Source organism: Amborella trichopoda, chromosome 10 (assembly GCF_054954075.1).
Source record: "Amborella trichopoda isolate Santa Cruz 75 chromosome 10, AtrichopodaSantaCruz75HAP2 v2.0, whole genome shotgun sequence".
Classification (NCBI taxonomy): Eukaryota; Viridiplantae; Streptophyta; class Magnoliopsida; order Amborellales; family Amborellaceae; genus Amborella; species Amborella trichopoda.
The window spans coordinates 7,581,687-7,725,865 of NC_142345.1; the positions used below are offsets into that span (position 1 = coordinate 7,581,687).

General features: G+C 35.1%; 3 protein-coding genes across 8 annotated transcripts; 2 read left to right on the forward strand and 1 right to left on the reverse strand.

Moving 5' to 3' along the window:
- Window positions 1-10,156: 10,156 nt before the first annotated feature.
- On the reverse strand, window positions 10,157-61,182 carry LOC18446244 (uncharacterized). 6 transcript variants are annotated; one of them, XM_006856365.4, is made up of 6 exons: window positions 60,451-61,182; window positions 38,495-38,538; window positions 29,099-29,175; window positions 15,305-15,354; window positions 10,789-10,937; window positions 10,157-10,706 (listed from the first exon to the last, which is right to left on the reverse strand). In XM_006856365.4, the coding sequence occupies exons 2-6, from the start codon at window positions 38,512-38,514 to the stop codon at window positions 10,475-10,477; spliced, it is 528 nt and encodes a 175-aa protein (XP_006856427.3). In that variant the 5' UTR covers window positions 38,515-38,538; window positions 60,451-61,182; the 3' UTR covers window positions 10,157-10,474. The 6 variants fall into 6 exon arrangements, 3 of the variants coding, with proteins under 3 accessions (XP_006856427.3, XP_011627821.2, XP_088704717.1); XM_011629519.3 differs by having other exon boundaries at window positions 15,305-15,393; window positions 60,451-60,972; XR_016041862.1 differs by lacking the exon at window positions 38,495-38,538 and having other exon boundaries at window positions 60,451-60,924.
- Window positions 61,183-64,652: 3,470 nt separating this feature from the next.
- LOC18446242 (cyclase-like protein 3) lies at window positions 64,653-100,333 on the forward strand. Its single transcript, XM_006856363.4, has 6 exons — window positions 64,653-65,074; window positions 73,829-73,873; window positions 76,819-76,891; window positions 82,481-82,578; window positions 99,774-99,844; window positions 100,039-100,333. The coding sequence occupies exons 1-6, from the start codon at window positions 64,681-64,683 to the stop codon at window positions 100,162-100,164; spliced, it is 807 nt and encodes a 268-aa protein (XP_006856425.1). The 5' UTR covers window positions 64,653-64,680; the 3' UTR covers window positions 100,165-100,333.
- A 32,783-nt stretch (window positions 100,334-133,116) lies between these two features.
- LOC18446241 (cytochrome P450 78A5) lies at window positions 133,117-135,484 on the forward strand. The gene is made up of 2 exons (XM_006856362.4): window positions 133,117-134,108; window positions 134,531-135,484. Exons 1-2 carry the CDS (start codon window positions 133,140-133,142, stop codon window positions 135,167-135,169), a joined length of 1,608 nt encoding a protein of 535 aa, XP_006856424.2. The 5' UTR covers window positions 133,117-133,139; the 3' UTR covers window positions 135,170-135,484.
- Window positions 135,485-144,179: the final 8,695 nt, after the last annotated feature.

A 144,179-nucleotide genomic window follows, 5' to 3' on the forward strand; every position in this document is an offset into this window, starting at 1 on the left:
TGCACCTTGCTTTGCCAACCGTTTAAGTTGTTTGGATGCTGCTCCCAAAACGTGTGCTACACGCATTTTAGGCAGCTTGTCATATGATGCTCAAAATGTTGGTCGGTGACTCTCATTTTTAAAAACGCTAGTTGGATTATTTGAGGGGAAAAGTTTATATAAAGTTGCAACTTTAAAATGTAGAATTACATATGCACTTCAAAAATCTACCAGAAAGGTTGTTTTAATGTTGAAAAACCTGTATTTGATCATCTCGATATCGAAATGTATGAATATAAAAAATAAATAAAATTTGAGTATCAGAAATAGTACATCTTGCAACACATTATCTAGACCGTCCATTTTCAAGATTTTCATATGTTGATAGATCTCCTTGATTTTAACCAGTTTTGGAGTTTAAAATTTTCTAATTAGATATGAAAATATATTTTAAGATAATCCTAATAATATTTTACAGCAAAATTACATGTTATAATAAAATTTGGAGGTGCACCTTAATTGGATTGTTTAAGGTTGCAACCTTACAGAAACCGCACCGTTATTTGAGTTATATGTTCGAATGAAATAAGCAATCACAACTTTTTCAGATATATATATATATATATATATATTTGTCTAGAGTTAACAACCCCTCAAAATACAGAGGTTCAAGTTAAAAGGGGTTGTGATGGTTGTATTTATCAAAACAATCATTACTTTTCTATTAAAAAATTATTTAAATATGTAACTTTACCACTAAACAATGGTAAATTTGAAATTTTCACAAAAGTACAATGACATTTTGAAAGTTGATAGCTTAGAACTTTATTGGCAGAGTGTCATTGTCTTTTAATTAAAATTTCAATTTTACCCTTTTTGGAGATGACAAAAGTACTTATAGTAATATTTATAAAATTGCCCCACAAAAATAACTTTTTTAGAAAAATATACTACAAAATTAATAAATCCACTTTTCACAACTCTCTCTATCTTGAACCTTTGTAATTTGAAGGTTTGTGAAGTTTAGAAATAATAATATATATATATATATATATATATATATATATATATATATATATATATATATAGATATATATATATATATATATATGCATTTTGAATCACCTTATGATCCATCAATATGCTAGGCACATTCTATGGAAAGGTTGCCACTCTATTTCAACTAACTGCATTATTATTATTTTTATGTTTTTTTGGCTATTAACCTCATGTAACCCGATCAATTTATGAGTGATGAACTATTGACAATAGTATTGTACCATAACTATAAGGATGATATGTCTTAGGTATTAAATGAAAATAAGCAACACCAAACAAATAACTTTATAATTATTCAATTGTGAGGATAAATTCAATGATCTTTGAGGCTATGTTTTATTGAAAATATCTGTCAATGATAAATATGTTTCAGTGACTAGTATTAAATATCACGTGATTGGAAAGCATTGACTATCTAAAAAAAAAAAACATTTTGATAAAAAAACATAAAAAATAAATCTCTTTTATCGTTGTAAGCATTAAAAAAAAAAATTACATAGAAAACTCACTAAAGTTGTCAAGTAGAGTAAAAAATAAAGTTGTAATTGTTTTTAGTTTTTGTTTATTAATTTTAACTTCAAATATAACATCTACAAAATAAGATCATGGACAAATTAATTCAAAGCAGATGCTTATGAAATTTTTAGAAAATAATTATGTACCTTAGAAAAAGCAAGGTTTCTCTTACTTTTAAAGATTATTGTGTTTCTCAATCTTCATAAAATGAGAAGAACGCCTAAAAAAACTACAAACAGAAGTAATGCAAAAAAAATTTAAAGAAATTATTATAACTTACCTTCAATATGAACACCTAAAAAATATAAAAAGAGATAATGAAAAAAAGTAAATAGAATGAATCACTATGACTTACCTTTCATATGGACTTTGTTAAGCTTCATTCAATAGAAACTAACCTTAGATGTACTTGCAAAATTTAGGAACTAACCTGAAAAATATTGCAACTGCAAAATTTAGCTATAGAAAATTAGGTTTTAACCTTTCTTTTCTCCCAAAGAGACCTATAGAAGTGGGTACGATGCAAAGTATTCGAGACGATGGGATCAAACAATTTACCATATCACACAATTAAACAGACAAAATCAGCCTTTTTCATCAATAAAAAATTCAATAAAGGCCATATCAATGAGTATCCTATCATTAATATAATGCATAAGACATAGATTATTATTGTGGAGGAATAGAAGTAGATGGAGCTATTGCTTCCCTTCTTCGACGTGTTATTGCTTCACGGTGTGCTGTGGAGAGAAGATGGAGATACTATAAATAATGTCAAATTAAACTTTGAAACTTTTTGAAAAATTGGATAATATATGAGATATCCAAATCATGGTTGGGATCCATGTGAGTCTTGCATGTATATATTTTACAAAATAAGAGGCAATGAATTTGTAAGAAGAAAAAAGGGAATTGATTCTCTCTCTAAAGATTATCTCCTATAACATGCATAAAGATAGCCTATTTGGAGGAGAATAATACAATATTAGATAGATATCCAATTCTCTCGTAATTCATTGCCTTTTGTATCCATAAAATTCCTTTAACTATCCATAAAATTCTCTTTAAAAAATCCATCTCCTAAAATTTATGAGTTGTAACTACCTTCTCTATCTACATATCTCACTTCTGTTTGGATGCACTATTTTTAAAAACTAATGTATCAAAAGATGGTTGTGGTTTCTATAAGGTTGCAACTTTTTTTTTTTTTTTGACAAGTGCATGTAACTTTATTGATCAAAATAAGGAACTACAAGGTTACAAAATAAAAGGAGAAATGGAAATACAATCAGCTTGTACTCGTTCCTTTGCTAAAAAATCAACCCTTTCATTCGTCGCCCTATAGACATGGTTGAAGGCAACCACCTGGTTCTGGCATAAATCCTGCACTTGCAACCAAATTTTCCTTAAATTCTATGATAGCTTACTTAACCCAGAGCACCAGTATATGACATTAAGAGAGCCCCCTTCCACTAACCATCCAATGTTCAGATACCGTTCTTTCAACAACGTATGACCCTACAATACTACCATCATCTCAGCTTGATTAGTTGTAACTGTCCCACAAGGATCATAAAAGAAGAAAATCTCTCAGCCCAATGGGTCTTTCATAACCCCACCACATCCCGCAGGTCATGGGTTCTCATAAGAACTACCATCAAAGTTAAGCTTAACACAACCATCTCTAGGAGGAGACCAAACTCTATGCATAATAGGTCGATGTACGTGGTAATGCATCAAGTTGTGAAACTTTAAGAGTATATCAATCCTAGAGACACCAAAGCCTTCTTTAGTATTGGATAACTAAAGGCACACATTTTGAACCACCTTCTCTTAAGACTTGAGCTACCTCTAGACACCTTCCACACCTTCCATAAAAATACGTCTACTCCTCAAGCCAAACCTCCAATAGAATTGAAGCCCTAAAAATCCGCCAAATCAAGACACCTAATTTTGGGATAGAAGGAATAGAGAGTTGATCAATAATTGTTTGAAATATGTTTTTCAGGAAGAGGTAACAAGAAACCAATTAAGTGCAAAGCCCACATCCAAATTGAACCAGTAAGGCAACAGTGGATAAACAAATGATCACTTGTCTCATCATCCTCCTTACAAAAGATGCAGCAATTAACAATAAGTTTTCTCCTCCTTCTCAAATTATTCATCGTCAACATTTTTTTTGAGACAAAAGTCCATATGAAAAACTGAACTGTATGAGGAACATATCATTTCCATATAGATTTAAGGTTAGGCTGCTCTCATCTAACTCTATCATGGAATAGCAAAGAATACACAGATTTCACCGAAAAAAACCCCATCATTAGTCAATTCTCACACAACATCATCATCATGACTCCTAGAAATATATATTGATACCGAATCAGTCATAATATTACAAAACTGAGTGAGCATACTATCCGATAATCTATATATGAATCGACTATCCAAGTGTTCCTATCTGGAGACCAACAATAAACATCTTCCACCTTAAGAAATTGATTAGTGGTTTTTTCGAATAGCTCCCTATACTGTACTTTCAGACGGTTTGGTCCAAGCCATTTGTAATTCCAGAAAGCAATAGAAGATCCCCAATCAACCTCCCTTCTCACATTCCTCACCACCACATCCCTATTAACAAAGATCCCTTTCCAAATTTGTGACTGCCCACAACCTCCTCTTCTTTTTCCAATAAGCCATGTTGATCCATCCCATATTTAGCAACAAGAAGCTCTTTCCACAAATGCTCTCCTCCCATAATAGATCTCCACCACCATTTAGAAAGATGAGCTTGATTCACCAACTTAACCTTATGAATACCCAGACCCCCTTCAGCCTTAGGTGTACAAACCTTATCCCAACCGACCAGATGATTTTACGACTACCATCAAGAGATCCCCATAAAAAATTACATATAAGGCACTCAATTTCTTTAACAATGGGAGCATGCATATGCAACAAAGACATTAAATAAATAGGCATATTGGATAAATTCATGTTGATCAGAGTAACTCGGTCTCCCAGAGAAAGAAATTTAGATTTCCATAAATCCAACTTAGTATAAATACTAGATCCCACACCAATCTCAAAAGTCTGGAATCTTACCTCAGAACATCAAGATAAGTAATAGGGAAAATTCCAAAAAGTTGCTTCCCAACAAAGTTTGCAAATTTGCTTTGTGCTCAAATTTTGCTTCCTAAAGATAGACCGTAATATGAAAATTGCTCTAAACACATTTTAAATAACCAGAGGTTGACAAAAGTTATTGTTTGCATGATTTTATGTCATCAAGAACCTACTTTTCCGCAGTTCGATTTCCAGTTGTGTGATTGTTGCAGGGTAAGAGTTTTGATCTGAAACTGATGGCATCTTCAGTGGTTGCAAATTTGCTTCCCCAATCTGATATGTGAGCATGAAAATACGCTCATCAAGAAAACCACAATGATGGAGATGATTTCTCTAAAACACTCCTCTAATAATCTTTTTCGAAAACCTATTGTCGTCGAGACCTGCTGCCAAACTGTAAACCCCTTTGCCGAGTCATGTTTCGACTATTTACAAAACAGACACCAAGTCGTGTTTCGACTCTCTACAAAACAACCACCAATGAACCTTTGATTTTAGCCCTTTTGTAGAGTCTTGTTTCGTCTCTCATATCTGTTTGCCTTCTGTTGAGTCATGTTTCGACTCTGTGCCTTCCACTCAGTTCGTTGTTTGCTACTTCCGTTCTATATTTGTTTCAGTTCAAGTTTCACGTATTTTTTATATATCACCGTACCTGGACCCCATTGTTATTGCTTCCATTGTTGATGCTCCTGCCCCGCCCACATGTTGATCTATTTTGGATCTTACCATTCTGAACTCCAAATCTAAGGTCCAAATATGCCTGTTGATCAAGCAATCTGAAATTGTGCCCCTAAGGTTGATCAAGCAACCAAAAGTTTGAAGTTGATCAAGCAATTTGAAACTGTGCACCTGAAGATTCAACGGCTCGATTTCAAAATTGTTGTTCAAACTCTAGATACTCTCTCTAAAAGCATTTTGAGTTTGAGGGGGAGTATTATCGTATAGATAGATATGGATTCATATAACGTAGGGATATGTATCTCCAGATTAGATTAGGTCGTATCGATGTATATCTCTTTATTATGATAAGTTTAGGTATCTTGATATGTATGATAGGTATAGGTATGTATGATAGGTATAAGTTTCTATCTGTGACTGTTACTGGCTATATATTTATATGGGTATTATGTATTCGTTAATCAATCGATATACCGAGAGTTCTCTACATATTATAAGAATATATCACCATCCTTATCTTATTTATGGATAATACACTTTCGATAACATCCATCGTTAGGATGGACATTTGTAAGTCAACGGGATCTTGCGCCCCTCGACTCATGAAACAATTTTTCATCTCTAAATAGTATTGAAAGATGATTTCTCAGTAGCAAAATTTAAAGCTTCAATAATAGTGCAGATCGAACAGATCTATAAGCATTTGAATATATTGAAAATTGACGGCCCATATAATGCATTACAACGTGCACTATTTCCCATACTTGATATCCAATTTTTCCACATCTATGCATCTTTAAGTTGAGATGATCAATTTGGGGGTTTTCGACGTCGAAACAACATCTTCCAACAAATTTTTGAGGTGTGCTTTAATTTGCTTGTCTAAGGCCTCAACATTATATAACCTTTTTCCTTGAGTTTATTTGCACAATTACAACTTTTTTATTATCAAATTTTCGTCTGAAGTCCACGTATCCCATATATTTGAAAGTATACAACAATGCAATCGTTAGGATGGACATTTGTAAGTCAACGGGATCTTGCGCCCCTCGACTCATGAAACAATTTTTCATCTCTAAATAGTATTGAAAGATGATTTCTCAGTAGCAAAATTTAAAGCTTCAATAATAGTGCAGATCGAACAGATCTATAAGCATTTGAATATATTGAAAATTGACGGCCCATATAATGCATTACAACGTGCACTATTTCCCATACTTGATATCCAATTTTTCCACATCTATGCATCTTTAAGTTGAGATGATCAATTTGGGGGTTTTCGACGTCGAAACAACATCTTCCAACAAATTTTTGAGGTGTGCTTTAATTTGCTTGTCTAAGGCCTCAACATTATATAACCTTTTTCCTTGAGTTTATTTGCACAATTACAACTTTTTTATTATCAAATTTTCGTCTGAAGTCCACGTATCCCATATATTTGAAAGTATACAACAATGCAATCTAAGATATTTTCATGACAAAGCAATAACGGGCCATGGAGATATTTAATAGTTGTAATGACTTCAATAACTTTCGGAAAATGGTTTGATAGGCCTGCAGCACTATCAAAATAAGTAAAGCCGCACCTTATAATTCATTGAAAATTGCAATTCAAGCATTCAAGAACCTTTACATCTTGAACATTATGTTTGTCAAATACTCTAAAAATAAATCTTAAAAAAAAAAAAGATTTAAAGCTCTAAAAATAATGTATATCGCAACAAATAATCTAGGCTATCCATTTTGCCCTAAAAAATAAGTACGCATAAATCCACAACTTGTACCCATTTGTTAGATTCAAATTTTATTATTGGTGTTGAAAATTGATTTTACATCATGAAGATTTATATTACCGATATTGCTTTCCAATCAAGGATTTGAGGTGAGGCTTTATTTTGTTTTTATAGAGCCTAGGCCTTATAAAAACTCCATCCCTAAGGCAAAGCTTGGGTATATTTAATGGGATGAAGTGGATCAAGCCAAATAATAATTAAAAATTTTGAGGTCTTTGTTTATTGTAGAACACTAACACCCCAATGCGTTACATTCGACATCAGATGTCTGACATATAATATTTAGAGGTGATTGTGATTTTTTTTACAATTTTCTTATATTATTTAAAATATTTACTAAGGCGAATAATCTTTTGTATTTTCCACACAAGGTACCATGGTATACGTGAGTTTAGACCATATATTTTTATCATGGGGAATGATCCTTTGCTTCATTCTTTTTATAAGGAAAAGTATCCCGTCCATATCATGTGGACGGGTTCCATGAGGCCTAAAACAAGGGAAGGTTATTTCTTGAAGAGGCTATAAGAGATGGAGAAAGAAAAAGAGAAAGAGATGAGAGAGACGGTGGCGTGCCACCTTGGGGAGAGAGAGCTATGAGCCGCGGTGTGGAGAGATAACCTCAAACGAGATATTTTATACAAATAAGGCTAGGTTAGGGTTTATGGGGTTTAGCCATCCTTACCTCTCAGCTTTTCTAGTAGAAGGTACTAGAATATTACCTTTCAGCTTCTTTAATCTAATCTCATCAAATGTTTAGTGTATTTATAATGTATTTACCTTTTCAATCAATCTCTATACATGCTTCTTTTGAAAATCAATTAACCTCTTTTCAAAGGAAAAAGTTTATATAAGGATTCAACCTTATAATGTAGAACTACAGATGCACCTCAAAAATCCATCGAAAAATGTAGCTTTAATGTTGAAACACCCTTTGATTGATCATCTCGACATCTGAGATGTATGACCATGAAAAATAAAACGATTTAAGTCTCAGAAATAGTGTATTTTACAACATATTATCTACACCGTCCATTTTTAAGATTTTCATATGTTTATAGATCTACTTGATTTTAACTATTTTTTAAATTTAAAATTTTATAATTAGATATAAAAATAGATTTTGAGATAATCCTAATAACATTTTAAATCAAAATTATATACCATGATAAAATTTGAAAGTACACCTTACCTCTACACCTACGGATGCATCCCTATGCCAACAACACCCCTTTTCAAAAACTTTCCAATCTTATTTCAATCACTGTAATGACTTATGACACAAGCCAACACAGGCAAAAAGAGAGGGAGAAAAGTGGGTGTGCCACTCCATGGGCACTAGTGGGCCCACGACCTTAACAAAATGGGCTATAATGGTATGGCCTATAGAGCATAATGGGCCCTCATATAATTTAATAATTATAGAACTATAAAAGTACTTTTTAAAAAAATATCAATAATTTATTTTCTTTTCTGAATATTTAAACACTAAAAATTTCAGTTTTAAGCTTATTTTAAAATCAATTTTGATTAAATAAAACATCCAGAAACTTCTAAAAATTTATTCCACTATTCTAAAAATAATTTATAACCCAACTAATTATTTATAAATTAATTTGATTGGAATCGAATTCAACTTCGTTAAAAAAAATACGAAAATATTGAGGCCCCCATGTCTACAATGATGATGTCCCACATTTATTTTTTCACTCAATAGATCCCAAACCCTCATTACCTAACTGTAACCGCCCAAGCAATCCACCAGGTTTATTATGAGAGAGGATAAATCTCACCCGAAGTTTTTTTCTTGTGTGTGCATCTGAGAGAGAGAGAGAGGGGCCAAGGAAGAGGGTAGGGAAGACAGTTACATTGTTTAACTGTGCTCGTGCGGTGGGGCATAAGGAAGAGGTCGAGAGCAACTCTTGAAAGTGTAGTTAAAAACTATGAAAAGGACGTAATTTTCTAAAGAGAAACTCATGCTAATATTATTTATAATCGGACAAATTCTTTTTTGGAAAAAGTTTATATAAGGTACAAACTTACTATAGAAGTAAAGTGAACTAAAAAATCTAGTAGAAAAGAATATTTCAAATCTAGACTCTTATTTGGATCATCTTAATCTCAAGATGTAAAAACAAATAATTTTAAGTCCTAAAAATAGTGTATCTTGTAATAAACTATATAAATTTTTTATTTTCAAGAGTAAATCTGCTCGATTTGCACCATCTTTGAAATTTTAAATTTCATATTTAAGAGTTGAACATGAATTTTTCACATCATCGTAAAGTGTTCGACACTGGACTACATCTTTCGATAAAATTTAAGTGTACCTTGTATAGTATAAGGTGGGCACCTTATACCAACCTCCCCTTCTTTTTTTCGTGCTCGCCTTCTTCCATAGATGCCCCCATTTCGAGATTGGTGGTTCCCATTTCTTGTATACAAAAACGGTGATTCCAAAACCCTGATAAAAACACCCGCTTGAAACTGCTAGATCCAAACCAATTTCCTATGCATGAAATTATTTGTTTGGAACTAACAATTCCAATGCAAAGAAACCATTTACTTTTAATACAAAGAAGTTCCGAGTACTCTTGTCTGTCAAATTTCAAATCGGGTGGCTGCGAGTGTCTTTGACTAGACTTTTAAGTTTAAAAAAAAAAAATTTGAACTTCATAACACTTCCCAAGCTATTTAATTTGACATTTGATAGTTTGGAATAATTGTGGACTTGTAACAAAGATAAATGGTCTCATAATATACAATCTCATATATTAAATAGCTCATAAATTCAATAAACAGTTGTTTCATACGGGCTGGACTGCATTTGTACAATATGCAATCGAGAGGTATAAAGCATCCATCTTAAAGATGGATGCAAATAGGTGGTCCATCTAAAACCAATTGAAACTCGCAGCCGTAATGTTTTCTGAATAGATTTATTACTTTCAGTTTTCAAAATTTATTTATTTTTTCACATTCATGATCTCCATGTTAAAAATTATATATTCTCTAAAAATTAAAATCGAATTATATTTCAAAAATAACACCCGCAATTCTACATGTCCAGGCTTGGCCGATTGCTAACCGCGTCCTCTAATAAATTCGATTTGATGAATAATAGTTACCTCCCCGCACAATATACAATCCCATCCAAGAATAACAGTAGCCATGTGTCCATGCATGAACTAATTAGGATCTTGGTTAAGAGAGCAGCGGGCGTTACTTTGGAAACAGTTGTATACAGGATTCAAAACGTTCCCATCTTGCTTTTTCTTTGGGAAACGAAAAGGAGGAACTTCCATTCAAATTTCAAAGCCAGCATATCAATTCAGGAGCATGGATTGAGCATCAGGCAATATCTTGGATTTTGATCCTTTTTTTCTCTTAGAACCGTAAGCCTCACCTTTCTTACTTCTGGCCACCAGCCTTTTCGATCCATTATCATCAGCCAGCAGAGAACAGGTTTTCTCAAGATGCTGGTATACCGCAGCTATGGGCTCTGACTGGAAAGCAGGATGATCAAGGACTGCTCTGAACTGATCGTGCTCCTTTTCCCTGATCAGTGACACCTGTGATCTTAAAACCCACTAAAAGAAACTCTGCGCTATGAGAGCATCTAATCTCGAATATAACTTACAATAGCTTTCGTCGATTTTTGCAGTCCACCTTCAACTTCAAAGGATGGGGATCGGGCTGTTTGAGATCATCTAGATTAGGAAGGAACTCGGCTAGAGAAGAGAGATCATATGTTTTCGCCTTCCGCTGCCGACTTCTTGTTCTTCTTTTCTAAAAATATACAAATTTAAATCACATGGAAAGCTTTCAAATATAACAAAAAAACAAATCTCTAGTTGCTAGGAGCTGCTTAAAGACACGATCCAAATCTTCCAACAGAACATCCACTATTTCATGGATCAAACTAAAGCAGCTAAGCAGTCATGGTTATATTTTCTCATGAATGATGAGGTCCAAACAAACAAGGTTAGAAGATTGATCCCTGCTGCAGCTACAAAAAGCATCAGGCAGCCACAAATGACCCCAAACAGAACAGGTGTTTAGAGCAGCAATAGATAAGAAAATCATCATGAAAATCAAAGAAGCAAAGAACTATAAGAATATCCCCACATTTAGAGACGAAATGGGTAGTCCAATTCAGAGGCACCATGAAATGCATAAGCATCCAGAACTCTGCTGAATTATCATATACGATTAATTCACATGACACAGAAAGCCGCAAGAACCTCAGTACATGTTCATGATCACATATATGCAGAGTCATATATTGCCCACACCTACCCAAGTTTGATAGGTGAACAAGAAGACACTTCCTATAACCGCTGAATAAACAACCAGATATACACTTGAATTTCTCTTCATGTTACTCCGAATCTTCAAGTTCTATCGGATCTAACAAAGGACTCATTCATACGGATTAGTAGAAGAGGCAAAGACTCCCTTTCCATTTAGAGAAATCCCCCGATACAGTAAGCCAAAATCAGGTACCAAGAAGTAGTTAGAACTCCTCTACAGAAGATTTGAAAAATGTCCGGTTGAGGTTTATGATGAGCTCACCTGCCAATGACTCAAAATTCAGTCGATTTTTTATTTAGATCATCCACCATATTCTTCATCAATTTCCTCATGAAAGACTTGAGTTGCTGGTGAGGTCAAGAAACCTCTTTATCTCATATGCCACATGTCAATTAGAAAATCATCGTCGTTTTTGTAAGTAACAATGTTATTAAAAAAAGGAGAGGAAAAAAGATCTGGGCCTTGAAGATGTCGAAGTGGCACCTAGTGATGGTCCCAACTCCCAACCACATAAACAAGCATGGTATTGCAGTGCACGCAGCTAGTTGCTAAAGCATCCTCTTCTACATTAGCATCCGTAAATAGACATGAATAAAAGAGATAACAACTAAACAGGACAAATTTAAAACTCCCTCCAAGAAAATACAAAGTCCCCAAGTTTAGAAAAACATCATTATGATTGCCAATTATTATGAAACCCTAGACGGATATTTGGCCAAGTAGAAGACTTCCTAGACAGAGCAATTAATCATGAATTCACATGTGAATACAGGTAGAAAGAAAACGTATAACATAAAAAAGCACATGATTCCACAAAGGATTAAGAAAGCCAGTTCGTGTTTCTTAATGTCGACCTAAAAATCAATTGCCAGAGCAACTATACAGACTCACAATTATATAAAACTCTTTATTAAGATATGACACCAGAATTATTAACAGAAATAAAAGATACAATCATAGTCCTTGTCAAATCACAAACACATAGAAGTCAAATAATTGCATGAGCTTCAAGATGTCAAGGTGACACCTAGTGATAGTCCCGACCACATCAACAAGGACACCATTGCAAAGCGTGCTACTATTAGCTAAAGCATCCTCTTCAATATTCCACACTATGAAGCTCTGAGAGAGAGTGGTTACTAAAGCATGAAACGAGTGTATCAGAAAATCAATTCAGTTTTATGCCAGGGGGTCAACAACTGAGGCTATTTTCTTATTTAGGCAACTGATTGAGAAGTTTAGGACGAAGGGAAAAGACCTTTGCATGGTTTTTATTGATCTAGAGAAAGCCTATGATAGAGTACCTCGAGATTTAATTTGATGGGTGTTGAAAAAGACAAGAGTCGCCAGACAATATAGCGACTTGGTGAGAGACATGTACGATTAAGCGCTAACCAGTATACAAACAACTAGTGGAGAGACGATTGAGTTTTCAATGACAGTAGGTCTACATCAGAGGTCAACATTGAGCTCATACCTCTGTCTTAGTTATGGACGACTTGACTAGACACTTACAAGATGAGGTACCGTAGTGCATGTTGCTCGCGGATGATACGATTTTGATCGATGAGACTCGAAATGGCGTCAACACAAAATTAGAACTTTAGAGGGATGCTCTAGATTAAAATTAGTTGTACTAAGACATAGAATATGAAACGCAATTTTAATAAGAATAGGAGTAGAGACGAGGAAGTAGTTAAGATTGACAGCCATAAAAAACCAAAAAGAGCGCATTTTCGATATCTTAGGTCGATAATTCCAGAAAATGGATAGATTGTGGAAAATGTCGCAAATAAAATTAGAGCTGAGTTTACAAATTCGAGATGTGCAACCGGAATTTTATGTGATCGCTGAATACCAATGATGTTAAAGGGCAAGTTCTATAAAATAGCTATGAGACTAGCTTTGCTCTATGGGGCGGAATGTTGGGTGGCCAAAAAATAATATACCCATAAAATGAGTGTAGCGGAGATGAGGATGTTGAGATGGATAAGTGGCAAGACAAGAAGGGATAGAATTAGAAATGAATACATTCAGGAAATTTTAAATGTGGTACTAATAGCGATAAAATGAGAGAGAGTAGACTCAATGTTCAAAAATTCGGCCGCCCAACCGCCTAGGCTGCCCAATTCCTATAATGCCTAGGCGCTAGTTAGGCAGGACACCTAAGAGACCTGTGTCTGGGCACTACAATCTAGGCGGCCACCAGGCGCCACTGTGAAGCAAGTTGCCAAGGGAAGAAAAATCCCTTTGCCAGGGTCAAAATTAGTCATTTTCCCCACTAGAAAGGGGGGGAAACGGTTTTGGGGGACATTCTAAACCCCCAAAACCAAATCCGTGCCTTCTAGAGAGAGAACTCCCAAAAAAACCTATATTTCGTGATTTATTGATTGATAGATAAATTTTTTATTTTTTTGATTTCTTCCCAAAACAAAGACAATGCTTCGTGGTAATATTCGAAGCTTCTAGCGGTCAATAGTAAGGACTTTTGACGATCGAATAGACAAGGCTTGCACCGACATCAATTTGATTTTGATATTTTTAGAGTATTATGCCATTATGATATTTGAATAAGGGTTTCGAGCTTTTTTGCTATAACGCATTATGTTTTGGATCATTTGATTTTTCTTTTTTTAATTTTTTTCCTTTTATGCTATATTTACATTTTTGGAATTTAAAGAATTTTTTTTTTTTTTGTAATTAATTGATTATTAACTCGTTTGGACAATGAAATTGGCCATATATCGAATTCTTTTATGAATAATTGGTTCTTAGGTACAATGTGTGATGTTTTGATATCCTATTAGTTTTGTTTTACTTTTTTAATATTTTTACATATTTGTAGATGGAACATTTACCGATTTGGACTTGTAGTTTGTGAATAGTTTGTGAATAGTTTGTGAATAGTTTGATATTCAAAACCGAATCTTATGGATATTAATTAATAAATAATAATTATAATATAACTTTCATCTTAATTAATAGTCCACCTATCCCTGTTCATAGGCACCCGGCTGCCCAAGAGACCAGGCCCCCAAAATGCCTAAGCAAACGCATATGCCTTTATGAACATTGAGTAGACTTAGGTGGGTTGGCCATGTGTGGTGCAGAACTAATACAACACTTGTTAGGAGGTGCGAGTTAGTTCAAGTAGAAAGCTCAAAAAGGGCAAAGGGTAGGCCCAAAAGGTATGGTTGGAAGTAGTGAGAAAAGGTATGGGGACTTATGGCTTCACTGAGGATATGGCCCTTAACAAAGCATAATGGCAAACCAGGATTCGTGTAGCCAATCCCAATGAGTTGGGAAAAAGGCTTTGATGGTGATGATGATGATTATCTTCTACATTAGCATCCCTATAAACATATCAACAAGCAATAACGTAACAAGACAAATTTAAAAATGCCTCCAAAAATAATACAAAGTCACCTAGTTAGAAAAACATTGTTATGATTATCAATCATTACTAAACATAGAAAGCTCTTTGGCCAAGTAAAAAGACTTCCAAGACAGAGCAACTAACCATCAATTCACATGTAAATACAGTACAAAGAAACATATTTCTCTAAAATCACATGATTTCACAGAGGACTAAGAAAGCTAGTTTGTTCTTCTTGATGTTGATTTTAAATCAAGAGTCAGAGCCATTATACAGACGATCAGAATTGCACAAAACACTTGATTACAACACCAGAAGAATTAACAGAAGATACAGTCACAGTCCTTGTCAAATCACTAACATATAACAGTCAAATAATTCTATGAACTTCAGCAAGTGATGCCTAATCAAAATCCAAATACACACCACTAGCAAAAACATCGAAAATTAGAAAAGAGTCGCGGACCTTATTAATTGCCTTCTTTGCTGCTAAAGCCACAACAGTATCTTTGACACCTGCACCGAAGGGCATTGGACATCCGAAACAATAGTAAGCTGAATTTAAATAAGAAATGAGGTTATGACATCAACAATTAGACATAAACAAGATTAATGCAGCAGAAAAGACAATAAAGTTAAAGATGTAAACAATAGGAAGAAAGATACTATTCACACCCAAGGTTTTAGTAATTAAACCCATTTCATACAACTCCCTCTTTTATAGAATAGGGTCTAATGTAAATTGGCAGGATAGGCATGATTTCCAAACCAATGGGTGTAAAGCTAGCCCCCACCAAGAAATTATAACTGAAAATTTATTCATTAAAAAGAAGAAATTTTACTAGTATGACAATCCAAGACGTCTAAAGCACACATTTTATTTCTGTTCTTTTCCATTTTGCAGTTCCTTTATTAAGAAAGAAATCACATGCAATCCAAGCATTGACATTGAACTGAAAGCTGTTGCCTATTGTTCAGACAGAAATATATAAATCACAAAATGCATGCTCCAACATTTAAATTGCATAGGTGTGGAGGATTTGTTTCCTCCTATCATCATTGATAGAAATGTTCAACTTCAAAGCATTAGCTGAGGGCAAGTTGATGTAGTCCTCAGTCGATATTGAGCCCAGATGAACAGAAAAGTAATGCTGAGACTCAGAATCATACAACCTCAATCTTCATGATTTAATGATATCAAAAGATTACAGATTTGCCCCCCATTTTTATCATTTGGTGGGGGGTTCTCTCAGCAAGATCATGGCCAGGGAGGGGATTTGGTATTAAGTAGATTGTTGAGCATCTATTTTGCTACAATTTTGCTGTTGTCCACATGAAATAAAGGAGCAGGAGACTGAGGATCTTCGCTCAAGGCGAACATTGTCAATAAAAGAAGAATCCAACATACTAAATGATGGTCTAATCCCATGCAAATCATGCAGCATGTACTTACAGCATGAAGTGCATCCATGACTCACTTTTATATCTCATTGAACATATATTGGAAAGGTCTTTCCTAGAAAAGTAATAATAGACAATAATGTTTCTATATTTTGCATCCACACAATGGTAATTTGTAGGTACTACACTTATTTTTTGTTTCTGCAGGAAAAATCTTAGGAAATTAAAAAATAGAAAATAAATAAGAAAAGAATAACAATAGGTGAAGAGGTGGCCTCTGAGAAGCTCACCTATGAAAGTTATTTTAGGCATTTTCAGATCTATGAAAAGCACCGCCAACTAGAAAGGCTCGAATGGCAGCCGAATTACAATCAAGCAAGTCAAATTTGGCTTCCTCAAACTCATGGAAAAGCCCATCCATTTATTCTCTGATTAGAAATAAAATAGAATAAAATAAAAAAGGGCAACATTCACCGATGTTGCCAGAAAGCGGCAAGAAAGCAAGTGGCTAGTTTACCACAGGGTACGCAAACCAGCTAAACCAACCTATCACCGTATTTTGACTGGTTGTGCCAACTCTTAGACTTTTCGGCTTACCAGACTTGTTTAAGGTTAACTAAGCTTGGTTGGACTTCCTGTTATAGCCAGTTTCAGGAACTTTAAATTAAACCAGAAGGCGCACCAAATAAAAAGAAGGGCGGATGGGGGGTATTAGGGTATAGCTCCTTATTATTCTCTCTCTCTCTCTCTCTCTGAACAATTGAGAGGTCACTTCTTGTTTTATTAAAGATGACTTAAGTTACTAAGGGCATATTTGGTACACGTGAAAATACTTTGTAAAAGTATTTTCATGTGCAAAACCTCCCTCATTTGATTAGGTGTGAGAGTTTTTTCACATTGATCGGTTCCAACGCATTTTTTCACACTAAATGGCAGCCAATTGATGTGAAAAAACTCCCACACTAACCACATGAGGGAGTTTTTTTTTACATAAAAATACTCATGGAAGTTGGTCTAAGAATGGTGATGACCTTAAACTTTCCCTTAACCCATCCCATGCCCGAGTAAAGAGGCATGGTTGTGTTAGATAGGCAGCCAATATAAAATTTTGCCAAAACCTATCATGAATCCTAATAAACTTATAGTATCTGTTTATTCTAGGGCGTTCCCCGGAAACGACGCGCTGTACCGGAACCCAGATATAGTGAGAAATGAGCAAGGGGTAGCTAGGGCATTCCCTAGAAACGACGTGCCGCAACGCCGCCCGGTTGCGGTGAAAAATGTGCAAGGGTTCCCACGACACCCTAGATGAGCATGGGTAAAAAAGTTAGTCCAAGAGAATAGGATTCGTTTAGCCACATGGAATGTAGGAATGCTTACAGGTAAGAGTATGGAGTTAGTGGATACAATGAGATGAAGGAGAATAAACATAGCTTGTTTACAAGAAACTAAATGGCAAGGAGAAAAAGCTAAAGAAATAGATGAGTATAAACTATGATATACAGGAAAAGATAATAATAGAAATGGTGGAGGTATAATAGTAGACAAACATTTAAAAGATAAAGTAGTTAATGTCAGCAGAATAGGTGATAGGCTCTTATTAATTAAACTTGTATTAGGAGAAGAGATAATTAATATAATTAGCGCTTATGCACCACAAGTAGGATTAGATGACAGAATTAAAAGACAATTTTTGGAGGACATAGATGGAATAGTCCAAACACATACCAAATGGAGAGAGGAGCATTTTAGGTGGGGACCTAACAATAGTAAATACTTCATATCCTCTACTATCCTTCCCTAGATGGTAATAGTAAACACTTCATTTCTACATTTTGTTATGGCCTACGACCTAACAATAGTAAACACTTACTTTAAAAAGCAAGACAAACAGTTAATAACTTACAAAAGTGAAACACATAAAAGCCAAAGAGACCTCTTCCTAGTTAAGATGGTAGATCGACCGTCATGTAAAGACTACAATGTTATCCTAGGAGAGATTTTGACTACCCAACATAGGCTCGTGGCCATAGACGTCTGCATAAAGACATGGAGGATATGGGGTGAAAGTAATGGGTGTCCAAGAACTAGGTGCTGGAATTTAAAAAATGAAAAATTGATTTATTTAGGGATAAATTAGTCGAAGAAGGAAAATGGAACTTTGAACATGATGTCAATGTAATATGGAATGAGGTAGTTGAATGTATCAAGAAAGTGGCAAAAGAAGTTTTAGAATAATCTAGAGGGAAAAGAAACTTCGATAAAGAAACTTGGTGGTGGCATGATGAGGCTCAGAAGGCCATTAGCGAAAAATGATCATGTTATAAAACTTGACAGTGTAATAGAAACGATCAAAAGTTAGAAGAATATAAAAATGCTAAGAAAAATGCTAAACAAATAGTAAGTAAAGCTAAACTTAAGGCATATGATAATCTATACAATAAACTAAGAACATGAGAAGGTGAAAAAGATATCTTCAAATTAGCAAAAATAAGAGAGAAATAGTATAGGGATCTAAACCATATTAAATGCATTAAGAGTAAAGACCAAAGGGTTTTGGTAAAAGATGATGAGGTCAACAAAAGGTGGAGAGTATTTTCAAAAATTATTAAACGACAAACAAAATGGGAGCATAGTGGTAGAAGGAACTATTGGTACAAGTGACGGCATAGGTCATAGATACATGCATAGGATTAGGATGTCAGAAGTGAAAGAAGCTTTGAAAATGATGATGATAAGAAAGGCTTTAGGACCAGATAGTATCCCGATAGAGGTTTAAAAGCGCATGGGGGAAATTGGCATTGACTGGCTAACAAAGTTGTTCAACAAGGTGTTAAGAACAATGAAAATGCCAGAAAAAATATCGTGGTACCTATTTACAAGAACAAAGGAGACATACAGAATTGTGCAACCTATCGAGGGATCAAGCTTATGAGTCATACTATGAAGCTCTGAGAAAGAGTCATTGAGCAACGACTAAAGCATGAAACGAGTGTATATGAAAACCAATTTGGTTTTATGCCAAGAAGGTCAACAACTGAAGCTATTTTCCTACTTAGGCAACTGATTGAGAAGTTTAAGGCGAAGGAAAAAGACTTAAACAAGGTCTTTATTAATCTAGAGAAAGTTTATCATAGAGTACCTCAGAATTTGATTTGTCGGGTGTTGGAAAGGAAAGGCATCTCTGGACACTACATCGATTTAGTCAGAGATATGTACGATGGAGCGGTTACTAGTGTACGAACAACTAGTGGAGAGATGAGTGAGTTTTCAAGGACAATAGGTCTACATCAAGGGTCATCATTGAGCCCGTACCTTCAACACAAAGTTAGAACTTTGGAGGGATGCTCTAGAATCCAAAGGCTTTAAAATTAGTCGGACTAAGACAGAGTATATGGAGTGCAAATTTAGTAATAATAGGAATAGAGACAAGGAAGCCGTTAAATTGATGACCATGAGGTACAAAAAAGACCGTACTTTTGATATCTTAGATCGATAATCCAGAAAAATGGAGAGATCGAGGAAGATGTCATACACAGAATTAGAGCTGGGTGGGCGAAGTGGAGACGTGCAATTGGAATTTTATGTGATCGCCGCATATCAAAGGGGCTAAAAGGCAAGTTCTATAGGACAGCGGTGAGACCAACTTTGCTCTATAGGGTGGAATGTTGAGCGAACAAAAAACAATATACCCATGAGCTGGATAAGTGGCAAGACAAGAAGGGATAAAATTCGCAATGAATCTATTCGAGATAATTTACGTGTGACACCAATAGACGATAAAATGGAGAGAGTACACTTAGGTGGGCTGGCCATGTGTGGCGTCGACCAAATACAGCACCTGTTAGGAGGTGCGAATTAGTTCAAGTGGATGGATTGAAAAGGGTAAGGGGTAGGCCCAAAAAGACGTGGTTGGCAGTAGTCCGAAAAAATATGGGGACTTATGGCCTCACTGAGGATTTAACCTTTAATAGAGCAAAATGGAGAACCAGGATTCATGTAGATGACTCCAATTAATTGGGAAAAAGCTAAAATGATGATGATGATAACTTTCATAGAAGTATTTTTACGTGTACCAGACGTGCCCTAATATTGACTCATATGGTGCGGTATAAGTGTGACAAGTCCTGAAGTGCATTCATGAAATAAAAAAATAATAAAAGATAAGGATGACAACAAATTTCGAAGGTTGTGATAAGCGACCAAATAAGGTTCCAACGGTTGTTTCTCTCTCTTGATAAGTTACCAAATAAGGCTCTCTCTCTCTCTCTCTCTCTCTCTCTCTCTCTCTCTCTCTCTCTCTCTCTCTCTCTCTCTCTCTCTCTCTCTCTCTCTCAATGCAATCATATTACATAGGGCACCTATGTAGACACCTAATGGGCCTCTACCCAGGGCAAGACACCTAGGTAGGCCCTAACAGGCCTCTACCCAGGGCATGGCACTACTGGCAAGACGAGGCACCGAGAGCCTCTAACGGCCAGGCGCAGATTTTTCTAAAACATTGACACTGCCTCTATTTCTTAAATTATCTCCAACATCTTTAAAGACATGTCATAGGATACAAGATGTTTTGGTATAGTGTAAATGAGCGAAAATGTTGCCTTTGTTGCATTGGACATGGATACTTCTGTAAGTTATGGGTACATTATGGGTACATGGTGTCCAATTCCTAGTGCCATGAAAAACAAGATTCAGCAAAAAGGCCATATTACTAGTAGATTTATATGCGTAGCACATTGTTAGAAAGGATTATGGTTTTTTACTCCCTATTTTAGAATTTCAAGCATTTAATAAGTTAGAATAAAAATCTAAAAATTGCTTATAAACTAATTCAAAATAATAAAAAGTTTGAAATGGTGACATCAATTCTGGAAAGTGAACAAGATGAAGAAGAGCATGAAGTCTATGTCAATGTAGAGAATGGTAAGTGAACAAGATGAAGAATTTGTGTCAGCATGTGTATTGATAAGTATCCGAGACAGGTATATCACCCAAAGAAATATCCATGTAATGTTGTGTAGGGGTGTCATGGGATGCAACCAACTTAAAAAGCTCGCTTCTTTCTTGCCCATGAGTACAGGACTCAACCCACAATTTTAGTACAGGAATACATCTGAAATGATACCAAAGGCATACAATTGAAAAGACTTGGACTCCATAGGCATGTAACAAGTTGAATGAAGTTCAAGAAGAGGTCGGCGGAGCAGGGCCAGTATCTTCATAATAAATCCCAACAATAATCAATGGCAACATCTCATAGCAAAATGTTGCTAAGAATGTGGAGGTGAATGAGTTTATATTTCTATAGTGTAGGTCATACAAGCACATTATTACTATTAATGTTTCAAATGGGAGACAGTTTGGTAGGAAAGATTTTAAAATAGGATTAGAAACAATTGTGCATCTAGACATTGGTCCAGCATGTGTGGAAGTGATAGGGATCACTTCAAGATCCAAGCATTACATGTTAAGACTAGTGAGAGAGAGGTCCTCCCTTTGGGGTAGTTTGGGAAACGAGGCCCGTCTCGCAAAAAGTATGATTTTATCTGTTGATCACTTAAATTGTCATGGTGGGATAGCCAAACGGAGTTCAAGAAGAGGTATTGATTCAAAAAGCGGTCCGCCCAGCGCCTAGCAGGAGGGAGGGGGGGGGGGGGGTTGGGCGCACTGCCTAGGCCTGGGCAGACCAACTAGGCAGGCTGTCTGTGGGCGCCCATCTAGGGTACCTAGGCCGGCACCCAAGGGATTGTGCCTAACCAAGTGAAAAAATCTCATTGGGTGGGGTATTTTTGGTTTTTTTTTTTTTGGATTATAAGAAATGAATGAATACGTATATTTTGTTTAAAATATGTACCTAAAACAAGGTTACTGGACACCATATTCCCCCTTTGAACCTAGGCCACCTGGATGAATATGCATAGTTTGCTCAAAATATGTACCTAGAACAAGATTACTGGACACCATTTTCCCCCTTTTGAACCTAGACCACCTAGGCGGCCGCCTGGGCATTGGGCAGCCTAGATCCCCCCAGCCACCTAGGCGTCGCCCGGCGTTTTTTGGAACACTGAGAAGAGGTCAATTGGAGGATCAGGGCCTGCATTTAAATAGTAAATTTCCCAGCAATAATCAATTGCCTTATCTCATGGCATATGTTCTTGATAATGAAGAGGTGGGCAGGTTGAATCAACATTTCTAAGAAGGTTATACAAGCTCATCAATGACACTAATGTTCCAAAAGGGGACAATCTGGAAGGCAGGTTAAAATGGAAAGGCGATGAATGAGTTTGCAAGTAGACAGTGGGCGAGCATGTGTGGAAGTGATGGGGATCACTTCAAGATCCCAGCATTAGATGTTAAAGGTAAAGAGAGGTCTTCCCTATGGGTGAGCTGGGAGTAAATGAGCTCCAGCATAATTTTGTGACCTTCACCACAAATAACATTTTAACTGTTGATCACTTGCAGCATCATAGTTTCCAAACAATCCAATATATTTTTTGCTGGATTGCTCACAAATTTGTAATTAAAATAGATCAACCACATAACAGATAATCATCAATGGAATAGATAAAAGTAGTGCTCCAAGGATGGCAGACTCAGCTAGCAAGGGAAGGCTTATAGTTTATGGGATCTCTTTGACACCATAGATCTCACGTCTTTTTAACTATTTCAGTGTTTTGCGCTAAATGAGAATAATAAATTGGTAACTAAATAGAATAAAAAATAAGTAGTTTAACCATTCATATTCCATGATCCTTTAACATATCTAACAGGATGTTTACCTTTAGATAATCTGTGTAAAAGGGCATCATTATAAGCCCTAACCTTTTTTCTGTTGTCCTTTCTTCTCTACTTTTGTTAGAGTGTGCGAATAGGGCCAAAACTCTAAACTATCATTTTGTCCGCTTTTGTATTTGGGCATATATATAAGCCCCCCTCTGCTGTAAGTCCCCCTGCTGTAGTATAAGTCTTTGTAGTGTAAGTCTCTGCAGGTCCTCCTCTCAGGGACCACGATGCTGTTGAGGACATGCCTGGTGGCCTCACAGTATCGACAAAACTCATGTATATTGTTTTATTCAATGTTTAAGTTAACTTCTATCAAAAAAAAAAAAATCGTTCATATTCCATGATCCTTTGCCTGTTATATTTATGGTCAAAAGAAATAGGTCCAATATTACTATAGTATAATATTATATAATATAATTAACACTATTATTATTATTATTATAATATAATATTACTATAATATAATTATATTATATAATATTATACTACATATTACTTTATGGGACACAATATTAATATTATTAATATAATATATACTAATTAATATAATATAATATATAATATTACTGTAATATAGTATATTACAGTAATATTATATATTTTATTATAGGGTGTGGTTTCTATAAGGTTGCAACCTTAAACAATCCAATTAAGGCGCACCTCCAAATTTTATTATAACATCTAATTTTGGTGTAAAATATTCTTAGGATTATTTGAAAATCTATTTTCACATCCAATTATAAAATTTTAAAATCCAAAAATGGTTAAAATCAAGAAAATTTATAAATATATGAAAATCTTGAAAATGGACAGTCTAGATAATGTGTTGCACGATGCACTATTTTTGGGACTCAAAATATTTTTTTTATTCATATTCATACATTATGATAACGAGATGATCAATTAGAGGGTTTTTCAACATTGAAACAAATAGATTTTTGAGGTGCATCTATAATTCTACGTTTTAAGGTTGCCACCTTATATAAACTTTTCCCTACATTATATAATATTATAATATATATTACTAATGTATACTTCTATAATATATATTATATTATATTGTATTATATATTGTCGGCCGACTTATATGTAAGTATGCGGCCCCCCACTAAAATTCATTTTAGATTATTTATTTCTAATTTTTTCTGGTAGATTCATCATCTAGGCCAAGATGATCATAAATATGAAAAGAAAACTAAACTTTTAAAACTAAAAATATAATTTTTTAGTATTTTTTTATGCAACGTCCATATTTTATTTATAGACAATACACTTTAGGTAACATCCATCTTTAGTATGGACGTTTGTGAGTCAGCGGGCTCTAGCGCCCATTGAGTCATGAAACAATTTTCCTTATATATATATATATATATATATATATATATATATATATATATATATATATATATATATATATATATATGTTCATATTATTAATTTATATTGCCATTATATTACATTATATAAAATATTAAATATTTATATTTATATTTATTTTATTAATGTAATTTGTATTATATAATATATTTATTATATATTATACATATAATATATAACAAGGTTCAAAACGACGTTGATCCGATCCGGATTAGGTATCGGTGGAACCGTCCCAGATCCAAAAATAAAATGGGATCCGGCCGTTTTTATATAGGGAATCGCTATGCTGACGTCACAGATCAGACACGTAACTGGTCCTTACTGATTCTAACGTCATGAAACCAGTTCTGTCAGAAATCGATTTGGATGAAGAAAAGTTTATTTTTGGAATTTTGGTTTTAAGGATACTTCCGAAATTTCTTTTTAAAACAAGGGAAGCCCACACATAATCCCGTGGGTCCCACCAATACACCTCACGCTAATCATACTCTTGAAAGAGTTGTACCTTGGGCCTTATGTGACATGTGCTTTTTTGATGAAAAGTTCCTCTAGCCATCACATAATGCCTTCAAGTGTGAACCTAAAGCATATATACAAGCTTTTCCCTCATGAAATATGCGACGTGGGATTGGTTGCAGGCACTCTCTTGATTTCTCTTTTTCTTTCAAACCTTATAAAAAATTAAGGTATCTTAAAATATAGGCTATTTATTTATTCTATAAAATGAAATGGTCTACAACATATTTATTTTTTAGATTAATTCTATTGATTTTTCTTTTTTATAATTTACAAAAACTACAGTACATATAATTAAGTTTATAATTACAAAAAAGAAATTACATATAAAAAATTTACAAAAATTAATATTTTTTTTTAGAGTTGTTAACATTGTATTACTAAGATAGAAAACGTTTACAAGAGGTGTGGGACTGAAAGCACCCTCGCAGGGTGTCATTCAGTAAATAATACATTTAGTCATCCATGGTCAGATAGGCTTATAAGAACGCCCAAATTAGAAGATATACAGTTAGATTTACAAAAATAGGAATGGAGTTGTCACTTGCTCATAAGATGCAGGCTAAGTAGTGCGGCTGAGGTCCTGAACAAAAAAGGAGTTGGACCTGGCTTGATTGTCGATTTCAAAGCTAGCTCCCTCCTTCGCCAAAAGATCTGTGAGAACATTGGACGTCCTCCATATATGCCTCCATGAGACGCTCGTACCCCTGCAGATATGGGTAATTTCATAAAAAATAGGTGACAATTGCCAAGGTGAAGCGGACAAGCCTCTTGCCCAAGATATGGTGTTCCGGGAGTCTCCTTCCACAATAAAAAATGTGCCCCACGAAGGATTGAGGTGTCTCAAGCCCAAAAGTAAAGCCATAGCTTCTGCGTATTGGGAGTCATAGGTCCCAAGGAGTGTAAAGAAAGTGAAAAGAACATTACATTGGCAATCTATGAAAACACCCCCCGCGCTTGAAGGGCCGGGATTACCGAGATAGCAGCCATCAAAATTGAGCATGATGCTGCCCTCTGGTGGTGGTTGCCAATTGCTAGCTCTTAAGGGTTTTGAGGGTAGTTGAGGACATTTTCCCATTGAGAGAGGAGGGTATTTCTAGAAATACCGGAGAAAGTCTTGTTATTTGCCGCCTAGAAAGTGGTCATCGAGATAACGTTGTGGAAGAGAGCTGGTAGTTGTAGCTGAACCCCATTGAAAATTCTGTTGTTCCTCTCTAGCCATAAAGTCCAAATGGTAGCAGCCAATGTTGCCTTCCATAAGGATTTTCCAGCCAAGGGCCACTGTGCATCGAAGTTGAAAGAGATCAGAGCCTAGATCAGAGCCTTAACCGTGCGTGGAGTAACCCATTGGAAGCCAAAAAGTAGGAGCAGTTGGGACCAGAGTTTATGGGAAAATTCACAATGAATGAAAAGGTTTATAAGACATTTTAGATTATGTAATGTATTGTTTTTTCTTATAGTTGTAAATAAGATTTTTTAAATTAGATGATATTATAAGACATTTTAGATTTGTTCTTATTTGTATAGAAAAATAATTACAAAATGTAAACCAACAATTTCAATTTCAGCATATATTATTATAGTTAGTTAAGTTGTGATAATTTTGGATGAGTAAAGCAAATTAATAAATGTTTGATACTTTTATTTGATACTAATTTCACTTTATATGGGAAATTATTTTTTTTAATCTTATAATATGGAAGTGTTTTCTAATATTTGTAAATTATTTTAATGCAATATTATAATGCAATATTATAACTAATAATTATACAGACATCCAGACAACATAACGTCTCAGTATTCACCTATTTTTACAAAGTTATGAAAGTATATAATGTATCGCACCTAATTTCTTTTAGAAACTAAAAGAACACTATGTTTAGAGATTTACAGTGATTTCTTAAAAACTTTTTACGATGAAACTTGCCAATTCGGCCGATTCTCCGATCCAACATGGCTTTTGGAGTGGACAATTCGGGTCGCCGATCCATTTTGTTAAATCTTGATATATTATATAATTTATTATACATACTATATATTTATTATATTATATATAGTATAGACATATCATATATTATATTATAATAAATATTATATTATATATTATATTACGTTATATATTATATTTATATTATTATTATTATATATCTGTGTAATATTATATATATTTATTATGTTATATAATATAATATATAAATATCATGTATTATATCATATACTATATTATAATATTTATTATATTATATATAATACATGAATAGTATATTACATTATATATATATATTTATTATGTTATATAATATAATATATAAATCTCATACATTATATCATATATTATATTATAATATTTATTATATTATATATATAATATATGAAGAGTTTATTACATTTTATATATATATATAAAATGTAATATACTATTCATATATTATATATAATATATTATATTATAATATTTATTATATTATATTATATATAAAACAAATATACATTAATAAAAAATAGTATATTATTTATTATATTATATATAATATAATATCAATATACATTAATAAAATATATATAAAAATATATATTTATTATATTATATTATATATATAATATCATACAGGGTTAAGTTAGGGTGCTCACACTATGGAGTAATTTATCATTCTACTCAATAATTTTGGACACTTCTGTACTATTGTTTTGTACATGGAGCATTTTTTTAAACAATTCCGTTCTTCTATGCTTAAGAGATAGCCGCCATAATAAATTTTCAAATTCCCTTTCAAGAATAATTGAATCCAGTCTTTGTAATAGACCCATATACTTCAACTGTTTCCCTAATTTTTCTGTTTCCCTAGCAGACCCTAATCTTCTAAAAGTCCTTACTCTAAACATAAAAACCCAAGGGTTTGATATGAACCCTGGATCACAAAACATTGCATTAGTGTATAGAATTTGTTATAAGGTTATGAATACCTTATGCCCTAATGCTCTTCAGATGGATACTTCAGGGCAAACAATATTTTTTCAGACCAACATGGAAAAGTCCAATATAGTCATACCCAAATCTATAAGTTGGTCTCAAATAATCTTCCTAAAAACTGGTCTTTACATTGTGAAAACCAAGAACCGAATACTCCAATTAAATGCAACTAGCGTGCTCCATGTGGGTGATGTCACACCCCATGTTGATGACGTCAGACCCTCCTAATGACCAAAAGTTACCTTATTAAAAAAATGCTCCATGTACAAAACAAAGGCATAGAAGTGTCCAAAATTGTTGAGTCATAGTGTAAAACCCTAACATATATATATTATAATTAATATTATGTTATATATTATATAATATAAATATACATTAATAAAATGGGTGCGGTTTGTATAGAGCCTAGGCTCTAACAATCAAATTAGAGCCTACCTTCAAATAGTGTCGAGAAATATGGTTTCAATATTGGAAATCTTTGTAATAGCCTTAAAATATATTTTATATTTATTAATAAAGTTTAAAGCTTCAAAAATAGAGTAGATCGATAGATCTATGAAAACTTGAAAATCTTGAAAATTGACGGTCCAAATATACATTACAAAATAAACTACTTCCAAACTTAAAATCCATTTTTTTTTTCATGTCTATGCATCCTAATGTCGAGATGATCAATTTGAAGATATCTGAGAATCAAAACAACCTCTTCTAGTGAAATTTTTGAGGTAGGCTCAAATTTGATTGTTTAGAGCCTCAGATCTATATAAACTTTTCCCTAATAAAATATACATAACATTCCAGCACATTATCAAACACATGCACCTAGAACTTCCTTAACATTCCAGAAATTCCATTTCCCAGCAAAGAAGAAATTGTTTCCAGCGAACATCTATCTTCCTGCAAAAAACACGCCCTCTATGATAGCTTTGGAAATTTTATTTGCATGGTGCATAAGAAAAGAATCGTAAATATATGGCTGCATTATCATATTATGAGACTAGTCCAGCACATATAATTTGACTAATTCCTAAGCTTATGTCCATCATATATATAGTATGAAAATTCCTATTAGCCTATATAAATCAAACAGAACAAAGAAAACGGGAAATGTTAAATTCGTACGAGCCTATAGCAAAACAAATGGAACATGGAGAACTAGACAAATGCATATTCCATGAAAGATTTAGGTGATAGGCAAGAAATAGAACTCACTAGTATAAAATTTCAACTTCTTCGCAAGTTTGTCAGCTTTTCTTTGACAGGCTTGTGTTTTAGCAACAACACCAGAGCTGTCAGGAAATTCATCTCAGACAAGTAAAACAATAATAATTGGAATCAACAAGGGAGGATCAATTATGAACACAGCAAATGGCAGAATAAACTAACAACAATTTTTCATGTTATACACCAAATGGGTCAGAATCTCCAATATTTTGATTTAAACACAACTAGACAACCTATACAGCTAACCTCAGTGGAATGTCCTAAGACAAAGAAGTAATTTTTCCAAGTCAATAGGAAATGATTACAAATAAAACACACAAAATGTCGTGCCCCATACTCTGCAGAAGACAGAATGAAATAAAAGAAGAGCATCTCCTGGTGTACATGCTAGGAACATTCAAGACCATAACTCTTTGCTTTTCTATTACTTTAAGTAAATGCAATGTAAAGTACCTAGCACAGTTCTTAAAAAAGTAAAGTATCATTTTCTTTTATTTCATACAATACCTTTCTTTAACTTTTAGAAGAGAGAGAGAGAGAGGGTACGGTTCTTAAAAAGGCACAAGTGGGCACAATAACACATGCACATAGCCATGATATTATATTACTTTTCTTTTACAATTGCACATTGCTTGGCATTAATATTAATTTATAAAATCAAAACCATAAAAAGGAGAGAATGCTGCTCCCCCCCAAAAAAAAAAAAAAAGAAACAGAAAAAAAAGCCCTAGGGCAGCACAGGTCTTTGGGCCCCCGCGCATAGGCAGCCGCCTCTGCCTTTTTGAACAATGAGTAAATGATTACAAAGTATTGTGGCAATCTGCCACATCAGTGCTCTCATCGTAATGACCTTTACAAAAATGGGTGCAAATGAAGGCATACTGTACATCGTCACAAGCAACACAAAAACTTAAAAAATCGGGACCACGGTAGAGTTGGCCTCCTGCCAAGTATGCTGAAAGTTGGTACGAGTACGCCTGCATGGATAGGAAATTTTCTCAAAAATAAGTTCAAGTCACCACAGAAAACCTGAGACACCTGAGGCCCATAATATGACATTTTTATAGTCCGCTTCGATTATCAAACAACTTCCCCACATGTGATCTATTGACACCCTCAAGAAGGGTTTATGCTTTGGCCATGGTGGAATCAGTGCAGCCAATGTAGCCTAAAAAGAAAAGGAGGTTGTTATGATTGTGGTCCCTAAAGAGACCACCGAAACCTGTAGGTCTGGGGTCACCGAGGGAGCAACCGTCAAAGTTGAGTTTAACCTCACCAGGATCAGGGGTCTCCATAGGGAGGTATGGGGGATCTGTAAAGACCTAACTTCCACTGGGCCCTGGCAGCTGTTAAGGAAGTCAGCTGTGCATAAGTTTTTGAAGGCTTTGTGGCTTCACACCCATGACAATGTCAAGGGCTTGACACACTCCAGTAGGGCCTTTGTTGTGGTATCCCCATCTTGAAAATTCTTGTGTTTCTTTCACTCCAGAGAACCCAAATCAACCACAATAGATGCTCACCAAAGGAAAATACCCATTGCTAGGTGTTTGATATGTGGCCTTTCAAGGCCTTCTCACCGTTGTTCACTGTAGTTTTTATAGTTCTTGTTCACAATGGAAGTGGACATGAACATTATGACTCATCGGATGTTTGCAGACTGAGATAAAAAATGAGTGTCTATAGAGTCACAAAAATCCAGATCATGAGCCCAATGTTATACACATGCCCGAAGGGTCTGAGGGTTGTCCTTAGTCAAGGTCGGCGAGATCTCATGATTGTTTTTTAGCTAGGGCAATATTTTGTTCGTGACACGGAGAGCCCTTTTGGGCATTTGGATCAAGAATTTCCAACAATTGTTATGAGCTCAGCATTGTGTGTGTTTGTCCCATGTGAGAAGGCCAGGCTTTCAGAAGACAACACCGTCACTCCAATAGCAGATGCACCCTCATGCAAGAATAAATCCCCTCTTAGCCACCAGCCAAAACCACGATCTCACCAACAGATGAGTCCAACTCTCAATTCATAACTAGAATAGGTGTGTGGAGGCAACATATTTTGAACAAAAGTCAACTGCAGATCCGCAGGAAATCACATGTTACGTAGCCAAAGTGCTACTCTATAGGATAAAATGTCTTGACAAATTCAAATGCTTGTATCCAACAAATGATTTGTTTGCAACTTCCTCCCTGAAGTCAATCTATCACCTTCAAACCCACCCATCATCCCCACAATAAATATGGGGATCCGGGTGAGAGGCAAACCCTGATCCTCAAGGAATATAAACAAGGGGATTGTAGGCGGTGAAAATGCCATTTAGAGGAAGGGTGGCCACAGGTCCCAACTGTCATGAAAAGATAAAAGATACTAGATTCAAAAAGGAAAAATTAAAATTAAAAATAAAACCAAAAAAAGTTATAAAAATTAAATTTATAATGTTCACATATCTATTTCTATAAAATATAGATTTATTGCTTTCGTCATATTCCAGTTCAGGCCAAAAACAGAGAGCACTGCTCCTACCCTTCCTTAACTGGTCATCTTCCTCACAAGTTATTGAAGATACCAGCTTCATTCTTTTCCACAAGTCTTTAAAGCTGGTTCATACCATAGAATTGGCCCACATTAGCATCATTTGGCATAAGTACAATACTTCAAGGTCACAACACGCTAAAATTGGCCCATACCAAATGATTCAGTACTGCAAAATTATGCTGAAACTAATTCGCGAAAAAACATAAGAGTTTTTGTGGCAACTCGCATTGACAAATGTTTAGTTTCAGTTTTATTTGTTTTCATCTTTTTTTAGCAACTTTTTATGACCCCTTTTTGCAAAAAAAGAACATTTAACGAGAAAAGCTATCACTTGCAAAATGTACACACATGTCAGAAACCAGATCACCAATAATCTACAAAAGCAATTTCCAGACCAAAAGACAAAAGCTGCCGCATTAAATTGTAGAAAGGACAAAAGTGTTTGTGGTCAATTTTGTTTGTAGTGACTGTAACAGTTATACATAATGGGTTGTAACAACCATGTAATAGTCACGCATAATTGGCTGCAACAGCAATGCAACAATCACATATAATGGGCTGTAACAGCCATATAACAGTCATGCATAATGCGTTATAACAGCCATATAACAATCACACATAATGGGTTGTAACAGCCATGTAACAATCACATATAATGGGTTGTAACAGCCATGTAACAGTCACACATAAAGGGTTGTAACAGCCATATAACTGAAAGAATGACTATGTGACTGGGCAAGTCAACACCAATTAAAAACTTTCTATCTTTTCTTATGTTTTACCACCCGGATAGCTTACAAGTATCCTAATACAATATATGAGTCAAATAAAAACAAAAGAATACCAAATATTCTCACTTGCTTGCCATCAAAACAAAATTACATTCATAACATGAATCTGAAAACTATATAACAGACGCAATGAAATAGGAAAATACCGAATACCTTGCCTCAGGTTACCCCGAAGGACTTCGTACACCCCACACCAGGTCTCCTCCACCAATGGCGTGCAGGATCTAAGTTCAAGAACTAGTCTCGCAACTTGAGAAGCCTAGGCAAAACCAACAGAGACCATGACATGGGATAAACTAGACCAAGGCTCAAGACATGAGCATAAGGCTAGTACCGATGGGCTAGGCTTTATGGCTTGGGCGTATCACCCCTTAGGGTTTCTTTTTTTTTCTAAACCCTAACTTTAGAGAGAGAAATAGAGAGAGATCAGAGAGGAGTGTGCCACCCCTTAGGATTAGACAGAGAGAGATTGAGATATGAAGTATCAAGAATGAGCCCCCATAGCTAACTTATATAAAATAAAGGATAGGGTTTCTAAGGTTCGGGTTTTGCCATCATTATGAAACTTAACCTTGACATTTGATCATGGAGACCTGTGGGGCGAAGAGATCTCATCCATTCATTCTTTAGATCAGCCATCATGATTAAAGGAATGAGGTGGAACCATTATCCTTTAGTTTTCATAACTCTATTCCCATCAAATATTATGTAAAGAAATTAGTAAATCAAATTTAATAAATCTCTTACACTTTCCTCTTTGGAAATCAATTAAAATCTCTACACCAACTCTTTCCGAAAACACTTGCCTTATAAAACAAGGCACCAAAATAGGAAGGAGGTGGTGGTGGGGTGCACCACCCTATGGGTCGCCATGTGGGCCCCACGCCCCACAAATTGGTAGGCCTAATGAATCCCAATGGACCCTCAATATATCAAAAATAATTTTCAGATAATAAAATAAATTTTATGATGTCATCAAATATTTGATTTTCTCTTTGATTACAAAAAAACAAAAAAATGATTTTTCTTTATTTAAAAATCATTTTTTAATAAAATAAAATACCCATAGAGATCTAAAAATATTTTTTAATTATCTAAAAAATAATAAAAACATATTTAAACATATCTAAGAAGATTTTATAAGAATTAGATAGGATTACAACAAATATATTGAGGACTCTATCCTTTCTAGAGAAAATAATCTCACTGCACTTTCTCAAATTGGACCAATAGTTCCCATGACCCATAGCCCTTCGGAAGGGTTCATGATTGGACTTTCAAAGTCAGCCAATTAAATGAAGAAGACACGATCTTAGTCCATGGATTACAGGTCCCTCCTTAAGGACAAGTCAATGCCCTATTCCAGAACTATGCTTTGTGGGTCCTTACGACACAGTCTAGTGTTGTAGGGAGTCACCTCTTCTGCACATGCACACGTCATACACCCTTATCCAAAGGGTCACTTCCCGGATGGCTATCTAGTGTACACGTTGTGTGATGATAATGGTAAGGATTTAAGCTCCGACCATCCATCACACACAGGGGTCTCATCGAGTCCCCTGGCTAAACTGTCCTGGGCACAACTCCAACGTTATCAAGGGTTTTAGACATCACTTTTGAGCCATAGCCAGTCAAAGCTCAATGAGTCTTGGCACTAGTAGTGCCTCATAGTCCAAAGTGGACCACACTCCCACTGTAGCCAACATTTCACTATAATGTTTTTAATACATGCCCTCATAAGGCCTTTAAATGGCCATATAACCCTAACATCTCTCACTTGGACTTTGAAGGCTTTACAATCTCTCTTCTTCACTCTCTCTCAACCCCATCCCATGTACATGTTTGGCGAACACATTTGCCACCAATCCCTTAGTCAAAGGGTTTGCAAGCATGGGCTTTCTAAGAAGATACGCAACCTCTATCTTGCCAAGTTGGACCTCGTTCTGGATGTGGTAATAGCATGCTTTGATTTCTTGTGAAATCGTGGCTCCTTAGTCACATGGACTGCAAATTAATTATTGCAGAAAATTCTCACACGCGAACAACTCACAGGCTCGAATATGAGCTGATTGAGAAACTTCTTTATCTAAACAGTCTCCTTGGCTACCATACAACATGCCACATATTCGGATTCCAAAGTGGATAGGGCTACGACGTCCTGCTTCTTGGACTTCCAAGAAACTGTCCAACCACCTAGCATGAAGTTATAAACAGATGTCCACTTCATGTCATCGAGATCTCCTTGATAATCAGCATTTGAGTACCACTGTATGACTATGTCCGACCCGCCTCCATATGTGAGTGCATAATTCGCGGTCCCTCTCAAAAATCTGAGTACTCTCTTAACTGCTTTCCAATATTTCAATCCAGGATTGCATTGGAAACGGCTATCACATTCATGGGGAAATAACAATTCTGGCCTTGTACCTAACATGGCGTACATGAGTGACCCCCTTACGCTGTGATATTGCACTCTCTCCATGGCTTTTCTCTCAACCTCATCCTTATCACTTGGGCACATTTGCAGGCTTAACTTGGTCTTCTTGTCTATAGGGGTAGATATGGGCCTTTTGTCCATTTCAAATTTTTCTATGACCCTCTTGCAATAGGATGCTTGAGAAAGTTGAATGGTCCTACATTGCCTGTTTCTTATTATCTTTATGCCCAACATATATAATGCTTCTCCTAAGTCTTTCATATCTAGGTGTTGCGAAAGAAAACCCTTAGTCTCCCTTAACAGAGCCATCGAGCTACTAACAATCAACATATCATCTACATACAATCAACATATCATCCACATCCAATGAGATAAACACCACGTTAGTCCCACTTGCCTTGACATATATGCAGCAATCCTCTTGGCTAGAGGTAAAACCTACTTTAGACAAGGTCTCGTGGAATTTTATGTACCACTACCACGAAACTTACTTAAGACCATAAAGGGATTTTCGAAGCCTACAAACCAAATCCTCTTTTCCTTTTTCTATGAAGCCCTCAGGTTGTTTCATGTAAATTTCCTCTTCAAGCTCCCCATTCAGAAAGGCTATCTTTACATCCATTGGTGGATCTCAAAGTCAAAGTGGGCTGCTGTGGCAATCAAGATCCTAATGGATTGAAATTTAGCAATCATTGTTGTCTACCCCTTCTTTTTGGGTGAACCCTTTATATACAAGTCTAGCTTTATATTTCTCAAGTTTCCCCGCAGAGTTCAATTTTTTCTTGAACATCCACTTGCATCCTATAGATTTTCGGTCATGTGGTAAAGGCACTAATTCTCAAACCCGGTTTTGAATGATGGAGAGGTATCCTTCATTCATGGCTATTTCCCATTGGGTTTCTTCAGGATTGAAAAAGGCTTCTTTATAGAATGTAGGCTAATTATTAGGTTCATCCCAATTCTCTCATAGTGTTACCCCAGGTAAGTGAAGAACTCAAGTGGTCTTCTAATGCGGTTTCTTCTCCTACGAGTTTGTGGTTCGAGTTCTCAGGTCTCAACCCCATCACTAGCCATCTAAAAGAGATCCACTTTCTTGTGGCTGCATTTTGCTTCGAGAAACTCATCCTCTAAGAAGTGTGCATCCTTATTTTCTAAGACTGCCCCATTCTCTAGGTTGAAGAAACGAAAACCCTTTCCATGAATTCTTGTTTAGGCAGTTCATACCATCCAAACATAGTGGTTTGATCTAAGATTTCAATTGTTCCATGTTTCAGCAGTAGCATATTGTTCCGTGGAGCTAAGTTCCAAAATATGGAATAAACGAGTGTTTCTTACAAAGATGCACTTGACGGTTTTGGGATCAAGCTTGGTTCTGTTTTGGTATGGGATGAGAACATGGGCTGAGCATCCCCATACTCTTAGATGGTCAAGGGACAGAGCACGACCAATGAATATTTTGTGTGGAGTAAGTGGGGCTGCCTTAGTTGGAGTTTGGTCGAAGATATAACTCGTCATTAATACTGCTTATCCCCAAAATTCTAAGGAGAGCTTTCCATGCCCCATCATGCGCCACACCATCTCGACCAAGGTCTTATTTCATTTCTCGAATACACCATTTTGTTGTGGTGTATAGGGCATAATAAATTGATAGATTATGCCATGCTCTACACACATCTCCTTAAAGCTATGAAGTATCAGCAACCTCGTATTTCAACAAGATCACCTCATTTTCCTTTACCAATAAGTAAGTTCTTATCCAAATATTTAAATAAAAAAAATAAGTTTTTATCCTGAACTCCTTTCTTTTCAGCAACCTCATATTTCGAGCAACATCATATCTCCAACAAGCTCATATTTTCAGCAATCTCACATTTCCAACAACCTCAATTTGGAACTAAGGAATTAGTAACTTGAAAAAAGAAAAAAAAAGCCTGCGTTAGGGTTTCCAGCTCAAGAGAGAGAAAATGTCATAAATCAATAAGTTTGTTTCTTATGCTTTACTTTCACCTTCCTTTCATGCATACCTTTGCTCTACTCCTCTGTTCCTATTCCCACCAAAGTTGCAGATGTATTGGCTCATCCACAATGGAATTGAGAAAATGATTGCCTTAGAGAAGCAGCAAAGTTGGGATATAATTGATTAGCCTGAAGGACAACATGTGGTTCGTTGGAGGTAGTTGTCTATCGCGAAGCACAAACCAGATCGATCGATTGAGAGTCAGAAAGCTCGTCTTGTAGTAAGGGCTTTACACAGTTATACAGGGTTGACTATAAGGAGACTTTTGCTCACATAGCAAAATTGAAATTAGTATAGGTACTCTTATCTAATGCAGCAAATAGGAAATGACTACTCCACCAATTAGACATGAAGAATGCTTTTCTTCATGAGGATCTGCAAGAGGGAAGTGTACATGGCATTACCACCTGGGTTTTGTTCGATCTGAGAATCAATTGGCAAACATACTTACTAAGGCTTCTAACCAAGTTCGACTGAAGGATACTTTGGATAAACTGGGAATCTATGATATATATGCTCTAGCTTGAGGGATAGTGTAGTGACTATAACAGTCATACATAATGGACCATAACAGCCATATAATAGTCATGCATAATGGGCTATAACAGCCATGCAACAATCGCACATAATGGGTTGTAACAACCATATAATAGTCATGCAAAATGGGCTGTAACAGTCATATAATAGTCATACATAATAGGCACTTAATAGCCATGTAACAAATAACAATCACACATAATGGGCTGTAAACGCCATGTAACAGTCACCACATAAGGGGCTCTTAGAAGCCACAAACCAGTCATGCATAATAGGTTGTGACAGCCATATAACAATCACACATAATGGGCTGTAACAACCGTATAATAGTCATGCATAAGGAGCTCCAATAATCATGTAACAATCATAAAGTTATCTTCTCTCAAAAAAAATCATGTAAGAATGATGCATAATGGGCTGTAACATCCGTAGGGATCCATGTATATAGGGCATACTGCCACACGATATGTAATGAGTGAAAAAGAATAGGTTGTAACTCTTATAGTAACTCCCATAAGGATCTGTGCACATTGCCCCAGGATGTGTATTGAGTGAAAAAGACATCTATTCTTCTCAGTCATATGCTTGAATATTACTTTCTCTCTTTTCTCTCTCAATCTTAACATTTTCAATATGCAATAATGAAATGAGATGAACAAGAGAGAAATATTAGTATAACTTCTGACACGCTTAGCTCATAATACACTGAAATGATTCCAAACACCTACATATAGCTAGTAAGCCTGAGTTGGAAAGACTTGCTATCTCCAAATAGTGATACCAAGCACCCATCTAGAGGCCAAAATATACTCAAGCCTCATAGAGATGGAAGACCATCGTATCCTTGTTAAAATCTATAAAATAAATTGCATCATGAAATAACATGTGCCATCATAATCTGTTAGGCTCATATATATATTATGATCAACTTTTTACCCAGATATTCGACATAAAACACATGCGAATATGAAATTCAAACAGCATGAGCAATTTTTTCAATTTCGAATGTTTCAAGTATACAAATAGTGAAAAATGATCCACAGGACGAGAGCTGAGCAATATTAACCTACCCTGATCTAGCCACACCCATTGTAGCACGAGATTTATCAAGCACCTAAAATTTAAAGAAAAGAAATATGTAATATCAGTTACAGAGAAAAAAATATATTTACCCAACAATAAAGCAGCAAGCATGAAGCAAATTCACAATACGAGAAAGTCTAATGTGAAAGTATACTATAGGCAGCAATAAGAAAATATTTCAAAGTGAGGATAATTTTAAGGCCAAAGGGATGATAGAACTGAGAAAACAAAGTATGCATTCTTTGAAGAATTAATTGATAGATAAATTCTTATCAAACTAGTTCCATTTGCATAACAACATTTACTTATAACAAGTCTCCTCTCACCACATATGTTCATTGGAGCAATTTATAGTAATTGTATTAATTATAATTTTAATTTATAACATGACTCATCGATGGATGATGACCAAAGAAACTCCAAACAAAACATGTAGAAGGCCTAAGGTGACAAAAGTAATGAAGACAACAGATATTAGACATTTCTCATCAAATAATTTAAATTCCTTTATTATCTCAGTTTTGGACCTAAGTGTCCTAATCATATTTGTATTGGTCGTTTTGTCCATATCATAAATTTTAATAAAATATAAGGCTGAGAGGTGCATGAGGGTAGGTTCAACCTCACATCTTTCTCTTTCCTTTCATGTTTATCATATTTCTATCTACTCTTCTCTCTTCTTCTTCTCTTTCATTTTCTCTATTCTCTCTATATTCTCTAATATGGTATCAAAGCTAATCCTTTATGTCTCTCAAATTCTTTATCTTTTCATCTTGCCCTTTCCTTTCTTCTCTCTTTTTTTCTTTTAGCCCTTCCCTTAAAATTAAAAATAAAAATAAGGAGAGCGGATGAGAGAGAAAAAAAAAAGGCGAGTGGCAACATGGTGATGCTCAAATGTGTTCAATATGGTGTTGCTCTAATTTGTTCAAGTGTGAGAATTTGACCAGATCTGAATGATAAGTATCCATCACCCTGTTTAAGTTGTTTTTACATTGTCCTAGGATGGTGTGACTAAATGAAATTGGCCAGCCTTGGTTGTCCTTCTTCTCCTTCATCTTTTATGCTCATGAAAAGTAAACCTGGAATCCTTAGTCTTCTTGCAACTGTTGGGATACAAATTACTTCTATAAAACTAAACGAGTCCAATTATGCTTTATGGACTCAATTTGTCTATCCCAGGGTGCAAGGGGGAAACATAATTATTTGACTGAGGACTAGCTTAGTAATTCTTATTGTAGATATGGCGAGTGGATGAGAGAGAATAACATGATCATGACCTGGTTGTGTAGTAGTATGGAACCCCAAATAAGTGCCAATGTGATGTTTCTGAAAGGTGGACAATGTGATCTAGCCAAGTATATACAATTAAAATATTTCTTTCGTTTCTTTTATCTATACTGGCTAAAACACTTACAGCTGTCCAAAATTACAACTTTATTCATTAAATAAACCCCGATACAATCTAGGATCATCTCCAGCAAGCCATTACAATTCTTTACAATAACAAACAGAATATAATGCATAAAGTTGAATCAAGAAACATGGAGCCATTAGAATTATCGAATACCTTGTCTCAGACTACTCCCAAAGACTTCCAACACCCCACACCAAGTCTCCTCCACCCATGGCACACGGGATCTTAGTCCTAACCTTATCTCATAACTCAGGAAGCCTAGGCAAAAACCCCTTGAGAGCATATCATGGGAAGGGATACAAAAGATCTCACAAGACAGAGCACACAAATTAGGGCGTGCCACCCCTCTATGGCTAGGGTGTGGCCCCCTCTAGGACTTACTGATATTATTTAATTATTAAAACCCTGAGAGAGAAAACTGAACAAGAGAGGGAGGAGTGAGAGAGAGAATGGGGCGTACCTGCCTGAGGGAGAGAGACCAAGCTCTAATGTATGTAGAGAAAGGGTTTTGGGATCTAGGGTTTGTCATTATTTTGAGAAGATCAAAGGTGACCCATGGAGTGAAGAGATCTTTAGCTTTCATTCCTCAGATCAGCCGTTATAATTAAAAGAATGTGTTAAAACCATTATCCCTCAGTTTACATAATTCAATTCATATCAATTTTTAATTAGAGAAAATAGAACAAGTTTATTTATTGATTTCAATCAATCTCAATAGTTTCCGTTTTGGAATCAATTATTCTATGTCAAAATATCATCATCCTCAAAGCCTTTTCCCAACTAATTGGGGACGGCTACACAAATCTTGGTCCGCCAATTTGCTCTATTAAGGGTCATACCCTCAATGAAACCATAAGTCCCCATATCTTTTCTCACTACTTCTAATTATGACTTTTTGGGCCTACCCCATGCCCTTTTTAAGCCTTCCACTTGAACTAACTCGTACATCCTAATAGGTATTGTACTGAGTCTGCACCACACATGGTCAACCCACCGAAGTCTACTATATCTCATCTTATCACCTATTGGTGCCAGACCTAAATTTTCCCGAAGATGATCATTTCGATTTCTATGCCTTCTTGTTTTGCCACTCATCCATCTCAATATCCTCATCTTCGCTACACTCATTCTATGAGTATATTGTCTTTTGACTGCCCAATATACCGCCCCATAGAGCAAAGCTGGTCTTAAAGTCGTCCTATAGCACTTCCCCTTCAACTTCATTGGTATGTGGCGCTCACATAAAATTCCAGTTGCAGAACTCCACTTCTCCCAACCAGCTCTAATTCTATATGCAACATCTCCCTTAATCTCTTCATTTTCTTGGATTATCGACCCAAGATATCGAAAACGCGCTCTTTTTGGTATTCCTTGACCGTCAATTATTGACAATTCTTTGCAAAATGTCCTTGTTGGCCACAAACATAACATTGGTCTCCTTTGGTTCGATGCTTTCGGAATTTGGATCGTCGAAGAAATTTATAAGTTTTGAACTTTTTTTTCTTCTTCTTGTGGTCCATGGTATGGCCATATTTCTGTTTTGTTTTTCTTCCAAGAGAAGGACATGTACAATGTTTCTCAGTGTCACATTTAATCTTTAAATACGGATTGTCACAGGATTTGCCAAGAAGATATTTGTTTTTTTCCATTTGCTTGACAAATTCTACTTGGTTGCATAACCGTTCTAAAGCATGTAAAACAAACTGGTAAATTTCTCCAAAACTAACAGTTTGAATTGTGAGTCCTTGGTTTTCCATTGTCTTGGTGGCCTCTTTGCCCAAAGTGGGAGGAATAGATTCTAAATAATATTGCTTGAGATTGACATCATCGATTCCTCCAATTTTATGGTATCTTTTGTTCATTTCCATAAAATGTTTTTCCAGATCATGCCGTTTGAAAGAACAGCAATTAAGTTGGAAGAATTCTTCTCTTGCAGTAATTTGTTCATGTCTGACTGATCCAGTGAATTCAGCAATGAGATAGCTGAAAAATTCAATAATGGATTGACTGTTTCTTAATTGAGTTTGCCTATATTCTCCAAGGATGACATACCAGTCAAATAGTCTTTCACGAAACCGAACAATGACTTTCGCAATTGTGTTGGTCAAAGTATTTGCTGGATTTAACATTTAAGCATGCATCCATCTTTGGATCTCTTTGAATCTGTCTATCCATTTCGAAGGAGGGATGTCATCTATAGTAAAGCCTTTTGAGGAATCTCTATAGGTCGGTAGTGGAAGATTGGGAAGTCTAAATTCTTCTGTAGGTATGGGATCTGGGTCTGGTTCCATAGGTTCTTCTGGAGGGTCTGCTTCTGGTTGGTTCATCATGTACAGAGGATCAGAAGTATCAGAAATTTCAGACAATGTTGTAGCTGTAGAAGTTTCTGATAATGAGTCAGAGGAAGACTGGGTTTCAGAATGAAGGTTTATCTCAGAGGGTTTGGTAAGATTCTTTAAGAAGGTGCTCATATCACCAAGAGGTTCGGGTTCGGGTAGTTGTATTGAACGAGAAGTGGATGAGGCAACGATATCAGAATCAATTTCTGAGGGTTGGAACATCTGGGTTTCTTGTTTGGGAGGCTTATCTGTAGGAGGTGTATGGTTTGGTTTTTTGATTTGGGAAGGACTAGGTTCTGATCGCGGTTGTGGTTTCCTTAATTGGGGAAAGAACATTTCTTCCGGAAATCTTCTTTCATCTTCATAAGGATTATAAGATCTCAATCCAAAAGGTCTAGGGTGAATAGTTCTAGTAGGGGGATACAAAGTTCTTGTTGGTGGAAAGGGGTCTGGGTTTCTCAAGGTAGGATAACTTGGTTGAGGAGAAAAGGTTGGCAAAGGTTGATGTTGGGTTTGGTATGGAGAATGATATTGGGATTTCATCCAATAGTCCTTTTCAAGGCTCTGCAATTGTTTTTCCAAAAATGCTTTTTCTTTCCCTTTGACGGAAATCAAATAAGATTGTTCATGCATGTCCTTTACACAATATAATATTTGCAAAAGTTCTTCATGTAACAGCTGAATTTTTTCTTTCAATTCCATAATTATGCGTGTCAACCCTTGGGTGTGAGACGTAAAGGTGTTCTGGGTGGTTTCCAACTGGGCTTTCATAGAATTTTCGGTAGTTTCTAGTCGTAGCAATGCCAAATTTTGAAACTTAGCATTCTCAGCTTGCCAGTTTAGGCTTGCTTCAGCAGATGAAATCAGTTTAGAAGTACCAGAGGAGTCTCTTGCCGGAGGGGTTTTTATTTTCCAAACATGCATTTCATTCTCTTGTATTTTTTCAAAATCACGAAGAGGAGGAAAACTATCCGCATAATTTGAACTGGAAGGGTCAAACATTAAACAGTTGTTTTGTATTTTGGAATCATCTTTATCATCCCATCCAGTGGGAATGATAGGAGAAGATTGTGGAACTGAAAGGGGAGAAGTACCATAAGTCACATAATAATCCCACTTACCTGAACTTTCTCCTAAGAGATCAATTGTAGGATCTCCATCCTAATATCTTTGATGCAATCATTGAGAAGAAGATTTTTTCTTTGGTGTTCTTTTTTTCTTTATCTCTATTTCATCATCAGTTTGAAGACAAGAATCACAGTTGCAGCAGTCAAACCAATTATGGCCATCTATGGTTTTCTGTTCATAAATGGGTTGGCCAAGTTTGTTAAATTCAAGAATTGGAACCTTTTCGAGCAATCCTTGGAAATGAGTTGGAAAAATATCTTTGGTTTGATTTTCTTGAATTGAGGATAGGAAATCAACTTGGACCTGACCATCTGTCAGTCTAGTCATTCTGGACTCAGTTTGTAACACTGGTTGGCTTTGAGCTTGTAAATTCTCATAGTTTGTAACCCAAGTGGAGGGTATTAATTCAATCAGTCTTTCCTTGGATATTTGTCTTGGGACATAGTGGCAAATTGGCTGAGAATTGTTATCAACTTTGATGAACAAAGCAGTGTTTTCTGTTTCAGGGGTTAAAGGTGTAACAATGTCGAATGCATGGTTTTGCAAACGATAGACCATTTGGTAATGAAGAGTGGCTACTGAAGAGGTCTCAATTTGTTTAGTTCCAGTTATTTGTAACTGAACTTTGAACGCTGAACTCAGATTGGGGTCTTTTATAGGGATATTGAAATTTGGGAAGAAGGTAACAAAGATGGTGCCTGCCTTTAAGGTGGTTTGAATGGTGCCTATACAAGCATGTTGGTATTCAAGAAATCTTGTATCTAGCAAAGCAATCCTGGTTACTGCTTCCATCCCTTTTCTGCCATGAAGGTTAAGGCTAATTTTATGGCTCCAAAATGGATATGGGTATATCCTTCTTTTAACCATAAAGGGAAAGATGTTTTGGTAGGTGTATTGTAACATACTGTTCAGCCTTGGTGGCTGGGATCTGATGTTGATCAAAGGAAGAGGCTTGGACATATTTTTTTATGGACTCAGGGTTTTTCTTTCCACAAAGTTTCTTAATCCTTTTAGTCCAATTTAAGCTTGATTTATCATAAACATGATAAGGATTGATCAACTGAGGTTGAGTTTCAGAAAATTTCTCAGGAGTATAGGTAATTTCGAGAAGATGTTCTTGTTTTGAAAACATAGGTTCAGAGGTGGATGAACGAGGAGTATCTAAACTTACTTCTAAAGGAATATCTCCTGCCATGAGTTCGAAAATATCTTGCTTGTTGACTGTAATATGGTTTTGGTTTGAAAGGCCAACTTTCTTTTACCCCATGTTAAATGTATGATCTCCGCTTTTAAGCCATTCCTCAGCCTCTCAGAGTTCCTGTTATTAACATGTAACTCAAGAAAGTTTTTAGCAGTGGAATAAATTCACTGAAATTAACCTTTAAGTTATATTTTGTGTTCAGATACGAGAGATCGTAGACCAGCTACGCAGACGTAGAGCATACTAATCTGAATATTTCTTACAGATTAACCAGTCAACATAACAAGATAGAAGATTAAATCACAACTACTTGGCTCTGATACCAATTAATGACATTAATTAATGACATTCTCTTATTCTCTCCAAACTTGCAAAGCCCTATCAATTTGTTAAACAAATTCCACTCTCTCTGTTGTCAATTTGGCATTATGCTTTCTGAGAAAAAATGTATCTTTGCTACTACTGAAATCGATTTCCTTGGAATGCATTTTCATAATGGGACAAACTTCAACCTCATATTGCCAATCACTTGTCAGAATTCCCTGATACCTTATCCTCTGTTAAACAAATACAGCAATTTCTTGCCATTGTCAATTATGTCACCCTTTATTCCAAGATTATCTCTCCATACCAGCCCTCTTTATTTGCTCTTAAAAAAGAAAGCACCACCATGGACTTATAAGCAAACTGAGAGTGTTCGCGCACTGAAATCCTTTCCAAAAATTTACCTTCATTAAAAATACCCTCTTCTGAAAAACGGATTTTGCAAACAGACGCCTCGGATGAATTTTGGGCTTGCATTCTTCTCGAGGAAATTGACAAAACAAGGATGATTTGTGGTTATAAAAGTGGAAAATTTAAACAGTCTGAATTACACAACCATTCCACTTTTAAAGAAATTCTGGCTGTAAAATGTGGAATAGAAAAGTTCCAATTCCACCTTATTGGTTACAGATTTCTGATTGAAATGGACTTATCTGCTTTCCCACATATGCTGAAGTTTAAAAACAAAATATTACCAAATCCCCAACTTCTACGTTGGTCGAACTGGTTTTCTCAATGGGATTTCGAATATAAACACATTTCAGGGAAAAACAATGCGTTAGCTGATATGTTTTCTCGGCAGCAATTTTCAGAAAAATTAAATTTCTCAATCATTCCTTTCACAGGAGCTATTATCCACATTGATAACATAGATCATGACCTTCCCGAAGAAGTATATGAATTGATTCTGAATAAAACTCTAGCCTCTAAAAGTGACCAAATGCAATAGAAAATACATGAAATAGTCTTAAGAAATCATGGAGATTGCATGCATGGAATTCGATGCCATCCATCTTACCCTTATCTTAGCCTCTTTGAAACCAGGTATTATTATAACATGCCTAAAGAAGTACTCTGCCTCTTATGGTACTTAACTCAAAACCACCATATTTGTTTTATATTCCATGTAAGAAAACTCATTTCCTACCTAAGGCACTGCCATTTTCTTCAATGGAATAATTATATGCACCATAATCCCAGAGCCCTGAATTTTTATAGATTCCTCCTAAAACATTACCATTACACTCACTGAATGGATTCTTTCAGACCCTTTTTGAAACCTTATGTTGTTATCAGTTTCCACCAAACTCTCAAACCGCTTCTTTATCCAGATTATACCTATATCACCCAACATCCCCTTATAGAAACTATTGGATGGTATGATTCTGATCTCCTTAATTTCTGGCCAACTAATGCAGAAATTTGGTCCGAGCTCAAACCTAAAATGTGTTACATTAACAGAGTCTCTCCAGACACTATTCCTCTGCATGTTTACACAGGACAAGAAGTATGGAATGACACAACCCCTCGAGGAGCAGTTTTACTCCACCAACTTTACCATTGGCTTGCTGACCATCCACCACCAGAAGATGCACCAACTGATAGCTCAAGTGATGACTCATACAGTGGACCTTCTCATAGCCCATCTGCAGGAAGCTACGACTGAGACGGTTATCCATACGACATGTATCCAGATACAGACTGAGACACTGTGGATCACTATTTTGTCGGTAGACACTGTGGAGCACTATTTTGTCGACAGACACTGTGGAGCACTATTCTATCATACCCACCTGTCTATTACTGTAGATATACTTTTGCTTTTTACTGTTCACTTTTTACTGTTTCCAAATGCCAGCTGTCCTGGCCAAGTTGTTTGCTTTTAATTTTATTTGAAGTCCAGCTTTCACGTCCGGAGTCTAAAAAAAGCCTCATGTGGCATTGTAAACGGCAGAGTGCTTCTAGAGCCTCTCAGCCTTGTAGTTCTTGTGTGCTTGCTTTCTTCATGTTCTTGCTTTCAGCCTGTCTTCCGTTTGATGTTTATATCTATCTTATGTCTTATTATCTTGTGTCGTGTTCTACTCTATGTATAACCTTGTTGTTTTAATATCTTTCTGTTAAGAATGTCTTGGAATGTCATTAATTGGTATCAGAGCCAAGTAGTTGTGATTTAATCTTCTATGAAAGCCCAGTTGGAAACCACCCAGAACACCTTTACGTCTCACACCCAAGGGTTGACACGCATAATTATGGAATTGAAAGAAAAAATTCAGCTGTTACATGAAGAACTTTTGCAAATATTGTATTGTGTAAAGGACATGCATGAACAATCTTATTTGATTTCCGTCAAAGGGAAAGAAAAAGCATTTTTGGAAAAACAATTGCAGAACCTTGAAAAGAACTATTGGATGAAATCCCAATATCATTCTCCATACCAAACCCAATATCAACCTTTGCCAACCTTTTCTCCTCAACCAAGTTATCCTACCTTGAGAAACCCAGACCCCTTTCCACCAACAAGAACTTTGTATCCCCCTACTAGAACTATTCACCCTAGACCTTTTGGACTGAGATCCTATAATCCTTATGACGATGAAAGAAGATTTCCAGAAGAAATGTTCTTTCCCCAATTAAGGAAACCACAACCTCGATCAGAACCTAGTCCTTCCCAAATCAAAAAACCAAACCAGACACCTCCTACAGATAAGCCTCCCAAACAAGAAACCCAGATGTTCAAACCCTCAGAAATTGATTCTGATATCGTTGCCTCATCCACTTCTCGTTCAATACAACTACCCGAACCCGACCCTCTTGGTGATATGAGCACCTTCGTAAAGAATCTTACCAAACCCTCTGAGATAAACCTTCATTCTGAAACCCAGTCTTCCTCTGACTCATTATCAGAAACTTCTACAGCTACAACGTTGTCTGAAACTTCTGATACTTCTGATCCTCTGTACATGATGAACCAACCAGAAGCGGACCCTCCGGAAGAACCTATGGAACCAGACCCAGATCCCATACCTACAGAAGAACTTAGACTTCCCAATCTTTCACTACCAACCTATGGAGATTCCTCAAAAAGCTTTACTATAGATGACATCCCTCCTTCGAAATGGATAGACAGATTCAAAGAGATCTAAGAATGGATGCATGCTGAAATGTTAAATCTAGCAAATACTTTGACCAACACAATTGAGAAAGTCATTGTTCGGTTTCGTGGAAGACTATTTGACTGGTATGTCAGCCTTGGAGAATACAGGCAAACTCAATCAAGAAACAGCCAATCCATTATTGAATTTTTCAACTATCTCATTGTTGAATTCACAGGACAAGTCAGACATGAACAGATTACTGCAAGAGAAGAATTCTTCCAACTTAACTGCTGTTCTTTCAAACGGCATGATCTGGAAAAACATTTTATAGAAATGAACAAAAGATACCATAAAATTGGAGGAATCGATGATGTCAATCTTAAGCAACATTATTTAGAATATATTCCTCCCACTTTGGGCAAAGAGGCCACCAAGATAATGGAAAACCAAGGACTCACAATTCAAACTGTTAGTTTTGGAGAAATTTACCAGTTTGTTTTACATGCTTTAGAACGGTTATGCAACCAAGTAGAATTTGTCAAGCAAATGGAAAAAAACAAATATCTTCTTGGCAAATCCTGTGACAAGCCGTATTTAAAGATTAAATGTGACACTGAGAAACATTGTACATGTCCTTCTCTTGGAAGAAAAACAAAACAGAAATATGGCCATACCATGGACCACAAGAAGAAGAAAAAAAAGTTCAAAACTTATAAATTTCTTCGACGATCCAAATTCCGAAAGCATCGAACCAAAGGAGACCGATGTTATGTTTGTGGCCAACAAGGACATTTTGCAAAGAATTGTCCCAACCAACAGAAAAAGAAGAAGCTCATCCATCTCCTTTCACAGGTACTAGACGAATCTGTTAATGATGATTTGGAATCAGTATTTTCGCTGGATGATGAACACAATGATGAGACTTTGATCTCAATCTCCTACACAGTGGACTCTGAGCTTAATGAAATCTCAAATTCAGTCATACCTGAGGTATTTTGTCCCCCTGAATATTCCCCTGAACCTCTAAACCAAATACCTGCTGACTCCTATCCACTCTCTCAACCAACCCCAATAGCCTTGGTTCAACTCCTGCATGAATACTATTCCAAACCACTTACCCTCCCTGCCTTTTTTGATACTGGCGCATCTGCAAGCATATTAAAACCTGATCTGCTACTTAAACAATTTTGGGAAAACTGCACCCAGTCCTTCAGAGTTGCCAATGGAGAAAAGTTTACCATCACCCAGATCAGCAAACCTATTCTCATAAAACTTTTCCCAAAAGTTGTCATCCAACATATACTCTTAGGATCATTTTTACCCAACAAAGACCTCTCCACAAAGGATTTGTTGGCCGTCAATTTTAACTACAAGTATCCTGACCGTCAATGTTGACCCCCGATGTAGAACTATTGTCACTAAAAACTCACTCGTCTCTCCACTAGTTGTTCGTATACTAATTAGCATATCATCGTACATCTCTCACCAAGTCAATGTAGTGTTAGAAGACTCCTTTTTTTTCTAACACCCACCAAATCAAATCTTGAGGTACTCTATCATAAGCTTTCTCTAGAACAATAAAAACCATGTGGAGGTCTTTTCCTTTCGCCTGAAACTTCTCAATCAGTTACCTAAGTAGGAAAATAGCCTCGATTATTGACCTTCCTGGCATAAACCGAATTATTCTCTTATACACTCGTTTTATGCCTTAGTCATTGCTAAATCACTCCATTCCAAAGCTTCATAGTGTGGCTCATAAGTTTGATCCCTTGATAGTTCACAAAATTCTGTGTCTCCTTTGTTGTTGTAAATAGGTTCCTCAATATTTTTCTTCCATTTGCGTGACATTTTCTTTGTTCTCAACACCTTGTTGAACAGCTTGGTCAATCAGTCAATGTCATTCTCCTCCATGCATTTCCAACCCTCTATTGGTATACCATCTAGTCCTAAAGTCATTCATATCTTCATCCTTTTCAAAGCTTCTTTCATTTATGATATCCTAATCCTACAAATGTATCTATGACCTCCGCCCACATTTATGCCAACAGTTCCTTCCAATGCCATGTTCCCATTGTGTTCGTTATTTAATAATTTTTTAAAATAAACTCTCCACTTTCGTTGACCTCTTCATCCTTCACCAAGACCCTTTGATCCTCACTCTTAATGCATTTAATATGGTCTAGATCCTTCCATTTTTTTCTCTCATTTTTGCTAATTTCAAGATATATTTTTCACTTTTTCTTGTTCCCAATTTACTGTATAGATTATCAAATGCCTTAAGTTTAGTCTTACTTACTATTTACTTAGCGTTTTTCTTAGTAGTTTTATATTCTTCTAAGTTTTGATCGTTTCTATTACACGGTCAAGTTTAATAACATGATGATTTTTTGCAAATGACATTCTAAACCTCATCACTCCACCACCAAGTTTCCTTATCGGAATTTCTTTTCCCTCTAGATTCTCCTAAAACTTATTCTGCCACTTTCTTAATACAGTCAGCCATCTCATTCCACATAACATTGACCTCATGTTTAGAGTTATATTTTCCTTCTTTAACTAATTTATCTTTATATAAGTCTATTTTCTCATTTTAAAATTTTACCACCTAGTTCTTGGACACCTATTAATGTCATCCCTTCTTTTCCATGTCTTTATGCAGACGTCCATAATCACGAGCCTATGTTGGCTAGTCAAACTCTCTCCTATGATAACCTTGCAGTCTTTACATGATGATCGATCTACCTTCCTAACTAGGAAGAAGTCTATCTGATTTTTATGTGATCCATCCACTTTTATAAGCTATGTGATCCACTTTTATAGGGGCCTTATTGAACAAGCCAACTCAAGAGGGAAAAGAAAAGGTGGGGCATGCCATCTTGTGGCCCCCATGCCCCCCTCATAAGGGGCCTCTTTGTGCTGAGCCCACAACTCCAATGGGCCCCCCCTCCTCAAGATAATTTTAGAATAATGAAAACATTTTTTTATAAACCAATAAATATTTTTATTTTCTCACTAAAACAATTATATTCAGAAAGTCCATTTTAGGCTATTTTAAAATACATTTTAGCAAAAATAAAATATCCAGAGAGCTTCAAAAATTCATTTTAATATTCTAAAAACTCATATAAAGTATAAATTAAACACATTAAAATAAATTTGATGGAAATTGGATTCAAAGAATTGGGAATAACACACATACATTGAGGATTACGTCTATTCTAAACAATAGTATCCCACTGTCATCTTCTTAAACTGACCTAATAGATCCTATGACCCACAACCCATCACAGGAGTTCATGCTTGGTTCATCAAAATCAGCTAATAAATGAAGGAGACATGATCCTAGTCCATGTATTACAGGTCCCTCCCTAAGGACAAGTCCAAGTCCTATTTTAGCACAATACCTCATGGGTCCTTCCAACACAATCTAGTGTTGCAAGAAGACGTCTCTTCCACACATGTACACGACACACCCCAGAGGGCTGCTTCCGGACAACTATTTAGTGTACATGCCATGCGATGGTACTGATGAGGATTTTGGCCATTGTCCTCTCCAGCCGACCAGCGCATACATGGGTCACATTCAGTCCCCTAGCCAACCACCCTGGGCATATCTTTAACCTCATCAAGTGATAACCCCACTATGAAAGGTGAACAATGCCTAGGGCTACGGGTTTAGACATCAACCCGAGCTCAGCCCGTCAAAACTCCAATGAATCACGGCATTAGCAATGTTGCACACTCCATCCGAACCATGCAGCATAGTCCATCTGGACCACGCTCCCACTACAGCTATCATATCACTATATGAAGTTTTAGTACATGCTCTCATGAATATTTAATTTTACTACATATTACCCCTCTCTCTCCCTTTCTCTCTTATAGCCTTCATATTAGTCCCACATTGGACTTTTTCAAACAGCCACGAGGGGTAGTGCCTATAAAATAAGGTCTGAAGGATAAGGGAGGGTATGATTGTGTGCTTTCCAAGTACACATGGTGGGGCACCTTTTAAAAAGTTGGCTCTTAGTATGTAAATGTTATAAAGTGCGAACTTTGTAAGAAAGGGGCGGGTTGCCTTTTAAAAAGGTGGTGCTTAATATATGGGAATGGCCCCACTATGTCCCCTCTCTTTAAAAAATTAAAATTTCAATTTTTTTTTAGAAGGTTAGCCGGTTTACAAAGAATCGTCATTGTTTTTTAGAGAGCAAACCGGCTCCGGCAGACAACCGGCTTGTACAGGCCGGTTTGTAGGGGGAACCGGCCGGCTGCTGATATATTATAGGCTTTGGATTGGCCCAACCGCTTCCCAATCCGGATCGGCTGGTTTTGATCCGGATCGGCTGGTTCTGATCCGGATCGTCGATTTTTTAAACATTGGTAATAACGGTTTAAAAAGCAGGTGCGGACATAATTTTTCGAAAACAATAAGTACAATTTCCTTTTAATAGTCCATTTGCAAATGTCGCATCTCCTCACTCCTTAACGACGTAAAAACATTCGGACGTCCTCGAAACTCTTCTTGACAAGAGTTTTATGTGACAGTGGAAGCATGCATAAAAGATTTAGTGCGCTCCCACGGGAAGATACTCTATTCCTTCTTTTTACTGTCGGGTGAGCGTGACCCAAAAAAGGTTTTTCCGATATTCAGGGTACATTATCTTTGCCCACCTGAGCTCGAGCTTCAGATGAAGGCCAGTAGAAACACCAGAGCCTAAACCCACGAGAGAGGGCAACAGAAACCACAAGCTTCAGGACATAAACCAGGTACCTTTTTCTCTCTGCTTTCTCTCTCCTTGTACTTCACTTTCGACATACAACCCCACACTCTCTCTCCACAATCCATGTTCTTCTTCTCTCTCAAACGAACATCACAACAATCCCTTTTTTATTCTCTATTGCAAAAGCCTACATTTTACGATGCTCTTCCTCTTTAAAAAAAAAATCACTCTATAAATCCCTTTTTGCTGATCTAGGGTGTTTCTCATAGCATCAGTTGTTGATGAACAGATGAATTGAATGAAAAGGCAAGTATGGAGAATTATGGTGATTGATAAATTCAGTATGGGGTGGAGTACATTGCTTGTAATTTTTAAAATTTTTATTGATTGGCTTAATCTTTGTGTTATCTTATATCTATGTAGTATAGACCTGCAGGTTTCAGCAATCAAGCAATGATTTCTTTATCTGAGTGTTGTTCCTAGTAAAAAAGCTTGAACCTCAATTAGGGGTCTCTTCTTTCTTTCTGGTATTCAACACTTTTGCACAATGAATTTCTCAACTTTTCCAATCCTTAAGGAACTCATCCTAGACCTTTGGCGTTGATTTGTATTGTAAAGCCTATTGTGAGAGAGAGAGAGAGAGCGATTGGCTACTTAGGAGGAAGGGGCCCCACAGCAGAGCAACAGAGGGCATTGATGCTACTGGTCTCGCTGTTGTTGTTACGAGTGCCTTTTTACGCCCCTTTCTCTCTCCCCTCAGGAACTTTAGCTCTCTGTAGTTTTTGAGAAATTTGGGTTTTTCTTCTGTTTGTTTGAATGTTATTTTCTATACAAATTTACAAATTGGTCTGTCCTTGTTTTTGTTTTATATTGTCACAATTTTTGAAATCTTGTAATGAAAAATAGAGTTATTTGTAAATAACATGGTGCCTAAAATGGTTCGTTTTCCCCTTTCCTCTATAGATTCAGACACTAATTTTGACTTAGTGATATTCTTTGGCCGGCTTTATGAAAACTATGAAATTCCATTACGTCTAATTATTGACTTATGCTGATGAACTTCTTTGATTGAAGTTATTCCAGTTGATCTCCAACACTTTCTACAATCGTTTATCATTTTGATAATTTTGGTAAGTTGATATAAAAGAAACCAAGTTATTGTTGTTGTATTATCTTTAAATCTTTCTTGTGTAGAATCCTTGTCTCAGTAGCCCATAATTTGCAAGACTCATCATATATCTTGTGTTTTTGTTTTTCTTTTCTCTTCTTTTTTTAACAAACTTGTATTATTATATTGGTATGTGATGTATTATCTATTACAAAATGAGGCAGCTCATACATCGAGTGCTCAATATATATGTCCCAGAAAAGGGGAAGACTACAGTCCCATTAACATAAAAATTTGGGGGCGAGCAGGGATCATAAGGTCATGAGAAGGGAGGACGTGATAGATGTGTGTGTGTTAAAACAAAACTATATGAGAAGCCCTCCGAAACTACAGGGAAACCAAGGTGCTACCCCATCCTTGAAGGCTCCTCTACCACCCCTTTTATAGCGAGCACATTAGCCATGTAGTTAGCCTTACATGATGGAAGACTACCTGAATGTTCCCACACAGGTAGTATAGGGAATCCAGAGGGAATCCCTAAAGCAGCGTAAACACCAAAAACAAAGAGATCGGATAGATTTCACATACTTTTTTCCACATCCGATTTTTCATGTGCAGTTGATGCATTCCTCCAGTCATTTATGTGTGTGTCTCCTCCGATTTGAGAGTTCGATGCCCGCATCCCTAGGTCAACTACCGATTACTAGAATAGGGATTGAATTATACACAACACAAATCCCAAACCTATGATGGAAAGCTCATGAGTTCTTGGATCACTTATGGGTTTTTGTTCTAGGGCGCTTCTAGAGAGAGAAAATCTAGAGAGAGATGAGCTTTTTTTTCTCAGTTGTAGAGAACCAATTTTGAGAGATATGTGCATCTCATAAAATCTCTATTTTTTCTCGCTTTAACAACTATTTATGAAAAATATCCCAAGGGAATCTTATCTAAAAGGGAGTTATTTTAGTCCTTTCGAATAATATTCTCTCAAATAAAGCTTATCCCCAATTGGAAGCCCTATGTGCAAAGAATTGGTCAAAAACAAATCCCATGTCTCATGGGATTCCCATGACTTTTATCTCTACCACTAACTAGTACAGTAATTCTATGGACATCCTCTTCTCTATTAGCCACCAAGAGTGTTGAAAATATCATGAACATCCCTGTACCCACAAAGGGGCAGATTCCAAATCCAACATCTCCCACTCATCTTGTTGTGGGTGCACTAAAAGCTGTCAAATCCCATAATCATCATATGGTGATACATCACAACACAAGAGCTCTCTCATGCTTTGTTGCGAAATTCGTCGTGAGACCTTAAGGAGCAATGCATCTCTGTAGAGAGAACCACATTAAGATTCCATCAAACTAACGTGGAACACCTCTTCTCTCTTATTTAAAAATGCTCTAGCCTGCCCAAGACTCAGTTGGCCACACAGGATTGAGTATATCTACTAATTCCTCATGAGCTACTCTATGTTCATGAGACTACAAAAGCATGTGTACTCCCACTCAGCTTATATAATAAAAACATCATTATCATGCAAGCCAAGAAATTCAATTGCAAAAATATTATATTACCCTATAATAGTTTCGAAAACATTTTGCAAAAGAACACCCAGCATAAAAACTACAAGTCACTGATTAGCCGATGAGCATCAAATCTAATTAGAGTACACTTATCTCTATAGGTATGCCAACGGTCTTCCCCTAGCCCTACTATTTTTCCATTTTGACTTGACGGCTCTCTTAGCTATGCCCCCACCGAGCCGAATTATACATGACAGGAGAGCACGCTAAAGTAACAACATCAAATCTCCACTTCCTAGTATAGTCACACGGTCAATAAGGGCACTCATGATCGCTAAGTGACCAGATATATCTCGCACACTGTAATAAGCAATAGGGATCATCCTATACATCTCTAGCTCTCTAGTAGTAATGGTCTCGCTAAGCACATGTGGTATGAATCGCACACCACAATGTAAATAATAAACAAAACACAATGTAAATGATAAACAATATTAAGATCCACATCAGATTTACATCATGCAAGTCTTAGATCAGCCGCAACTAATGCGACCCTAGGTCACACCCAAGCAACTAATTAGAGCATCCCTATCGTTCACACCTGGCTGTCATACAGGCTACACGATCTAGTGGGATGACACACTTATATAGATTATGTCGATTCCTAACTATGGAATCTCTTCTCGATATCATATGGAAGTGATACACACCCTGTGTGTCTCATCCTCCAATGTCCCAGACAATGTAGGCGGTCAACACTGTGCAAGAGAGTGGACCAAGCGTGCTGACAATATTATCTAACAATGAACAAGTGTACTTGTGCGCTAGAGTAAATGTGCAATCAAATCATGTGCGTGTCTGAACAAACTATAATATAATAAATCACTCGCATAAATGGCAAATCGAAAACAACACCTATGTATGGGAAGAGTCAGACAGTGATGATGGTGCAAAAAACCAATTGGCGACTCCCAAGTCCCAGTCCCATGACACGAGCCCTATACATCTCTCAAGGTAGTCATGGGCTCTGCTAGTAGCATAACATTCACGACTGTCTCTCTCCTCTCAATGACACCTCGCGCATGGTGATACGATACTTGGGATTCTTTCAAAGCTTGTGCTGACGTGTTATCACCAAAACATGCTCACAGCTCTCCAACACTCACTATGATCCCTAGCTTTGTGGGTTCCTCATGAGCCATATGCTCTCCTATAATGCTACACATCAATCCATATACTCCATACCAATAATGGACATGCCAACGATGTCATTTGACTTGTTGCACCAAGAACTTGCTCCCGCTCTCTAAGTGGAGACATTTTCTAATGTCAATCATTAATATCCAGATCACCATGTAATTTGACTTGCTCTATCCTCATAGTAGGGATCATTTCCCAAAAAGATCCATGAGTAGTCTATGGTTCTTTGGAGATATCAAAGTGTCAAGTTCACGGTTTGCTAATGCTTTGGACTTGAATTGCTCTAGTGGTGGCTTGACAAGCTAGACAACACATCTTGTCACATTCACAACATGGCATTCATAAGATTGACTCTGCTCACATGTCGTACACAAATCATCTCTTCAAACATCAATCTCTATCTATGGACAGAGATTTAGATGAAACACGACCTTTCTTGGGTGGAGCATCACTGGACCCTCCATCATGCATCCTAAATCTTTTGCCTAATGTAAGTCAATTAAGACAAACTTAAGGAGCCTCTTATAATGATTATGCTTGATCTCAACATCGAGCACGTGATGCACTTTGCCTATATCCTTCACATCAAAATTGGAGGACAACCACTCGTTAGTGTCATCAATCTTCTCCTTGTCATTCTTTGCCACTAGGATCTCAACCCATAATAATGAGATCATGGAACTCCCATTGTTCTCCATGATAGACCTTTCGAGAAATATCATCTGAACAAGCACGTCGTCAAGTTCACTATTCTCACCATGAGGGAGAAAGTGTCAATGTAGTCCACACACTCAATTGGGTGAAACGTTTCGCACTTTTAATGTTTTGTGCTTTGTCTATAGTCCCATCAACCTTTTTATTATATACAAGATCCATGAGTTCCCATACTCGGTTCTTCTCCATGGAGCTCTTTTCTCTTAGTCCATTGCAGCAATCCACTTGCAAGCAATAAATAATCTTAGTATTTCTTGATATGAACCTAGTTCATTCTCATTAATGGAGATGCAAGCCAGACCTTTCCTCTTTATCTCTTTATCTCTCACATGCCTCTTGCTCTCTCTCCCCCCCCCCCCCCCCCCCCTCTTCTTCTTCTTTATTTTCTTTCATTTATTTTTTTCTATATCCTATCTAAATGTTTTCTTCTCTACTATAATTTCAACTCGGTATCAGAGCAAGAAGAAAAAAAGGGGGTCAATATTCAAAGAGGTGCACAGGACCTGTGTTTAGGGGTGATGTCATCCTTGGGGTTAGATGACATCATCATGCCCTAAAACCCTAACATTTTCTCTCCAGTATCAATAGAGGAGAGTTTCTTTATGATTTCGAATGTCAATCATGATATTTATTAGAAAACCTAGTTTTTGTATGGATTAGGGTATGTATACCCCAATCAAAGAAATCATAATAGTGATGTTTTTTTATGCTTTTCTCTAAAAAAAAGGAGTGTGATCGAAACTGAGGTTGTAACCAAATTTGTAAAACCATTTATTTGAAGAGAGCAAAGGGTGTAACTTGATCCCAATTGTTGAGTACGATCTAACGATGTAACTAGATCTTAACTGCAGTAGAGAATCTCTCTACATCCATAAAATATGGAGTCTTTTGGACCCCAGACTTGATGGCCCATACTATTTAGAACGAGTCAAGTTAGTTAGACTATTTCTGGGTGGAAAGAAAAAACTGGGATACATTGATGGCCATGTGGAAAAACAAGACCTAAAAGATGCTAAATATGTAGACTGGGAGGCTGAAGATATCGCTATTATGAATTGGATACTATTTTCTATGCAGCCGAATATGAGTCAATCCTCCATGAACTACAATACCTTTAAGGAATTATGCGATTTCGTTTATGAGTTCTATTTCCAAAAGAAAAATAGGGTTTCTGAATTGGAGCAGCAAGCCAGTGATTTTAAACTGGGTAACTTATCACTGGGAGACTATCGTGCTCATCTATGTAGTTTTTGGGATGAATTAACGTAGCATCAGCCTATACAGCGTTCTTCTTGTGCAAAGGAACAAAGAGAGAGACTGAAATAGAGGAAGATTGTTTATCTTTTGAGGGGAGTTAAAGGAGAGTCTGAAACAATTAGGGCTAATGTTTTCGGTGGCAAGACTCTGCCATCAATTGATATTGTGGATAAGATCAATCCATCAACTTGCCAAATCATTTGTTTTCAGTCGAACAAAAACTAAAAATTCCATAAAACATCATATTTTCTCAATAAATAGATAAAAATTAGGATGCAATCCTCTAAGAGAACATGGAGAACAACTTTCAAAGAAACAGATGAACAAGGGAATGAAAAATGAGTTACATTAACTGCTCTTGAAAAAAAGAGCTTCCAACAAATCATGGAGCAGAGCTTGACATGCAAGAGGCACCATGTAATAAACAAACTTGTTCTACTGAGACAAAATTCACATGAGAAAAAGAGATGCTTCTTAAATTGGCTAAAAGGTGTTTATGTTCTATTGCTGAAATATTCACTTTTTCTACGTAGCCAAAGCCCATCCTGAAATCAAGATTTGTAAGCATGTTCTGTCTTTTTTCAGGTGCAACTCTATCTCTCAAAACAACTCGAATCATATAATGATCTTGTGGCTCAACAAAAATGGGATGAAAATGTGCGTTCTCCTACAAGAAGGAAGTTATTATCTTCCTTCGAAAACACATGTGTATGAACCAGAACTTCTTTTAAACCACCTTCCTACTGATGCTCTGTATGAGAAGCGTGCTTTGTTACTGGGCAAAATGCAGCAACACCAGTAGCCCTTACAGTATACATCCACAAGCTATCAATTGCTAATCTGCTGTTGGTAAAGGATGTTGTGTCCAGTGTACTTTGTTGTTGTGACTGTCTAGTGAAATAGCCATTAAAAAGTCGGACCCACCATTGAGGTGAAGAAGCTCCTTTGTTTTTTTGTTGGCTAGTCATTAATGTTCTTTTCATAGGAGCCTTAGAAGTTGGAATTAACTTTACCACAGAGCAAATACTACTTTTCACACTCCTGGGAGTCCTCCTATTGTCTTCAGTTCTAAACAAAAGAGTTCAAGATTTGAAATATATTTGTTTACAAGGTTGACTGATGTTTTTGGGTACTCCAAGAAAAAAAATGGAGTCCTAAAGATGTTGTCAAAATGCTTGGGATCAGAAACCCTAACCTCTATGTCTATGCCTGCATATTATCATGTTTTTACAATGGAAATCAGTCTAATGAAGATTATCAGCATCTGTAAACAAAAAGGAATTAATCTGTGAGACCCAGTCACTACTGTGCCCCTTTAGATAATTGCAAAGACAGAGCACAACATCCAAGCAAGTCTTTCATGCTTTAAAAAAAAAACAAAAGCCAACAAATCATAAGGACAAAAATATTTAAAAAGGAATTGATCTCTAATTCATCACAAGAATTAATATAATGACACGAAACTGGAAAGGGATCAATACAACATATCCTAAAATACGCAATCTGTGCAAAGGTGTTTTTATTAGATATTAACTCATTAGGAAGTTTTAAAGCAATTAGTGCAAAACTATACAGGAACTCAAAATAGGGCTAGATAAAATAGGGCTGTAAATTAGGGATAAAAAAAAAAGGGATGGGATGAGAATTTTTGGACTCAAATATTGGGATAAAATAAAGTTTAGATGAAACAATGCTGTAAATTGGGGATTCGAAAATTAGGATTGAAAACTTTGGGAGACGGTGAAGGAATTGGGATGAAATTTAATAAAAAAGCCTTTGTGAACAATCTGAAATTACGGCTTCAAAGTTTCATATACTAGGACTGTAAATTAGGGTTCACAGAGTAAGGATAAAAAAAATGTAAATCAGGGCTGACAATGCATAAAAATGATCATAATAACATAATACATACCGTTGTGCAATACTCTATGGTTGAAGTGAAGAACGTCTGAGAGAGAGAGAGCTCGACTAGCGTTTGAGAGTGCTCACAAATCAGTCTAAATAATGCTTTTGAGCTTCTGTGAGGCCTTCTGAGCTCTGTGTGGGCTAGAGAGCGAGAAAGAGAGCTGAGAGAGAGAGAGAGCTCCACTAGGGTTTGAGGGCTCCTGTGAGAGCTCTGTGCTTCTGTGTGGGATTCTGAGAGAGAGAGCGAGAGGAGAGCCGTTGGCGCCTCCCGACAGTTTCATTCGCAGAGGGACGGGGGATGGTTTTACTCACACAGGGATGGGGTTTAGAGAGGGACAGACAGGGCCAAGGGTTTTAAATATTTCCCGGGAATATTTATGCGCCAAAGGAATTTCTTAAAAATATTGATTCCGGACCACGCAGGCTCTAATGCAAACCTCGTGCACGTAAAACCCTATAAATTAAAAAAAAAAACAATTATGTCGAGCGACCTCTCTACAGCGATCCAAATATCACTCAAATCATACCTAAATATCCAAAGTTAAGAGTTTAAAAATTTATCAAAATCCACCCTCGCCCAGGCCTGTGATGTACGTAGCTTCGGGCCGTGCGAGGTTTGCCCGTCTAGCACTAGACAAGGGCAAGGCACCGCCCAACTCGATGGGCCTGGTTCAGTGGTTCCCTTGCCCAATTTTGGTTGATAAATACAATTAAGTCAGTTTTCATCCGAATATTCCAAAAGATTTGAGAATTGAAGACTTCTTAACTGAATCTAGAACCTTTGATCGAACTGACCTATTTTTAAGCGTGACCCTAATTTAACCGATGAATCCCTATGAATTAATAGATAAAACCTTAAATCAATTTTATAAAATAAGAAAAAAATTCAAAATCATAAAAAAATCCCAAAATTCCATTAGAAAATAGGAGCTTAGAAAATTAGGAAAAATCATATAGTAACCTTAAGAAAAATTAGAAAAACCTTACCTAAAACACTACTAATCCTTTTAAAACCTTAGGAACCTTATATCTAAGTAAAATGAGTGTTAGATCCCTGCAAATTCCAGCAAGCAAAGACATCCAAATAGGAGATGGTGGTACAAGCTAGCCAGATCTAAGCTTAAAACTCCAGGTTTCGGGTCCTTAAAATAAGTAATTCATCCCTTCTCTTTAATTTAGTTATTTATTCTTTAATTTATTTATTTTTTCTACAACTACCTTATCTTGAAGTTAATAAAATTTTATAAGTTTTTATTATTTTTAATGCTGTAAAATTTGAGAAGTATTTAAAAATCCATATACATAGATTTTGATGCTCTCAGTATCATCACACTCATAACAGAAATAGATCTGTATGGATCTGCGATGTTTTTTAGCCTATAATTTAAGCAATCCTATTCCATATACTGTTTCATAAATTTAACTCGTACCACATGGTATTTGAGTTAATCTCTCCTTGAGATCAGCACAAATACAAGCATAAACAATAAGGCACCCCTCCTTATACTATATTAGTAAAGTGCACCTTTAAAATTTACTTGGAGATATAGTTCCAATGTTAGAAATATTATGATGGCTTTAAACTCTATTTTGATCCATATTTAAGAAATTTAAAATTTCAAAAATAGCACAAATCGAGTAGATCCTTAAACACTTGAAAACCTTGAAAACAAACAGTTTAGATAACTGGTTATAGGATATTCTATTTTCATTAATTAAAATGTTTTTTCTATCCACATTCATACATCTTGAGGTCAAGACAATCAATTCAAGAGATCTAATGTTGAAATACCCTCCTCTAGAGGAAATTTTAATGTGAATTTAAACCTTATATAAACTTTTCCTTTGTTGAATAATACCTAAAAGGAATATTAATACCAAGGGTGTGGTTTCTATAAGGTTGCGACCTTAAACCATCCAATTAAGGCGCACCTCTAAATTTTATCATAGCGTCTAATTTTAGTGTAAAAAATTCATAAGATTATCTGAAAATCTATTTTATCTATAATTATAAAATTTTAAACTCAAAAAATAGTTAAAATCAAGTAGATCTATAAACATATGGAAATCTTGAAATGAACGGTCTAGATAATGTGTTGCAAACTATTTATGGGACTCAATATCTTCTTTTCTTTCCATATTCATACATCTCGATGTCGAGATGATCAATTAAATGGTTTTTCAGCATTAAAATAACCTTTTTCAAGTTTCTGATGTGCATATTTAATTCTACATTTTTTAAGGTTACAACCTTATATAAACTTTTTTCAATCAATAAAATTTAGATTCATAGGCAAACCCGATGACAGCAAGTGTCATATGTTTACGTTCTTATCCCACCATACCAGCTAATTGTCTCAACCATAGTTAGCAAGTCTCCATTTAAAACATGATTTTTTCAAAAAGTCTTTGATTTTTTTAAGTACGTTTAGAACTCCGAGTTTTTTCAAACGATCTTTAAAAAAGCGTATTTTTAATGAAATTTATATAAATCCATATTTTATTATTTTTAAAAAAAAAACTTCTCCCTTATAACTTTATTTCTTTATTAACTTAATAGTATTGAATTTTGGTTTAAAGATATGTACACTAACATAGGGAGTAAATTAAGAATTTTGATTTAACAAAAAATTCTATAAAAACTTTCATCAATGAGTTCCCTTAAATAAAGAGTATGAAAAGTACAAGCAATATATTCCTAAAAAATAAATAATTAAAATAAGGTGCGATTTGTGTAGCGCTGATGCTCTAAACAATCAAAGTAAAACATACCTTCAAATAATGTCGAGAAATGTGGTTTCAATACTGAAAATATTTGTGATAGTATTAAAATATGTTTTCATCTTTAATTGTAAAAATTTAAAGTTTTAAAAAAATTGTAGATCGATTAGATATATAAAAACTTGAAAATCTTGAAAATTGATGGTAGATCGTTACAAGATGCACTATTTCCAAAACTTGAAATTCATATTTTTTTAATGTCCATGCATCTTGATGTCGAGATGATTAATTTTAGGACATTTGGACATCAAAACAACATTTGGGCTTTAGATCTATAAATTGTATGAATATGAAATTTGGTATATGCCATCTTATCAATGGGGCGCACCTATAAAAAATTTTTAAAATAATTTGTCGATAAAATATAATAACTAAAATACCTTTGAAAGTTAAACTTTAAGGGGTATTTTGGTCATTTTATTTTAATGAAAATATTTTTTTTTATATTTTTTGCTAGTGTGAGTTTAATAGATGAATGAATGTACAAAATTTGGTATCAAATAGTTTATAAAATAAAAATAAAAATAAAATAATGTAGAGACGTGACATTGTGATTGGGGCAATCTTAGCCCTCCATTTAGAATGGACGGTTGGATAAATGGGATAATAGAACTTTTATGTTATGTTGCAGAGAAAGCATTGAAAGCTTGCCCAATATATTTATACAATAGTTGCAAATTATAATCCTATATTGAGCCATCTGTACACATCCGATATTTTCTTTTTTTTTTAACCCAATCCGATTCTATAGCTTACTGCGATCCATATTTTCAAGTGATATTTTCCTCCTAGTTTTTGAAATAAAAACCAATGTGGTACCAATGTTTTTATCCAATGATATTTTATTATGAGAAAGCTTTCTATGTTCCTCCTACAAAATAAAACTTCTATCCTTTCCTACCATCCAGCTGTCAATTTTTTATCAAAGAGAGCCATTCACCGTTTGATCTTAGATCCGACGTCTCAAAGTAATTTATTTTTAGTTTTTTAATATAATTTTTTTGAATATGAAATTTGGTATGTGCCATCTTTTTATTGAAGCATACATATAAAGAATATTAACAATAATTTTTTGATAAAAAATAATGGCCAAAATACTTTTTGAAGCTTTTAAAAGTATTTTGGTCATTTTATTTTATCGAAAATATTTTTTTTTTTGTATTTTTCGTTAATACGAGTATAATAAAAAAGGGACGTCCAAACTCTGGTGTCAAAATCAAAAACTCAAAATAGTTTATAGAAAACAAATTAAAAATAAATTAATGCAGAGATATAATATTGTGATTGAAACAATCTTAACCCTCCATTCACGAATGGATGGTTAGATAAGGGGAAGGATCGAACTAGGGGGAACGTAGGAAGCTTTCATTTTATTATTCCCGGACTTGTTATATGGTATCAAGTCAACACCACTTTTCTTTTTCTTTTGTCCTCTGTTGTGTGATCTGGTGAGACGATGGATGGGAAGCGTATGGGTTTGATCCTCTCCCTGTGTGCCGTGGCTTTTGCCATGGCGTCAGGGTCGGCTGCTTATCCTTCTGGCTTCGGTTTTGATTCTGGTGTGTGCGGAGCAGAGACTGTGGAAGGAGGCGGAGGCGGTGATGGGCGGAGGCGGATAATGGACATAAGCCACGCCATCAGGGAGGACATGCTTTCATGGGACTCCGCCGAAGGCCTCGGCAGCTTTCTGTGGCTCGCCCTCAGCATGAGGAACGGCTCCCTCGCCAACTCCTCCGTCATGAAGCTCCCCACCCACACCGGCACCCATGTCGACTCCCCTGCCCATGTCTTTCAGGAATACCATGACGCCGGCTATGATGTCGATACCCTCGACCTCCATACCCTTAACGGTCCTTTCTCCTTCTCTCTTCTTGTAAACAAGAAAAAAAAAATTGAAAATAGTGTTGTTTGTTATGCATTATGATGCAGCCGAAGTGGTATCTGAGCTATTGATATATGGGCTATTGATTATCTGGATTGTTTTTCTTCTTTTGTATTATTTTTTTCTTCACTAGCCGGCGCAATCGTCATCATTATCATCCCATATTTGGGTCAGTTACATAAATCCTATTCCATCATCATTCAGGATTCAGGAAAGTTTTAGGGTAGATGCTTACCTAACACAACCCTCCTCCTTTCTCCTTGGAATGGGCTTATGACCGACTTGGGACCGGTTACGGCAGAGTAAATAACAAAACTAAGGGCAGGACAGCTTGGTATATTTTGTAAAAGAGCTCTAAGTTCGAACCCACAACCTTTTGTGTGACGCACAAGGGTGTTTCCGAATAGGCTAAAACTCCAGGGACTAGTTACACACAGCATATTTGCTTTTGGTGATCCTAGGGAGAGAGAAGATGTCATTATCCCCCATTTTTTTGTCCTGTAACTTTAATGACCCAAAACAATATTATTATCTGTATTTTATTTATTTGTTTAGTTTTTAGAAAATCTGCATTTTCTTTTGGTACGTTCATGGATAATGAGGTTTTTATAGATGGTGTTTTAATTATTATTTAACTTCATATGTTTTATTTAAAGGGCACCAGCCATAAGTTAAATGATGCAGGAAGACAATGGAATCAGCGGGGGAAGTTTAAATCAGTTATATAGTAAGTTTCATCAGAGCCACAGAATAGTTATGCTAGTGGAAAAGAGACAAGAGATCAAAGATGAACCTAAGTGCTACTATTTTGGTCAAGAGGTTAAGATTCAGAAATTTGTAGTCACATTGGGTTTCTTACTAGAAAAGAATAACGCTTTCCAGAATAGCATATTCTATTCTCTATGGCTGCAGATCTTTGGTCATGGTTTCTAGTAGAAGTGAGGCTAGGCCCAATTGCTTTAACTTTTGGTCTTTGCATGTTAATTTGACGAGTTCATCCATTCTGCTTTTTCACTTCAAGTTTTCCTTTTAATAGTTTTTTCTTTTCTTTAACCTATCAGGCCTCAAGACTAAATCTGTTCCTTGCAAGCATTACTTCAATTTTTGGTATTTCTTAGTGGCCGTCCGAGTTCTAGGCTTTCTCTTTATCTGTTGGACCTAAATTACTGTGATATCAATCACATTCTCATGGTTGGTTATGGTGAGAACTCTGTTGCCTTCCTTTTTGTGGGTAAATGGACATGTGCTAACCAATGGGACAGACAAAATGATCTGGTAACGGGTTGGGAAATGTTTAGAGGCCTGCAAATATTTTCATCATGTCAGTTTTCAAGCATGATGTTGAAGGGGCTTTATCTATTGTTGGTCCATTTGGCTGTAAGGGCTTAGAAAGTAGAGGAGCATGAGGAGTGTGAGACAGAAATTTTCACAACGGTTATGTCTTTATATGAAAATCGAGGTTACATGCTCGTATGTGGTTGGTTTGGAGGGGTTATTTCTTCTTTTTAGAGGTTGTATTGCTGTGGGGGCAAAGAGAAGTAGTAGTTGGGGGTTGGCATGTTAGGAAATATTTTTTACGGCCTTGTCATGTGAAATTGTGCACTTAAGGTATTGTAAGGTAGGTTTCAAGTGGAAGATGAAGGTCTTGGATGGATGGTTTTGGCTGTTATATATACTCATTTCTCTCCTATGGGATGATAAGAAACTGTTGGGATATGATGCCTTTTCTTGGATAGCGCATGCTCTAGGGATGTGAGAGTTGGTGCCTAGTGATGAAAGAAGGCTGGTGGGTCTCTGATATGCAAAACAAATCAAAAGTAAAGTTGGGCTAAGATTTTGATACTTGATAGTTGCGGGATGATCGTGTTGTTCATGACTAGAGTGAAGTGGACATCCTCATGCAAAGTTGTCCATGGTATGTCTTTTCTGGGGGGGTTTTATGTTTTTATTGATATGTTTGGTGTTTCTGTAGATTTTGGACTGAAATCTCTCAATTTGAGGTGGGGAAATAAAAATATGATACAAACAGCCTGTGTGAGCAGCTATAGTGGTTTTTGTCACGTATCAAATTTCAGAAATTTTTTCTTGACACATATGATTGTACGTAGTACGGACAAGCCCACTTTACAGGTGCTGCCATACACTTACATAGTTTCATACATCTTTACACTTTTACAGCATCAAGAAATACAAAACGAGATACAGAGGAGGCCATGGGATCTGTTTGCTGCCATGTTGAATCTCTATGGATTGATGTAATACCAACTCATACGAAGTCCTCTATAAAATTCGAAAACAACTCAATAACTATGCATGTCTCGATCCATAAGGTTTATTTTCCCCTTTTTGGGATTTCTCATCTCTAGGGTTTTTCTATGTTGTGCACTTCTAGGGACTCTTTCATCTTTTTCTTGCATGCAGCAGCCTTTGAAGATCATCTTTTCTTCAACCTGCCCCATACAGGTTGCCTTCCGCCTTCACATGCACACAATAACCCATAGAGAAGCTTACTCTCCTCATGAGCACTTCAAACAGCCTGTAGAGAAAACCTTTCTCTACCTTGATTTTGCAGCAACGCTTGAGAGACTTTTTCAACTTTCCTCAAGTGGATGGACATTTAAGATACGTGTTCTGTATTCTCAGATCAGGGATGGGATGGAGATCAACATACCTAAATGTAGAGGCCTTGAGGAGACCCAATTGGTGTGTCATGCAGAGGTCCACGAAGACCACTGCTCTCTCCTATGCCCTATATAGATTTCCATGGTTGTTTTGCCTCCACCTTCTGCTTGTTTTTGCTGCAACTGTATTCTCAGATCAGGGATGGGATGGATATCAACATACCTAATGTAGAGGCCTTGAGGAGACCCAATTGGTGTGTCATGCAGAGGTCAACGAAGACCACTGCTCTCTCCTATGCCCTATATAGAATTCCATGGTTGTTTTGCCTCCACCTTCTGCTTGTTTTTGCTGCAACTGAGACCTGCTTTTCTCAATTACATGATTACTTCGAAGATGTTCCTATGCTGCTCGGCCCTGAAGGATAAGTTTGCCATGAAATTGTAGCCCCATGAAGAATCCTTTATTTCTTCTTCGTTCCATGTTTAAGGTTAACATCTTTGAGTCTCTCTCTTCATTGTGTGTTTAACATGGAGATGCATGTCTTCTCTTCGACGTCCCAACCCTTGAGACAATGGAAATCGGATGTGCAGCCTATGGAAGACGTTTCTCCTATCGTTTTCCACCGTGCACTGGCCATGTAGAACTCCCTTCTACCTTCTTGACGATGATGTGAAATCCCTAGGAAACCCTCTTCTTTTAACGTCTCTGCCCTTGTCTCACAAAAGTATTCTGTGCATTATGGGAGAGTTAGTCCAACTTTTGTAGACTGTTCTTGATTTAGACTTTAAGTTGAATTGGTAGTTATGCTTTCAATAGACGATTTGTGGGGTGAGAGAGGCCTTTAAAACTTAGCCACCGCCAAGCCTCAACTATCATGTTTCAAGGGTGTAGGTCAGACCTTGTCCCTGGTGGTTTTATCCACACCCTCTCAATTTTCCAGCAGGAATCCTTTCCCATCCAAGAAAAGATCCCTACTAATTCCCTTTGACTTTAAAGAATATTCTTCCCATATCTTTTTAAACAAATTCAGTTTAAAATCAAGCCGCCTAAATCTTGAAGAGAATATTTTTAGTGGCTAGAGAGAATCCCAAGAGAATCTCGACACATGTAACAACTTCAAATCACCTGTGACTTGTAATTTCTTTGTGCCTATGATGAAAAGCTTGTGGCAAGTGGGCCCCCACATTAAAACACTTTGTGGTTACAAGGGGCTCATTGCCAGTGGACCCATGTGATCCACTTGGATCTTAATTGGTCACATGTGCCTATTGTGGCCCACATGTGTTCCAATGCCCAAAAATGGCATGCATAGATTTTTTTGTATTTAGTTGATCCGGACTCAGCGGAATCCACTTGGACTTGGCAGGGTGTACAACTTGTGTTAAATTATAAATATTATGATGTTGGATTTTATTCAAATAACCACAAAATTACTTATTGGTTTGTGTGCACATCTTGTTTCCCTTACGTATGTGGTTCGAATCCCCTTCTTTCACCTTTTATAACTTTTATATATATTTTATTTATTTATTTATTTAACAGGACCGCAAAAGAGTTACACATGGGGGTTTGATCCCAAAACCTTTCAAAAGGGCCTAGAACCACTAACCAGCGTGCCACTTGAAAAATTTTGTATATGGAAGGCATGTTATATAGATATATGATATAAAGCAGTCATTTATTTTCTTTTTATCGTATTTTATTCTATTTTTAAATGGGCTAGAATCGGGAGAGTTACTCGAACGCGCCTGAGTAACTTGGCTTGGCCAAGGTCCAAGTACCTTGGCCGAGTCAATTTTCTGTACACTGCTTGTAGTTTTTCATAAAGCAAATTAGTAATTCTAATTTAGAATCCTTCTTCCTTTAAATAACACAAAAACACATATTTTATGGTGTCTTGTTTGAAAAGATAAAAGGCAATATATTCATCTCAAAATAAAACATTAGGAAATCCTGAATGAGTGAGCATTCCATGGGAAAACACATCAATCAGCTTACACCTCAATGTGAAATATGACCTAATATAACTCATGACCGGTTAGTCTCGTTGTAGGGGCTCACGATTGACTTATCAAAGTTAGCAAAGATGTGGATGAACTACAGAGTCCTCTGGATTTCAGATGCCTCCCCAAGAATAAGTCAATGTCATTCTAGACATGTGCACCAATCCAAGTGCAGGGGTCCTCTCACAGCACATGTACACACAGACATATCACAGTTCCTAACCAAAAGACTATTTAACCCAACTATCATGTGTACATTATGCAAGGGTGGGGTGTTGATGTTTTGGTGCTTTCCCTCTCGGCCCTTCAACCGTCACACATGAAATCTATCACTGGTCGTTCTAGTTACCTGTTCACACAATATTTCCCTTGTGCTACCACACCTACCACTGAGCTCTCTGCTGATCTCAACAAGGTATAACCGGTGCATCAGGCATTAAGCCACTGCCGGGCCCAAGGGGCAAGTTTCGCTACTCAATCTAGCCAAGGCCTAGTCCACAAACCAAGGCAGAGTCTATAACCCTCACATTACACACTCTAGTGATCTGTATCATCCATAGAATCCAATTGGTCCCCCGTGGCCCAATCCGCATTCCCACTCAAAACTGGGTTGTGCACCCTTACTAGAGAGATGAAATGCGTTCTCTACATGGGGAATACATGAGCAACAGCCTTTAAAGTACAAAAGCCAACATAGCTTAACGTTAACAAAGTCAGTTTGGTTATTTATAAATATGCTGGTGGTAGCTATCATCTACTTTACCTTTTCTGTTCTAAGATCAGCCTAAGCTTATGTTATTCTTTTTAAGGGTTTCATTTCAGTCACCTCATTTGTGGCTCTAGGCCATAGCCAGATTTGGAAATTTGACCTCCAAGATGGGTCATCTTGATATGTCATCTATGCGTACTTTTTGATGAATTTACTTTCTATGGGCATCATCATCAATATGTTTACAGAATATATTAGCAATGGCGCTTATGGCACTAACATCTCTGATATCAGCATTTTAGTAAACATTTCTTCGCCCTTCATGTCTAGTCATGTATCTAGAAGATATCTTTTGGAGAAATACAATGTTGGTATGTATATTGAATCTCGCAAATTGTCTAAACACTCTAGTTTTATATGTGAGTATTTCTATCCAGTTTTTAGCCCTTGTCTAGCAACATTTAGAAATTTGGGCATAATGTAGTTGTAGTGTGCCCAAGGTCAGTGTTGTCATACTTTGATGCATGTAACATGTTGGTGTCTGTGAACCTTTACCGAAAGTCTCATTCAATTTTTTGGAGGATTATTTTGTATTATGAAAATTTTCTGAAACCTAGTAGAAGATGAATGGGCAGAGGAACATTCTGGGATATCAGATTTGTACTGAAATTTGCTGCCACTTGTTTGACAATTATTATAATCACTTTGAAGGCTAAGAGATGTACCTGGAAATCATTCAAACTATGTTGGCACGCTTCTGAAGTTCCATTCTTTTTAAGCTTGAAAATGAAGAGGGTAGGATAGTATGTCCTTTGGAATTGTGCGGGACATGTCTAAGAGAGGAGATGTTCTGCACATTCAGAATTCTACAGCACCTTTTGCCATTTAATTAGGCTTCACAGAACTTCAATTTTGCATTCAGTCACATAAGAAGAAAGTTTGGCATTAACTACGTTTGACCCATGCTAGGTGAAAGAAATGTTTTAATGGAAAGTGGCTCTACAATTTAAGTACCTGGAACATAGTTATTTGTAATATCGAGGTGTAGATGTGCATGTATATGCATACACATGCAAATGCAAAAATGTGCAAGTATATGCTTAATATAGTCGTTTTGCAATGCTTTTGAATCATAGCAGTCATTGGAGATTGCAACACCAAATAATAATCCAGAAAATCAAAAGAAAGAAACATGATAAAATGAATGTGAAAATAAAGTGAAGGAACTTAAGGATAACATGTTGAGCTAGTAAGTGCTAAACTATCACTACATTATGGGTAGAAAACAAAATTAAAAAGAAAAACTCGATTAATTAAAAGGGAACGAAAAAGAGGGAAGGAGGCATGAGAAGTAGAGGAATTTCTTGATTAGAAGGATGGCAACAAGGAGGACTTTGAAGTTCCGAGATGACAGTCGAGTTTATTGATATTATTTTCCTTTATACTATTGGACAAAATCATTTTGTTGGATTGAACATGTATTCTAGTTTGGCAATTAGCAATATCAAGAGAATCTTCTTAGTGGTTGGAGGTGGGAGTAGGAGGGGGGGAACGTCACATGTTGGATGTTCCCTATGTTGGGAGGGCATTTCATATGATTATTGAACTAATAAATAATTTTTAAAATTAGAAATTATTAAAGATCTAAGTCTCATAAAATTCAATAAAAAATGGGAACAAAAATTTATTAATTAAATTTATTTAATTATTAAGTCATATTTTTATATTCCTTTGAGGTGTGGTTTATTTATGTAACAAAAATCCCCCAAAATACGTTAAAAAAATATTAGGATGTGGCCCATTGGGATAACTAATAATAATACAAGGGAGCTCAATCTTAATAAAAAATAAAAAAGCTCCAAAAGCATATCAAGCTGTTTTATTTACAATATTACACTTACCTTTTGAGTCTCGTTGACCCATTCTCTCCTTACCAAAATAGGAATGTTTTTTATTAAAAAAGATTATCTTTTTATCTTAAAATTCTTCTCGAAGGTTTATAGAACTCCTATGCCTTCAAGAAGATCTATTGCATGCTTCCTAAAACCCACCAAACTTCTTAAAATAAAAGTGTCCAATTTAACATAAAAAGCAAACATTTGGATTTATTAGGAAGAGGGGTGTGTGGGCCTCTGGAGCCTAATGGGCCCATGCGTCACACTTATATGGGCCTTGCTCCATGTGCATGCATGGCCCTTGGGTTTGAGGTGGGTCCCAGATAATTTCAATTACCCAAACAATATTTTTAATTTCAAGTTAGTTTTTTTAAATGCCTATGCATGATTTATTATGATTTAAAAATTCATGTTGATAAAAATGTTAAATACGTATTAAAAATTCTTTTTTGTGATCCAAAAAATATTTAAAACATAATAAATATTTCCAAAACAGAATTGGATCAATCGGGTCAGGAAATGCAAATTACTAAGGCACGCCACTTATGCTGGCACTCCACCTATGCTAGTACCTGAGGTCCTCGGGTTATCTTCTCAAACCACCCATTGGAACCCACGACCCAAAGTCAATCGCATGGGCTCTTGAATGGTCCATCAATGTTGGCCAATAAATAGTGGTAGCACTAGTCTAGTTTATGGATTACTTGGTCTGCCTAAGGACAAATCATGTCTCGCATGGACACATGGAATTTCTCGCAATAGTGCAGGGGGTCCTTTCTTCAGTACATGTACATGTCCTACTGTTACGGGTCGCTTCTTATAGATGCAGGTATCATGTGTACCTGCTGTGTGGTAATAACATTGAGGATTTGACCTTGCCTGTACAAGCTGCCAACTGCACCTGGCTAAAACTACCATGGGCCTAGACAGCCCAACCCTGGTTGCGTTAACAAATATTTACGAAGCATGTTTCTCTAGTCACACATCGACCACACTCCCATTGGAGTACAATGTCACTATAATCATGTGTTTTTACATGCTCTTAAGGCCTTTGAAGGCAACATACTCCAACACTAGAGTGACACCCAGGTTGGGAGATCCCTGTAACTATAATATGTACATATGACATTTTAAAAATGCATTGACAAATAGAAAATCTTACATTCATAATGTATTTACTATTTTCTTGAACCTATTGTTGATAAGTGATTCAACTCTTGAAACTGCTCACTATTTTGCATCTTATAAGTAGCACGAAATTACATTCAGGTGGATTGATTCTAAGTCCTTATGCTGCTTAACTTGTCTTATTTCCTTGCCTTGTTTCAATTGAAATACATACATGCATCTTTGTTATTTTGTCAGTTGCGAGGCATGCAATCTTGAAATATTGACCCTCAAAGCTTATTAGCATGAAATGTTTCTTCTTCTAATGGAACTCTCTCTATGTTATGATTTGGCATTTGAAAATAATTTTTTCTTCCTTGTAATAGGTCCTGCATTACTCGTGGATGTACCCAGAGATAAAAACATAACTGGTGAGGTTTGCCTGAAACTTTCAAATAATCAATTTTTCTGTGTTTGTTTATTGTTAGTAATCATTTCTAACTCCCTTGTGCTAAAGACTTATAAATTGATTTTGTTCTGAATACTCTTTGAATTGTATTAATATGATTTCTTCCAGTCGGCAACTTGGCATTGAGTGGCAAACATTATCAAGGGACAACACATTAAGCTAAGGAAAAGAATTTCTAATAATTTTCAGTAAGCTGTACAGAGTTTACATTCCTTGCTTTGTCTTTGCATATAGAACCTAAACCTGTACAAATACCTCTACATAAACATAAAAGGTCAGATGCATGCCTACATTAAATGACTACATGAGTTGGTTTTCTGCAAATGCAGAGAATAAGATAGTTAGGTTGCTTGAAACTGCCATCAAGTTGCTTTGACTGCATTCTGTAGCATTGTATTGCACCATAATTGTTGGAATTATGTAGGTCGGGTCACGATTCTGATCCAGGATCACGATCCTTTGATCCCAATAAGTTATCAATGAAGACGATTTGCTAAAAATCAGGGACCTTGCTCCTAGTTATTTAGAATCTCACTCCATGTGCTTGCGAATTGAGCTCCATTTCTAAACCAAACAAGGTCCATGAATGCCTTGATCTGAAAGGCCTCCAAAAGATCCTTTTTTGATTCACAAATTTCAACCCCTCTTTCCAAAATATCTATGTATTTCCTTAGGACTATAGAGAGAAAAAGAATTAGAGAAAGGAGATGACCCACCTCCGAAGTGGATGTCTTTCCTTAGGATTGATAAAACAATATATCATTAACCCTTATCCTAAGTACATAAGAGATGGAATAGTTTCAACTGGGTTGTTTTCTCTACAATTGGTAAGCATTGGGGTTTCAGATCTCCGATATGTATCTGAGGCCTTTTTTTTTTTTTTTGGCAGAATGCCATCCCTACCCCTTTGGCTAGTGAGGTGGGATTTGACCATTTCTGCCCTTGTTCTTTTTAACATCAGATCTGATGCATGCAATGTGAAACAATACTGAAGGCCCATCGGTATCGGGTGTCAACTAGTTCATATTACATGCATCAGTATATACAAGTGGATGGGACTATGGGTGAATATATTATTATATGCATGCACTCACTTCATATGATGTTTATGATATACATGTATAGGACTATGGGTGAATATATTATATACATGCACTCACTTCATGTGCTGTTTATGATATTTGTTTATTTTTTATAGTTAATCAATCTAAATGTGTGCATGCATGTTGCCTTGTGCATTATTTTAAAAATCAAAATCAGTTCTAACTAGGAGCGAGCTAAACCGAGTCATCCACTCAGCAAAGCTTGATGAATTTTTCAAACTTCTCTATACGAGAGAAATAAAAAAAGTTGGAATAATCAATTTAAAATTGATCTAGCAGTTAATCTAAGCAGTTAATCTAAGGCATTATTATTCAAATTGAAATGGAAAACATAGTATGTTGTTTTGTCGACATCCAAGCACTAGCCTGTAGGAAGAATTTGTGAGTGAGAAATAGGGAGTATGTTAGTGACGTATGTCTGTCATGCAAACACAATAAAATGCAGAACATGCAAATATGTATTTGATGAAAAAAGACTATAACTATTTTATCTTTTATCTGTACCCAAGCTGCCGACCCCAATTTATTAGGATAAGGCTTGGATGATGATGATCTGTACCCAAGCTCTAGTCTGGAGGAAGAATTTGTGTGTTTGAAAAAGGGATGATGTTTGGTGACATATATCCCCCGTGCAAAAAAAATAAAATTCAAAATATGCAAATATTATGTAAATGATGAAAAAAGGTACTATATTATTTTATCTATACCGAAGCACTAGCTTGAAGAAAGAATTTGTGTGTACTAAAAAGGTTGGATGTTTGGTGACAAGTTTACCTTAAAAACACAATAAAATACAAAATGCGCTAATGTGTGTGTGTGTGTATGAGAGAAAGAGAGAGGGAAGGGGGGAGGAATTTCTAAGCCCATAACTATGTTGCTGATAGGGGAGGTAAGAGTATTCAAGCGAAGTGCAACCTACTGTTGGAACCTTGGAGCTTTAACTAATTAAATACCTCCAACCTTGTGGAATTATTATCATGACAGCCAGAAATTGTTTTATAGTTATTTCATCAAATTTTAGAAGAAATTGAAAAGCTCATTGTACCGAGTGTTGAATCTAAAACTTGTCGATTGATTGAGTTGAGTCGACTTCTGGAAGTCAACTTGGCTTCGATTGGGCAGAACAGTACTCACATGTACACATATCCTTATGTTTATATATGGTCATATTTTTAATTGGATGCTGTTTGAAAATTTTTTATACACTTCTTTAATGGCATATCTATGTGCCTAATAAGTCGGCTGAGTATATTTTTTGTTTTTTGACAATGTACCTTGATAAATAGCCAATTGGATTTAAAAGGCGTGGCTTGTTGTACTTTGAAGCATTTGTTAGATAACCTTTAGCAACTATTGATGTTCCAAAAATACAAACTGACCTCATTGTATTTTAATATGGAACATAAATGCTTTATTGATAATCTTTGAAAAGGTTGTTAACCTTTTCCCTTGTTGACTGCGACAATTTATAGCTGATGCAATCATACTCTGTTGAAGTAAATACTCTTCGTTATCTTTGCTATTACAATTATTGTCATATTTTAAGTATTGTGTTCTATCATTTATACTTCATAAGTTAATATCTTAAAATGCATCTGTGCGATAACTTTGTGAATTAATACGTGTGACACACATCTTGTTTCGTTGAGCTTGTATTTTATGGCCAACTTGTAATCGGCATCATTGCTTATTAGTATTCTTGGATATTACTTTTTTGAAATCATGCTAGTGTTCAAGTTTATTAAGGTCATCGAAACCTCTTTTTGGTGTTTTTAGCCATTGATCGTGTCTTCCATGTTCACAGCGATGGTCATGGAGTCCCTAAGTATTCCTAAAGGAGTCAAGCGTGTACTCTTCAGAACTTTGAATACTGACAGGTTCCATTTTGTTTCTTCATTCTTGTAGCTAAGATTGTAATATCATAAGCAAATATTACGTACTTCAGATGTTTTTTTACTAATGTATATGTAAAAGAATTTCTAGTATTATAAATCAGATCTTGATAGATTATTACAACTTTGACTATAGTAGTAACATCTTTTGTTATTAGTATTTAGTAAGTCTTATTTTAGTTATTTATTATTTATCTTTGCGTGAAAGTTCGTTCAATTTAGTTCAAAATGAGTATTTACTATAAAGGAAAATAATGATGCTTCAGGTCATTAGTGTCACTTAAGACCTCGTCGTACCAATATACATCTCTAACTCATGCCCCTGTGTCGACTAATGGTTGTCTACTTTGTAAGAGTTATTCACTTCTTACTTTTTTATGAAATATGAATGTTAAAAAGTTCTTTTATCCAAGTTCTAAGACCTAGTGTCATTTCATATTTGATATGGGCAGTTTTTCCCTTTCACATTTTTTAATAATATAAAAGTGGTGTGAGGGGTTATTTTGAATCTCATGTCACTCTGTTGTCTCTCTCTTACATCTTTCATATCTCTCTCTTCTCTTTCCTTTTTCTCTTCTCTCTTTTCTTTCTCTAGATACTTTAACATGGTAACAGAGTATATTTGAACTTTTCTTTCATCTTCCTCTTTCTTCCCTTTTCCTTCCATCTCTCTTTCCTTTCATCTTCCCCCTTCTCTTTCCTTTTATCTTCGCCTTTCCTTTCATCTTCCTCTTTCCTTTCATCTCCCCTTTTCTTCCCCTTCCCTCTCATCTTTCCCTTGATTCTTTAAAAGGGAAAAAAAAAAAAGGAAAAAAAGAAGCTCGAACCCTGTTATGTTTATCTCATCAAGGAGTACCCTAGGACCGTTCGATCTAAACCCTAGGGCTGTTTCCTAGGGTTTTCTGTGCAAAAATCCATGTGAATGTACTATTAGTGTGCGATGCTGCTATTTGTGTGTTTTCTCTTTCGTGATCAAGATCTACAGCGTGGTTGTGGCGTAGTTTCAATAATGGCAGCTTGGTGATGCTCAGATGTGTTCATTGTGGTGTTGCCCTAATCGTTGAGAACATGACCAAATCAGAATGACAAGTATCTCTCCCCTCTTTAAGTGGTTCATGTGTGAGTGACTGAAATTTGCCAATCTTGGTTGTCCTCTTTCTCTTTTATGCTTTTATACTTATACTCATGTGGAAGGGAGCATCTAAGAAGGGTGATGAACTTAACTGTCCCTTAACCGATCCCATGCCTAGGTAAAAGGGCTAGGTTGTGTCAGGTAGGCAGCCAATATAAAATTTTGCCAAAACTTATCATGAATCCTGAACCTATAGTATCTGCTTATGCTAGGGCGTTCCCTAGAAGCGACGCGCTGTAATACAACCCAAGTACAGTGAGAAATAAGCAAGGGGTAGCTAGGGCGTTCTCCAGAAGCAACGTGCTATACCGGACCCCAAGTACAGTGAGAAATGAGCAAGGGTTAGCAAGGGTGTTCCCCAGAAGCGATGCGCTGCAGTGCCTCCCTATTGTGGTAAAAAAATAGGCAAGGGTTCCCGCTATATTCTGGACGAGCGCATGTAAAAAAGCTAGTCCAAGAGAATGGGATTCGTCTAGCCACATGGAATGTAGGAACGCTTATAGGTAAAGAGTATGGAGTTAGTGGATACAATGAGACAATGGAGAGTAAACATAGGCTGTCTACAAGAAACTAAATGGAGAAAAAGCTAAAGAAATAGATTTGTATAAACTTTGGTGTACAGAAAAGGATAATAATAGAAATGACACAGGTAAAATATTAGACAAAGATTTAAAAGATAAAGTAGTTAATGTCAAAAGAATAGGTGATAGGCTCTTATTAATTAAACTTATATTAGGCGAAGAGATCATTAACATAATTAGTGCTTATGCACCACAAGTAGGATTAGATGATAGAATTAAGAGACAATTTTATGAGTACATAGATAAAATAGTCCAAGACATACCAATAGAGAGAGGACTTTTTTAGGAGGGGGCTTAAATGGTCATGTAGGGAAGGATAGTAAAGGATATGAAGGGGTACATGGGGATATGGGTTTGGGTAAAGAAATGAGACGGGCGAGACTATTCTAGATTTTGCTATGGCCTACGACATAGCAATAACAAACACTTACTTTAAAAAGCGAGATGAACATTTAATAACTTATAAAAGTGGAACACATAAAAGCGAGATAGACCTCTTCCTAGTTAAGAAGGTAGATCGTCTATCATATAAAGACTGCAAGGTTATCCTAGGAGAGAATCTGACTACCCAACATAGGATCATGGTTATGGACGTCTGCATAAAGACATGGAATAGAATGGGTGAAAGTGATGGGACTCCAAGAACTAGGTGGTGGAATTTTAAAATTGAGAAAATAGACTTATTTAGGGATAAATTAGTTGAAGAAGGAAAATGGAACTCTGAACATATTGTCAATGTAATGTGGAATGAGATGGCTGACTGTATCAAGAAAGTAGCAAAAGAAGTTTTAGGAGAATCTAAAGAGAAAAGAAACTTTGATAAGGAAACTTTGTGGTGGAGTGATAAGGCTCAGTAGGCCATTAGCGAAAAATGATCATGTTGTAAAACGTGATAGTGTAATAGAAACAATCAAATCTTAGAAGAATATAAAAATGTTGAGAAAAATGCTAAAGAAATAGTAAGTAAAGATAAACTTAAGGCATATGATAATCTATACAATAAATTGGGAACAAGAAACGGTGAAAAAGATGTCTTCAAATTGGTAAAAAGAAAAAAGAAAAAGTGTAAGGATCTAAATTCTATTAAATGCATTAAGAGTGAGGATCAAAGGGTTTTGGTGAACGAAAGGTGGAGAGTTTATTTTCACAAATTATTAAATGACGAACACAATGGGAATATAGTACTAGATGGAACATGTAGTGCAAATGAGGGTGGAGTTCATAGATACCTTCGTGGGATTAGGATGTCGGAAGTGAAAGAAGCTTTGAAAGGGATGAAGATAGGAAAGGCTTTAGGACCAGATGGTATACCAATAGAGGTTTGGAAGTACATGGTGGAGATTGGCATTGACTGGCTAACAAAGCTATTCAACAAGGTGTTGAGAACAAAAAAATGCCAGACGAATGGAGAAAACATATCGTGGTACTTATTTACAAGAACAAATGAGATATACAAAATTGTGCGAATTATTGAGGGATCAAGCTTATGAGCCATACTATGATAATCTTGGAGAGAGTGATTGAGCAATGACTAAGGCATGAAACGTATGTATCTGAAACCAATTTGGTTTTATGCCAAGAAGGTCAACAACCGAGGTTATTTTCCTACTTATGCAATTGATCGAGAAGTTTAGGGCGAAGGGAAAAGACCTCCACATGGTATTTATTGTTTTAGAGAAAGTTTATGATAGAGTACCTCGAGATTTGATTTGACGGATGTTGGAAAGAAAGGAGTCTCCAAAAACTACATCGACTTGGTGAGAGATGTGTACGATGGAGCGTTAACTAGTGTACGAACAACTAGTGGAGAGGCGAGTGAGGTTTTAGTGACAATAGGTCTATTTCAAGGGTCAGCATTTGCCTGTACCTCTTTATCTAAGTTATGGACGGCTTAACTAGGCAACTACAGGATGAGATACTATGGGGGCATGTTGTTTGCAGATGACATAGTTTTGATCGATGAGATCCAAAACGGTGTCAACACAAAGTTAGAACTTTGGAGGGATGCTCTAGAATCCAAAGGTTTTAAAATTAGCTGGACTAAGACTGAGTATATGGAATGCAAGTTTAGTAATAATTGGAGTAGAGACAAGGAAGTAGTTAAGATTGACGGCCAGGACGTACATAAAAGACCGCACTTTCAATATATTGGGTCGATAATCCAGGAAAATAGAGAGATTGAGGAAGATGTCGTACATAGAATTAGAACTGGGTGGGCGAAGTGGAGATGTGCTATTGGAATTTTATGTTATCGCCGCATACCACTAAAGCTGAAGGACAAGTTCTATAGGACAGCTGTGAGACCAGCTTTGTTCTATGGGGCTGAATGTTGGGTAGACAAAAAATAATATACCCATTGAATGAGTGTAGCTGGGATGGGGATGTTGAGATGGATTAGTGGAACGACAAGAAGGGATAGAATTCAAAATGAATCCATCCAGGAGAATTTAGATGTAACACCAATAGGCGATAAGATGAGATAGTAGACTTAGGTGGACGGGCCATGTGTGGTGCTGACCAAGTACAACACTTGTTAGGAAGTGCGAGTTAGTTCAAGTGGAAGGACTTAAACAAGCCAGTGGTAGGCCCAAAACGACGTGGTTGGAAGTAGTTCGGAAAGATCTGGGGACTTATGGCCTCACTAAGGATATAGCCTTTATTAGAGCAGAATGGCGGATCAAGATTCGTGTAGCCAACCCCAATTAATTGGGAAAAGGTTATGATGATGATGATGATGATGATGATGACTCATGTGTAAGGGAATTAAACATGGAATCCTTAGTCTTGAAACTGTGGGGTTACAAATGACTTTCGTAAAAATGAATGAGTCCCATGATGTTGCCTAGGCTCAATCTGTCAAAGTATCGCTTGGTGCAAGGGGGAAGCTGAAATACTTGAATGAGGACAATCCTAGTAAATCTAATAGTAGATACAAAGAGTTGATGAGGGAGGATTATATATCTGGACTTGGTTATGGAGTAGTGTGGAACCCCAAATAAGTGCCAATCTAATGTTTTTGATACAACTAAAGAAATTTGGGACACTTTGAAAGAAACATATTCATAAGATAAAATCTCTCTCAGATACATGAGCAAAACATACTCATAACATAAAATTATCCCTCGGATATATGAGCTGTTTGAGACAATGTTTCAAGTGTAACATGGTAATAAGTGTGTGAGTATTATAGTACCCTCAGGGGCATGTGAGAAGGGCTGAATATATTTCAATCTGTATCTGGTGATGAGGGATTACATAAGAGGCATTGTGAAGAGTTTAGGGTTTCCACCCCAGCAGTGCCGAGTTATGGTTTGGAGTAATTTTAAAATGAGCCATAACTCTGTAAAATGTTTCTAGGATGCATTAATATTGGATAAGAGAGAACTTTTCCAGGGTACTTCTTAGTTCAATATGGAGTTGCACCATACCCACCATTTTATTACTATGTATGCTCGTCCACGAGTGGTACTTTGCTTCTTTTCCGAAAATCTTTCTACAAATATGAATGGATTAATGTTATAACATAAAATTACGTGGGCTTACCTTCACCACGCACCATAATGTTATAATAAAAAATTAGGTGGGGCTCACCTTTTGCACGCACCATAATGTTATAATAAAAAATTAGGTGGGGCTCACCTTTTGCACGCACCATACATAATCTCACCTAGGAAAGCTGCATGTTCCAACTGTTTTTTCTTAGCCATACAGAAATATAAGTGGAATCACTTGCAGGCATGTTATATAACATCATGATGGAATTTCTTCCCAATTTTTTATGTAGTTTTTTTCCTGCTGAGTCATTTTATGCACGTTTTAGTTATAAATTCTGCAAAACAACTCTTTATTGTGCTGTCTCAGGAATCTCATGCTGAAACGAGAGTTTGATACAAGCTATGTTGGCTTTATGAAGGATGGTGCGCAGTGGCTGGTAGACAATACTGATATCAAACTTATTGGTGAGTTGCAAACTGGTATTTATGGGAGAATTAGGAAGTCCAAGTAGCTTGTAGCTAACTTCCCTTGTTGAAATTTCTGTATGCAATGCTCACGCAACCATGTTGTATTTCAGATCTTCATCATGGTCTTCTGCTTATTCTAATTCTGATATTTATTATATTTGATAACCCTATTCTCAATTATGACTTCCAAATATGATTATTTTGATGTAAAGCACTGTGACCTCATGATGATTGCTTCTGTCTACCAAATAAATAGTTGTAGTCATAGCTGGAGCATGCATTCAGAGAGTCTACTTTTGAGATTTCCATACTCTCGCTGTTTGTGATGCAGCATGAAAATGGTTCTTATATCCATGCAGGATGCTTTGTAAGGCATATGTAGGATCTTAAAAGCTTGTTGCCGCACATTTATCGTTTTCAGACACAATAGCTTCTTGTGCTTCTTCTATAAATAGTTCTTGTGAATGTTAATTTTGTGCAAATGTTAAAATTACTTTTCAGAAAGAGATGGTTAAGACAATGTTCATCTACTATGTTCATGGAAAAACCTCGGCAAGATGGGATTGGTTGGAGCAAGAATAGACATTTCGTGGAAATTACTTTGGCTCCTTTTATTTCGTGGTATGGACTGTGGAGTGGCATGTTGGTATTTCAGGTCCACAAAAACCAGAAAAGCCCCTTTTGGGCTCTGTACAAGTTAACTGTAGTTAAAACAAGATTTTATTTTGTTAAGTGAACACTTGAAAAGAAAAAAAAACTGTAGTCAAAAGAGATATGAGCTCTATACTGTGTGGTTAATAAGTGTAACTGTGATGAAAATGAATAAACGATGTGAAAGATCTAAACTTAGGGTTAAAACTGCATAATTGAAGTCAATACAGTCATTGTGAAGTCCAAATCCCAACAGAACTCAGCTTGTTGCGACCTGTATTCTATTGAGTTCAGAAAATGGCAACTAGAACTTAGTTGAGATAAAGGACCACTTTGCTTCAACTCCTGGTCTCATAGGCAAGGGATGCTCTCACCGTCTTCGAGGTATGTACATCTCCCCACACGGAAGAACAAAGATGCAATGAAGTTGTGGCATACCCGCAGGATGCAACCAAACACAATGATAAGTTATATGAGTTGCACGCTTAAGAAAACCTCTTGAAGAACACAGGCTTTCGCTCTAATTTGCCATTTGATAAATCTTACTTGGGAGATGCTTCAATTTGGTCCAAGCTTCATCAAAATCCATGTCTGCGACTGGGTGTATTTTGATACTTGGCGTAAAGTTAATGCATGCTCTCTGACATGCGCATGCATTCAACCTGCACGAGTAGTGCATGTGGGACACTAGCGCAAGCAGCATGGTTAGACCATGTGAGGCCGTGTGGGCGCAGAGGGCGGCATATGTGCTGGGTCGTGCACTAGCACTTGGTGCACATTGTGTGCAGGCCACATGCGAAAGGCCAGGCACAAGTGCAGGGCTGTGCATGCACATGGGGCGCATCACGCACAAAAAGTGTTGGTGCATTCCAATGCAACACAAACATTAAAGCACAAAAACTATGAGGATATAATAGAGGTTACATACCTTTTGATCCCCTTTTTTGTGGATCTCTTCTTTTTTTGCTTCCTATTACTCCTTTTAGGGTTGATAGTTTGATGACTGTAATCTAATGTGTGCTTCTTTGATTGCAAGAAACGTGATTATTTCACAGCGCAAAACCCTGAGCCTCGATGGAGATGGCCTAAGAGTTCCTCTGAATTAATTGGTGGAACTTGTTCTTTCTTAGAGACAAAAAGCAAGGAGAGGGAGGCGTGTGTGGGGTTTCTCTGGAGAGAGGGGGAGGGCACCAAGTGTTATGTGTTAGTGTGGCGTTGCATGACAATGCATGCGCATTTGTGAGGCATGAGGGCTTGCAGATGCATGATCTATTGTACAGCTGCAGCTGCGGCTATGGCTGCATGAAACAGGTCCGTGGCAGCCCGGGAGCCACGTGGATTCACCGTACAGCAGCTGGTGATAGTGTTTGGCATGCAGCTGCAAGAGGTTATGGAGCCAAACATCCTGAATCTCAGCTTCTCCTGAGTGGCCAACATTCAGTCTCTTCATCAAAATAGGATGCCATTGTCTCCATAAGGTTGGCACCCAGTTCTATAATATAGACCAGTGTTTAACAAATTGGCAAGTCACAACGGACTCGCCCGAGTCGTCACAAGAATCGGTCACTCTGTGCCGATTTATGTGTAAATCCGAGAACCGCCCGGTTTTAGAGCAGAACCGCCCACATGACGTCATAAACTGCCAGTTTTAAATAGTGAACCGCCCGTATGACGTCATAAACCGCCCGTATGACGTCACAGATCGACTCGATAGGATTTGGTTGACGTCGCAAAACTCCGCACGTGCGGAGAAATCTCAAATGCCTCGCGTGCGCCACACATGGTTCTCACCTCAACCAATGCTTCATGAGAGACACTGTTGGAAGTGCTTATATAATTGTTTTTTGTGCCACCTCTCTTCGATGTGGGACAAATACAATTCAATGCCCAACGTTGGACCTCAAATCAATATATTGTTTTATTATAGGGAAACTAACACAATGTGGCATCCGGGAGGTTTGGCTACCACGTTGCTATTTGAGCAAAAGGTCCCAGGTTTGAGTTTGAACCTCTATGTTGACGTTTTCCCTTTTGAATGCCATAAAAAAAAAGAAAAAAAACGAAAAATAAAAAAATAATATCATCAAAAAATAGTCTTTTGTCAACTAATGTCATATAAAAAAAGAAAAAAGCGAAAAAAATAAAAAGAACAAAAAAAAAATAATAATATAAAGGAAAAAAGTAATGTCATCAAAAAAATAAAGAGAAAGAAAATAATTTCATAAAAAAAAGGAAAAAAAGAGTTTTATTTTTATCTTTCAAAAAAAATAAAAGGAAAAAATAATATCATAAAAAAAATAAAAGAAAAAATAAAATAAAAGATAATGCAACAAGAATTTCTTGTCAAAAAACAATTTATTCTCTAAAAATAAAATAAAAGGATAAAATAATGTCATCAAAAAATAAAAAACAAAATAAAAGATAATACAATAATACAATAATTCGATATTTTAGTGGCCATTTTTCATCGATTTAATCCATTCTTTATTGTAGTCCATATATGATTGTATATTTTATCCATGATGATTCTATGATTTTTCTTTTATGTAATTGCAAATTTAATGGTTAACATAAGTTTAAACAGGGAAAGAACATCTCAATATTCGTAAATTGATGAAAAAAATGAAATAATAATGTATTACCTTCATTTCTTATTGGATTCCTAAAAAACAACATTTATAATGAATTTTAATAATTTTTTCGGATTTTTTTTAAGGCTTCCGATTGATTCGGCCGATTTTCGATTCTGATCGCCGATTCACCGATCGGATGGGTTTTTGAGGTGCCCGATCCGGGTCACCGATCCGTTTTTTAAACCATTGATATAGACTATGGGTCTCTCCTCAAGCCATGGATAAGTCCAGAATCATCCGTAGCTGTACAGAGTTGTTGAGCTTGTGTCTATAGCGGCTATGCAGATGTATGAGTGCGGCCCTGAAGTAGCACAGATGTGGCCACATGCCTGAAGCCGCACTAGTGTGGCTACAGTCGCACCAAAATGTTTGAGTGGGGTCACACCTTACCTGCTTGCAGCTGCCTGGTTACGGTGTACGATTACGGCCTTGCAGTCACAGAGTTCTGCCTCAGAATTTCCTAATTTAGGCTTGATTTTCATGAGGGCATAACTTTGTACCTGTGCTAAATTCTTTTGTATAATATAGCCTTGCTGTAGAATGCAAGGTCCCACTTGCTGATTGTATTTTCACGACCATGATATCTGCCCTAGAAGTTTTTGATTGCCTTTTCGATACCCTTTGAACATGGCGTGTTGCTGTATTGCCTAGGAAATATGATTTTAAGAGTCATTGTGGGGTATCATTATTAGATTGTGGAAATTTGCATGGAGGATGCAAACACTCACCTGTGACGAGGATTATGAAATTTAACTTCCAAATCTTTACTTGATGCTGATTAATAGCACTAGCCAGTATATCTGTGTGAAATACTTTCTTCGAGTTGTTTGGAAGTTTATCTATCTTGACCCTTGTAGCTCAAGCGAGTGCTACAAACCATGATATCCATATGTGAATCTGTAACCATGTGTGATCAAACCTTACTATGATCCTTTTTTCTTTCACCGATGTAGACTGTTATGACATCAAAGAAGTGATTGCTGATCTCATTAGAGCGGAGAAGTTGAATGATAACAACTACCATATGTGGCACCATAAACTGCACTACCTGCTTGATGGGCGGGGTTTACTGGAACATTTGACCATTAGCATTAACCTCCTTGAGGAATAGATACTGGCTGTGTTGTGATCACTAAACCCAGGGTACAGGTGAAGATACTGATGACACATAAGGAGGGTCAAGAATTTTGTTTGGTACCTCATCATTAGGAGTTAAAGGCAAAGCACCAATTTGTTAGTGAATAGTGTCATTGTCGTGTTTGGCAAGCCAGGCAAACCTAATGGTGGGAGAAACCCAAGGGCATTCCTAAGGGCATGAATTCCTCCTAGAAGGAGGAAATGAGAGCTGATTGTGCAAATGGAAAGTATGCCAAGTAATGGGGAGGCAAGTACAACACTCCTAAAATGAGTCATCCATAAACTGCTACACTTATGGGAAGACCAGCCACTTTACTTGTGGGTTCTGAGCCGAAGCAGATATGGATCTTTTTTTCCATAATCTTTGTTAGTGTGTGCTCTGAGGCGGTAGTTATACCATAGTTACCGGGAACGAGAACGCGAGGAGTTCCGGGAACAGGAGCGTGGAGTGAGTCTATCTCAAAGTTCCTTAGATGGTGGAGCGAGCTCCATACATGGTCTGGGGAAGGGAACGAGTTCTATGACTTCTAGGTAGCGCATTTCTATATGGACGGGAGCGGGTTCCCTACCATAAGGGATCACATTGTGCCGTTCTTTGCACATGAACATTATACATGCGACAACCAATGGCCATCCACCCACTGTCACCCTTTCATATCGTACCCAAGCTGATAAACGTCCACATAACGATGGTACACATACACAACATGATCAATTCAGTATTACAATACAATTATAGTTTGCAATGTGCAACCCATTCCGACTGTACTCGGAGATTTGTACATAATAGTACCTTATTTCGATAGAAATGCACTTAAGATTGTGCAACACATCAACAAATTGTGTAACACATCCCTTTTGCCGTAATGAAGTGTATTGATCGTGACCTCACTTCACAATCAAATTGCAACATGGCTAACTTTTAAACCTTCTTCCAATCTTGTCCCTACTCTAGTTGCCTTTCTTTAAAATTGGACACAAATGTCATTGCAAAATGCGTGCGTCGTAGAAAATTTGAGGAAAACCTAATAGTATATACGAATAGAATAAACTTTATAGGTGCATCTCACTCCCATGGTATAGGATACTCGGTTCTTGGTATAATGGAATCGTTGTTCCAAATGATATTGGGGCTATGATCTTGGGCATGGGGATATGGATCTCGCTTTCTAGGGACCTTGTTCCCAAATAATAGGAATCGAGTTCCCATAACTCTCGATACGAGATCCGAATAATTAAGGAAGCGCCTGGATTCGAGATCCAGTCACTTGGAGCACAAGATCGAGATTCCGGGGCGGAAGCGGAACCCTACTTGGGGGCTTCTGGTAACTACCATACTTACTCATTTTCTTTCTAATAGATGGATCGGGGATTTTTGAGCAACCAATAAATGCTGAGGGATCCAACGAGGTCGTGAAGCTTCATTGAGTTCCAATGGGAGGCATGAAAATCTTTATGGGAGACAATGCCGCCAAGGTTGTGGCTGGCTTTGAGAACCTATTGTTTACAATTTTGATTTGCTCGGACCATACTTCTCTATAATGTACTGTATGCTCCTGGGATGAGGACGAGCCTACACTCAGTGCCCATACCATTTTTTGAAGGACATTCTAGTACACAATAGTGTTTAAATAAAACTAGGGAATGCTTTATTTTCTTATGGTTTTTCTAGTGAATGGATTATTACTTTGCATAGGGATGATTCCTTTTATTTTACTTCCTCCCCTTCGCCTTTTCTTGATAATCTATGCATAGGGATGATTTCTTTTATTTTACTTCCTCCCCTTCGCCTTGTCCTGATAATCCATCCTCATATTTGGTGTTTTCTCTTCTGTGCAAGATGATGTTTCCATTTCTATGTCATTGCATGCTTGAATCGGTCACATTTGTAAGGATAAGATGGCATAGAAAGGGCTTTTGGGATGGTTAACCAAAGTAAACCTACCCATGTGTGAACATTTGCTTAATGGGTAAGTCCACTAGAAATCTATCCCTAAGGCTCAAAAATCAAAGGAACCATTATAAATCATCCACTTAGATGTTGGTGGTCCCTTTAATGTGATGGATCGTCACAAATCCTAGAATTTCATCAATTTCATTGATAATTACCCATAGTATGGCTGTTTACTTAATCTCACATAAATTTGAGGCAATGACTACTTCAACGAATTTGTGTCGGAGGTTGAGAACCTATTGATGAAGAGAATTAAGGTTCTTGGAATTGTCATGGGGTGCGAGTACAACACTAAATTGTTTGGGAAGTTCTATGAGGATCATGATGTTCATCAGTAGGAAATGATGTTATATACTCCACAGCAAAATAATGTTGCACAGAGAAGTAATCATGGGCTAATGGAAATGGCGAGTTCCATGATGGCATAAGAAAATATCACCTGTGAGCATTTGAGGAGGTGCTCTTCTTGATTACTATGTACATTTTGAACAATGTGCTTTCAAAATCCTTGCCTAAAACCCACCTTATGAGATATGGGCCTTTAGAAAACCTAACTCATTTCATTTGCGTCCTCAGGGATCAGCTGGTTTGTCCATGTTTTATCTCAGCTGATGATTAAGCTAGATAAGAGGTCCATAGACTGTACTTTTGTTGGATGTCTTAAGAACTCTTTGGGGGTGCGTTCTATACAATGAGTTTGAAGAAGATGGCTTGAGAGAGGTTGATAACCATGATGTGGACTCCATTGAGTCAAAATACCTTAGTAGGAAAGGGTTTACAAAGACTCTATATCTTTATGAGATGGTTGAATTTAAAATAGAGAATAGTGAGGATATTCCTCTACTAGAGGATGATAGTGGGAGTATTTCCATGGTTGTCAAATACTTTATGAGTGAGGCCCCATCGTTGTTGAATCCCATAGAATTGCACGTGGCAGATTTCCTGAGAGAGATTTTTTTATTGGAGGAGGTCTGACATACATTTCCATTGATGGGGATGAATTATGTTCATATGTGGAAGCTTCGAAATCCCCATTGCAGATAATTGGATTACTGAAATTGACCAAGGCATCAATTTCATGGAGATGAACCAAGTTTGGAACTCGTAGATCTTCCTCCAAAAAGAAAGGCCATTGGGAACAAATGGGTAATGATAATTGAGAGAAAGGCTATTGGAATGATAGACAAGTATGAAGCCCAATTTGCGCCAAAAGGTTTCATCCAAAAAGACAATGTAAAAAATGTGAGTCATGTCTTACCATTGTAGCATATTTAGAGTTAGAACTTTGTCAAATGAACAATAAGACAACATTCCTTAACGCAAACTTGGAAGGAAGAGTTATACATTGAGTAGTCGAAGGGCTATGAGATCCATGGGTAAGAATAGAAAGTCTGTAAATTTGCCAAGTTTGTTTATGGACTAAAGTACAAATTTAATAAAGATGTGAACTCTTGTGTATTTTCAACTAGACTAATATGTGTATGTCAATGTCAAAAGGAAAGTTTCATAATCTTGTCATTATATGTTGATATTAATGGCAGGTAAAGGCAAGAAGAAGATCAATGCCACTAAGGAATGTTGTCCACTGCCTTTGACATGAAGGACATGGGGACGGCCCATTATGTGCTCGGATTAAGATCCAGCACAATCATTCTAAGATATTCCTTAGTTTGTCTCAAGGGACTTAGCTGAGAAAAGCTTAAAACGACTCTGGATGTGTAATTGTAAGCCCATAGGTACCCTTGCCGAGAAGTGTCATGTGCCGAGTTAAAAATCTTTGTAAAAAACGTAGGTCGAGAAAGAAAGAATGCCCCATATGTTCTATATGAATGTAACAGGCAGTCTCGTGTACGCCATGTGGTGTATGAGACTGGATGTTTCTTATGTCATGGGATGTCATCCATTACCAGAGCGATCTAGGTCCAGAATATTGGCAAGTTGTGATATCTTCTATGAATCGGACAGTACTTACTGTTTTTAATGGCATATGAACTATGATTGGTTGGGCAGGTTCCTTGGATGAGTGATGGTTCAAGTCAATATATGTCGTCATATTGAGAGGGAGCAATTTTCTACTGCAATAAGAACCAGAAATGCATAGGCCTGTCTACCGTGGAATCTGAGTACATAGGTAATTATCCAACATCACAATAGGTTCTTGCAAAGTTGAGGGAATTTATCGAGTGCTGGAGATCCCATAAGTATTTTTCGTCACAAAACACCGGCACTGTCTTTCGTGAAAGATCCCAAGCATCAAAATAACTAAGAACACATAATTAACTATCAGTATGTTCAAGATGTCATTGAAAAGAAAGAGGTTGTCATGACAAGTATTCCCACAGTTAGGATGGTAGCAGACCGTTTGATTATGCATATAGCTCGAGAGATGTATATGGGTTCATGCCAAGGGAATCAATCTTTAGAGTCCTTTATTTTTCTTCTGTACCATGATTATTGTTTGAGTCTTTTGATAGAAGGATGTTAATTGGATTTATTTTTGCCATTTATGTGAGTGATTTATGGTGTTGTGTTTTGTTCAATGCACTTACTCATGGTTTTGTGAACATGCTCACTTGTGCCCTAGGTCATATGTTCATTGTGAGTTAAGTTGTAGGATGCCCACTTGTGCCCTAGGTCATATGTTCATTGTGAGTTAAGTTGTAGGATGCCCACTTGTGCCCTAGGTCATATGTTCATTGTGAGTTAAGTTAAACACCTTTTGTCGGGAACATTGGAGGATGACATGGGGTGGAGTATTGGACTTCTAAGAGATCAAGATGAGATTCCGTTATTGGAAATCAATAATGATCCAGATGGTGCCCCACCGGATCACGTAGCATGTATGATAGCCAAGTATGAGCATTGGGGCTGTTCAACTTTGGTGCATGGGTGCAGCCCTTGAGGCGCATTTGTTGAGACAGGATGCATGACTACTATTGAAGTCTTGCATGTGTAAATCTAACGTAGATCTTTGTATTTTAATCATTTACATTGTGGTGTGACACTCATACCACAAGTGCTTTTTGAGATCGCCATATTTATTTAAAGAGAGGTGTTTAGGATGATCCTTGTTACTTATTAAACTGTGAATGACTTGCTCATCACCAAGTCTCCCTAAGTGCCCTCATTGTTCCTAATACCATATTAGGAAATGGAAGGTTGATGTCACTACTTCGTTGAGTTTTACGACCATTTAGAGGCCATTAGCTTTTGGATTTTTTATGTACTCTGATTATTTGTGAATATTCATGTTTTGAGAATATTCATAGATTTAGTAGGAATATTGGGCTCTTTGTGATTTAAAGTGGTATGTGACATGCCATGGTGAGTAGGCTCTTTGGAGCGGGCTTGGTTAGCTGATTTACATAACTTAGAGCTGCGTGGCATAGTGTGTCTTTGAGCACTCTGAGACTCTAGCTTTGACTTCATGGTTTAAGGTTGCTGCCTTACAGAGCCAGATCGGCATCACATGACCGGTTGGGATTTTGATTAAGAAGATGCATTTGCTAGAGTGGATTTACGGATACACTGCTGAGGCTAGATGTATCCAGTGGTAGCTAGGGTTTATCACCTACTGGATGTATAGGCAACCGTTTGAAGAATTTGGTGCTTGTGAGGATAAGGGCCTTAACCTCAACATATTATTCATCACGCATGCACTCATGACTTCTACAATGACCTCGCATTGGGAATCCCAGGTTTGGGATAGCTTATGTGCTGGAGAGAGAGAGACTTCTTGCTACATGTAGTGGTACCTAAGATAGGTAGACTGGAGTTATCTCCAGAATTTATTGGCTGGATAGGACTTGACCTTGAAGAGCAAACCTGCAATCCTAGGTAAGCTTGTAGCCTATCTACTTCTTAGTGGGCTTTGATGAACCAATCATGAGTCTCTTCTATGATAGACCTTGTGGGTCATGGATTAGTTGGCTTTAGTTAGATGGTAGGTAGTGAGTGAGTGTTATCTAGGAGTGCCTGGTGGAAAAGGATTTTCTTTTCTCCCAAAAGCATGCTTAGCTTTTCTCAAATGAAATCTTTCATACTTTATTTTTGGTTTTTGGAAGAAATAAAGATATTTTTAGAAAAACTTCAATATGCCATACTGTTTTTATTAAATTTGAAAATGACTTTTTCCTGAAAATACTGTTTCTGTTTTATGAAGAAAAGACTTTTTTAGAGATTTAAATATTCATTTTGTTCTTGAAATTTACCAAAATAGACGTTGTAATCAACACGTGCGCCGCGTGGGAGGACACATGTGGGGCCACGCATGGGCCGCATGGGCCACATGGGTCATGTGGGGCTCACTCCAATGAGGTGCCACGTGGAGGTCTCAGATGGGGCCCCTGCGTGGCATGCGTTTCTAGATTTTGGATTCCAAGATTGTTTTAACTACTTGTGTGGTCTACATTAATGTGGATTCTAAACCTTCATGGATTCTAAAGGTTCTAGGTGGTTATGACATTTACTCTAAAATGTTTACTACTAGTTGGTTAGGATAATGTTTGTTTGGATAAGATCTTGTAGAACACAGGGGTTTCTTTGTAGGTGCAATCCCAAAATTGGAATGTTGTTTCAATCCTTCTAGGGATGAATGTGTGATTCCAACCTTTGGATCATGAGTCTTATCAAGGGTTGATGGTTGAGATTTGATCTCTCTCACCCCTTGGGTTTCCCACTTCTAGTAAAAGGCAAAGAACTTAATTCCAAAATACTCTTAATCTATGCTTGTATAAGGCATCCCCACTTCCCATAATTCTCATGTTTTCTCTGAATCCTAAAAAGAGAGAAATGTGCATGGAGAGACTAGAGAGACTCTATAGAAAGTTTTAGTGAGAGAACAATTTGGAGGAAGAGAGAGGATGGTGTGAAACTAGGCTTTTTCCATGAGTGTTTTGGTCTTCCATGAGTGGTGTGAGGAAGGTTTGATTTCTTTCTTTCTCCAAAGTTTAGCTCTATAGCTCCTTCAAAACATCTTGTGGAGGAGGTCTTTACCTTCTATCTAGATGTACCATTCGGTTTAGGAAAGAATAAGGTGTGTCAGAAGTCCTCAGGGGGACCCTAGGCAACAAAAACCTATGCTGTTTTTGTCTGCAGAAATTAGCTGCATTCAAGCCGCTAGTGTTTCACGTGACAACAACTTTCCCTGGTGCAAGGTATGGAGTTTTTCTTTGTTTTGAGTCTACTTTCTCCCCATAAAATCTCAGAGCAATCCTGTGTATTTTTCTGTGAGATATAAATGTCTTCTTGGAACGTGCCATGCTTGCGTTCTGCTGCGTTCTGCTGAATTCCATCATGTATAACATTGATTGTGTGCCTACTTTCATGGCTAGTTCTTGAACTTTGCAGCAAAGCTGTCCAAAGGAGTTGTTTTCTTTTCATTTTCTCTCTTGTCTTTGTATATTGGAGGAGAAAATGTGTTGCACATATAAGGTTTTGTGTGTTATAGGGGAATCAATAAAGGATGATGAAATGTTTTTGGAATAGAAACGCTAGCAATCACCAACCGCCCAAGCAACAGCTTTAGAGTGACTCCCCATTTTTTTGTTATTGACTCAACCCTGTTGGGAGCAGTGCTGGGAAAGGGTCAAGTTAAAGCAGAATAACAATAGGGTTGGGAGAAGCCCATTGGCATCAGAATAGGGTTGGTACCCAAAGAGATTGGTGCACACCATGATAGTCATCAACTAATTAGCGATATATAGTTTATTACCCAGGATTTGCTTTCGCAAATTTCTTTAGCTTGCATGAGAATAATGTTGTATTGGATGAGTTAAATGGGTGTGCAAAAAGGAGTTTAGTTGTCTCCTGAGCGTAGAGAACTCATGAGGGATCGGTTGAGAAATTTAATTTGATGTGGCCGACAGTGTCTAGTTCAGAAAGGAGCAATTTTAGATAAGAGAGAAGAGATGTTCCATGTTAGTTTGATGGAAACTCATTGTGGTCCCCTTTGCAGACTTCTTGAGATCTCACGACACATTTCCCTAGAATTGTATGAGCTTTTTTGCTTTGTGATGTATTACTGTTTGATGACGAGAACATCTTTATGTGTACCCAGTATGGGATGAGTGGAAGATGTTGGTTTAGGAGTCTATCCGTTGAGCATGGGGGATTTCATAGAAGTAAGAACCTCGTTAATGCTGGAGAGAGAGGATTGTTAAATATGTTTATTTTTGGATAAAGCTGGAGAGAATCTTGAAAGAGTAGAGAGAGGAGAGATTCCTTTTTCAGAAGAGAGGATCACTTACCACCCAAAAGTAACTGTTCTGCACCTTATCTCTCCTTGTGGTCTCTCTAAGAAAAAATGAGTTTTACCTTGCGATTCAATGAGAAATCTCGGGCCATCCTTATTGAAACTCGGGCATTTACCTGGTGAAATAGTCCTAGTTCTTCTAAGTAAACTTGAGGTTGCGGAATTTGAGCTCTTGAACTTAGAAAATATGAGATCCACAAGAGCAAAAGATGTTTGGGCTTCAAAAGGTATGTAACCTCTTTCAAATCCTTGTGTTTTTGTGCATCTTTTTTGTGTTCTATTGGGACTCACCCACAGTTTCCAACACCTACACTTGGTGGTAAAATTCTTTACCATAGGGTTATCTGGGATTGTCACCATTTGTAGTTCTTTTTGTTCAAGAAGAGGAGGTTGGTTGGGAGATGGTAACTCCCTTTCCCATATGCAGGGGAGGAGAAAAGGGGACCTAGTCCTCACATCCCTCTTTATGTTCTTGGTTTTAATGTAAGGATGGTTGCAGCCCTAGACCAATCTGCTAATGCCGTGTTTGCTAATTGTCTTTTTGCTGCTTAGGAGGGGAGATCACCAGCCTCATCATCGCCTCCCATTGTGTGGTAATGGTGGGTGGGTGGGTTGGGTGGAGGGGGGCAAGGCCCATCCCAATAAAGCATTGAGATGGGGCAAAACTGAAGAGGGGGCCCTGCATCCTGAATTTGATAATTCATTTTCAATTGTACTGAGGCTATTTCTCCATTGGGCAACTCTATCTAGGATCACCAAACTACCCCAAATGGATACAAAATCAGTGACCACAGATCCCTCACAAATGAGCAATCGATAGGAGGTAGTCCATGGACTCAGCTTCCTCCCCTAGCTAGTTACATTGACACTTGTGTTAAATATGTTTTGATGCATTTGACGAGGACACGTCTAACACTCATCTTGACATGTTAGACATGCCATCATATATGGGTAGTGTGCCTGACGTTGTGGCATTTCTTAAATGAATTCGTGTTAGACATGCATTTCTTGGCTGGCCTACCATTAATATACGTGGTACCATCATGACTCTTGGCATAACTAGAGACGTGTCTATCACTTAGACAAGTGTGTGTATAACTCCTGACTTGTATCTTTCATTTGGACATGTTTCGTACATATGGATTCATGTGTATGAGATATTGTATATATAACCATGATTTGAAATAAATGCTTTATATTTAGTTATCTTTTAATTAATTTTAAAGAAATTTATGCTAATGTCCCCCTAAATTACCGTTATTTAAGAAATCCTCTCAAAAGTTAGGTTTCATGTTCATAATTATTTTTTTTCAATTTTTTTTATTTTTGTTAAATCATCCCTACTTTGGACCTTGAAGGTTCGAAGTTTAATCTTGTTCTGCTTATAAACATAATTTAGACCTTAAGGTCCAAAGTTGTTTTGAACATCAACTTCGGCCCTTCATGGTCCAATGTTGGTTTTGTTCACAAAAACATCAATTTCAAACCTTCAAGGTCTGAAGTTGGTTTGAGACCTTAAGTCAGTCTTTTACTTGACATGAACATCTTAAATGAATGCATGTGTATTTTCCTTAGGGTTTCTTGTTAAAACTACTAAGGTAGCCTTTATCATGTACCCTATTGTGAGCTAGTGCATTTGATGTGGAGTTGTTTGGTAGGTTTTTTAAGGAACAACCATTAACGTGCAAAACCTTGATAAACCACGTTCCCAGGGCATTTTGTTGGAACAAAGCCAGTAAAGGGTCTCAAACTTCGACTTTGGACCTTAAAGGACCCAAGTTGATGTATGTAAACAGAATGAACTTAGGACCTTGAGGTCTAAAGTTGATGTTTGGAAGAACTTCAGATCTTCAAGGTCCATAATAAGCTTTCATCATCATCATCATCATCATTCGAGAATTATTCCAACTATTTGGGGTCGGTTACATTAATCCTGTTCCACCATTCTACTCTATCAATGGGCATACCCTCAGTAAGGCCATCCATAGTTAGCTTATGAGCGGGGGAAAAAAATTGAACTTTGGACCTTCAAGGTCCGAAGTAGGGGCATTTGAGGAAAATATAAAATATGAAAAAATTTCATCATCATCATTGAAGCCTTTTCCCAACTATTGGGGTTGGCTACACGAATCCTGGTCAGTCATTCCGTTCTTTTAAGGGTCATACCCTCAATGAGGCCATGAGTCCCCTTATCCTTTCTCACTGCTTCCAACCATGTCATTTTGGGTCTACCCTTTACCCTGTTTGAGCCTTCCGCTTGAGCTAACTCCCACCTTCTAACAGATGTTGTACTGGGTTTGCGCCACACATGGCCATCCTATCTAAGTCTACTTTCCGTCCTCTTATCGTCTATTGGTGCCACACTTAAATTCGCCCACATGTATTCATTTCAAATTCTGTCACCTCTTGTCTTTTCACTCATCTGTCTCAACATCCTTATCTCAGCTACACTCATTTTATGGGTATGTTATTTCTAAATAACGATAATTTGAAAGAAACTGGTGTAATTTTTTCTTAATTTTATATAATGTATGGACATTTTGATATTTTTACAGACTTGTGTCCGACACCTCTTTATGAGCAGCTGTATTAGAGACATCCTTGTCTTCTTCAGACACGTGTCCATGTCCTCGTGATGTAGGTTCCAATAATACACATATTGGGCTGTACATGCCCTCCCTGTAGATGATTCATTGTAAGAATATGATCTCCTCAGGCCACCTAACTGCACGAGATCGCTCCCATCAGGGCCTGTATCTGCCAGACTAAACAGCCAGGGGGTATAGTGTAAGCGAAGCAAAAATATTGTGTTGAGAATTCCTTTGGTTATCCTTCACATTTGCTTTCTCTCCTTTATCTCAATTGGGATGTAGAACTTGCCCTGGCTGTCATGAGTAGTAATCTCTACTCTCCCATCTAAATTGTTGGTCCCAATACACAGTACTCCCAACTCCCATAAAACACCCTATGTCATGGATATCAGGATGCTCAGTGACACCAAAGAGACTGGGGACTTCCATCTTCTCCACTTTACATCAAGTGGAGTGCCAAAGCTGTAATGATTGCTACGAAGTGTGAATGAAGAACAGTGATGGCAATATCATTGTAACATTCTCTCTGAATTGTTTAAAGAATCAATATGGAACCTTTGCATGAGTGTGTTTGATTGTAAGGTTACTGTCACATATGTAAACTATTTGCTACCATTAATTGTCAAAAATTACAAAGGAAAAACTGGGAGTGTATCTTTCTTTAAAGAGCCTTTGAACATCTCTTTGACCTATGATCTTGGCACTAATGTTTGAATTCCTAAACACTTTGTTCCTTAGTTTTTGAAAAGTAGGCAACTCATACCTACTAGTGAGGGATCTATTTGAGTTTTACTGTACCTCTTTGCAGTATTGTGTTTGTGGAAGAATTCCTATATGTATGTATTCGAGAAATCTACTTATGAATATTTATAATAGCTAGTCCGTAATGAACTTCTGGAACCAGAAATACTGCCATGTAAAAGCTGGCAGTTGAGCAACTTAATTGGAGGAGAATACACAATCAGTAGTTTTGCACATATCATGAAGATTAAGTTTCTGCTGTGCGTTTGTTATCAGATTAAATGAGATCCTTGATTCTGAAGGACAGTAACATTAGTATTTTTGTTCTGGATTCTGTGGTATGTCTTGTGATTGTTGTGACTATGTTGATGTGTTCATGATCTTTCACCACAGATTCTTCCATGAACTCCCATTATCGTTGTATTATGTTCTAGAGAATAAAGTTATATTGCTCTTTCCTATATGTATATATTCTAGAAATCTAGTTATGAATATTTGTAATACGTAGTATGTAATGAACTTGTGGAACCAGAAATACTAGCACATAAAAGCTGGCAATTGAGCAACTTAATTGGAGGAGAACACACATTCAATAGTTTTGCACATATCATGAAGATTAAGTTTCTGCTGTGCGTTTGTTATCAGATTAAATGCGATCCTTGATTCTGAAAGACGGTAACATCAGTATTTTAGTTCTGGATTCTGCAGTATGTCTTGTGATTTTTGTGACTATGTTGATGCGTTCATGATCTTTCACCACAGATTGTTCCATGAACTCCCCTTATCATTGTATTATGTTCTAGAGAATAAAGTTATGTTGCTCTTTCCTATATGTATGTATTCGAGAAATCTAGTTATGAATCTTTGTAATACCTAGTCTGTAATGAACTTCTAGAACTAGAAATACTAGTACGTAAAAGCTGGCAATTGAGCAACTTAATTGGAGGAGAATGCACATTCAATAGTTTTGCACATATCATGATGATTAAGTTTCTGCTGTGCATTTGTTATCAGATTAAATGAGATCCTTGATTCTGAAAGACGGTAACATTAGAATTTTAATTCTGGATTTTGCAGTATGTCTTGTGATTCTTGTGACCATGTTGATGCATTCATGATCTTTCACAACAGATTGTTCCATGAACTCCCATTATCGTTCTATTATGTTCTAGAGAATAAAGTTGTACTGCTCTTATGTTTCACTAATTTTATTTTCTTACTATGCCGTGTAGGGGTTGATTATTTATCAGTTGCTGCATTTGATGATCTGATTCCTTCACATTTGGTCCTTCTAAAAAGCAGGGTAAGTGACTAAATCCACATAAATTGTGGTGAACTTATGCTGTCAATTCTGTTATACTATTAAGTCCCTCTAGCTTTGGTATATTTTTTTAATATCTAATAAGAAAATCTCAATGAGTTCCATGCATCACTATTCCTTGCGTTGGATAATATTTATCATATCAATTGCATACTTAATCTGGTGTAATGTTTCAGGATATTATCGTGGTCGAGGGCCTCAAATTAGACAATGTAAAGCCTGGCTTATACTCATTGCACTGCTTGCACCTCCGATTAATAGGTGCAGAGGGATCGCCAATACGATGCATCCTGATTGAATGAGACTCCTACGAGTGTTATGCAGTTCAGAGAAAACATATTTAGCACGTGCCTCTCCTTGGTGGAACTCCTGACATATATAAATCTTTCACTTTTGTATATGGCAACATTTAAATGTCTTTGATGGTTTGTGAATTACAAAAGAGTAATAGATGGACACGGTTTCTATTAATCCATGTAGAATGAGTCCTCTTAAAAATCTATTTTTGAGATGGAGTTTTGGACTTAATTTTTAATGACATGTAATCTCTAATATAGAGATCCTGAATATAAAAAAAATACATAAATTTTAAAAATTAGAAATAATAATTTTATTAAAAAAACATTTGGAATGTTAGTTTCAATTGTTTTTAGATGGAACACCTATTTGCATCCATTTTTAAGATGGATGTTTTATACGTTGGGAACCGCAAATGTAGAAATGCAGTCCTCGCGGCATGAAACAATTTTCCTTAATAGATTCTACTAATCAATAAATTTTTCACTTCTTGTCATTCGTGTTACATTGAATGAGAGTAATCTGATGCACCTGCATATGCAAATCCAGTTCTAGAAACTCGATGTCTGAAATAGGGGCTCGTTTTAGGGCTTGATACATTTTTAGCTGTCTAGCCTCTTCCAAGCGTCGACTCATATTTTTATAAAATAGGCTTAAAATTAGGACAGCTAGGGGAAAAAGGCATTTAGTATAGCAAATGGAAAAAATCTGATCCCATGGATATGGTATGTATCTTGGAACTTAGGTTTTTATCTTTAGATATTAGGTGTGGTTTCTATAAGGTTGCAACTTTAAACAATCCAATTAAGGCGCATTTTCAAATTTTGTCATAACATATAATTTTGGTATAAAAAATTCTTAAGATTATCTGAAAATCTACTTTCATATCTAATAATAAAATTTTAGACTAAAAAAATGGTTAAAATCAAGTAGATCTATAAACATATGAAAATCTTGAAAATGGATAGTCTAGATTATGTGTTGCAAGATGCATTATTTTTGGGACTCAAAAACTTTTTTTTTTAACATTAAAACAACATTTTCCAAATTTATGAGGTGCATCTTTAATTCTACATTTTTAAAGTTGTAACCTTATATTATATAAACTTTGCACCTTTAGCATTTAAACAGTAGCATGAAGTTTTTTAAGGTACTTTCGTGAATATTGCCCCGCTTTTAGCAGCTTTGCCCTTCTTGTCGGAGTAAAATCTTGTTTGGGCATCTAATAGGTTTAATACTTCTTATGAGAGGTTTAGCGATAGTATTAAAATTTGGGATAAATATGTTAACACTTAAACCAATCAAGCCCAATGGCACACCTAAAAGGGCTGAGAAATGCTTGGTTTCTGTTTTAGTACAGGTTCCCTAGATTTAGCCCCATGCCTTCCATGTACAAGCTATGGTTGTTTATTACTAAGCTAAAAAGCAAGTGACGATATGTGGTGGAGGACAAAATTATTTTTAATTTTAAGATTTATTTATTTTTGAAAGATGTATATTAGAATTTTCATTTGAGGGTTTTTTAGTTTTTTGGGGATTCTAGAGCTCTTATTTATTTTTTATTTACATCATGAGTACTATTTAGAATTATTGTTCATGAGTACTATTTATGGGTACTGTTCACATGAGTAAAACTGTCATTATAAATTTTAAGTTTAACTTAGGATGTATGGGTCGATGTCTTATTTGTTTGGATACTTTATGTACTTAGAACATTGGATTATAATATTAAGAGGTGTGTGGGACCTTGAGAGGGTCATTCGACATGATTTTTAGAAATTAAAAGATATACAAGTTTAGGCTTTTGAAACCCTGGCTTAAGGTATGAAGAGAAACGTTAGGTTTATTTGAATTATGTTTGTGTTTGAATTTAGTTTTTTGTTGATTTTACTGTTCGTTCAAATTTTTCTGCATCAATATGACAAAATTAAGGGCAAAAATGATGGTTAAAATGTGATCAATATAAAGTTCAAACCAGTAAATTGTCCCCTCAATTGTTGAAAATGGACCACTGTTGCAAGTTCTTCTTCCATTAGGCGCTCAGTTTGGCTAGGTAATATTCATCTCAACTATCAGTTAACCACCCCTGGTTGATGTCATGTACATTTTACTATTTCTGAAGTGCATGGACCATTATATATGATATAAAACGAAAATGGGAAAGTGATAAAATTTCATGTGACTTATTCTCTCAAATTGACCGTTCAAATTGGACTAAATTTCGTTAAATGGAAGCCTTTAGAACAAAAATATTAAAAAAAAAAAGTAAAGAAAAAAGTTACTTAAAGTGTGTCAATATTTTTTCAACTTTTTATAATTAGAAGGGGGGCATCTCTGTCTCTCCGTCTCTCTTTATACATGTGTGTGTGATTTCATACAACACTTGTATAATAATATAATGAAACAATTTTTAAAAATCATGTTAAGGCGATTTATTTGAGCCAACTATACACACTCTTTTCATCCCAATAAATAATTACTAAAAAAAAAAATTTGAAAACATAGACCATCCATTTTGGTAAGATGCTTAGATCTAGGCCATATAATTTTTTTTTTCTTTTTAAATTTTTTTTAGATGGATTTATTGTCATTGGATGAGCAATATTAAAAAATAAAAAATAATTTTGAGTTTGTAAAGGCCTAGATATTAAAATTCACCAAATAGATGATCTAAATTTGTTGTTGGAGGGAAACTCATTTTGATCATATCTAGGGTGCAAATTGTATTTTATTCTTTTGGGGATTAATTATTAGGATGAAGAGAAGGATTCTGTAATTTTTGGGGTCGTACAAATACCACAAATATGATTTTCTAAAAGTATACTAATGGTGAACTTAATAATTTATTACTCTAAAACTTTTGACTATTAAGTAGTTCATGTATTTTAGAAACAGTATTTTTATTTTCTTAAAATCTATCCAAAACTCAATTTTAAATTTTAAAAAATTATTTTGACTTTGTGAATAATATTTCAAAATAAATTTAAAATTACAAACATGCCCATTCTGAGTGGATAGAAACCAAGTCCAAGGACTTATACTTTAACATTTGTGACAAACTCTGCTATATAACTCAATTTCCTTGCGAAATTACAAAACTTATTGTATCACATGCCCTCAATTACAGCTACATAAGAGAAATTACAACCATCAAACACTTTCTATAGAGTTATTACAATGAGGATACAAATCAATGAGTCACTTGTCAAAACAACACAAGTCTACAATGAGTCCCTTGTCAAAACAACACAAGTCTACACAAGGAGATCAAGTACACAACACTTGTAACTAGTGCTATTAAGTACACCACTTGAATTGAGAGAGAAATCCCATTTTCTCTCCTTTCTCTCTCATCATGGAGCTTGAATTGAGCTTTGATGGAGTTCAAGTCTATCTCTCTCACTAGGATTTGTTCTTCATACTACACTATAGGCTTTTCTCATATGATGAGAGAGAAAAGAGTGAAGAGGGTAGGACGTACCACCTAGAGTGAGGCATGCCATTTTAAGAGAGAGAAAATAAGATCGTATGAGAAATTAGAGAGTAAAGGCATATTTATAGCTACCAAGTGTAGAGATACTTCTAAATAGAAGAATCTTGGCCACTTATATTATTATCTTATGGCTATAAAGAGAAGCTTGATCTTAGCCTTCCATCTACCATCATGCCATCTTAATGTGTGGTTGAGATTTAAACACCTTTATCCTTTATTTTCTATAATTCACTCAAAATGCCCCTTGTATGAAAAAACATATGATCTTTTCAAATAATTAAACTAAAAATCAAGGTTAAGAGCATACCCTTAAGGTACTTAGGCACATATCCACCAAAAATTCAAATTCAAAACTCTTCTTCTATTTTGAAAAAGCATGCGTAGCCAATCATTTGGGGCCACATGTGTAAGTTGGTTAAACATAATTAATATATTCATTAGGCTTTCAATTAAATATCAATTGAAAGGCCTCAATCCATGCCCTTTCTAAAAGGCCTCATACATGTGTACATAACTCATTTCTCACACAAAAAATATGTACCTAAATTTATTTTTCCAATTTTCAATCCACAAAATTTCATAATCCGCATTGGGCTGATGTGGAGGCCTCCCATAGCCAAGTGAATATCCATTGGTCATTTGGGGTGTCTTGTGCAGATCCCAAAGGGTATGTCCTTGATTGTCAATTTAATTAAACAATTTTGAAAATATATTTTTCTTGAATTTTTTTTGAAAAATCTCACAAAATTCCAAAACATACAAATCATTCTACATCAAAAGAAATCATTTTAGCACAATTTATAAATAATTTCAAGGGGAATTACGATCTTATGGAGCTGAATTAAGCATCAAAGCATTCCACTCGGTTAGACTCTAAATCCAAAGTCATCTTCTCGGTATGACCCAACAAACTCTTTTTTTTTAAAAAACGGTATGAAGTTTCATTACATAGAGGAGCAAAGCTCCAAACTTACATAGAGGAGCAAAGCTCCAAAACACTAGAAAAAACATATGAAGAAATAAAAAAGAACTCCCCATTTCCACAGAAGAACCGACTCAATTGCTCAACACTACAAACCTAAACCTCGATGGCACAAACAAAACACAAGCTTTCTAAACCCAACTACCAAAAATAGGGCGACGATGAGAACGACGGCAGCAGCTCACAACCAACGACCAAAAATAGGGCAAAAGATAGTAAGAAAAGAATAGGGGCAAAGGAAAGAGAGGGTGGAAGTCACGATAGAGATCTAGAAATGAGAAGAGGGAACAAAGAAGGACAGGATGGAGAAGTCCTGTTCAAACATCCCCAAAAAATACACCTGACTATTGGTAGGAATTTGTATGACCCAACCAACTCATGGCCCACAATGTTAATCAGAAGCTCATGACATAGCTTATCAAAGTTAAACCAATGAGTAACTCTAAACCTCCAAGTTCTAGTGGATTTTAGGTGAACCCCCAAGATGACTTGCACTTATATGGTACGGGGGTTCCTCTCTTGGCACATGTGCATACCTCTTCACAGTGAATCCCCTGGAAGAGTGGCTTCCCATTTTGTAATTGTTAATGTACATGCTATAAGAATGTTCTATTAGTTAATGATTTAGGCTAATGTCCTCTCTAAGCCCTTACCTTCATATACAGGGCTTAAACATATACAATCATTGAGCTTATATTTGTCAGAATTGTGTCCTTTCAAGGCCTTAAACTTCTGACATTTGTTATAGCTCTTGACTTTCGTGGGAATAAAAGAGCGACATGACTTTAGGATCGTGGCACACTAAGATTAAGAGTCATGGAACCCTAAGAGAGTCATGAGGAGTATTTGTATAGATAAAAGGCATCAAGAGGATTGAGGGTTACCTCTAGTTAGGATCGGTTATTGATAATAAGCCTCATGACTGTGTAATGGGCCAAGGCTTTATGTGATTGATGATATGAGCTTGATGACTAAATTTAGCCATGTATAGAAAGGTTAAGGCTAAAAGAGAATTTACCTAAATCCGTGATTCATAGAACCTGCTCATAGCATGTGCATAAACAGTCGCAAAGCATGAAAAACCACTCTTCCAGGGATCAACTGCGAAGAGGTATGCACATGTGCCAAGAGAGGAACCCCCGCATCATGTGCACATATCCTCTAGTGAGTACACCTGAAATCAACTGGTACTTGGATATTCATAATTACTCATTGGTTTGACTTTAATAAGCTGCATCAAAGGGCCTTTGATTAGACACTGTGGATCATGAGTGTTGAGTCATATTGAGAATGTGGCTTTGGATTCCAAGTTTAGCAGATCGGAGTGCTTCGATGCCAACTCAGCTTTATAGGATCCTAATTGAAGATATTTTTAAATAGCGTCAAAATGATTTATTTTGATGAAGAATGATTAAAAGGATTTTTTTGGGAATTTTTATAGATTTTTGTAGTTTTTTATGGGTAAGAAAATGTGTTTTTGCAAATGATTATCAAGGATATACCCCCAGAGACTTGGATGAGACATCCAAATGGCCAATAGTTGTCCATATGAGCCATGAGAGCCTCCACAACAGCCCCACGTAGAGATAAGTGGGTCCCCATGGTAGGGCCTTTTGGTCAATTTCTAAAAGACCTCTTTAGTTGGAATTAATTATGATAAAGAATTGATTGAATTGTTCGCTAAGGAGGTTGGATGTAAGATTGATACTTTTCCTATAACTTATCTTGGTATGCCCATCTTATATTGTAGGTTATTGAAAGTAGTTTTGAATCCGGTATTGAAGAGAGTTTAAACTTAGACCAATGGAAAAGTAAGGTGCTTTCTTTAAGAGGGTGCATCACATTGGTAAAATTTTGTTTAGCAAACATGCTGATTTTTGTGATATATTTTCTCGTGATGCCTGCATCGGTGTGTAAAGAAACTAAAAAATTGATGAGGAATTTCATATGGGGGAATGTGGATATTGGACAAAAGTATCATCAGGTAAACTGGCATAAAATTTGTGTGCCTAAAGTCGAGGGAGGTTTTGGGATAAGGAAACTGAAATTGATCAATCAAGCTATGTTGGTCAAGTGGTGGTGGAGAATACTGTATTGCGAGGACCAAATTTGGAACTTAGTAGTAAGAGAAAAATATGGGGTTTCTTTAGATTCCATAATGTCATATTCTTCAACTAGAAGAGTTCAAACCTCAGAATTTTGAAAGGGTATGGTGTGAGTTAAAGAGGTAGTAATGCGGAATGTATGATGGGTGTTGGGCAAAGGTGAGAATATTAATTTATGGCATCACAAATGCCAAACAAATGGGTGTTTGGCATTTCTGCATGTGCTTTCGAGAATGGTGAACCATGCAGCCAAGGCAATGGAATGTTGCTCTTTGGTGAATGGTAGTCGTGTTTGGCACGTGCCTTTTTTTTATGGAAGGGTTCTGGATAGAGTAGAGGAAGAATTTGCAGCTTTATTACTTGAGCTAAATGCTATATATATGGGAGGGATTCAGAAGATGAGGTAATATGAGAGGATGAGAATGATGGAGTTTTTTTTATTAGATCAGCATATAGATTGTTGTATAACGAAAGGCATAGAGATTTGTCACACTCTTTGAATGGGCTGTAGAAAATTCCAGTCCCTCACAAGGTTCAAGCTTTTTTTGGCTACTCCTCCAAGGGAAAACTCTAATAGTGGATAATTTGCAAAAAAAATGATGAATAATGGTAAGGATCTGTCTACTTTGTAAAGAGGATGAGGACAAATTGTGATCATTTGTTCTCACATTTCATTTTTACAATAGCTATCTAGGAGTGGGCCTTTGTTAAAATGGGAATTCAATGGTGATGTTGAGGAGCCATGGAGAGTTATAGCTTCAAATGGATGTTCTAGGATTACCAAAATTTGAACAGATTATATGGATGGTACTTAGAGCAGTTGTTCTGTGGGAAGTTTAAAAGGAAAGAAGCTACAGAACTTTCGATACCAAGATATGTGGTATGATGGAGATTATAGGGAGTCTTTTATATGGAGTTTCGTATTGGTTCCCAGTATCAAGTGAAGGAAGAGATATTTCTAAGGTAGACTCTTGGGTGAATATGAAAAATGTGCTCACAATTAAAACATAGAAGCTTAAGCCTAAGGGTAGGTGGTATGCCCCAGAAGAAGCTTCTTTAAAACTAAATTTTGATGGTAGCTCTTTTAGTATCCCAAATCCAACCGGTTTTGGGGGAGTTCTGATAGACTCAAGTAGCGCTGTCCTTCTCTCTCATGCAGGGCCTTGTGGAGTAGTATCACCAAATGAAGCAGAATTTTGAAGTATACTACGAGGCATGAGATGTATTAAGAGAAATTTGTGGGGGGTTGCAGTCTTGGTGGAGGATGATTCGCAGAATGTTATAAATTGTGAAACAAAGTTTCAAAGGCACCGTGGAAATTTTATTCTCTTTTGGCTGAGATAGTGGATTTGTGCCTTGGTCTTGGACTAACATTCTCCTTTACTCATGTCTATAGGGAAGAGAATGATGTTCCAGATGTTTGGCTAAGCATATGGTCTCCATGGTTAAGACATTTGTAGTAGATGAGCTTCTTCATGTATGATCTGTTTGTAATTCTTTCTTAAGTAATAAAATTTCGTAATATTGTCAAAGAGAAAATTTTACAAGGCAATAAGCTCGATTGCCAAATTTAAAAAGGAAAATCAAGTTCAAACCTAAAAAATAAATTACTTTAAAAGAATTAAAATGAACGGTACATTAAAAATAAAATCTAAATTATTATTTTTAATTTTTTTTTCACATTCATGACACAATGGAGCAAGATTCACGTGGCTGACCTTAAATAATTGAGATAAAGCTTAGATATCGATGATGATTCATGACACGGTGGATGCAACACACCAAAAACCAAACTCAATCTAAGTAATCCCTTCTTTTGCCTCCATTTGGCACACCAACACCAGATGTGATGATCACTACAATGTGTGTTCTAACTAGTGTAAGAAAGATCGAGTTGGGCTGCCTAATCGGTCATGGCCTGTGCCGATTAGGCGGAGTTCGATTTAGTCAGCCCGAATGGTGCCGAGTTTTGTGATGTTAAAAAAGTGCGGGTAAAAAACCTCTAAAAAAATTATAAAAAAATTGTAAAAAATGGTAAAATTTTACATGTATTGTTGTTTTATATTGTTACATAAAATACGTGAAACAAAAAATATTATGGATATATTAGGGTTTCAAAAAAAAATTTAGGCACTTGAGGCAATACTTTTTCAGTGAACAAGTAATTAACGGAACTTACATATTATGCAATAGTAAAAAAAATTGTTCAAAAGTAGTAAGATCGACGATGGAGTTCATGATTTTTTTGAGTTTTGCTATCAAGATTAACTGGGGTAAAAATCACTGTGATGTCTGATGGAGTCCGTAAACTTGCCAAATAAGAATACTACCATGTGAAGTTTTTAATTAAGCCATAATCACCCGATTTTTTTTAATATATTGCCGATTATTGGCAGCCTATAAAATCAAGACTGCTGGACGAGTCCGAGTTATTTAGCGGACTTCATCCATACGATTCACAACATGCCAACTCTCTAGGATGAAACAAACCCCTAAGTCTATCTCATGACGGGACATATAACAAACCATAGCTAAAAAGTTAAAGATGGTTCATTTGTTTTGGTTCTTGAGAGGCACATTCGAGACAGGCTGGCTTGGGAACCTAGGCCATATCTTCCTTCAATGCCTAACGTCTATTTACGAATCCCAATTACGTGAAGCACTTGTTTGTAAGCACATTGAAAAGAGAAAAATGCATGCACAATAGAGAGTTTTTTATTGTCTAGACTCTAGAGAGAGGGTGTTCGTGCATTTTTTATTGTTTTTTCTAAAAAGAATATTTTTATTGTTGTTTACAAGAAATGGTATCTCCCTTTATTTAAAGCTAAAATTTGAAGATGTAACCTTTTCAACGTACAGAATAACTTCAATAAAAATAATTTTATGTTTGTACGTTCTATGCAACCGAAAAAAATAATATCTCGAGATTAAATAGAGACTGTCTAATATTTAGATGGTGAGATCTAAGTATTAGAAATTCAAATATTAATTTTTTTTTTTGAGAATAATCATCTAATAATTCTCAAAATTCAGATTAAAAAAGAAAAAAAATTATATAAAGTTGCAACCTTAAAATGTAGAATTAAGAGATGCACCTCTAAAATCCATCATCCCTCTAATTGATAATCTCGACAATGAGATGCATGAACATGAAAAGAAAAAAAGATTTCGCGTCAGCAAAATAATATATCTTGCAACACATTATCTGGACTGTCAATTTTCAAGATTTTCATATATTTATAAATCTGCTTGATTTGAACCGTTTTTAGAGTTTAAAATTTTATAATTAGAGATGAAAATAGATTCTCTGCATCCTAAGAATTATTTTATATCAAAATTATATTTATGATATTAGAGATGCAACTTAATTGGATTGTTAACCTTATGCAACAACCTTGAAAAAAACATTCCAAATAGGTCTTCTATGTTCCCAAGGGAGCACAGTATACATGCTGTTATTTAAAGTGCTTATTTTTTTGTACATGGCAAAGTGCATGTACATGAAATGATGGTGGTTTTAGGTAGAACTAGTTAGCCATTTAGGGATATGGAGAGTCATAGAAGGAGCACAAATCTACAGCATTGTACATTGAACTTCCATTTCTGTAATCTGGTCGCTACAAGTAAATTTAGGCACCTAGGGATATGGACAGTCGCAGAAAGAGCACAAATCTACAGCATTGTACAATGAACTTCTATATGTGGAATCTCGTGCTCCTATTTTAGTTTAAGAAATTTAGGGAGGTGGTGTGTCCAAGAGAGAGCACAAAGGATGGTAATATTAGGGGTGGCAACGGACCCAGACCCGACCTGGGACCGTCAGGTATACCCGAATGGGTATGGGTATGGGTTCAATATTTGAATCTAACGTATTGGGTCTGGATCCAAAACTTGGACTCGATACTATTTGGGTCTGGGTCCGGGTTTGGTTGAACCCGTCTCGTACCCGTAAATTGTTGGAAATAAAATACTTCAAGGCCTATTTGTTTGGGTGCATTCAAGATTGTATACAATAAGAATTCATAATCATCTTTCGCTATTAAACAACAAATAAGATGACTTGAAATCTAATGATGGGTTGTGACCTTGTTGCCAATAATTTGGGTATATGATGATAAAGAAGGGTCCAAAAAAAAAAGAAGAAGCTCATAGTGAGAGTGGCAATGGACCCGACCAGACTTGAGACCCGACATGATAGACCTAGAACCCGACGGGTACGGATATGGGGTCCAATTTTTGAACCTGATGGGTTGGGTCCTTTTGGTCTAAAACCTGGACCCGATTACATCCGGGTCTCGGTCTGGGTCTTGCTAGACCTGACCCATTGCCACCCCTAAGTTATATAATGCAACCACACTTCTAAAAACCATGTTTGTAGCATTTGTATCACCCAAAAATTGCATATACCCTCTATTCATCCCAATAGACAATTTTGAAAAAAAAATGAAATTTGAATTTGCATCATAGATATGGTTAAACTGAGTCCCATCCAACAATGAATTGTGACCATCCATTTGGTCAATTTCAAGATCTAGGTCAGTACTCAAAGATTTTTTTTCTTTTTCAAATTGTTCATCTAATGATAATAAAACTATCTAAAAATTTTGAAAAGAGAAAAATCCTTCTAAGGCCTAGATCTAAGCACCTTAACAAAATGGACAGTTTATGTTGATTGGGATAAAATAACACTTTCTATGGTGCATTTTTAAGTTTTGTTTTTTTTGTGATTGTTCAATGGAATGAATAGAGTGAACATTTAAAAATTGGGATCAAATAAATGGCATTAACATAGTTTTTTAAGGTTGTTGCATTATTTTACTATACAACCATTGCAAGAAATCATTTCTCATATATATATATATATATATATATATATATATATATATATATATATATATATATATATATATATATATATATATAACTTTTTTTCTTTAAATGCTAACTTGGGACATGGTGAAAATAAATTCTAGAGGTCATCTGCCACCTTGACCACCAACCTAATGCCCGAGTGGATAATCCGAAAAGGGCGCAAGGCATGTAACATTATATGTTGGATTTCATCGACTCTCTGTATGTTTTTGTATGTGTATGTGCGTGTGATTACCTTGAGTTAATCCAAATTTAAAACTTATAATTCTATTAGGTCTATCAAAATTTGGTGGAAGTTTGTAAATAAAATGGGGCAATAAAAAAACAACTTTTCATTTTTTTTTCTGATAGCTGAAAAAGTTGTTTTCTTGGAGAATCGAATCTTTAAGAAAGTAGAAGAACGAGAGAAAGGTAAAGGTAGAAAACTCCTCCAGGTACAAGTAATCCATTTTCTAAGGCTAAGGTTTACTCCATATGGATAAAAAAGTCAATATATATCTAAGTTCAAATACAAAGAAACATAAGATCATGTTCAAATAGACATTATATATATATATATATATATATATATATATATATATATATATATATATATATATATATATATATATATATATATATATATATATATATATATATATATAGATGAATGAGATAATCTAAACTTTACAACCCTTCAAATTACAAAAATTAAAGATAAAGAGAGTTGTGAATGGTATATTTACTAATTTTGTAGTCTATTTTTTTTTAAAAAGTTACTTTTTATGATATCTTCACCATTAAGTAAAGGCAATTTTGTAAATATTACTACATGTGTCATCTCCGTAAAAGTTAAAGTTGAAATTTTTGCTAAAAGACCATAGTACTCTATAAATAAAATATCAGGACACTAACTTCCAAAATGCCATTGTACTTTTGTAAAAATTTGAAATTTACCATTGTTTAATAGTCAAGTTACCTATTAAAATAATTTATGTTAAAAAAAAGTAATAATCTTTTTGATAAATACACCCATCATAACCCCTTAATAATCAAGTTACCTATTAATTTTTTTTTAAAAATAAAGTAATGACCTTTTTGATAAATACACTCATCACAACCCCTTCTAACCTGAACCTTTATATTTTGAGGGGTTGTTAACTCTAGACAAATCCATTTTATAATTAAAGATGAAAACATATTTTAAGGCCCTCACAAAGATTTCCAATATTGAAACCATAGTTATCGACACCATTTCAAGGCACGCTTTACTTTGATTGTTTAGAGCCCCTTTCTCAAACTCTTCTACTTATTTTAATTATTTGATTAAAAATTTCAAATTTAGAATTTAGAAAAAATTATATCGTTACCCCTTCAATTAAGCGTCATTACAAAATTCCCCTTTTTCATTAATATTATTACACTTGTACCCATTTTCTTATTATTTTTAAATGACCAAAATACCCAAACTTCATATTTTGAAAACTTGAAGTTCATCAAAAACCCATTTAATCTTACTAGGGCTAAGAGTTTTTTGGATTGGGTCTTGATCCACCTAGATCCAGATCTGGATCCAAAAAGTATAGATTAGATCCGGATCTAGGTCCAATCGATCTAGAATATTCGGATTCAAATCCAGATCAGAAACTATATATAAGATTTGGATCCGAATTAGTTCCAATATTGTATATTATACAATTAAAATATAATTATAAAACTTAAAATAATTATATATGTTAATAAATATATAAATTATAACATACATATATATCAAATCCAAATCTTAAACCCATTCCCAAATCTAGATAAGATCTGAATTTCGACTTTTTAGATCCAAATCAGGTAAATTCTCAGCCCTATCTATCACTCTGTTCTCTTTGGTATTTGCATCAATACCATCCCTTTATATTTGGTATTTGCATCAATACCATCCCTTTATAGGAGGGCATGCGGGTCCCCTATTAACCTAGTAGATACAACTAGATTTGTAAATTGTGTACTAATGCAATGTAGGAGAACAACAAATTGCGTCCTAGGGTTGCCCTCTAATCTTATTGCGTAGATAATGTGAACTTTCTAAAACCTATCAATGTCAAATCAATAACAATTTTAGAAAGGACAAATTTCTATTAGTCCATGTAAAAATGAGTCGCCTTTTAAAAAATTATTTTTGAGAGATTTTTTGACCTAATTTTTTAAGACATGCAATCTATAACATGGAGATCATGAATATGAATGAATAAATAAATTTTGTAAACTACAAATAAAATTTTTAGATGGACCACCTATTTGCATCCATCTTTAAGATGGATGCTTTATACTTTGGAACAGCATATTCTAGTAATGCTGTTCAGCCTGCATGAAACAATTGTTCCTTTAAAAAACCACAATTATCACTAATTTATTATCATTTGTATGATTCGTATTTTAAGTGGAATACAATATCCACTCAAAAGACTCATAATGATGATAATGATATAGTGTCCACTTAAAAGTTCCTTTTAGTACCATAGGAATGATACGGAGGATAATTCTCATTTGTTTAAGACTGAATATGTGGAGCTTTAGAATGTTGTAACCAAGGGGAGCCTACCTTTATTTCCACGAATTAGCATTGATTCAAGTGAAATCACAAATTTCATTTCCAGGTGAACTTGGAAATTACATCATCTAATCAGGGTTGGGTGCCCTCAAATTTTGCTCTCTCTCCTCCCCTTAGTATATAGTGAAAAAAGAAAGATTGGCAAGCACAACAGTAAAGACAAAAAAAAAGCGTACTGCTTAGCCAACTATAGCCAGTGTTCAAAAGAACAAGTCGGGCCCACTAGTCGGTCAAGGCCTTGACCTGATTAGTCAGAGCAGAGCAGGTCTGACCTGATTTGTCGAAGCGGCTCCAACATTGTCGGCCGATTAGTGTCGAGCTTGTACTGCAAAATCAAATGGCGTTAAATAATCTTAAAAAAATTATAAAAAAATTGAAAAAAATGTTTAAAATTTACATGCATTGTTTTTTTATTGTTACGTAAAATAAACAAAACAAAAAATATTATAGGCATAATTGGGTTTTGGATAAAAATTTTGAGCACTTGAAGTCATACTTTTTTAATGAACTTGTAATTGAAGTAATACCTTTTGGAATTATCTCCAAAGAGATTATTTATTTTTTGTGCATGAAGGTCATAATCATTCTTGTCTCTAAAATTTCAAAATGGGTGATTGTAAGAGTGTTATTGAATGGACACAAAGTTCCAAAAAAAATTCTTGGACTTGGTGACTAATGCCAAGCTATCCAATTTAACATCTAATAAATAGGAATGATTATGATCTTTATGTACAAAAGATTAATAGTCTCTTTGCAGACAATTCTATATTTTTTTAAGAATTCCAAATTCACATCATAGTTCTTTGAGACTAATATACATATAAAAACTTTTTATATTAAAAAACTAATTTTAGATAGAGATAGAGAGAGGAAAACCAAGAGAAGGGAGAGAGAGAAAGAGGAAAGGAGAGAGGTTGGAGCTAGCCCAAAAAGAGAGATAGAAGTTGGGGCACATAACCCCAATATGAGAGAGAGAAAGAGAAGTTGGTGCAAGCCCTAAGAGAGAAAAAGGGTGAGAGAGAGGTTGAGGAAAGCTCCTACAGAGTGTGAGAGAAGTCAGGGCAGACCCCCAAAAGAAAGAGAGACCGAGAGGTTGGGGCAAGCAGCCCCAAACATAGAGAGATTGAGCTTCTTGCTCCCACCCAAGAGATAGAGAGAGGTGGAGAGAGACTTACTATGCGGCAGAAAGAGAGAGGGATTAGCTTGCAAATATAGAAGAGACTTCCAAAAACCTGTACCGTATCAGTGTATAAATCTACTGATCGTTACAACAAATCATCTTTTAGTGTATAAATCGGCCGATTAATGCTGATTTATACAATAAATTAGCCAATTAGTGCAATGCATAGCAAACTCACGATTGACTGGTGATATACTTTGAGTTAGTGGGCCAATTTTAAAAAAATCTGCCGACTTTTTTAACATTGACTATTACAAATATGTACACGCACAACATGAGGAAGGATAGAAGGTTTAGGTAGGGAGATATTTTAGGAAGAGCTCCAGACCATTGCTTTCCATGGATCCTATTAATGTAGGAAGCCACGAGGGCACGGTCCTTGGGGTATTTTACAAATAATTTAAAAAGCTAGTGAAAAATAGATTTTGAAAATAAATTTATGACTAGAGATATTTTAGAAATAATTCAAAAAAAAAGAAAATGTGAAAATGAGTATTCATAGCCCAAAATACATTGTAATCTTTTCCAAAATGAAAGAATATATATAAAAAAACACATTATAAATAAATTTCTTACTTTTTGGGTTTTTTCTTTTAAAAATTTTCTTCAGTTGCCAACATGGATCTTACGTCCAAATGCAGCACAAAGACTCTCGATTTTAATTGATAAACTGGTTCCCAGTTTTTTTCTTCTTTTTTAGTGAAACAAATAAGTGGTTTTTGTATTGAATATCGAATCCATAAAATGATAGAAATCAATTTTTTGAAACCCTTAAATATGTTGTCCGCATAGATGATGGCCGAGACTTAGAGTTGAGGACATGTAGCTGTAAAATATCTCGACCGTCCATGTGACCTTTTTCAAGGCTGATCGATGGCCAAGATCTTTTAAATGGTCGTGTATCTATTCTTTTGTTTTTTTTTTGACAAGAGTACGATATCTTATTAGATAAATTGTGCTAATACAATGAGCCATACCTTGGTCGTGTATCTACCCTTCTTACTGGCTTATAGGCTGGGCTTGGGCTCGATTTGTGAGCCCTGTGAAATAGATGAACTGCTGAAATAGGCTTGGGGTTGGACTTGGGCTTGGGTTTGGGTTTGGGCTTTTTAGACTTCGCCATATTTACAAGGAGAAATATAGTTTTTGTTGGAGAAATGTTATGTACTACTACTTCAAAGTATATTGCTTTTATCAAAATACGGAAATTTATTGAAAATACAGCTACAAGATTAATTATTTAACATTTTTGTCTATATATTTTGATTTAATTTTAAAAGGTCTATCAAATAATTATGAGTTGGAACAGTGGAAAAGAGATAAAATCCTAAATAGTTGATCAGTTAGGTGCGTGTTTTATAAGCTTTCATTTAAAATGATAATTTTAGAAAAGAATGTTTTGTCTTATTTCAAAGCGAGAAATTAAAACTTTTGTCCCACATTGACAAGGAATGAGAAAGACAAGGTTATTTAGGAGATCATCCTCTAACTTTGGTGTTTATGGAATTAAGAGAGAAATCCCGTGCATAACTTGTTGACATGCGAGGGAGCTTGAAACCGCACTTTGATCTTTACAATGGTAAGCCAATTAGGCAAAAATGAAGATAATGTTGTTTCCACTCTTGAATACAATTTTAGGCCGCATTTGAGTGCAAGAATGTTGCAATTGAGCTATTCTTGCCATGCCGGGGCAGAGTAATAGCACTTAGTTTGGGTAATCAAATAAGTGCAAGAATGTTGCAATTGAGCTATTTTTACCATGCTGGGGCAGAGTAATAGCACTTTGTTTGGGTAATCAAATAAGGCGAAAATGAAGATCATGTTGTTCCACTGTTGAATACAAATTTAAACGCCATTTGAGTGCAAGAATGTTGCAATTGAGCTATATTTACCCTTGTTAATAGTTTTATGAGGGATGGTTCTTTTCGTGGAACCCACATTGTTGAAAACGAACGGTTGTGATTGACTATTTAAATCTAATTATGAACAACCATAACTGTGAAGAACGTTTTTTTGGGCAAAGAACAGCGATTTAGTATATAAAAAGGCAACTGTATGTCTATATATGAAACTTGAAAGCTCTCTTCAAGGTACAGTTTTTGTACGTACTCTTTTTGGACTTCCACGACTCTGTTTGAACTTCCGTGACTCTTTTGCTCTCCCTTAAGTTTTAATAAGCTGGAGCAACGATTTCATGCAACCGTTCTATAGTAATATCATGCAATAACATTAAAAAATCATCTTATAACCATTTGTTTGATCTAAATTTTGAAATATACATACTCTTTTCATTCTAATCAACAATCACAAAAAAATAAAAATTTAAAAACATAACCTAAAAAGTATTTTTTTAGCCCAATTAACATAGCCCGTTCATTTTGGTGAGATGCTTAAATCTAGGCCTTAGATGGATTTTTTCATTTCTAATTTTTTTGGATAGCTTTATTATCATTAGATGAACAATGTTAAAAAAAAAAGAAATTAGTTTGAATTCATAAAGGCTAATATCTTGAAATTCACAAAATGAATGGTCTACATTCGGTTTTGAAAGGAGGCTCATTTTGACTGTATCTAAGGTTCAAATTGAACTTTGTTTTTTGAGAGATTGATTATTGAGATGAAAAGAGTGTGTGTGCAAACTTTGAGATCATAAAAATACCACAAACATGGTTTTCTAGAAGTGTCGTTGCATTATACTATGATGCAACCAGTGCATTAGATCATTGCTCAATAAGCAACTCTCTCTCTCTCTCTCTCTCTCTCTCTCTCTCTCTCTCTCTCTCTCTCTCTATATATATATATATATATATATATATATATATATATATATATATATATATATACCCAGTGATTGCATGCAATAGTTGTATCATACTATAATGCAACAATCTTCAAAAACCATGTTAGGCCCAGTGATTGCATGCAATAGTTGTATCATACTATAATGCAACAATCTTCAAAAACCATGTTAGGGCCATTTGTTTGATCCAAAATTTGAAATATATACTCTTTGAGCAGTGATTTAATGCAACGGTTGTATCATAGTATAATGCTACGACATTTCTTAAAAACCATGTTTGTGGTATTTTTATGACCTCAAATTTTGCACACACTCTCCCTTCATCTCAATAATCAATCACCAAAAAAAAAAAACAGTTCAATTTGAACCTTAGATATGGTCAAAATGAGTCCCTTCCAAAAACGAATCTAAAGAATTCATTTTGTGAATTTCAAGATCTTAGCCTCTATAAACTCAAAATCATTTTTTTGTTTTTTAACATTGTTCATCTAATAATAATAAAACCATCCAAAAAATATTGAAAATGAAAAAAATTCTTTTAAAGCCTAGATCTAAGCATCTCACCAAAATGAACGACATATGTTAATTGGGCTAAAAAAATACTTTCTAGGTTGTGTTTTACAATTTTTCTTTTTTGTGATTGTTCATTAGAATGAAAAGAGTGTATATTTAAAAATTTGGATCAAACAAACAACCATAAGATGGTTTTTTAAGGTTGTTGCAACATATTACTATACAACCATTGCATGAAGTCATTGCCCCTACATTCTTTTCATTCTAATGAACAGTCACAAAAAATAAAAATTTTAAAATGAAACATAAAAAGTAGTTTTTTAGCCCAATTAACATAGGCGGTGTATTTTGATAATATGCCTAGATCTAGGTCATAGAAGGATATTTTCTTTTCCATTTTTTTTTAGATGGCTTTATTATCATTAGATGAATAATGTTAAAAAAAATAAATTTGATTTTGCATTTGTAACTGCTAAGATCTTGAAATTCATCAAATGACCTAGATTCGTTGTTAGATGGGACTAATTTTGACCATATTTAGAGTTCAAATTGAACTTTTTTCTTTTTGAGATTTGATTATTGAGATGAAGAGAGTGTATGTACAAAATTTTGGGTCATACAAACACTACAAACATGGTTATCTAGAAGTGTGGTTGCATTATATTATGATACATTCATTGCATGAAATCACTACCCATATATATATATATATATATATGAAAAATCTTAAAAGCAACATAGGGCGAAATTGAATAGTGTTTCGCCCCACAATGGCTCTCGTAGAGTATTTACGGTTTTGCATGAAAAGTCACAACGTACGAGAGCCATAGTAGAATCACACACACACACACACACACACACACACACACACACACACACACACACACACACACACACACACACACACACACACACACACACACACACACACACACACACACACACACACACACACACACACACACACACACACACATATATATATATATATATATATATATATATATATATATATATATATATATATATATGGGTTTGTCTAGAGTTAACAACCCCTCAAATATAAACGTTCAAGTTAGAAGGGGTTGTGATGTGTATATTTATCAAAACAATGATTACTTTTTTTTATTAAAAAATTATTTAAATAGGTAACTTTACCATTAAGCAAGAGAAAATTTGAAATTTTTACAAAAATACAATTGTATTTTGGAAGTTAGTTCTTGGAACTTTATTTGTAGAGTGTCCTTGTCCTTTCGTTAAAATTTCAACTTTACCCCTTATGGAGATGACAAAAGTACCCTTTGTCTTATAGTAATATTTACAAAATTGCCCCACAACAATAACTTTTTTTAAAAAATAGAGTATGAAATTAATAAATCCACCATTCACAACTCTCTCTATCTTGAACCTTTATAATTTGAAGGGTTGTAAAGTTTAGATTTATATATATATAGGAAAAAGCTTGGGTGAGCCGGCTTAGGTGCGTTCTCTCTCTCTAGGCAACCGTGAAGAATCCACTCACCAGTTCTCCCTGCAACTCCCCTATGAAGACCCACTCTTCCTCTCTCCCCCATTCTCCCTCTCTCTCTATCTCGTGAAGAACCAGGAAGCGATCTCCCATGAAGCACCAAGAACCAGGATCCTTTCTCTCCCCCATTCTCCCTCTCTCTCTCTTTCTCCCATTGAGCTCAAAATCAGGTACACCAGCAGGTTTTTATTCAACAAAAATTTATTCAGCAAATATTTGAGGGTTTAGGTTTTTGTATGATCAAATATTAGGGATTTTAAGTTTAAATTCTTATGGATTTAAATGTGCTAGTTTTTTGGTGTTCCTTGTATATTTTGTATTGCTTTGATTTCTATTAATTTGATTGGGAAGCCCAAAATCAGGTGCACCAGTATAAAAAATTGTGGATTTAGATTTCAATTCTCATGGATTTGTATTTTTTTTGTCCTCATGTACATTTTGTATGTCTAAATTCGATTTGTATGATTTTTATTGCTCTGAATTCTCATGATTTTTATTGCCCTGATTTGGTTTTTGTATTTTGTATGGTTTTGTATGCTCTGATGTTTCTTCACGAATTCTTCAGTGATTCCTAATGGAAATCATCAGTTGTTTATGGTGGCTAAGGTTCCACAATATTGTTACGTATGGAAAAGATTAATTACCTAATCGTGCAAATGATATTTTCTAATGTGCAATCATTTCCACAGAAGTGCAGAACACCATGTGTTCTCTTGAGTTATATGATTTAAGCACGTACAACAGTGTTATTCAATTCCATGCCAAAAATAGGAATGTTTGCTGGGCCATATTCATTTCTATAAGCTAGTTTGTGTTGTTTAAGTTATTTTTCTCAAATATTGTTACTTCTTGATATGATACAAGTACCTCAATACTATTTACTATGTGCATTATTCTCTAGGTTTTTCTATGATCAAATATTGGGGATTTCAGGTTTAAATTATTATGGATTTAAATGTGCTGGTTTTTTGATGTTCTTTGTACATTTTGTATGCTTTGATTTTGATTAATTCGATTGTGAAGCCCAAAATTAGGTACACCAATACTAAAAATGACGGATTTATGTTTCAATTCTCATGGATTTGATTTTTTTTTCTTCCTCTTTTATATTTTGTATGCTCTGAATTTGATTTGTTCAGCAAATATTTGGGGGTTTAGGTTTTGGTATGATTTTTATTGCTCTGATTTCCATTAATTCAATTGGGAAGCCCAAAATCTGATACACTAGTACTAACAATTGCAGATTTAGGTTTCAATTATCATGGATTTGTTTTTTTTTCTTTCTCTTGTATATTTTGTATGCTCTGAATTCGATTTGTTTATCAAATATTTGGGGGTTTAGGTTTTTGTATGATTTTTATTGTTCTGATTTCTATTAATTCGATTGCGAAGCCCAAAATCAGGTATGCCAATATAAAAAATTGCGGATTTAGATTTCAATTCTCATAGACTTATTTATTTTCTTCTTCTTGTATATTTTGTATGCTCTAAATTCTATTTGTTCAGCAAATATTTTGGGGTTTAGGTTTTTGTATGATTTTTATTGCTCTGATTTCCATTAATTCGATTGGGAAGCCCAAAATCAGGTACACCAGTACCAAAAATTACGGATTTAAGGTTTTAGGTTTTTGTATGATTTTTATTGCTTTGATTTCCATTAATTTGATTGGCCCTCGCTCTCTTGTGTCAACCTTTAGTAGAAAACTTGTTACGGTATTTGTCCTCTTAATTGTTTTAATTATTCAAAGATGGATTACACCGTTGGCCTCGTGATATTAAGAGTATTTACTATGCACTTTATGTTCATTGAGGTTCCATTGTTTTTGTGAAATCATTTTATGTCATAGGAGATGGAAACCTTTGAAAGGAGTGGTTTGGCCATCAAATTAGAGCATGTCGTGGTAGGCATATTACCTCATAGTAATATTGAAGTTAATTCTTTCATGTTGAAGTCTATTTTGAAATGCATAATGTTATATGAGGAAATTATTGTTTTGGCTCGGTAAAACTCGTATATTCAGACTGTGGCTATTGCGAGTCAGGGGTATTTAAATGGTGTAAAGTGTGTCTATAAGCACTTTAACAATATTTAATTTAGTTAAGTCCCTTTTTGTGAAATTCCAAGCAGTTGCATTGAGGGTGAAATATGGAAAAAATTGTTTTTTTATGTGAGCCCTCCTCTCTATGTGCACAGAGAAAGGAACTGTAGTCAATCTAGAAATTCACAATGACTTACTCTCCATGGAATAAGGCTTCATAATCAACTAAACTTCACGACCAAGAGATAAGATATAGAGATTGTCAAATCAATTTTGAAAAAAAGTGTGAAGTATTGAAGTCATTAATTGACTAATAAATTGTGTTTTGTGTAGGGCAATTTTAGTACTTGATATGGACCTCACAATTTAAAAAACTGTAGCATCTCCCACATGGTTAGAGGATGACAACATGGGGCATATTCTAGAGTCCAGGGAGCATGATCCCTTGCTTGTAACCCCGCCCCCCAATAAGTTCACAAATGCCGAAAACATGGAGCATGCGATGTCTTCCAAGGGGTTTGAAATAGAGGAACCCCATGTAGGAATCAGATTCGGTGATGAAAATGATGCTTATGAGTTTTACAAGGCTTTTGCATTGGTGAAAGGGTTTGGTATTAGAAAGGGAAGTACTCACACAAATAAGGACAGAAAGAGAATTGATAGGGAATTTAAATGTTCAAAAGAGGGATTTCGTAGGGTGAGAGAGTGCAATCTAGAAAAAATTTGCTTCAAACAAGGTGTAGTTGTGGAGCGAAGATGTGCATAAGCATAAATGCAAACAATGAGTGGGTTGTTATAAGGTTTGTTAAGGATCACGATCACCTTCTTGTAACTCCAAGGAAAGCTCGACTCAACCGATTGCACCGAACAATATCGGATGCGACAAAGACAATGATAAACTCAATGACCTCTGCTTTGGTAAAATCTCGGAATATCTATGATATCTTTTTAGAGCAGTCTGGAGGGATTGATAATCTCCCTTGCTCCCAAAAAGATATTGAAAACCAATTAGGAAACAAGAGAAGAAAACTCAAAGGGGAAGATGATAATCATGCGATGGAATGGTTAATCGATATGTAGAAAGTCAATCCATCTTTTTTATATAAAGTGACATTCGATGAAGATCACATTGTCAACCTACTATGGGTAGATGCCATGTCAAGGGTGTTCTACCATCACTTCTCGTATGTGGTCACCTTTGATACTACATATAAGACAAATTCATTTGGTATGCCCTTTGCTCCCATACTCGAGGTGAATCACCACTTTAGCACAATTTTTTTGGATTTGCTATTATATTTGATGAGAAAGTGGAGTCTTTTGTATGGGTATTTGAAAACTAGCTAGATGCAATGAGTGAACGTCAACCCGGAGTAATTATGACCAATCAAGATCCTGCAATGACTGCTGCATTAAGACAAGTTATGAATAAAAGCAGACATTATTATTGTAAGTGGCACACACTTTCAAAGGTCAAAGAAAAAATGTGTCATGTCTTGTGAAGGAGTCCATCTTTTTCAAAAATATTCAGAAACTGCACAATGAGCTAAACTAAGAAAGATTTTGAGTCAAAATGGCAATCTCTTATTGAGAAATATGATCTTCCACAGAATGAATGACTCAATAGATTGTATAGATGTCGAAAGCAATGGATTGATGCATATGTGATAGACGTATTCACAGCAGGTGTGTCATTGACTCAAAGAAGCGAAGAAATAAATGAGCACTTCAAAAAGTACGTCACTTCCAATACAAGCTTATGCACATTGATGGAAACTACTATAAAAATACATGACAAAAAACTTCTTAAGATGAGAGAAAATGACTTAAAGAACATGGCATCTATGCCTTGTTTGAGGACCACGTGTGACATCGAGGCTCACACTTTGAATTTATATACACACAAAGTTATGAAGTTGTTTGGAGAAGAAGTTGCAGAAGGTGTCAATTACACGAGTGAAATGATTGAAGACAATGGTACAATTGCAATCTTCAAGGTATCCAAACATGTGATGAAAGGTATTGTACTTGATGCCCATGGGAAACAAATTCAAGGTACTTCTGATCTACCCAGTTTAATTCGTTTTAATGAGGTCTGTCAAGCCACTAGAGAACTAACAGAGCATGCTGGAGAAAGTGCAGAACTCCATGCATTTATAATATTTGAAATATCAAGTACACTTTCAAAGGTTAAGGCCAAGATTGGGGGTGTGGTATTACTAGATGATGCCTTTAAGACCCCTTGCAGCAATCAGAATGAGAATATGATTGCCGATGGTAGCAACTGTACTGAGGTTGAGGGACATGCACGATGTAACATCCTTGAACCCCCTCGGGCATGAACAAAGGGGAGACCTACCAATGTTAGATATGTATCTCAGGCTGAAATAGAGGCAGAGAAAGGGAAAGCGAGAGAGAAGAAAGTTACTCGAAAGTGTGTAGTTTGCAAAGGGAGTGGACATGACAAAAGGAAGTGTCCATCTCTCGCACGTTCAAAGTATGAATGAACTATTGCTCCATTTCTCTTGCTCTATGTGATTATAAGAATTTTTTAAATATAAATATTTGAAATACTTTTCTTCATTTAGGTTAAATGTAAATATGCGATGCACTGATGGGTCATGTGAGAATGTGGAAAATGATGAGTAATGGTAAGAAATTTATTTACATTAAAATTCTTATGCTTATTTGGTTGTTGACAATGTAGGTAAATGATATTTCTTATTGTGTCCATTTATTCATAACTTTACCTTTCTTAAGCATTGTGGTACTTCTATACATGCTTGTATTACTTACTGGTGGTCTTATATTTGCAGACACCGATTGATGGAGGACTTCACATTTCACTAGATGTTTCCAAATCAGAATACGATGCTTGCACTACCTCTGATGAATTTACCTTGTTTCATGGTTATTACATGCATGTCCATATGATTGATGGTGGTAGAATTGGTTAAAAGGTAGGGAGGTGAATATTCTAATTATTTGTAATACTACAGGGTATTTCGTTTGGAATTTATGGCAGGTTTTGTATGATATATGGCTTGAAAAAACAAAAATATGGCAGTAGTGCTTTATTGCTTTTGGAATTTATGACAAAAAATATGGGAGCAGTGCTTTATTGCTTTTGGAATTTATGACAGGTTTTTGTATGATATATGGCTTGAAAAACAAAAAATATAGGAGCAGTGCTTTATTGTGTTTGGAATTTATGGCAGGTTTTTGTATGATATATAGCTTGAAAAACAAAAAATATGGCAGCAATACCTTATTGAGTTTAGAATTTATGATAGGTTTTATATGGTATATGGCTTCAAAAACAAAAAAATATGGGAGCAGTGCTTTATTGCGTTTGGAATTTATGATAGGTTTTTGTATGATATATGGCTTGAAAAACAAAAAATATGGGAGCAGTGCTTCATTGCGTTTGGAATTTACGACAGGTTTTTGTATCATATATGGCTTGAAAAACAAAAAATATAAGAGCAGTGCTTGATTAAGTTTGGAATTTATGACAGGTTTTGTATGGTATATAGCTTGAAAAACAGAAAAATATGGGGCAGTGCTTTATTGAGTTTGGAATTTATTACAGGTTTTGTATAGTATATGGCTTGAAAAACAAAAAATATGGCAACAATGCCTTATTGCATTTGGAATTTACGATAGGTTTTTGTAACATATATGGCTTGAAAAACAAAAAATATAAGATCAGTGCTTGATTCAGTTTGGAATTTATGACAAGTTTTGTATAGTATATGGCTTGAAAAACAAAAAATATGGGAGCAGTGCTTTATTGAGTGTGGAATTTATGATAGGTTTTGCATAGTATATGGCTTGAAAAACAAAAAATATAGTAGCAATGCCTTATTATGTTTGGAATTTACGATAGGTTTTTGTATCATATATGGCTTGAAAAACAAAAAATATAGGAGTAGTGCTTGATTGAGTTTGGAATTTATGATAGGTTTTGTATGGTATATGGCTTGAAAAACAAAAAAAATGGGAGCAATGCTTTATTGAGTTTGGAAATTTTGACAAGTTTTGTATAGGATATGGCTTGAAAAACAAAAAATGTAGCAGCAATGGCTTATTGCATTTGAGATTTATGACAGGTTTTTGTATCATATATGATAGGAATAGAACCCTATCAGTGGTGCAATTGCAAAATAGGAGCAAGACTTTAGTGAATGATTACATTATGTGTAGAGTGTGGGATGTTTCCAAGTTTCTTCTCATCCGAAAAAGTTGTTCAACTTTATAACACTCACCAATAGATCATCTCAACTTTAAAAATAGGGCATCTTGTGAGCACCTAATGTAGATCACCTGTTTTGTTCATAGAGATGTTTGATATACACTACATTCCCAACAATTGAAAGCACTGAATTCTAAAATATAAAAGGCCAATTCTAAAATATTGTAATTTTACAATTCTAAAAATATTGTAATTTTCTTTCACCTACAAATGTTTTGCAACTACAACATGCACCGTATTGCAACTTCCAACTACAAGATTAAATGTAACAGGAGAACGAGTTCAATTCCATAATGCGAATTATTACATTATTACATGTTTTGAATCAGCCACAAATTACTTGAACATATTGTAACCTTATAGCACATTAATCATCATATTATATCCAAAACAAACAATAGGACACACTAAATCTTGCCTAGAAAAAATACCCACAATGCAACTACCTGGAATTAAATACTGTTAAAGTGTGTCTAAACACCCACAATGCAACTGCCTGGAATTTCACAAAAAGGGACTTAACTAAATTAAATACTATTAAAAGGCTGATAGACACACTTTACACCATTTAAATACCCCTGACTCGCAATAGCCACAGTCTGAATATACGAGTTTTATGAAGCTATAACAATAATTTCCTCATAGAACATTATGCATTTCAAAATAGACTTCATCATGAAAGAATTAACAATATTACTATGAGGCAATATGTGTACCACCATATGTCATAATTTGATGGCCAAACCACTCCTATCAAAGGTTTCCATCTCCTATGACACACAATGATTTCACAAAAACTATGGAACCTCAATGAACATAGAACTGCATAGTAAATACTCTGAAAATACAAGGGAAAACATAAGTTCCTTTTTACGCAAAGTAAGAAAAGCAAATTCAAGTCCACAAAAAAAGCAAATTCAGGTCCATAAAACTGAATGCTGGTTTGGAGACAACTCTATCAGTATATTCAGGTACCTTAACAAGCACCAAGTTCTAAGCACTTAAAACTGTAGCAATATATCTACATCCAAATAAGCTCATCAAAAAATATCCTGGACCAGCAATCATACAATCGAATAAACCGAAATTAGAGCAATAAAATTACCCAAAACCCGAAACCCCCAAATACTTGCTGAGAAAATTGAATTCAGAGCTTACAATATATCTATATCCAAATAAGCAATAAGAATCACCCAAAAACTGAAACCCCCAATTTTTTGCTGAACACAAATCAAATTTTGAGCATACAAAAATGTACATGAGGAAGAAAGCAAATAAGCAATAAGAATCACCCATAAACCGAAACCCCCAATTTTTTGCTGAACGCAAATCGAATTCAGAGCATATAAAAAGGTGCATGAGGAAGAAAGCATACAAATCGATGAGAATCGAAACCTAAACAAAACCTAAACCCCCAAATACAAAGCTTTGAATATTTCCTGCTAAATAAAAACCTAAAAAAAAAATAAATCCATGAGAATTGAAACCTAAATCCGCAATCTTTGGTACTAGTGTACTTGATTTTGGGCTTCCCAATTGAATTAATGGAAATCAGAGAAATAAAAATCATACAAAAACCTAAACCCCAAATATTTGCTGAACAAATCTAATTCAGAGCATACAAAATGTACAATCGAAATCAGAGTATACAAAATGTACATGGAACACCAAAAACCAGCACATTTAAATCCATAAGAATTTAAACCTGAAATCCCGAATATTTGATCATACAAAAACCTAGAGAATAATGCACACAGTAAATAGTACTGAGGTACTTGTATCATATCAAGAAGTATCAATATTTGAGAAAAATAACTGAAACAAATCAAACTAGCTCATAGAAATGAATATGGCACAACAAACATTCCTATTTATGGCTTGAAAATGAATAACACTGCTGTACGTGCTTAAATCATAGAACTCAAGAGAACACATGGTGTTCTGCACTTCTGTGGAAATGATTGCACATTAGAAAATGTCATTTGCACGATTAGGTAATTAATCTTTTCCATACGTAAGGATATTGTGGGAACCTTAGCCACTAGAAACAACATATGATTTCCATTAGGAATCACTGAAGAATCCGTGAAGAAACATCAGAACATACAAAACCATACAAAATACAAAAACCAAATTAGAGCAATAAAAATCATACAAATCGAATTCAGAGCATACAAAATGTACAAGAGAAAGAAAAAAAAAAAAATCCATGAAAATTGAAACTAAATCCACAATTTTTGATCCTGGTGCACCTGATTTTGGGCTTCCCAATCGAATAAATGGAAATAAGAGCAATACAAAATGAACAAGGAACACCAAAAAACTAGCACATTTAAATCCATAAGAATTTAAACCTAAAATCCCCAATATTTGATCATACAAGAACCTAAACCCCTAAATATTTGCTGAATAAATTTTTGCTGAATAAAAACCTACTAGTGTACTTGATTTTGGGCTCAACGAGAGAGAGAGAGAGAGAGAGAGAGAGAGAGAACGGGGGAGAGAAAGGATCCTGGCTCTTCCTCCTGGTTCTTCATGAGATAGAGAGAGAGAGAGAGGGAGAACGGGGGAGAGAGGAAGAGTGAGTTTTCACGGGGGAGTTGCAGGCAGAATAGGTGAGTGGGTTCTTCATGGTTGCCTAGAGAGAGAACGCGTCTAAGAATTTTTAAAGAGAGCTCCCATTGTTTTTAATCGCGCCCGTCCTTTTCCCCACTTTTCATCTCAACCGTTGGGCTCACTCGAAACCTGTAGGCGAGCTGACTCACCTAAGCTTTTTCCATATCCAAATATATATATATATATATATATATATATATATATATATATATATATATATATATATATATATATATATATATATATAGAGGATAATATAACGTTTACAACTCTTCAAAATTACAAAGGTTAATGATAGAATGAGTTGTGAATGATAGATTTACTAACTTTGTGGTTTATTTTATAAAATGTTTTTACTTTTTGTGATATATTTATCATTAAGGATAATTTTGTAAATATCACTACAAAACAATGAGTACTTTTGTCATCTTTATAAGGGGTAAATTTTTTACTAAAAGACAAGGGCATTCTACAAATAAAATTTCAAGGCACTAACTTCCAAAATGCCATTATACTTTTATGAAAATTTCAAATTTGTTCTTGTTTAATGATAAAGTTACCTATTAAAATAATTTTTTAATAAAAAAGTAATGATCTTTTTGATAAATACACTCATCACAACCCCTTCAAACCTTAACCTTTGTATTTTGAGGGGTTGTTAATTCTAGACAGTTTTATAAAATTTAAGGCTTAAAAAATAGTACAGATTCAACATATCTATTAAAAACTTTAAAATCTTGAAAATTGATAGTAAAAAAATACGTTATAAGATGTACTTTTTCTAAAACTTGAAATCCTTTTTTTTTTTTTCTTATGTCCATGCATCTTGTTGTCAAGATGATCATTTGGAGGATATTTGGGCATCAAAACAACCTTTTCCAGGGGACTTTAATTTGATTGTTTAGAGCCTTGGCTATATATAAACTTTTTCCTTGTTTATCAGTATTTAATATATCAGGTGAGTTGAAGTGCTGGACCACTTCAGATATTGGAAATCTGAAGTTGGGGCAATTTGAAGAAAAAAAAACTGTAAATTTTCAAAGATTTTAGTAATAACTTAATTAAGGAAAATGGTTTGATAGGGCAATTCTATCAAAATAAGTAATTCTTCACTTCATAACTCATCGAAAATTGCAACATTGGAAAACCTTTACATCGATCATCTCGGCTGGAATACTATAGTTGTAAAAACAAATTAGGATTTTAAGCTTTAAAAATAGGTTAAAAATAAGTCTGCAAAGATCTGTAAGATCTATACCATTTTTAAGTTTCAAATTTTATTGTTCATTTTGGAAATTGATTTTAGAATCCTCATAGAGATTTATGTTACTTTCGGGATGAGGATTTAAGGTGAGGCTTTTATTTTGTTTTTTATAAAGCCTAGGTTTTATGGTAACTTCATCTCTTAATTGTGGAAGGAAAAAGTTTACATGGAGTCAAAGCTCTAAAAAAATCAAATTAGAGCCCACCTAAAAAATTCAACTAAAAAAGATTGTTTTAATGCCCAAATATCCTCAAATTGATCATCTGGACATCAAGATGCATGGACATGAGAAAAAATGAATTTTAAGTTTTTAAAATATTGTATCTTGTAACATATTTTTGGATCGTCAATTTTCAAGATTTTCATATTTTGAAGCTTTAAATTTTATAATTAAAGATAAAAATATATTTGAAGACTATGATAAAGATTTCCAATGTTGAAACCACATTTCTCAACGCTATTTAAAGATGCACTTCACTTTGATTATTTAGAGCCTCAGCTCAATACAAACCGCACCCATTAAATAATTTTCTATAAAATTTAGGGAAATTATAGCTAATATACCTTAATTTTAAGAAAATCCTGAAAAAGCCTCTAACTTCCCAAAACGTCGCCTGCACCTTTTTTCCCAATTTTGATATTTTCTAGACGAAAATACCTTTTACGGTAGTCTTTCTACAGTAATGCATTACGATCTTACGATAATTAGTTCTAGTACCGTAATAACATAAACATCTATTACGATACTTTAATTACCATAATAACATAGAGTATTATGGTAATTAAAATACCGTAATACTTTAAAATAGTATTACGGTAATTTAAGTACCGTAATATTGCCCAACTCAACACGAAAGATTTTTTACTCTTTCGAGCCTACTATTTATTTATTCCCTCGACAAAAATCCACACTAGCTGTAATTCTTTAAATCTCAAATTTTAAGATATAATCTTTACTTAAGTTTTATATGGTTATCAAAATTTTAGAACTAAAGCACGCTTAAATTGGTATTTTTTAGCGAGGGAGTAGATCACATTGTGCTCTTATGGGAACATAGATTTTTTGAAAAGAGTAACCCTGATATTAGTTTTGGTTTGAAGCTTTTAAATTATGTATTAAGGGTTACCCTTTAAAAGCTTAAAACCAAAGCTAATATCAGGGCTACCATTTTCAAAAAATTTATGTTTCCATAGGCGCACGATGTGGATCTACTCTCTTGCTCAAAAATATATTTAAGCGTGCTTTCGTTCTAAAATTTTGAGAACTATATAAAACTTACGTAGAGATTATATCTTAAAAATTTGATATTTGAAAAAATTACAGCTAGCAGTGAATGAATTTTTGTCGATGGAGTAAATAAATAATAGATTCGAGAGGGTAAAAAATCTTTTGTGTTGAGTTAGACAATACTACTGTATTTAAATTACCGTATTATGATATTTTAATTACCATAATACTTTATATTATTACGGTAATGATCACATTACATTACCATAGAAAGATTAACGTAAAGGTATTTTCGTTCAGAAAATGATAAAAATTAAAAAAATTTCGTAAAAATCCCCCCATCCAAATCTCCACCTCCTCGAGGAGCATTTCCGTTAATTACCCGAAAACAAAGGATACTATAGTCATTGTGAAATATCACACGTGCAAAAACAGGCTATTAAAGACTGCCGCACAAGCGGCGCCTTTATGTACAGAAACATATCTTTCACACGTGTTATGTGGTTAGAATCTCACCATGGTTAAATTATGCCAGGTTAACTTTTGAGGACATAAGAACCCCTTAACCCCAGTTAATATTACTTAACCCGCCCTCTTCCACACGTGTGGAGAGTTAAAGAATTTAACCATGGTAAAATAATTGCGAACTAACCACAGTAAGTGATTGAGCACTACTTAACCCGAGGTAACTTTTAACCCACCCCACATGACCTATTTAAACCTCGCTCAACGGAAGGCCATCAACCATTGTCGCTTGCGCTTCCTAGTCGCCTGGTAACCGCTTTTGTGCGCCGGTATTCCACTTGTCGTGACGCTAAACCGGATTTTACCATGGCCAACTGCTTTTTTCCAACTGTAAAACCACCTTTCTCGTAGAGAACGTTTCCATGTCTTCTAAAACTGTTTCGCTTCTGATTAAAACTGTGATTCGTTGCTCATATTCTGACGCCGGAAAACCGTTTTCATCCTCGGAATATCCTTATTTTCGCCGCCAAACCACTGCTCTCTGCTCTGTTAGAAATCCTGGTTATCTCTCATTTTCTTGTTGATTTACGCAGTTTTATCGCCATTTTTTGCAGCAGTAATTGCTCTTTAATGCTTTGTTTTCTCGACTGAAACTTAGGGTTTCTCTTCTGAAACCGCCGTTTCCCGTGCCCCTTGCTTTTGAAGCCGTTATGGAAAGCCATCATCATTTGTTCATTTGAGCAATGAAACCGATAAACCCTAAAATTACGGTGTACGGTGGTTCTCACGTTTTTTCTCACTGAACCACTGGCTACTCTCTCTCTAAAATATCTGCACCAGTTGGTTTTTCTCTCTATAACTGCATACGCGCATTTCTGTCTAAATCCCTTGCTTCCATCGCCTAAAAGCTTCAACAAACAGTTGGTGTTTCTCTCTCTAACTTACTTCGTTAATCTCTCTCCGGCACTTATTTCTACTTAAAAAGTCGCCCTTTCTCTCCTTAAACAGCCATAACTACGTTCTTTCTTTCCATCTTCCGATTTCATCTCCCACGAAACAATGCCTTTTGGTATGGATTCAATCTGGCTGCTGTTTGCTATGGTTTACTCGGCTGGCTCACCTTTGCTCCAATGGCAAACCCTAACCCTAATTTTTCTCTCACTATCAATCCTCGTCTTCTCTCACTGGTTAACACCAGGTGGGTTTGCTTGGTCTCTGGTGAAAACCACCCAAACCCACATCAATGGACCGTTTGGGTTCCCGTTTTTGGGCCAATTCTTCATGTTCTCAAGCCCATTAGCCCACAGCAAGCTTGCTTCCACGGCGAAATATCTGAACTCAACTGGTTTAATGGCTTTCAGCTTGGGTTTTACAAGAGTCATCATATCGAGTAGCCCCCTTACTGCAAAAGATATTTTGAATAGCCCATCCTTCGCGAATAGGCCCATTAAAGAAAGTGCTTACAATCTGATGTTTCATAGAGCAATGGGTTTTGCTCCCTATGGTGATTACTGGAGAAATTTGAGAAGGATTTCTGCAACTTATTTGTTCAGTCCGAGAAGGATCGAGGGTTCTAGTTTTTACAGGAAGGTCTGTGGAGAGAGAATGATTGAGGAAATTGCGGTAGCAATGAAGAGAGAGAGAGTTGTTGCGGTGAGGAAGATTTTGCATTTGGGCTCTCTGAATCATGTGATGAAAGTGGTGTTTGGGAGAGATTTCGACTTCAATAGAGGCGATGGGATTGAACTGATGGATCTGGTGAGAGAGGGATACGAGTTATTGGGTTCTTTTAATTGGGGCGATCATGTTCATTTCCTGGGGTGGTTGGATTTGAATGGAGTGAGAAAGAGGAGTAAAAATTTGGCATGTAGAGTGAGAAGCTTTGTTGGGAAGATCATTGAGGAACACAGAGCCAAGGGTGAAGCTAATGGCGTTTTAGGCGATGGCGGTGGTGATTTTGTGGATGTTTTGCTGAATTTGCATGGTGAGGAGGGCCTTGGTGACTCTGATATGGTGGCTGTTCTCTGGGTACGTTTAATTCGGCGTTTTTATTGTTTTGATAATTTAATTGTTCTCGCCTTCAAAATTGTTGGATATCCGAGTCTTGCAATTTATTATTCTGTAGAGATAGAGTATAAGTTAATGTTTTGATTTTATTTCTTTGTTTCTGTATCTTCTTATAAATTATTATTCTCTCTTGGCCTTTAATATTGGTTAGAATGATTTTGAATTCAGGATATTTAAGACTGATTGATTTGTGCTATCAATCTCTCTCTTTCTCTATATTCTTTGTGCTTTTGTGGTTATATATACGCACTCTTCTGTTTTTTTGGTAACATAAGTTCTCCTGATCTCTCTCTAACGATTTGTCTCTCTTAAATTTTCTTGAATTTCATGTATGTTCTCCTTGATCTTCTTGCTAAAAGACCCTATCCTTTGTCCCTCAACAGGAAATGATCTTTAGAGGTACAGACACAGTGGCAATACTGCTAGAATGGATTCTTGCCAGAATGGTTCTGCACCCTGAAATACAATCTAAAGCCCAATTTGAAATTGAAGAATTTGCCGGAAGATTCACTGGGAAAACAATACCGACATTTGATTCTGGTATAAATGAGCTGCCTTACCTTCAAGCCATTGTCAAAGAAACACTGAGGCTCCACCCACCTGGCCCACTTCTCTCTTGGGCTCGCTTGGCCATTACTGATGTTCACATTGGCCATAGCTTTATACCTCAAGGAACCATGGCAATGGTGAATATGTGGGCTATAACCCATGATGAGAACATATGGGAGAATCCCAACAATTTCGAACCAGAGAGGTTTATGAGAGAAAAGGTCGGTGTACTGGGTTCGGATTTGAGGCTGGCTCCATTTGGGTCCGGGCGGAGGGTTTGTCCAGGTAAAGCCATGGGGTTGGCCACTGTTCATCTATGGCTTGCTCAGCTTCTTCAGAATTTCAGGTGGTTGCCTTCTTTGGATGAGAAAGAGAGTGTGGATTTGAGTGAGAGGTTGATGTTGTCAATGGAGATGGAGAGGCCTCTGGTTTGTAGGGCTCTTCCAAGGAAGAGTGGTATTGTTAATGGTTGAATATGGTTTAGAAAGAGAGCAGAAAGGCTTAATTCTGTTTGCTGAATTGTGAATTGGTGTGTAGAGAGCGAGAAAGGTTTCTGTTAGGATAGAGAGAGGCCTATTTTGCTTTAGAGATGGTTGTTTCTCTTTAGAAAGTGAGAGGTAGAGAGAGAGAGAGATACTTGTTTAGCTTTAGAGAGAGTGCGAGAGAGGGTATTAGTGGTTGGTACATTGTCCTATTTGCATGTTTTTTAGAGAGAGAGAGAGAGTTATATCATTTGTATGCTACATGCATGTACTTAAATGTGAAATGGCCTTTATTCGATGTATAAATGTTACCATCTATTTAGAGAGTTGTTTTTTGTTTGGGTAGGTGTTTTCTCTGCAAAATGGGGTAGGCTTCGGAGTGTAGAGAGAGAGAAAGAGTGATGCGTCATGTTTTAAAGAGGAGATGATGTCACTCACCTATATGACTTGAGTGTGATTATCAATCGACATAACAAAAGCCAATGCCCTCTTTTTTAAAATTTTTCTTTTATAAAGTAGGGCTTTAAAACACCCCAAATCTCTACGGGAATATTTGCAAAACCATGCAAAGTTACAAAAATTGTTTTTTAATTATCTCAGTAGGGAAAAGTTTATATTGAGCCTAGGCTCTTAACTAACAAAAAGCCTACCTCAACCATTTCATTGGGATAGGAACATGGTAAAAAAAAAAAAGGATATTTTTTTTAAAGAAAAGTTTATATAAGAATGCTACTTTATAATGTAAAACTAAGGATGTCTTTCAAAAATCCATTGTTTAAGTCTCAGGAATGGTGCATTTTACAACATATTATCTACCCATCAATTTTCAAGATTTTTGTAGTTTTATAATTCTACTTGATTTTAATCATATTTGAAATTTAAAATTTTATAATCAGATAGAAAAATAGATTTTTAGATAATCTTAAGAATATTATCTATAAAAACTATAAGTAATACTCCCACCTGTGAACATTGTAATGTGATTTTTGACGGTTAGTTTTAAGATTCTTCATAGATGTGCTTTGGTCTAACATTATGTTTTAATTTTTAACATAATGTTTTAATTTTTAAATTCTATAAATAGGGATGAAAAAATATATTTTGAGGCTATTGCCAAAATGTAAATGTTGAAACTATTTTTCTCGGCACTAGATTTCTAGGTTAATTCAAATTTGATTGTTCAGAACTCAGGTTACAAACCACACCTAAACAAATGTAAGTAAAAAATCCATCTCAAAAATTGATTTATAGTAGTTTGACTCATTTATCATTTTTTACATTGGCTCATAGAAACCGCGTCCTATACTTATTTTAACGGGGCTACAAGTCCTATCAAATCAATCATTTTTCCTTTTTAATGAGTTTACCAATAGTTTACGTTTGTTCTCTTTGCGTCTCATCACATTCTTGCATTAAGATATTAAAAAAAGCCAAAAAAGATGATTTTGATGGTATATGTAGCTGTCATCAACCTCATTCTCACCTTAAATTATTATTTATAGAGCGAACATATTTATTTTGTGCTTCATTCTCCCTCTAGCTGTCCATGTCAAATGGTTTAAAAAAAAAAAATCTAACTCAAAGCAAAATCAAATATTGGACATTGAGGTTTTGAGCCTATCCAAAAGTTCTCACCTACTACAAGATGTTTTCCTCTTATCCCTGTCACTTGAATCTGTGTGGTATAAAATATGCTCCACAACACATGGCGTATTTAATTAATAGATAATGAGATTGTTAGGTGGTGATACATATTTCTAGCTCAACAAACGAAGGATCCTTCTCATGCAACGAAATCTCTCTTTTGACCATTGTTCTTAAGACTTATTTTCAAGTTTTATATATTTGGGTTAGAAAAATATTTTTTTAGTATATTCAAAGGAAGATTTTGGAATTATATATATATATATATATATATATATATATATATATATATATATATATATATATATATATACTACTACTACTACGCAACATTTAAAGGTAAAAATGAATAGTTATTTTACCTATTTTTATCACCGTTCAAAGTCCATTGCGCGGTGACGATTGTTGAGTACTATCTCATTTTTTCATTTTTTTTTACAAATCAGAATGATTTGAAATTTGAAATGTGTATTCATCAAGAATAGGAAAATTTTTGAAAATTATAAAAAAAATATTTTATGTAGAAACATTTACCAAAATACCCCCCCAAAATTTTAAGGGTATTTTGGTCAATTTATTTTTTACGGACAATTGTTTTTATATTTTTATTATATGCGCCTTCGTAAGATGTATATATTTTTTAAATTTCAGGTCGTTTCGATTTGTAAAAAAAAATAAAAAATAAAACACTATCGGACAATTAGAATGGTGCGATGAAATTTGGACGGTGACGAGAATAGGTGTAATCATTATTTATTTTCGCCTATAGGCGTTGGAAAGATTTTTCCATATATATATATGGAAAAATCTTTCCAACGCCTATAGGCGAAAAGGAATAGTGATTAGCCCACTAGTTCATAAGAAAATATGAGTCTAATGGCTCAGATTGAATTTGGAATGATCTGACGTTCACAGATGTCTGATAGTACTTAAATTTTATTTTATTTTTTTATATATTCAAATCACTTGAAATTTTAGGTATATATTCTTCTCATCAAGAAACACCTAATAAAAATATAAAAAAAAGTATTCGTAAAAAATAAAATGATCAAAATACCCTCCAAAATATTTCGGGGGTATTTTGTTCAATTTATTTAATATATAATATTTTTTTGATATTTTTCAAAGATTCATTTATTTTTGATGAACAAATATCTAAAATTTAAAGTAATTTGAATTTGTTAAGAAAAAAAAACTAAAATTCAAACACTCTTCAGATGAACAGGTGGAATCAGATTGAACTGGATTGAAATAGGCCGAAATAGATGCATTGGAGCTTTGTTTCGCTACGGTCTAAACAAAACATCCGAATACTTCAGCCTATTCGGCCAAAACGAAGGGAATTTGACAGCATTGCTTATTAGGACAACTGTATTACAAGACAACAAGAAGATCTAGCTATCAATATCAAATCCAACAGCTAGGAGGTGATTAAAAAGTTCAAAAAAATTTCATTTGAATTTTAAGCCTAGTAAATCTCACACCCTTACCGGTCCAATTTGATTTTGAATGATTGTGACCTTCTTATGCTTAAGGCAAATAAATTTTATTGCATATTTATTTCATTTTAGTTTTGTTCACTCGTCCTTACGTTTCTAAGCTTTCTAAACCGAAAATAATTTTGATATTATTGCTCATCTACTTCTCTCTTTGTGCAACACTTAAATGAAAGTAGTTTTATTCTTTAGGTAAGAACCATCCTTGCGAGGGATTGGTTCATCTAAATTCTAATCTAAATAATGATAATTAGTAGTCTTAGCAGTACTAAGTACTACTATTATTATTTTAATAATAGTAATTAATAGTAGTATAGGCACAAGGGGGAGTTTATCTTTTTTGAGGCTATGGTATCTGATTAAATAATTTCCTTCAAGTAGTTTTCTATGCTTCTTTTACAACGTAGAAGTTCTATCTTCCCCCTTATCTAATCGTTCATTTTGAATGGAAAGCTAAGATTGTCCCAATCATAATGTTATGCCTCTATATTTTTTTAATTTTAATTTTTTTCTATAAACTATTTTGGCACCAAATTTTAGACGTCCATTCCTCAATTAAACTCGCACTAGCGAAAAATATTAAAAAAAATATTTTCAATAAAATAAAATGACCAAAATATTTTTAATATTTTTTATAGGGGTGCCCCAATGAGGAGATGGTAATTTCATATTCATACAATTTGTATAAAAAAAAATACTTTGAGACATCGGATCTAAGATCTAACGGTGAGTGGCTCTCTTGATCAAAATTAGATGGCTAGGTAGTATGGAGAGGATAGAACTTTTATGCTGTAGAGGAAACATAGAAACCTTTCCCTTTTAATAAAAATAAAGAATATTTATCAAATAAAATAAAATAAAATAATAATAATAATAAGATTGCATGCAATGCTACTCTTTCCTTAGATGGTTTCAGAAATCTCATATCCGAAGACAGAATTTTCAATTTAGATTGAACTAAGTGGGTCCGGTTCCCTTCCCAGATCTGGAAACAACCCAAATCGAACACAATTACCCCTTTTTTTTTTACATAGAATTCAATGATTCAAATTGGGAATCACTAATAACTTAGATCAAGAGAATTGAGCAATGCCCGTAAAATTTACTGATTTCAATATTTTAACGTTTATATTCAAGAGAATCAACATCAGGGTTCAGTATTTAAAACACTGTTTAGATACGAAAATCAACATTTCAAGCTGAATGGATTTCAAATTTTACAGCATGTGGTGTGTAATTTTTTCATATAAGAAAGTCTGAAAAAAATATTTATCAAACCCAAAATACTAAATGATATTATGTCCTAGGCTGCCTAATAATAAACAGTATTATTACTCAAAATACTAAATGATATTAATAATCTCCTTGGATATTTTTCTCAATAATAACACTAATAATAATAATGGGGCACGGTTTCTATGAGTCCCCAGACTCATGTAGAATTGCAGCCCTCCTTAATAATCTATTTTTAACCTTGATTTTTAAGGAATATGTAATAGGTGTGGTTTGCATGAGCTTGCCATCAAAGTAAAGTGCACCACCAAATTTTATCATAAAATGTAATTTTAGTGTAAAATATTTTAAGTACGGTTTGAGAATTTATTTTCATCTTTAATTATAAAATTTTAGATTTTAAAAATGGTTCAAATCAAATAGATTTATAAACACATGAAAATTTTAAAAATGGACGGCCTAAATAATGTGTTGCAAGATGCACTATTTTTGAGACGTATAATAATAATAATAATAATAATAATAATAATAATAATAATAATAATAATAATAATAATAATAATAATAATAATAATAATAATAATAATAATAATAATAATAATAATAATAATAATAATAATAATAATAGTAATAGTAATAATAGTAATAATAGTAATAATAGTAATAATAATAATAATAATAGTAATAATAGTAATAATAGTAATAGTAATAATAGTAATAATAGTAATAGTAATAATAGTAATAATAGTAGTAATAATAGTAATAATAGTATTAATAATTGTAATAATAATAATAATAATAATAATAATAATAATAATAATAATAATAATAATAATAATAATAATAATAATAATAATAATAATAATAATAGTAATAATAATAGTAATAGTAATAATAGTAGTAATAGTAGTAATAATAATAATAATAATAATAATAATAATAATAATAATAATAATAATAATAATAATAATAATAATAATAATAATAATAATAATAATAATAATAATAATAATAATAATAATAGTAATAGTAATAATAGTAATAATAGTAATAATAGTAATAATAATAATAATAATAGTAATAATAGTAATAATAGTAATAGTAATAATAGTAATAATAGTAATAGTAATAATAGTAATAATAGTAGTAATAATAGTAATAATAGTAGTAATAATTGTAATAATAATAATAATAATAATAGTAGTAATAATAGTAATAATAGTAGTAATAATTGTAATAATAATAATAATAATAATAATAATAATAATAATAATAATAATAATAATAATAATAATAATAATAATAATAATAATAATAATAATAATAATAATAATAATAATAATAATAATAATAATAATAATAATAATAATAATAATAATAATAATAATAATAATAATAATAATAATAATAATAATAATAATAATAATAATAATAATAATAATAATAATAATAATAATAATAATAATAATAATAATAATAATAATAATAATAATAATAATAATAATAATAATAATAATAATAATAATAATAATAATAATAATAATAATAATAATAATAATAATAATAATAATAATAATAATAATAATAATAATAATAATAATAATAATAATAATAATAATAATAATAATAATAATAATAATAATAATAATAATAATAATAATAATAATAATAATAATAATAATAATAATAATAATAATAATAATAATAATAATAATAATAATAATAATAATAATAATAATAATAATAATAATAATAATAATAATAATAATAATAATAATAATAATAATAATAATAATAATAATAATAATAATAATAATAATAATAATAATAATAATAATAATAATAATAATAATAATAATAATAATAATAATAATAATAATAATAATAATAATAATAATAATAATAATAATAATAATAATAATAATAATAATAATAATAATAATAATAATAATAATAATAATAATAATAATAATAATAATAATAATAATAATAATAATAATAATAATAATAATAATAATAATAATAATAATAATAATAATAATAATAATAATAATAATAATAATAATAATAATAATAATAATAATAATAATAATAATAATAATAATAATAATAATAATAATAATAATAATAATAATAATAATAATAATAATAATAATAATAATAATAATAATAATAATAATAATAATAATAATAATAATAATAATAATAATAATAATAATAATAATAATAATAATAATAATAATAATAATAATAATAATAATAATAATAATAATAATAATAATAATAATAATAATAATAATAATAATAATAATAATAATAATAATAATAATAATAATAATAATAATAATAATAATAATAATAATAATAATAATAATAATAATAATAATAATAATAATAATAATAATAATAATAATAATAATAATAATAATAATAATAATAATAATAATAATAATAATAATAATAATAATAATAATAATAATAATAATAATAATAATAATAATAATAATAATAATAATAATAATAATAATAATAATAATAATAATAATAATAATAATAATAATAATAATAATAATAATAATAATAATAATAATAATAATAATAATAATAATAATAATAATAATAATAATAATAATAATAATAATAATAATAATAATAATAATAATAATAATAATAATAATAATAATAATAATAATAATAATAATAATAATAATAGAAGCTCAAAGAGTTTGCTCGTTTTCATGTTCATCGCTCAAGCAGGCCGTGGACAACTTTTATCATGATTTAGATATTAATTTGGAAAATTCTAGAGAAAAAGGGGGGTGAAAATTCACACATCCGTATCCACTTGAAAAGGAACTTTCCTTTCATTTGTCTTTACAGACCTTTAGAATATATGATTCCCCATCAAGATTACATGATATTCTCCTAAATATTCTCTATCCCCTTTTGTTACTAGTGCTTTTATTTCTTCAATTGATAATCCTGTAATGTTGTTTTGACAAAGATAAAGGGAAAGAGAATAAAAAGAAAAGATTCATTCTTGGACAAAAAGGAGTACTACGAAGGGAATATGCTTGACATGGTAGAAACTAAACCAACGTTTACAATACTCGACTTAAAATGAAATTTAGGATAAAATCTGATTTTATAATAAAAAATAATTAACAGTCAAGTGTTAAATCTCCCAATTTCATAGCATAGGTTGAGGCCTTCCGTTCCGTAGCTCTATGAGCGTAAGTGACTGAAGTGACTCGGTCCTTCAGTGACACTCCTGTGTTGCGTAGGGCTAACTCGTTCTACTATCTTTGTGCTTGTTTTTCCAAGTGATTACTATCTCTATCCCTTCGCTCTGCTCCCGCTTGCTTTCATGTACACATGTTGTCTCTTCTCTATAACCCATGACATGCCCTGCTTTCTATGGCATGGTTCTTTCAATATTGGAATTGGGATTGACTGATCTGCTTTTGTAGCTTTCCTTTTCATCGTAGATTTAGGATTTATAAATTTTTTTGACGAAGTTTTATGTTGGCTATCTACCTGATACAACCCATTTTTTTTATCCGGGTTTGGGATGGGTTAAACCCACCTCTTTTCCCTAGACTTAAAACATGTTAAGGAAAATTTTAAGGTCCTGACCTTGTTAGACCAAAATATGAAAACATCCATTTGTAAAATATAATCTTCAAAATATAATAAAAAAACACCTAGCAAAATACAATAAAAAAACTTAATGCTCAAAATTAAAATACCAAAACATGCTTTTGATATATGTGTTGCACTTAACATTTCATAATTGCTCTCATATGTAGAAAAAATATTTGCGCCTACAAGTCCTCTTTATATCAGGAATACGGAGAAAAATCTTTTGGGGTATGACAGAAGGATAGGAGATCCACCCTCAAAGTGGAAATCTCTTGAAACTAACAATAAAGTGACGAACAAGGCTGCTTCATTGCCTCTATAGTCCAAGGGACTAGATGGAGTACCAATTGGTCTGTCATTCACTGGGACTCTAGAATGAGGGACCAATCGGGAAAGGGGTGTTGGGCATCTCATCCCATGAGGTAGGGACATCAATGTAATTGTTCTTTTTGCTAAAGGGACAGTTCGAAAAAGTGGAAGAGGGTGATTTGTTGGCCAAATCACCATCCCACATAGGATCTCGAGTATGGTTTTGATATATGAAGATCGTCATCTTATCTCTTTCTAAAAGGAGATAGAGATGAACCTCATTTTAGGAGGTTATGAGACACTTCGCATGGACCTCATTGGGCTTTTTTGGGTGTGCATCTCTTTGGGCCATTTCTGTGGGCGAACTCTTCTTGATATATTGAAAAATACAAGAAGCCTCCTTCTATAGAGAAGAAAAAGATAGATATTCATATTTCTCTTTGAGAGGAGAAGAAGAAGATAGAGATTCATCTTTTTCTGTGAGAGAAGAAGCGATGGAGAGAGAAGCGATGGAGAGCTATCATTCTCTGAGAGAGAAGAAGAGAGCCAGAGAGTTGTCCTTTTTCTTAGAGAGAAGAAGATGATGAAAGAGAGCCAGTGATGCTCTTCTTAAGTCTTTTCTTTGATGAGAGAGAAAAGATAGAGAAGGGAAGAAAATGAGAGAAAGAGATAACCTT

Coding starts and splice junctions, on each gene's coding strand:
- LOC18446244 (XM_011629519.3), bottom strand. CDS start 38,514: ATGGGTGTGGCTAGATCAGG. Junction 29,176..38,494: donor ATGGGTGTGGCTAGATCAGG/GTAGGTTAATAT, acceptor ATTTCCTGACAG/CTCTGGTGTTGTTGCTAAAA. Junction 15,394..29,098: donor GAAGTTGAAATTTTATACTA/GTGAGTTCTATT, acceptor ATTTAAATTCAG/CTTACTATTGTTTCGGATGT.
- LOC18446241 (XM_006856362.4), top strand. CDS start 133,140: ATGCCTTTTGGTATGGATTCAATCTGGCTGCTGTTTGCTATGGTTTAC. Junction 134,109..134,530: donor ATATGGTGGCTGTTCTCTGG/GTACGTTTAATT, acceptor GTCCCTCAACAG/GAAATGATCTTTAGAGGTAC.
- LOC18446242 (XM_006856363.4), top strand. CDS start 64,681: ATGGATGGGAAGCGTATGGGTTTGATCCTCTCCCTGTGTGCCGTGGCT. Junction 73,874..76,818: donor CAGAGATAAAAACATAACTG/GTGAGGTTTGCC, acceptor CCATGTTCACAG/CGATGGTCATGGAGTCCCTA. Junction 76,892..82,480: donor AGAACTTTGAATACTGACAG/GTTCCATTTTGT, acceptor GTGCTGTCTCAG/GAATCTCATGCTGAAACGAG.